General features: G+C 40.6%; 2 protein-coding genes across 2 annotated transcripts; both read left to right on the top strand.

Annotated features, from left to right (window-relative positions):
• The first annotated feature begins 31,082 nt into the window (after positions 1–31,082).
• tfpia (tissue factor pathway inhibitor a) lies at positions 31,083–86,997 on the top strand. The gene is made up of 7 exons (XM_080478093.1): positions 31,083–31,384; positions 63,707–63,910; positions 79,662–79,838; positions 81,746–81,823; positions 82,833–82,892; positions 85,240–85,428; positions 85,502–86,997. The coding sequence occupies exons 1-7, from the start codon at positions 31,306–31,308 to the stop codon at positions 85,573–85,575; spliced, it is 861 nt and encodes a 286-aa protein (XP_080334219.1). The 5' UTR covers positions 31,083–31,305; the 3' UTR covers positions 85,576–86,997.
• A 4,483-nt stretch (positions 86,998–91,480) lies between these two features.
• On the top strand, positions 91,481–125,672 carry LOC308118407 (calcitonin gene-related peptide type 1 receptor). Its single transcript, XM_080477808.1, has 13 exons — positions 91,481–91,781; positions 114,523–114,631; positions 116,904–117,057; positions 117,175–117,285; positions 118,327–118,439; positions 118,802–118,893; positions 118,970–119,096; positions 119,196–119,349; positions 119,425–119,485; positions 119,646–119,712; positions 120,915–121,133; positions 121,730–121,771; positions 124,548–125,672. The coding sequence occupies exons 2-13, from the start codon at positions 114,557–114,559 to the stop codon at positions 124,767–124,769; spliced, it is 1,437 nt and encodes a 478-aa protein (XP_080333934.1). The 5' UTR covers positions 91,481–91,781; positions 114,523–114,556; the 3' UTR covers positions 124,770–125,672.
• The last annotated feature ends 18,507 nt before the right edge of the window (positions 125,673–144,179 follow it).

The raw sequence follows: 144,179 nt of genomic DNA, 5'->3' as shown, positions 1-144,179 counted from the left end.
TGGACGTTTTATGTTTGTGCTCATAAAGAGGGGCCACCACTGGCTACTTACATTTGATGATTCTGCAAAGCACTTTCGCTCTCAATCAGCTCGTAAAAGGACTTTTTTACTTGCTGTAATAGCTTTTAGTAACCATATGGAGAGCTGAGTGATCAGTCATGGTTGTTTCTTCCAGTTCTTTTACGAGAGGTGAGACAGAGACGGCACCTCGAAGGCAGAGGAGATTAGCGAAGCAGCAAATTCATTTGTTTAGTTTCACAGCTTGGGCGCGTGGAGATTTTCCAAAATCTGGTGACAGCAGATCCCGCTTCTGGCAGCAGATATTTCCTCCTATCGGCTGGCAGCACTACAGGTTGTTATAGGCAGATTCAAGAACTTCACTATTGAGTCAGGCCAAGATCTACAAAATATGTCTATTACATTTTGGTATCAAAAAGGACAATTTAGAATCAGCAGCCTTGTTGATTAGGGTGGTGTATGTAGGTCTATGTTGAAGATGAAACACTAAATATAAGGATAGTTTATTACATATCCTTGTAAAACCTTTTTGTGAAACTAAAAATCTTTTTTCTCAAGATGTTAATGTTCATTTCTCCTTTTTTTTTTCCCACAGAGAAGATCTCCTCAGCTGCTTGTTGTAATGGACTCTCTCTTCTTACATCCTCCATCAAACATGCGGCCAATCTGTGGAGAATTTCGATGAAAGTGTACTTTTAGCTTGGTTTCTAGCAAACCTGTTATAGATGACAATGAAACTGCAGCTACGTTTTGGAGTGATGGCAGAGTGGTGGCTCCTGTTGTTTTGTTCTTTCTGGCAGGCCCACCAGCATTTAGTCAGTTTGGGAGTGGGAGTTGAATGTAAGCAGGTTATTTGGTCTTTAAGTTTTGGTCAATCTATTTCCTTTTGCAACTCTTGCGTCCGTCTGATTGTTCCGATTGGTTTGAGCCACTTTATGGGAGCGTAACCGTTTTGGCTCAAGCGGCTCGGTTTGCATATCACTGGGTTGACATGTTTGATGTGGCTACGGCCAAATTAACACCAACTACACCTTTTACTCAAAGAGAGCCAGTTGTCTTTCTGACTTCTGACTTGTGACTACAAAGCCCGCAGTTGCATAAAATCTTTGCACCGTTTAAAGAGCATTCAATGAAACACTTTCAAAAAGGTATTTCAAGGGCAAATATTTAGAAACAACTTTGTAAAGTGACAGAAGTGGAAAAAACAAACATTTAACTGAATCTGTGTGAAGAGTGTAAACCTGACCAAATGTGCACTTATTTCATGATTTATAGCTTAAAAGTGGAATAAAAGGTAATAAAATCTTGTTGACACATCTCATCCTTGATGCTGTCCTACTGCACGTGCTCATCATGCCCCTTCCTTGTTCATTTATTTGTTTCATTCACATTTTGATGACATTTCTGAAGTGAGAGCAGCAAGGTCTTGTGATGAAGAGTAAACAGTATCCTTACAAGATGAAACGGCAAAACACAATAATAGGGAAGTATAAAGCATTAGTGGTGCACTTTGAAATGATTTACAAATCATTTTTTTCTGTCTTCATCTGTGTGTGCACGCATGCTTGCATACATACATAAACACAGATACAAATACATACATATATGTACATTCCACCTGGGAAAAATGGTTATTATACACAAACATGTGCAAGTGCACACACAAACACACACACACACACACACACACACACACACACACACACACACACACACACACACACACACACACACACACATTGTAAAAAAGTATTGTAGCTGCCTGTCCTGAATAGAAAACAACAGAAATTAGAAAAATAAATACTTCATTCAATTATATTAAGTGTTGCTCCACAAAGAGTGGTTATAATTTACAGTGCAAAGGAAACAGTACCATTAACATATTAAATACAGATATTAAGTAGTAAATATTAGGATATACATATTGAAGCTTGACAGTAAATAAATAAATAACTCAAATATGTACACAGAGAATGACTTGAGAGTGAATAGACTATTTATAACGTAAAGTTGTAGACCGACAATAGCTAAACTTGAATAAAGTATCTATCAATCAATCAAAGTTTCAGTAATCTCCATTAGCAGGACAAAAGATGAGACAGCAACTCTGTCCATGTAAGTGAAAGCAACAACTAACAATGCGAAAAATGGACTAAATAATCGACTATTTCCTCTCACGTTCCTGTTAAAAGTGACATTACTGCAGCACTGTCAGTCACAACACTGTGATTGCCTGCTGTCAGAGGTACAAATATAATAACAGACCACAAAAAAATTCCAATGAGTGTGACCTGTGTGCATGTTCTCCCACAAATGGCATTGAGGATATTTCAGTAATGGCTCAGTTGGAACCATATCAGGCTAAATTACCTCCACTGCAAACCCCGGGAAGCAATCGCTCCTCTCAGACATGCTGAACGGCATGTAAACATCGCCTGTTTGGATGATGATTGCATGAAAATATCAGCCTCCTCAGTGGTAAACTATATCATAGCGGGAGTATACGGGATAAATAATGCATGGCATGGCTTGATTATGTGTGCTGCATCCATATTTTATCTGACTGAGGTGGAAGGTGCCTGTTTCTGGCACAGGTCAGTTTTATGAACTACCGTTTTAACCCAACAAATCGGCTTTAAGGCCCATTTAGGTGAGCTGAATTCTTCTCCTTATGGGTTTATCTCTTCCTCCTTTAGCGTCGGCTTTAGAATCGAGTGTGGATGACAAACTTTTAACGCCCCGTGTGATAAAGGTTAAACCCATGAGCTTGTCTGGATGTGACCTTTTCAGGAGGACGGTGTGTCAGGAAACCCCAAAGAGGAGCAAGACACAGAGGAAACGTAAGCGCTCTTGTACTTAACAAACACCTCCGCATCCATCCTCCGTGTGTGTTTTCATGGTGCGATCCGACGCTCAACGGAACGGGTGCCATTTCGAGGAGCCCCCATCCACATGCTGCCATGTGAGACCCATTTATAAGCATAGTCCCCAGCTCCCTTCACGCCATTTAGTGGCGCTGATGTGTGTGTGAGAGAGGGTACACCGAGAATCTCATTACATCCACTGTCACTTCCCTCAGGTGTCGTGAGTAACGACGCCTCACCCACTGACACTGCAGAATCCGCCGCCGACGATTAAAAACGGGCAGAAATTGATTCCTCAGCTCTGGTTTGGCGGGCCAACCCCCCCCCCCCCTGCTTTAATTGAGTTACAGGACAACGCGTCAGCATCCTGCCCGGTGGCGTCACCGGTACGTGAACCCGGGCTTCTGGAAGCCTCCCGTAGCGGTGCGAAGCGGCGAGGAATCAATCCGAGAGACATCCGGGTGGGAGAGTTAATAACGTGGTGATCACAGAGGCATCGAGTTCCACAACTCCTCGAGATTAAAATGATTGTCTCACTGTGACGCAGATGATGGATGAGGTCTTTATTAGGCGTCGTTTGTATTCTGTTCTGTTCAGATCTCTGAAAAGATGTTTGAAATGTTTGCGGAGCTGGATATTTGTAGTTTTCGTTCAATGACATCAATTCTCCTTGAGATACCTGACACTTCTGATGAATCACTTTAACATCACATTCATTGAGTTTATAGCATCAGTGAACAGTGGTTGTAAAATCGCTCCTTCTGTGTTCTGGGTGAATGTTACTAAGCTCACGAAGCTGATCTGTTTGCTGGATTTGACTCCTAAGACGCTATAAAATAGTTTTAAATTCGAAATGAAAAAAACATAATAAAGGACATTTATTGGGTCCCATATTGTTTTAGATTTGTATTAATGAGTTATGTGACAAAAAAAATGACATTACAAGAGAGGATGAGGTTCATCTCAACATTAAACCTTTTTTAATCAGTCCACAGAACAAAGAAAATTAAAATTGCAGCTCAAGCAAGATCAAAAATCCAAGGAATGAAATTACATTTCCCCCCGCATTCTCGAACGTGTGAGCGCAAGTTAAAACATTTGGTCAAATACAATAATTATTAAGATGCACTTGCACAGAAACTCCCTTGATTATAAAATGGACATTTCTTATCGGGCGCGTGTCCTACCACAGGTGTCTCAAAGCAGGTCAGATTCTCCCAAATATCCCCAAAACATATATGAATTGATGATGTCTGCTTGGTTGTGTGTCCCTGCTGGCAGCTTCACTGATGGAGGAAACAATGGCGGCGCAGAGAGAGAGAGCGGGGGCTAATCCTCGGGAGGCGGTGGGAGAGTGTGAAGTGTGCGTGAGCCAGCGAACTGCAGGCCTGCTGCATCACACACGAGAAGCCAACAACTGGCCCCGCCAGCACCGTTTGTTCACGACTAAATAAAAACCTCCTCTCCTTTTTACTTAATTCGTACAGGATTTGCGCAATGTTCTCCAAGAACAAATTCAGTTTGATTCCATGTGAAAATTGGCTCCAATTTGAATATTTCCCCGTCGATTGCGTCTCAGACTCACAAGCTATCGCAGCCTGGTGGGATCAGATCTTTAACTGAGTCGTTTCATCAACAAACGTTTTGCCAAAAGTGTTACGGGAAGCTGAAGGTTTCCCTTTTAAATCCATCTGAGAATGGCAGGGTGAGTGCAAATATCTGGCAGCAAAATGGGACAATTAACTTTACACACGTGGCCAAAGAGCAGAAATTCAATACTCAAAATACAGATTACGTCTGTTTTTGAAAGGATGCCTAATACTTGTATACAATTCGCCAGATTTTGTGCTCAGGTTATCGTTGTTTTACTATGTAAAATACATCCACCCCCATACTCTGTACATGTCCACACTTATAGGCACCGTGTGCATATTTTTCTATTATATTGTATTTTTATCTGCTTTTTTTTAGTTCCTGCTATGTGTGCTTCTTTCTCTGTACTATCCTGCTGTACCACTGCAAATTTCTCCACACGCGAGATAAATAAAGGGATATCTTATCTTATCTTATCTTAAAAAAGGAAAAGTGCAATTGAACATGCCCAAGTGATCGGCAAAAATGACGTTTACATCACCTGAACAAAGCCAGTGTTCCTAAAAGCAGGAGTCTCTGGTCAGAGATTCCTCATCTCTTAAAAGCACAAGGTTGTCGCGAACGTGGCGTCGACAAAGTTCTAAAATCCAAAAGAACTGGGGAGTCACGGAAAGACGCAGAGGTACTCGGGGGACACACGGGGAGAGAGAGTCGACGCGCCTCCTGAAAGACTTGAAATGTTTCATTTCTGACTGCAGTCACTCAGCGATCACTCCGACACAAACACATTTACACACGAAGGAATTGAAATGTGCAATTGTCACTTTTTCACGTTGGCACGTTTGCATGAGACTGATGGAGGAATACATATAAAATCAAAAAAAAAAAGAAAAAAGGAGTCAAACTGTGTGTTGCATCACATATTCCGGTTCCTGAGGAATGTGAATAAATGAGATAATGTTGGGAAAAAAAAAAAAAAAAAACACAAAAAAACCCAGGCAGCTAATTAGCTGGAGCAAAAATGGAAAGCTGAGCTCTGGCAATCGCCTCAATTCAATCAACTTCACATTTTCTACGGGTCTTTGATGTTCGTGCTTGACAGTCCCGCTGTGCTCCTCGTGTCATCGTCCTCTCCAGAACAAACCCAGCCGCTCACGAACGTCTGCCTCTCCCCCTCATAAATGGGATAAATCTGCTCAAAAGTCTGCGTGCAAATACAAAAAAATGGGCTCGGCCTCATCCCGAGAGCACTGAGGGGATGCAGAAAAGAAAAACAATGATTAACAGAAGTGGATGATTTGTTTAACTGAACTTTCTGACGAGCACACACAATTTGTTTTTTTCTTTCGATAGTTTGAAATAATTCAGTTCAGAGTCAATTATACAGCACCAACTACAAAATGGTCATCTCCAGTTTTGTGAAAGCTACACAAAATGACTAACTAACTGCAGTTTTATTTATTAACTACTGGAAAGTTACAGTTGCATTACATTTATTTGGCTCCTGCGTATTGATATATTGGGCAAAGCTGTGAGACATGAGCTGAGTTGGAAACACTTTGCTGGAGTTACATTAGTTAGCTGGATGATGATGTTGTCACTTTGAAAGAAAAACAGATTTATGAACTAATTATGAGGAGAAACAACAAAAAAAACAGCCAAACTAAACTATCAACATGCAGACGGCAGCAGACAAATGTTGTTGACTGAGGTTGAGTATCACTCCATAATATGTGCTTTAAAACCCGACTCAAGTCACAGACATTAAGGTTCAAATAAACATTAAATAAACAGGACAAAAACAATGTGCCTGAAGCCCAGATTAAGTTCAAATGCATTTTTGATTATAATCCATTTACACGGAAACGGCAGAAACGCTAAAAATTATTATAACAAAGCCACACATGCATGCCCAGAGAACAATACGCCGCAAACATTACCAACGGCAAGTACACGGACATTCATATGGACAGACGACCAAGTTGGATTGTTATTATGGATTATAATCTGGACTGGGAGTCATGACACGACGGAGGCAGCCATTGTTGTTATTGTCCATCTACATATGCAGAAGAACTATCAGCTACATTCATTTTCAGTGGTTCCGAGCACCATCGTCGCGTGAATAGATTTCTTAAAACAGAGCAAAAGTTCTACGTTTTCAGAGTGGAACGAGATACAAAGGTGAAGAGGATCTACCGTCACTGGTTAATGTTATTCTAAATGGCAGAAAAATGACTAATGTATTTATTTAAAACTTACACGGCACATTTTAGGCTTCAGATCTTGAATGAATGAAATAAAATACCCCGTCGCTTCATTAAATCCAGTCAGTGGAGAGTTGCTGAAGAAACACAATTATGTGACTCATCTACTTTGTGACTCTATTCCATTTTTCATTTCACTTTCAGTTGTTTACTGCCGATTAGTGTAACTCCTGCCAGCGTCTGCGTCATTATGTCCTTGCTGTGGTGATATATTGTTCATCTTCGGTGCACATAGACGACGTCTGCTTGTATAAAGGGCTCCGAGTCGCAGAAATGCACGCGTTCGGTCCTTATTTGCGCTCTGTCAGACATGCTAATGAAGCTACGAATGCTAATGTCCTTTGGCTGACAATTTTCGCGGATTAAAAAAGAAAAAAGAAGAGCTGCTGTGTAAATGTTTTTTGTTGTTTACTGCATTTTGTGAAATTGATTAAATGACTTCGAGCAGGATTTTCAGTGTTCCAACTTGCAGTGCAAATGCAAAACTTCCGCTTGTTGTAAACAGTAAGGAATACAGAAAGTTTTGTGTTTTGTTAGATTATAGCTCAAATTTGATCGTACACAGATTTGTCATGATTAGACAAGAACACACCTTTTTTTTTTCATTTCTTCTTTGGAGTTTTAAATGAGGATTAAGAGATGCTCCAATAACGTTCAGAGGTTTTCCTGAACCAGGTGGTTCGATTTCAGAGCCATGTGTGTTCTCTGCAGGTAAAACCTTTTTTCGTCTTAATATTTTATCATGTGGATTCTAAAAAAAACCACCCAAATACTTAGATACTCCCAGAAACATGCAGACTGCATGAACAGCAAATTATCTGATGTGTCGCTCCATCCATTTGCATGTTGTTGTTTTTAATCCACATTTATGGTTGATGGCTGGATTCTGTGGGCAGCACTGTGGACAGGATTTAATCTAAAACCTTAGATAATACAGAAGACATTAATCATTCACCAAAGAGCTGACGAGAGATATTACTCACAGTCGCCTTTGTGCTAAAAAATGATGTTAGATGTTAAAAACTCATATTGAGCGCTTACATGGATCAATCAATAAAGCTGATCTTTTTGGTATTTAGATTATAGACGAAAACATCTATTTTTGGAATTTATTTCAATGATCACACATAATCATACACATTTCTTTTAGGAAACACGAATGTTGTAAATTTTGATTGTCAGATTTATTTATTTATTTATTGCCTTCAATGGGGAAATCAGTTTTGATAATTTTTAAAGTGCATTTTATAATGTTTATTTGTGTATTTATGAATTGTGTGTCTTTTATTTGTTTGTTTTGTTGATTTACATTACATTAGATTGAGCTATCTGTTTTGATCATTCAAATAAATTTTTTAAATACTTTTTTAATATCTAAAAGGTAATAATTTTGAGACGCATTGTATTTATTTATTTATTTATTTATTTATGATGCCATTGGATGTTTTATGTGTAAGTAAAAGCACTTCAGTGGTAATTACGTGGTATCATATTACCTGTACCATTGAAATTGACATTATATGTTCACTTGGCATTATTTGTTAGTAATCTATAACAAAGTCATGGATGTATTTCTGTGAAAGTCAGTATAGTGGATATAACAGGCTTAACAATGAATACTATTTCAGATTACATCATATATCTTTCATCAGCACATATCAGTAGTACACCACAATATGTGCTGTTCAGAGAAGAGTGTAGCCATCACAGCACTATGGTAACTACAGAAATGCTCAAACATGTTTTTCTCCTGAATTGAGCTGCTCTGTGTATTAGCCACGGAAAGTTGGGTTTCTTCATTCTGGGAGTCCCTGTTCCGTCAGTTGAGTCTCATCAGACACATGAAGCAAACGTGCCCTCAAAATAGATCTCATGGCGGACGGGCATCTTTTCATCTAGTTGAAAGGAAATAGGCAGGAGAAGGGTTGTTGGTGGCGTGGTGGACTCAGTTTAAAAGAGACTGAGAGATGTTTATTTATTTCTCCCATTCGTCATGCTATTGAAGCCTGGGATGGAAGTATCGACAGCAGGCAGACCAGAGTCCTTCTCGCTGAGGTGGGCACTCCCGGTCCTGGAGGTCCACAGTCCTGCATGGCTTTAATATTCTCCATACCTGATAGTAATTAGAGGCTTTTTTTAATCAGGTTTTCTGAAAACAAATGTATCAAATTAAATGTGTTTGAGACATTAACAAGACATTGGGCCAGAGGTACGTACCGCTGTTATAGACTCGTGGGCTTGAGGCTAGCCACCATTAGCAGTCATAGAAAGATCATTTTAAACTTGGAAGAAAAAAAACAACAAAAAAAAAAAATGTAATGCAAAATACCCCTAAACAATTCCTTACAATAGCTCGAAGCCACAGTGCTCAGTGTGCTGAGACAGATGGGCTTTCTGTTACAGAATGCAAATGGTTCTGAGAAAAATGGAATGTTTTTATGTATTCAGTCCTTGGAGCCACTTTGAAATGTGCAGTGATTATCATAATTGAAAACAATACGACTCAAACTCAACTTTAACTCATTCTCAGGGAGGCTGGATGACGATCAGGTTCAAAGTAATGGCTGTCTTTATTAGATAGTGTTAAATCTGGGGGGTAGGGGTGGGGGTGGGGGGGTCTGCGGGGCATGATGCAGGAAGCACAGACAGAAAAGGACTACATGGAACGGTTAACAGGTCAAACTGGAGACAATGGCGAATCAGAGCTAAAGAAACCAACTGAATTGTGACAGACTGAGGACCCGTTTACACAACAACCATTTCAAGTGAAAAATGAAAACTTTCGTTGCATTTTGTGTATCTGTTTATGCGACAAACTTTTTTCCAAACACAATTACAAATATTAATTGTAGCACTTTGAAACTTTGTTTTTAATGAAAAGTGTGTTACAAATGGAATGTATTATTATTATTATTATTATTATTATTATTATTATTAATGGTTTAACTGAGGACTCTTCTAAAGTTACCAACTTTAACAATAGAGAAAAATTCGCTCGACACGTCCCACTCAGTTTTACAATACCACGTTGTACCGCAAGATGGAGCATTGAGTCTCTGTCCACTGAAGCTGCAGCAGTAGATTCAGTACTGAGATGAACAACAGAGATGAAAAGACTCAAGGTTTTAGCCACAACTAACAACAAAACTGATTAAATTCTAAGGAACAAATACTCATTGCTGCCACCCAGAGCATATAGGTGGCATCACGTGCTTATACATACTGTACCTTTAAATACAGTTTGAAGAAATGTAAGTTCCTGACAGACGTTCGAATGTTCATGCAGGTCTGCAGATGTCTACTTTTACACTTGATTTATAAAGAGTTTGATGTTACTGAGCGGTCTGCAGCGCGTGATGAGAACATTTAGCTGCATATTCAGAGCAGGAATTATGGATTGTGCCTCTGCAGCTCCAGAATGAAGCTCCTCTGCCTACCAGTTATTTTCACAAGAGACAGATATCATAAGAGTCAAACAAGGCATGTGTGGATGATTCACGGTGGTAACTTGTGGTGTCCAGTGTTACGTTCTCTCTGTTTACATGTTAGCAACCCGCCCCCGCCTTAAACTTTACATCGAAGATATATTTGTTTTCTACCTCCCGCCGGTGCGAGCAGGTTCGTGGCAGTTATTATTTGTTGCTTATCATGAGATTACTTGCTGTAGTGGTGTCAGGTCCAGCTATTGGATGTCTTGTTTGATTTAATAAAAGATAACTCTCGCAGGCGCACCGGACCGACACCACGTATCCAAGTAATGTTTCTGCCTGACCACTGCAGCCCCCCTGAGAAAGGCGTTATTGATGTATGACAAGCCGGAGCGCTCTTGGTGCATTCTTCTCTTGGTAGGGTCACCCATGAAGTCAGCGGTAGATATGTTTTTGATTGATTTGGCAGTACTTGTAGTACTCTTTCAAAAGCAGCCAAAAGATTTGTATGAGTCAGAAGAGAGCCACTTATCAAGTTACTGATAAACTAAACGATCGATGCACCAATCAGGGGTGGACCGTGTGCGATTGAGGCCTTGGAAGATGGTGGCGCTTATTCATGTCGAAATATTAAAGTCTGAAAAGTCACATATTAGCCTGTCTATTTATATTGCTGAAAACTAATATGACATATGTCAACATATAATAAATGTTGTGAATAAAGCAATATGTCCATTCCATGTCATCGAAACTGTTTAAACAGAGTTTCAAGTCAACACACGAAACATTCATTGTGATTTGGTTGTTGCATGACGGCGGTGGTCAGAGGCACTGAAAAAGTAACTTTTTGAAAAACAGCTCCCAAGGTGGAACAACTCCAAGATGCTCCTACTCTCTGGAAACAGGGAGTAAACTTGACTGTTTGAAAATGCTGGGGCTCCATTCCCACATAGATGGAGGAAATGCTGCTACTACACAAGTACACTCTGGCCAAGGTAAACACTTCTTCTACACATGTGCGAGTAGATGGACAATAACAACATGGCGGCCTCCAGGGTGTCGTGACTCCCCGTCCATATTCTCCTGGGAATTGGTTGTTTTTATAGTTAATAGTCACCCTAATAATGATCTATTATAGTCTAAAGAGCAAGGTAAAACCAGATAAGATAAAAGATAAAGCATGTAAGGTGTACTTGCTATTGTTAATGTTTATAGCATATTGATCAGTGCATATGTGTGCGTGTGTTTCATTACAAAAACAAACAGCACTCCCTGAGTGGCACAACATCAAAACCACATCGTTTTCAGCAATTCTGCCATTTCCTTAATCATTCTGATGGCCATGAGGTGACGTGGTTCACACTCTGACCTCACAGTGAGAAGACACAAACTTCTGCAGGAGAAATACTCAAATGGCCCAAAGTCTGAGAAAGACGTGTGATCTGTCCATGGTGTAGCCATCTTTTCAACCAAAGTCAGATGTACTTGCCCACAGACCTCTGCAGTCGTGGAAAGTGGATGGGTTCAATGGATGGGAGCTCTGATCAGCTCGAAGCAGCAGACAGAAGCTGAACAGCTCAGCGAAGCATGAATGATGTAACAGTACGATCAGTTTCCCCATCAAGCTGTTTGAGACCAAAGCTCAAAGCAGAGTGAACTCCATGTAAATGCTTCCATCTCTTTGAACGATACCTTTTAATGATATTTTAATCGCTCTGATATTTCCATGTGGTCTTTTCAGCTCATTTATGGCCCTAAGAGCAACCAGATAAATCACATAACTCACTTATAAAAGAGAGGGTGGTCAAGGATGCAAGCATTATAAAGGCAAAGCACCTTCTGAATGAATGTCAGCTTAGTTCAAATTTCACTGCTTCCCTTCAGTGAAAGAGATAAAGCGTTATCTCACTTTGATCCATGTGCAAACAAGGAATAATTAATATGCCCGGGTTACTGATGGGACACACAGTCATGTCCTTGGGGCTCAAAGTGCAGTTTTATCTCACTTATCTTTCCACCTCATCACAGTCACATCCGGGACTGGACCACCCACACAGAGCGTCGGAGTACTTCCTGGTGGCCTGAAGTCTTTTGACCTGCTGTTAACAGTGGACATGACAAATGGTAATCATTTAACGGCTGATAATTTGGGGAATATCTTCTTCATAGAGAGATAAGACCATATGAGGTGTCCCCGCTTCATCTGACTCTGCAAAAATAAAGCAAAATATCTGAAAATTGTGACTGTAAAAGGCAAAAGTGTGACCCCCAGCCCCGTTTTCAATTCCCGATCTTCTAATATGTCTAATATGCAGTGATGTCATTACCCTGGTTAGGAATTATGGGTTAAAGGTCAGAGGGGTTCACGGAAATTGGAAAATGTGTGTACATCGGTATCAAACAGTGATAACATGAAGCAGTTCTAACGACCATGCAAATGATAGAAAGAGTGGAAAAAACCTTGTAATCCATTGGTTTCCACGGTGACAAATGTGGCGTTGGCGAAGGTATGCGCTCGACCATGCCTGTTCTCTGTTGGAACGAACAATGCTCCCATGCGTCCAGAGTTTACTTCGATCAGGAACACTTCCAAACTTTTTGGATCCAGAACGCATCTTTTGTGCTTTCTCCACGTCATCTTTCCATTCATGACATTTCCAGACACCCCCGGGCTTTCAGAGCACTGGCAGGCGCCCCTGCGTGTTGAATACTGGTCCTAATTGGCAAAAATGTGGAGCAGCCCTCCACGGTGTGACCTGCAGCTCCCACTGAGGCCATTAGCTCCACAAATCTGGGCTGTCACTTAACAGTGCTTCATCTTTAAAACAGTCACCAATGCGACGGGGTACGTACAGTGACACAAATGTTTAAAGGAGCTCCGTCCAGCTGATGGGTCTCAGTCCACTTCATCTTCCTACCTTGCACTCGTGCAGGCACAGCTAAGACGTTTCAGGGAGGAGATTATTAAAACGGGCTTACAGATTTGGCTTTGCATTGCCTGATGTGATTGGATCACCTCAAAGGAAGCCTATTATTTGCGCAGCCGAGCAGAAGGGCTTCTAAGGGGAAGTCGCTGCCACTTGGCAAAATATGTCCAGGGGATGGCCTTTAATTTCAGCCTGTAATGTAATTATTTCAGCAGAGGCTTATCAGCGCGTCCTCCCTGAATGGAAGGCAGAGTGGTTTAATGTTCCCTTACAGGCATCCCCTCGGGAGCTGCAGGCACCAAGCCACTCATTTCTAGTTGTGTTTAATTAATTAAAGGAGGGACAAGAGACTTTTCCTTTCGGAAAGAAAAACTGAATTCATTCATTCAAATACAGTAACATAGTACAACTGGATTGTGGTACATAAGAGATTTAAAATGATTGACAACTGTAACAATTTTATTGTTATCATCATCACTAATTATCTCATCTGATGTTATCTTATTTACATACAGTTACCGTGAGGTAAAGTTAGAAATGACAAATGCATTACTGTATTTAAGTAGCATTTTAGTATACTTATATGCAAGTTTGTCATTGCATGCATACCTAAATATTGTTATGCTACTAAAATTACTTAAAATAATAATCTTTGCGGAGAGCACGCCTTATTTTTGGCACCCTTGCTTTATTGTCCGATAGAAGTGCTTTGAACTTGAGTTTTACGCAAGTTAAATAATTGACAGTCTTTGAGGCAAAATTTGATATAATTCAGCCAACCTATTAGTAGTGTTAGTTTTCACCTCTAATTTTCACATGTCCATATTTGTATTGCACTAGATGTACATCAACAACAATATCAGAACGGGCAGGATGAAGTGAAGAACACTGATTATTTCTTTGCCTTGGCATCTGATGGCACTTGCTGGTAAAATTGATGTTTCAGAACCAGTGTCAAGATTTGAGTGAGTTTGAAAAAAAGAAAGTCGTGTGACAAAGAATTCTTCATCTACATGGACCTACATATGCACCTGGTTCAGAGCTGCTATGAGCATGCCGAACCTGTAGGGGGCAGTGTAGGGCGAAGCATGAAGCCACGATAGCCAATCGGAATCCTGGAAAAAAAAAAAAAAAACACGACATCAGGAATTGTGCTTTAAATAGCCGCTAACCCCCCTTTAGATGCAACTGGAGACACAGAGTGTATCCAGATCTCCACTGTGGCCGGGGTTTTCAAGAATCCTCGTTTGTGGTGAGTCGTAGCGGCTTTTAGGTGTGAATGCGCAGCCCAAACGCAGAGAAATATCACAGTTTTTTCAAATACCCGGGAACGTGTAAATATGGCCTGATTCTTTCGCTGATGTGTTTCACCTGCGCCTGATTGTGTGATTGTCTTCACCTGAAGGCGGTGGTATATGTTGGGCGTCTTCTGTGTGTTCTGTTTTCAGTTCATCCCATGTTTCTTTGCGTGTAGTTCTCTAGTGTATCACTCCTGCTTTCCAGTGGCCCAGTAATTATTTCCTCTCTTCTCAAGGATGTTATTTTGGACATTTAGATTTTTGGGTTGGAATAAAGATGAGCTCCTGCTCCACTAACAACGGCGTTGGGCGTGTTGAGTCGTCCTCCGAGCCAAACGCAACACAACAAACCACCACACGGGGATTCTCATGTTCTTTGTCAAGGCCAAGGCCAAGTAGTTTTATTTGCATGTCTCCAAAGAGTGATTCCTGTGGGAGAATCCTCATAGTCATGTGATTTAGACCTGTCTAATCAGTATTTAGTGTCTTGCTTTGGACAAGTCCCAAGAGGCGCACTGACTACCTGCTATAATGTTGTTTTTATTTTATTTTTTTCTCTCCCCCCCTTTTTTTTTTTTTCAAAAAACAGTTGCATTTTTCTCTATTTAATTTGATGTGTTCATTGAGCTGGCTGGGAACTTCAGGAGATTGGCAGCGTACACTTCACAGCTGTTGCCTGCAGCATTTTAGAGACGCAGTATTGCCAATCATTTGCAAACACAAAAACATTATGAGATTACTCCAAACAAAAACATGTCTGCACAGTCCTTCACCAAGCAGAATATGAGTATGTGTCCAAGGTAACAAGAAAATCATTGAACCACCTGTTTGTTGGGGTAACGCACCAAAGAAATAACTGGCTTAACGTGTCAAAAGGAAGGTGAAGATTTACAGCTGGCCTCAAAGAACTTATTCTTCAAAAGCCTGCCACATGCTGTGGGTGGAGATTAAGGCCGGTCTTCAGACTTCACAAATGTTCTGGGGTTAAGATTTACTGCAGGGCAACGCCGCTGTTAAATCTTGAGGTTCTCTTTGCCTGCAGAAACATGCAGGATCACTGCAAGGTGATGGGAGCTCCGAAGCCAGTTGTTTCCTGTTGAATCCATTGGAGCAGCCTCAGTCCACTCAGACATCAGGGTTGAGATCCACTCCTATAGATGGGCTGTGGTGTGTGTGTGAGTGAGAGTGAACACACCCTGACCCTCGCAGACAAAACCACGAGTGACTGACTCATAGCTTTCTACGAAACCCAGAGCTTTGTTAGTGCATGCAGTCAATAAATCCTCCCCAGCAGGACCAGGTGTTGTTAACCCGTGGCGATAACATTGGTACAAGAACTCCTGGGCATTGCTTTATCCAGATCGGCTCAGGGATCACATGCAGACCCAGAGGGATTTCTTGACCATGTGGCCAGATCTGGAGTCCAAAGCAAATTTAACATCATTCGGGAAATGCACCCGTGGTTAATTATCATTTTTGTGAGCGGTGTGAAGAAACTGTAATGCGATTGGAATTAGTTTTGCGTCCCTGATATTTTTATTAGTATTCTTGCAGAGTGTTTGATCTCAAGGCGATGAAGTTTCTCAGTCTCTCAGGACCAAAACAATACAGAAGAGGAAATCATTTCCACAGTACATGCCTTCGAGCACAAAAAAAACACAGATAGTGTGTGTGTGTGAGTGTGTGTGTGTGTGTGAGTGTGAGTGTGTGTGTGTGCGTGTGTACTTGACAGAAATCCAACTTGAAATCTTTTGAATTAAGACTTCCCTCAAAGTGAGACCGCTGTGTCATCCCAAAACCCAGAGCAAGCATAAAATCTACTGACTTCACAAATGTTTTGCTGTCATGTCTGATTTTCTGGATCCCACTTTTAGTTTCGCCCTGCAACCACAGACTCATAACTTGGGACAGCACAGAAACCTAAACTGCACCAAAACGCCCCTTTGTAGACTTAAATCTGTATGAAGTAATTGTGAGAGCTGGAAATCCCCCCCGAGGCTCTTTTGTTTGACATTAGTCTGGTAAATCCCTTTTAATCAAGTTTCAGTGGACTTTGGCTTCAATGCGTGCATGCAGTCCGACCTTTTCAACCTCAGAGAACCATTTCAACCACAAAGTGAAAGTAACCCTCGTTGAACTTTGTTCGGCTGCTTTTGCAGAGTTTATACTGACACATTTAGAGCAATTGAATGTATTCATATTTTTGGAAATCGTCAAAAAGTAGCAATGGAGATTAATTTGATAGCCCTAACTAAGTATTGAAAAAACTTTTGGAATAAATTTTTACAAACGGATGGTTCTCAAACTGGGGGTACCACACATTGTATTTAGAAAGGTATAATCTCCCTGATTCGGCTGTTACTCAGGTTTCCAAATAATTTTTTGATGAGGTGAACAACTCAGAAACTTCCATTTCAATTCAAGGATGAGTAACATAGACAAGCTGAAGCTCCTTAAAATATGCTGAGCATGCTTCGGAGCGTGCTTTACAACCAAATTATGTGATTTAGCTTTAACGGCAAACACTTTGTTTTTATGCAGTGAATAACGGCATGAATAGATTAACAATTTTAAAGAGATCCACCGAGGTTCTATCACTTATTAATGTTGATTTTCATCATTAGCGTCAAACATAAGACCCATGGTCCTTGTTTGGTTTTGTGAAAACATTTTCATCACATTTACTCTCCACCACAGCAACAAAAAAAAAAACTTTCAAGCTTTCGATTTAAAGGTTTTTATGGCGCTATGTTACTGCTTCGGCTCACTCAAGGTGATATTGGGCTGTATGTGGCCCCTGAACTGAAATATGTCTGACACCCCTGATCCACATCCAAATTTTTTGGGCTGAACTATATAGGTGGATGTCATCTGTCCCTTATATCTGCTTTATCCAAAGAGGAGGGTCTGGAGTCTTTCTTCATTAAAGAGTTAATACAAGAAGAGAAGAAGGTTTTATTGTTCACATATACAAGGAGCGTACAACTAAATTTAACCCGCATCTAATGAGCAATGGGCTGCTATTGTGTAGTACACAGGGACGAATTGGGGGTCAAAGGCCTTGCTCAGGGAGCCACAGGCTGCAGGATTCAAACTTGAGATCACAAGGTTACTTCTTTAACCCCTCGGCCACTATTTCCTCCTTCGCACCAGACACAAACTTGGGAAAAGTGACTTTGAATAGGTGCGAATGAGAGTGTGTCTGATCGTGTGTTTCTAAATCTCCCCTGTGATGAATAGCTGATGGACACATTCACACTCCTAATTTTAATTCAACCCAACATTATTGTGTTTGGATTGTGGAAGCTGGAGTACCGAGAAAGAGGAGGAGAACCTCCACACAAGAAAGTCCTGGCACAGCTCTGATCATGGGTCTTCTTGCTATTAAACGACGGGCCAGAGAAGTGTGGAGCACACCCCAATCAGGAAAGCAGTCCATCACAGCGCTGACTTAGAGACACACAATCACCACAGTCACAAACACTTATTCACAACTGTTCAGAGTCGGGTTTCCCAACAAGCATTGTGGGAGGAAGTAGGAGTATCTACAGACAGAAATCAACCTTGTGTATTTTTTCTGCTTTGGAGGTGCAAACCACTGTGTCACTCGGGGAGATACATACAGTTTTTAACGCTGCAATTAATTTCTGCTCATCGTCCCGTTTGGGTCCTTCACCTTACAACAAGTATATTTGCTTTCCTGCTCATTTCTTAATAAAAAAAAAAGCCTCCACAGTAATGTGTGAAACAATCTGAACCAATAGCTAAACCCGAATGAGTCTTCACGATAATTGTGTGTTTTGAATACATTTTAGATGAACAAACAACTTGAACACCCAGAGCCAGACCAAGAAATTCTAATCATCACGGCTGTTATGATAGAAATAAGATCAGCTTGTGTCCACACTGTGGCGTGAGACTCGTCTAATTAGCACTATTATGTAAATATCACTGTTTGATTGACTTGGACTGGCCTTCAAACAGTTTCTATTGTCATCATACTGGTTCATTAACTTGCACCAGAAAAAACAAAACCCCCAGCAAAAATGCATAACTATATTGTCGTAAACAACCCGGAAAAATCGACCCTACCTCAGGTTTGCACAATGTTGTTGTTAAAGACAAATATGGCACAGTAATCGCACGATATTGTAGATTCAACATTGGCACAGTGGAAGGGACAGTTACCTCCATAAAAGTCAAAACAAAGAGAATAACTGGGCCATACTTTCCATATTTAGATTAAAGAACGGTAGATAATGAATTCATTCATTACACTCAGAAACAAGCAAGACCTTGAGGATGAAGAAGGCAACAGAGACTGAAGAGAGCTAAAGAAGGATAAAAATGGTTGCCAGTTCTTATAAAACTTTCTCGAATCGGTCCGTAAACAATATCTCATCTTGTCCAACCTTCAAAAGGACATCACATCGATGAGCCAATGGGTACTGGATAGAACTTCCAGTTCAGAAGGAGCTGACGTCTTGCAATCAAGGAAGTGAAAGCTAAAATGTCTAATTGAATTAACTTTGATCATCTTCAGGAAAGCCAAAGTTGCGTTTTCAGTGGTGAGGTGCACGGTTGTCATGAATGAAAAAAAAAAGTACAGTGCAGGTTGAACTGTTATGAATTAGTGCTGTTAGATCCAGGTGTGAGAAGCCTCATCTGGATAATGAACATACCAGATGGAATTATGTGAAAAATGCGATTTTTAATGTTACAAAATAATTTCTAAATACAGCTATGGTCACTTAAGTCCATCTATCTACAGCCACCACAGCTTGATGTGTCCTCTTGTCAATGTATTTCTCAACCTTGTGCTTTAGGGACCTGGGCCTGCAGGTTGCGGATGACTCAGCGCTCCAACACTTCATCATCGGGCTCCTGCAGAGTTTCATGACCACCCAGGAAGACACAGCAGACATGCCGAGGTCCTTGAGGACAAGGATTGAAAAACACAGTGTTCTCACAGAGAGTGCACAAACACTGCGTCCCCAATTGCTTCCTCGAGATCTTGTTTAAAATGTCTGGCTGCTGCCTCGTCCAGTTCTATCAGGAGTACTGCAAAGTTGATCAAACTGACTTAAACATCGACAACGGACAGTTGAATTCAGTCTGAAAATGGCATATAATTGCACACAGTTTTATTCTGCTGAGATGAGTGTGTGTGAAACACCAAGGCAACGCCATAGCACTTGAGGACATCTGACCGGGACGTGTGCATACATCAAACTCAAAAGGCTGAGAACTGAGACAGCTTTTTTTGTTTTCAAGGACAGATTCTGAAAGGAAGTAACAGATCATCAGTTGTCTTTGGTGATAAACCTTGAGCAACCCATTTTCCAATAAAGAAATCTTTCATGAAATGCTCGATTGCATAAATATGACCTTGATATTTGATGGCAATTACGATGTTTCACTTCAACAATTATCAGCTGTCCTTGTGTTCCTCACACAGCTTGAATGATGTTTCTAGATCAGGAACAAAATCCAATTAAAAAGCACTTAAAAAGCACTGTACTTTAATCTAATTCTCTTATAACTTGTGACATTTACGTCAACAAGCGTCAGCAGCATTTACCGAGCTTTCTATTCAGACATACCTGTTGTTGTTATTGTGGACGAAACTCCTGATGCTAAATGAGTCATCGTCCCTTTGAAATACAATTAAGACGTCTCTTATATGTATTTACCCAAGGTTACTGTAACCTATAGGTTCTGAGTTGGATTCCTTGCAACAGCTACAGTTTGGATTAGTTCTACTAACAAGAGTCTGAGTTGGTTTTACCACCTGGAGCCTGAGTTAGTTCTAATTACTCGAGTCAAGATTCAGTCACACCAACAAGGATCTGGGTTCTTTAGAATAACTCCAGTATTGGTTAGTTGTACAAATAAAGAGTCTAGGTTCACAGCGCCATTTGGACCTTGCTTTACTTAAGATAATGATAGTTTGGATTCATTATACCAACTACAGTCTTGGTTAGGTGCAACAACTAGAGACGAGGTTAGTTGTACCAACGAGAGTGTAAGTTAGTTGTTACAAATAGAGATTGAATGAATTAGGCCATCTCGTCTTTGTTAGTTTTATATATAGTTTAGTTGAAACAAAGAGAATCTGGACAAGATCCATTGTGCCATCGCGAGTCCTTGTTAGTTGTCAAACCAATAATCGGTGGTTAGTTAATCTGCCAGAATCTCGTTAGGATTTCTTACACGTGCAGTCCAATAAAAGTTTAATACAAACGTCTAATGATTATTTCCACTTCTAAATGAACCTAGAATATATCATTATGTCATTTGAATGAATTAATGATTTCATGCAAAAGCAGACACATTTAACTAGTGTTTGTGAAACTTTGAACAGCCTGTGCTCGAAAGAGCAAAGAGAAAATACCCTGGTGCTTTAGTTTCACTCATCCGATGGACAGCAGCTTGTATTCCAGCCGCTTTAGTTGGAATCTTCTGACAGCTCAAATTTCCGTAGAAATCGGTGGGTGTGCACAGAGGGAATGAAATGCTGGAACATTCTGAGACACAGTGGGGGCGATGGCAATTTCTTGGGCTGCAATCACGCAAGTGGTTCGACATCAAAGCGAGCCGCTCATCCGTCGTTCCCCAAATCCTCCAGAAGTCACAAAGGGCGCATTGAGTGGGATAATGAAGTGAACCAGGTGGCTGCAGTATTCAGCAGGGGGGGGGGGGGGGGGGGGGGGTTTACATTAAAGCCAGTAGGTGTTCTCGCTGTGACTCGTTTTACAAGTGGACACGTACTCCAACCCGCAGCGGGAAGTCCCGGCGCGCAGGTACGAGACCGTCCTTTTGTCAAACAGCAACCTCCACCGAGTCGCTTAATTAATTATTGATCTGAGGGTTAACTCATCGTGGTTGCGGCGTGAATTCATTAGCTTCCGCGTTTACAAAGCGGCGCCATATTTAACCGGAGCTTATGCGTAATCGATTATAATAATACAATCAGGTACACGTAAAGCTCCTGGCTCAGAGCTTCATAATTGGCTGAATCATTCACATTGAATCGCCCCGTCAGTGTCGTCTGGCTTTTTTTTAAAAACTTCTTTCCATGAGAACTTGTGGTGTGTTTTTTTGCTGCGACCAAGGGAAATATTGCAAGTGTTATCTGAGCTAAACCAGAGGGGGCACGATAGAATGACGGCAGGTTTAATCCAAAGTCTTTCTTGGAGCAGAGACGGCAGGATAGGAAGCAATGGCTTTGTGAACAGACACTCCAGAGCAGTTTCAAACCGCAAAACTAAACGCAACTTCATCTAAGCTTTACATGCATGTGAAACCAGGTGGGATCATTCCTTATACTTCACAGTCGATCCAATTTTCACGGTAATAAACGCTGGCCTTTGAAAAGGAAAGTGGGAGCAGCAGCTCTGTAGGTTTCCAAAGGAGGTTGGTTTCGGAAGCAACAAACGTCATCCACCTTTTTGTGTGTTCTGTGCAGATCTAAAACCCATCAATGTGGAACCGCTGGTGACGCACAGAACGAAAAAACATAATTGGAAAAATTAAATATAGCTTCTCAACAGGGGAGATAGGAATAAGAATCATTCTCTTCTTTTTCTTTTGCCAATGTCTGCCTGACACAGATCAGCTCAATTGAACATCAATTTGACATTTGGGCTGTTTTTTTTTCACACCTTTTGAAATTAGCTGCTGGAAATGATCTCAGCTTATGCATTATGTGAGATATAAAAATGATATAAGATAAAATTGGTACATTAAAAAAAAAAAAATCTATTTGAGAACACTTTTTTGGCCTATAAATGAGAACATCCAAAACAGAATTTTTTTAACTCTGTCTTGCTCTATTTTGTCTATGATTATCCTAAATACGAATTCCAATTTTCTTTTTAAATCGGAAAAGGCATAAATGATGAAAATGGGGCCATGAGTTGGTGCTGCTGGTTGTTTTTGTAATGAAACCACAGACACATGCAAGCAGAGAACAACTAACAATGGTGAGTACACGGACATTAGTAAGGACAGACAACCAGGTTGGATTGCTATTGCGTCACCCTCAACTTTAAAACTACCAAGTCCCAGGAGAATATGGACTGGGAGTCATGACACCCTTGCAGACCGCCATTGTTGGTATGGTCCATCGACTCACACATGTGCAGAGGAACTATTGACTACAGCTGTGGTGCCCATGCATAGAAGCTCCAGGACTACATGTAGACCCTTTGACTTCCCCTGACCGATCTACATGATGCACGCAATTTCACTGCATTGCTTTGTTTTTTGTTTTTTTTGGAAGGTGGCACCTTAAGTTTCGTATGCAGTCAGTGCTTTTGGGTAAGGGTACCTACCTTTGCCATATCAAGTTTTTAAATTGTCAAATTATCTTCGAAGGCTAAGAGAAAAAAAGAACAAAAATTGACCAGATGTATCGCGTACTGCTTTCTATGTGAAGATATATTCACAATCAGAAGACATTAGCTGGCTCTATGATCAGAGTGGGGGATTAACAGTGTAGTTTGGCGACTGCTTAAGTAGTGGAAAAAGTGGTATATAAATGGAATCCATATAATTCCATGCTCCACCAAAGTCGCTAGTTTTCTAACCCACCCTTGATTGGAACAAAGGCTTTCCATGCTTCAGGAATCGGAGTTGACATGAAATCCAAAGGGGAACCAAATAATTCTATTTTGAAATCAATAACCAAGTGGCCACATGGCAAACGGCTGCTTCTACAGGTCAACACCATCCGTTTATGATGACATACGATGACTCGAGTAGAAGCAGAATCCCTTGAAAAAGACGCCAAAACGTTGAGAGGAATCAGTTGCAAACACCATCAGTATTGAGTTTTTCCTAAAAGTCCTGGTCAAAGCAGAAACACCCTGCGGCTGCTCGCTCTGGCCTCCCTCATGTTTCCTTTCGAGGTCTCAATTAGTTTTAGACTGATGTCTTCTTTAGCTCTCTTAATTCTCCCGAGGGAGGAAGGGTGGAGGAGGGTTTATTCGGGAGAAACACAACAGAATTGTGTTATCCCCAAATAAAATGCTGATTTATTTCTAATGAAATAAAGAAAAGACCAAAGTTTCCTCTGGGCTTGGACGTGGCTTTGGAGGAAAAACTGCGGTATCAAACAAAGAGTGCAGCGATAACAAGCAAAGTCAGTGAGTTTACACAACTGATGCTACCGAAGGATTTGGCATTTTAAACTTTGACAAATGTCTTGCCTATCAACACAGGTTACATATGGGTATGGGTTGTGTATATAAGTGAAGCCTAATAGTATGAATGGATAAAAAGCTGGACATTGACTATGGCAATTGTGATATCCTTTTTCTTCTCATCGAGAGTAAATCAGTAGCTGGTTATCATGTGATGGACTGGTGATCTTTTCAGGGTGTACTTGTACCCACGCTTTTGTGTGGGAGGAATGAGTTAATGGGTGGAAATGACTCCGATTCCAACAGATATTTAGTTGTCATTTAGGTCAATGTTTCCCAATTCAAAATGGATGATATGATATGATATGATGTTGAAATGCAGTGGTTTCACCTGGGGTGCAAAAAACCCGAAAAAGAACACCCAAGAAACACTGTTATAGTAAACAATAATAACAATAACGTTAGTTACACTGAGGAAACAGCTTCAGGAATGGCTTGAACCAATAAGACCCAAATAAGGCCTGACTTGGCTTCTTCATACTTTTCATTAAGTTATCTTTAAAGCATTTCTTTGTAGCTTTGTCTTTGTGTCTAATACTTAATATGCAGAATGGATTTCCGTAACTCTTTTAAAACTTCCTGACCCTGTTGTTCGAAGCAGCCCCGCATCGTGATGCTGCCACCACCATGCTTCAAAGAGAAGACCATGTGTTTGTGTTGTCGTGCAAAGTTTGGTGTCTACCAACACAACATTGCAGAAGGGGAAGTACAATGAATTTCCCACAGCAAAGTGCAGTGATTTCTCATCATTGGATACAGTTGTCAAAGTATCTCACATAGGTGCTGAACTTTTTAACATATCTAATATATCATATAAAAAAAAAAAATATCATTATCATTATTGGTTGAGGTGCATAAAAGTATTATCTGGCTTGCAAGGGTTCATGTGACTCTGCATATATCTATAGCTTGCAACTGCCGCACCTGTTCCATTCTTTCACTAAAATAATGGTTGAAGAGAGCGATATAGACATTTTATTCTTTTCATCATGACTTCTCAAAATTCCAACGGTATGAGAAAGAATACATGATGGGCACAGTGTCACTCTCCCTCCCTAAATAACAATAGGGTACCCCTAATGTTGATGCTGAAGTTGGTGCTGTTGTGTAAAAGTTATATTAAGTTATATATTGAAAACCTGGCCAGCATGCTATTCTCCGCAGGGGAAAGTCTTTGAGAACAGAACAGAGGCATTGTGACCTTTCCATCTCCTTACAAACCAAAGTGTCAGACATCTCCTCCTCCAGCTCTCTGTTTCCAGTGAAAAAAATTGAGGTCACGATATCGTGGGAAAATTCACACACAGGAAATTCCATCGCACATTTTCAGCAGACTTTTTTTTTTCCTTTTTAGCCATGTGACGTCTCCTTTCTCTCACAGGACGACTTTCCACGCAGAAGGTGGTGAGGCTGCCGAGGCCCAGTTTCCCTGAACAGTGTGAGTAACGGCTGTGTGTGTGATTAGTCTCACAGACAGCCGCATTCTTGTCCACTGACAGCCCGGCACATGTGAACAACTGCACCATCAGAAACATACACGCCTTGTAATAAGACTGGGGGACTGTTGCGGTTTCAAGTGATTCACTCTAATTTTCTGCCTTCAAGGCTTCTTTCTTTTTCTTTTCTTTTCTTTTCTTTTTTTTTACAAGAAAGAACAAATCTGCCAACGGCTCAAGATAATTCTGCTTAACATCCCCGTGTGGTTTGTTTTGTTTCACGGGATTTACAAAATGAGTGTTATAATCTTACTGAGGAGAATGAACGCAAGACCCTCTCATGTATCGTCACTGTATGAAATCTGTATATGGCTGTTAGACGCCTTAAAAACCTTTGAACTTCTCCCATTACAATATACATTACAGACAATAAAGAAAACCACAAACATACCCTCAGCTGGAATATAAAGATAATGCACTAATCCAATCTCAGAAGGAATAATATACTTATTTGGACTAAACTGAGAGAGCTGGATAAATATAAATAATCATATTAGTCCTTATCTGTGTTTTTTGTTCGTAATACACATATTTCTCAATTTCCTGGTCATTTTCAAAATAATGGTCACTTCAGAATAATTAATGTAGGCTCATATTACCATTATAATACCGTGTCCATTTTGCTATATCCTGCACCCATTTTCTGCATTGAGCTAGTGACCCACCATTGTTGTGTCTAACCATGCGTATTGGTACATTTGCTATTACACAATAAAGCTCTGACATTTTCTGTGCATGGGTTGTCTCAAGGTAATCTGGCTCCCACCGACGTTACAAACCAAACGCATGTTTCTAGGAGTGAGTCTGATTCTGTTTGTGTTTTCCCCGCAATGAACTGCTGACCTGTTTAGGGTGTACCTTTTCTTTTACAAGGCGTCTGCTGGGATAAGCGGGTGCAGAAGATTTATGGATGGACGGGCCTTGGATGGGAAAATGACACCAGTCTGAAACAAAGTTACTGTCAGCATTGATGTTTTGGTTAGTATCCACTGTGTTTAAACCTTGAGTGGATATTGTTTTGAAATTACGCAATCGGAAGACACGGTTTATATTGACCTTCGATTTGTGTCCCTGTCAGCGAAAAGTAGAATGACGGTCATTTCGTTTTATATCCAACGGATTGTTAAAAAAAAAAAGCAGATGATCTTACACAGATGAGCCTGAACTGCTCATGCTGCCAAAAACATCCCTCCCTGGTGGAGGCTTGAACTCCACTAAACTGAATGATGCGAGCAGCAGATCCTTCAAGTCCTGAACGTTTTCAGGAGGTCCTCTTTTGGACCACATGGATCAATAAGCTTTGGCCTTCCATGACCTTATTGCAGTTTTCTCTTCATCTTCAGTTTACAGAATCATTTTTGACAGATTTGAACCACTGCAGAGAGGAACTACCCCACATGAGATGTAGTTTTGAAGATATTCTGACTCAGTTGTCAAGACGTCATACTTTCATCCCTGTGAACTTGCTCAAATGTTTGCCTTGGAAGCCGTCAATAGAATTCATTCCGGAAAGTTCCATGACTTATGCAGCAATGCTATGTGTTGTGTTTAATGCAACACAACAGTGGTGGTTGTTGGGGGCGGATATGGCTCAGCTGGTAGAGCAGGTCATTTCTAAGTATTACAACAGCTAATAAAAGGTATAAAGGCATCCGAACAGCAATAAATCCTCTATTGTGCTCATTGGTTGAAACCTGCTGTGAGAACTTTATTCCTGATAATACAGGATGTCCTGTTTTGGGTTCATTTACAGCTTTGTACATGATTCAGACTTTATCTGACCGGAACCAAGAGTTTGTTTAGAAATATAGTGAAACTCGCCTTTGAATTATTTGGAGTGTGAACACACCCTTTATTCTTACCCTTTATGGGGCTTTTTCCGCTTAAAACAACGACTAGCTGGCGCTATACAGTAAGTGCAGTAGGGCCGGGAGTAAAGGTGTGAAGATATAGGTAGTGGTGTAAAAACATCCTAATGAGGCAAAAGAGGCTGAAAGACTCCCAGGGTGCTCTGAGGCGTCTGCAGGGTTGGGTGATCATTGGTTAGTGAGTTGTGTTACAAGTGACTTATTCCTACCGAATATGTTGACATAAAAGTACTGATTACTGTGGCTTTAACACACCTTGAAATTACACGACGGGGACTTCTGTACATTGGAACAGAAGTAAGTCGATATTCACCCGTGAAAGAAGAAATAGTCCTTGTTTACTCAGGGCGTGCGTGTGGATGTGATTTAAGTGACTCATACACTTAATAACACCTCCTTGGGAGTAGCAGCCTCTGTTATCTTAACAACATTTAGAAAGATATGACACTTCTTTTCTATTTCTATCATTTTATTGCCTGACATTTAATTTTCAACGAGCACCGTTACTCCTCCCCGCCCCGCGTCGCTTGAGTTCGAGTCGGCGTCTCCGGGGAGCTGGCTGAGTGTGACCGCTATCCTGCTGCTGGCTGTTTACGAGCGCTGTGCGAGAGCAGGCCCGGGTTTCGAAGGCTGGGTTGATGGCACCTCAGCGTGCCTTCGGGGACAGGAAACAAATATTAACTTTCTTTGCACAGACTCTCCCAGCTGTTGTGGTTACTTGAACCAGGACCCCCACCACCCTATCACACACTCGTCCCGAAAGAGAGTTTATCTCGTAAAGTAAAGAAAGTTTGGTCTTTCGAAAGTTAGGAGATCATTTATTTGGTGATAAATTGGCTGTATAGTTTTGGATTTTGGTTGAATCCCCCCAAAAATGCTGATATAATGCAGGTAAAGAACCAAATCGTGCGAAAAGTCTTGAGTAAAGAATTACATGTAGTTCATTTACCCATCCATCCATCCATCCATCCATCCATCCATGCATCCATCCATCCATCCATCCATCCATCCATCCATCCATCTATCCATCCAAGTTCAGGACACAATGATCTTTAGTTTGTGATTGCAGAAACAGCTGTGTTCACTGAACAAATGAATCATCAACATTAAATGTTCAAGCTCGACTGACTAAACTGATTCATTATATTCACAAAGAACTCCCCCCCTCTAAAGAAACATTCCCTGGCTCGAGACATTCTGAAAAAACACAGAAGCAAGAACATCGAACCATGTTGCTTTAACTCTGTTCTCAATGGGCGACTCCAGAAGATTTAATTTTACAGATTTATATCAACTTTTTGAACCGTTTCCACCAACAGCTGTTTAGACTTATTGTGAACAGAAAGCAGTCACAAATAGCTGGCGAATGTCCATCCATGGATCTTCTTTATCTTGAAAAGACTTGGTTCAGACTGGACCAGCTACACCCTAACAACAATTTATTATTTTTTTTTAATTTTCTGTTTATTCATGTTATCAAAGCAGTGTCAAGGTGGGAGGAGATGATCCTATCATTGCTTAGGGTAGTCTCCACCCTACAGGTGACTAGTCGATCTCAGGACTAACAGACAGACAACCGTTCAGCAATTGAGAGTACTACAAGGTATTTTGATCACAGAAGTAAATTAACTCAGATATACAAGTACAGGGAGAGCATGCAAACGCCACACTTCAAGACCCCGGGTTAGATTTAATCCAAGATTGCCTTGATGTGACAAGAGTGCTAAAGACTGTACCTCCAGGTAGATCCTTCCTTCATGTACCTGTTGCCAGATCGTCCTTGTCCCTTTGTTTTGAGACATCCCGCTACTTCCTCTTGTTTTCCCTCGTGTTTTTCACCTGCCTTTGGATTTGCTCTTTTGGATCCCTCTGCTTTGAAATCATTCAATAAACTCTGTAAACTCTCATCCTGTTTTGGAGTCTGCTTTTGGGCTTACCATGATCTCTGACAATTCAAAATATATCAAGCAAGAACAAGTTTACTTTTCATACTGTTTATTGGGGTGAATCACAAAGCTATCTGCAAACAAAAAAACCCAGTTTAATCCAATATTATCGACACATTTCAAAAAGGTTGGAAAAGGTTTTTTATCATCTTTATATTTTGGATCCATTCAAAACAGTTAATGAGGATTATACTGTATATTTTCCATTTTATTTCTAACTGGGGTTTGCTTTGCGCAAATAGGATGTCGACTTTCTTTAAAGATACCATCTGTAAGATTTGAGTGATGCTACTCATGTGCACTGGGTGGCGATGGTGAGTCAACTAATGTCTGGCGTGTCTTTTGGTCTGATGATTGAAGTTTCTTAAGTTTGTCATTGAGAGTTTGAGTTACTACGACATTTACTTTCCATTGACAAGTATTTACTTTCACACTCTCCCTCTTTCTCTCTTGCACAGACTCAACCATCATGTGACTCATTACCACCACCTTGTGATTCAAAGTGGTATGACAGTTCATGGGGAACTGTGTTCGGAATAGGGGTGTCAAACACATTTTAGTTCATTTCATCTTGAGTGGACCAGAACGGTAACGTAGTGCCATAATAACCTTTAAATTCAAACTTTGGCTGTTTTCCTTTTCCAAGATAGAAAACAAACAACGTCTCTTTATTTAACTATTTATTGGAATTTTGCATATGCTTGTACAATAGGGTGGTCCAAAAATATATCAAACTCAATAAACCATTGATTGTAGTCCCTAATTCTATTCCTATTACCAAATGAACATCCCAAAATATTTTTTTCCTTTGAATAATATTAAGAAGTGGCTCACAGGCCTTCCCATAGTTTGGGCGATTTAAAAAAACAAACCGCAAAAAACATTCAATTCACTAATGGAACAGCTGAACTATTACAGTTGACTGAGGAAAAACATTGCAGATTGTTCTGTTCAGTGTACAACACTCCTTTATTGTCTATGAAATTCAAAACACATACTTTTGTAATCAAATTGCTATGAATTCTGAGTCTTACAGTGTATTAACAAGATTTCCAGAACACATTTGTCAGGAACTGGAAACTTTTTACGGTGCTCATCGTGAAGTGGGTAAATTATGTGATAATAGATGAAACAACCACCTCTTAATCTGAAGATGTTAAGCTGAAATTTCACACATATCATCAGAATGGCAAAAGGAATACATTTGAGGGGTACCGTAACTCAATTTAATTCAGCTTTATCTATTCAACACCAGATACAACACAATCATTTCTAGGTGCTTTTAACAGAGAGAAACCCAACACACAAGGATCAATATTAGTAACTATATATAACTATTGTTAAAAGACCATTTATGTTCAGAAAATTGCTGCTCCTAACCTCCCAGAAAGAACGATGAAACTAATTTCTACAATTACACTTTAAAGTTTGTTGAATATTCTAAATTACTGAATGCCTTCGGCTCACAAAACACATATTGCACCTTTAAAATATTTTGCGTGGGAGTCATAGATCACAGTGCAGCCATGTATATACAGTGTGCTATTGTACATAAATACATTTAGGTATTTAACGCAACGTAATGAATCCTTTCAAGTTATGAAAGCTGTGGGGTGCAAAGTGCCTGGCAGACTATAATTTCCCGTTTATACTGGACCTGCTTGAAGCTCTATTACACCGTGTGTCACCTGCAGTGGCCCGTGGAGCTGAGCAGGGGTTTTCAGACACCTCTCCATAGACTATAACTCAAGTGTGTGTTTCCTGAATGGAACAGACAGCCGGGGTCTGAGGTAATGGGCTCTGGATGGAAATTTCTCATTTGAGATGAAGTGCTGCAGATTAAAGTGCTGTTGAGGGGTTGAAGTGATGCAAGCAGCTGGAGTGAGCTACACAAGATGAGGTTGTGTCCTTTCTCATTACTATTCATATTAGAATTTCAACCTCCACTTTTGGCTGAAAATGACAAATTAAGGCAATGTTGTAATTAACAAAAACCAATGCGCATTCAGCTTCCTTTTAGGAGTCATCCTATGAATAACATGTAATATGTTTTTATTTCCTTATACTGAAATTTCCTTCCAGGAAATTACTGTGAATTTCAATTTCATCGTGCCTGCAGGATAGCACGTTGTTATCAAACGGAAGTACGCGCCTTCTCTCTCTCTCTCACTCACACACACACACACACACACACACACACACACACACACACACACACACACACACACACACACACACACACACACACACACACACACACACACACACACACACACACACACACACACACACACACACACACACACACACATTCAGTCACTCACTCACTTACTCACACATACATACAACTTCAGTCCGTGTAAAGTTCCCTCTGAGCGCGGATCAGTCAGCAGCATGGCCAACAAGTGGGGGATTCTGTGCGCCTTGTCGCTCTCATGTTTCGCTCTTATTGGCGCTTCCAGAAGAGAAAGAGGTAAGAACAACTAAATGACAGAAGAAGAAAAAAAAACAAAAAACAACACATACTCGTGCGCGGATTGTCACTTATAAGACGGCTTAACGCGTCTCCAACTCTTCTGAGTTGTTTTACGGTCTTCGCAGTGAAGAAAGGAAAACTCTTTTCTTGTCAATCTCGTGCGTAAAAGTGGAAATGCGCGAGCTATTTATTTATTTATTTGAACCGCTTCACAACCTGGATTTAGTTTAGTTCTGCTCGGCTGTTGTGTGTGGTTTGCTGAATGTCAGTTTGGAGTATGTTTTTAACCCCCCCCCAAAAAAAACTCTTGTAAAGTGACAAATTAGTGACTTGATTTTTTGCACGTATGTTTAAGAAGTGATCGATCATTCTGCGTAACGCTGCTCAAACGGATCACATGCCGATTTTCTTTCTTGGTAAATACTGAAATCTATTGGTTTCAGTTTAGAAGGTCGGATAACTCGGGTTTGTTTTTGTTTTGCTGGCGACTTTAAGTTCCGATCAGTGAGTGAGGAGATGTGTGAGAGCGGAGGTCAAAGTCCAGATCGACACTTACCGGCCAAGACTTCCACCTGAGCCCCGTGTCGTGCTGCAATCCATCACCACCGCCACCACCGCTGCCGTTTTCTCAGTACATAGAAAATGTTTGTGCGATTAAATACAGATAATGTTGTAAAAGATAATAATCAAAACGTTTATATTTTCATGTACAATCAGTTTGTGTGGCAGCAGAACTTGTTAGGCATTTTCCCAGCTTCCTTTTTTTTTCTTCATTTTTATTGATGAATAAATACTTTAAATCCCTCTAAAGTGTTTCCTGCCTTTGCACATAGTTACCTGAGATCAGATGAATTGGATAAAACAGGATAGGAGCTGGATGGATCTTGTTAAAGAGACTCAAGTGGAGATTAAAAGTAATGCATATCTTTTAAACCATTTATTTTTTGAACGTAATTTTTTTAAATATGTAAGTGTAATAGAAACAGATTAGTTAACAATCCTTTAATGTACAAACGATGAAGTCTGGTACTTTGGTGTGAGACAAATCATAAGTGCGGTGAGAGTTGTTTTGGTGCAGTATGGTTCAACCTCTGTGGTGGTGGTGGGGAGGGGGTGGGGGGCATCCTTCTACACTTGACATTGAAAAAAAAAAAAAAGCACTGATCTGGAAAATTCTTCATAATTAAGAATCAATCTGATAAAAATGTGCAAATTTCGTGACACTTGTGGTGTGTGTATATATATATATATATATATATATGTTTTTTTTTTAAGATCGTATTTCTTGTGTTTTCTTGTGTAAAAAACCCATTTCTCTCTCTGTGGAAATGGTGCTGCTACTAGTCATGACTCCGAGTTCATATTCTCCTGGGACTTGATAGTTTTATAGTTGATAGTCACTAAACTAGGAATCCAAAAAACAGCACCAACTCGTGGGCCGTCATGCTAGCTACAGCATTTTAAGCATTTCCGCAGTTTCCGTGGAAACGGACATTGTTGTGGAAAAACTGAAATTGTTTTTGAAACGTGAAACTTGTCTGAAGCAAAAACGCACATTTTTCCCCCCCACAATCTCAGGACTGTGTGAACGGGACCAAAATAGAACAGCAGGCATATCAAGTCAAAAATGTTTTTAACGATAAGTAAGCTGCATTACGAGCACGTTAAACTGCCCCTGCAGGCGACACATCGGCTCCGAGTTGCACACAGAATACACATCTGTGTACATGTATGCCCGTCCTGCTTGCACCTCCTCTCCGCCTGTCACGTTTGCAAGAACAACATCCCAGCGGCCTGCGGTAATGAGGCTGCTGAGTATTGAATGTCAGACAGCCAAGCGAAGCTGTGAAAGGTCCGATTCGAGGCAGGTTTCATCCGCAGCGGTGCGCGACTGTGATGTTCCACGTTCTCTCCGCCCCCTGCCAGGGAATACAGGCTCGGTTAATGAAAAGCTCGCAGCAAATAGGGGAGATCCGCAAAGGTCACATCAAATGCGGAAGGCCAGATCTCGCCGCTGAAGGCTGCCAAAGATCGACTGTGCGCCTTTCATGTCGGCGTGCGTGGTTTCTTATCTCCCGCCGACATACAGCCTGTTTGATGCATCATTTCCGAGTATGGAAAAAAAAAAACAAAAAAAAAACTTTTCTGGCTATGCCTAAAAATTGTAGGATTGGATGCTTGGAAACGTTTTAATGGGCAAAACGTCCAGATGTTTTTCATTTAGTTTGGCTGAAATGCATGAGAGTGGGGAGGATTAGTTTTTTGGGGAGTTTTCTTGACACTCACTTCTTTGCAACATTCTCAAAATATTCAATGTAAGAAAACTAAACAAAAAGTGACGCCTGAATAGATTTCGTAATATTCAGTTCAATTCAATTATATTTCTATGGCAACAAAGACAACACTTGCCACTTCAATGCAATTTTACAGAGAAAAAAAAACGAGCAGTTCCACATGAGCAACAGGCGGTGGAAAGGAAATACTGGCTTTTAACAGGAGGAAACCTGCAGAACCAGACTCTAGAGGTGGATACTTTCTTCTTTTAGGGGGGGTTATGGGACGGAAAAGAGAAAAAAGAATGGAACAGATGGACAGATTGTGGGGGTTCAGGTTCAGGTAGGCGGTAGGGGTTCTCTAGCCAATCCAACAGAAATACATCCACTCGCTGCAGACGGGTGGGGGCGGGAGGCTCAGATCTCCGAAGTGCATCAAAGTGGAGGACACTAATGTCCAGGAAGGGTGTCAGTGAATTTCCTTTCAATTTTACACTTTATAGTTATTATTATTATTTCCTGTCAGAATTAACACAAATTTCAGACCCAAGTTGACAAGATTGTAAATATCAACATGTGCTCAATGTTTTTGTCTTTTATATCTTACTAGTCTTAGGAATATTGTTATGTGGGAAATGGAGAGTTCTTTATAAATGAGTTCCTCAGACTATTTCCTGATTAATAATTGTATTCAGGGTTAATGTAAGTTAAAGTTTAGTGACCAATATTGTCTCTATCACTTCCCCTGCATCGTCCGTGAACCAACTGACTCATGTTTTCTGCCACTCTACGTTCCAGTGACTCAAATGTGCTTTTTTCTTTGGTCTTTTATGGCCTTAGTGTGGGGTTTTTGTAACGCTCACTTGAATCTTCCATGTAGAGTGTAATTTTCCCAGCAGGGAGTCTCAAGTCAAATTGACGCGTATCCCTCCCGATTCCTCCAGCTTGACAAAGATTTACTCAAAACATTAGATGTTTGCATTAATTTCAATACGAAGAAAAGACGTAAAACAAAACAAACACTTGTATCGAGACGCCACAATCCATACAAACAAGCCAGAGTGTAAATTTCCCTCACGATACGAACGTCACACTGATGTTTGTACAGCTTTGAGGTGTTCTCAATACCAGAAGGGAATTTTTGAGGGTAAATAATTTGTTTTGACATGGTGATCGTGGCAGAGAGGTGATTAAGCCCCTGATGTGAATCAGGTGTGGTGCCTCACCTCTCTGCCCAGAGACAGGAAGTGACAGGCGGGAGACGCACACAGTGGCGTCAAGCCTGCGAGAGGAGCTGTGTGTCTGGTGCTTCAGCTTGATTTGAGCTTTGTTTTTCCTTTAATAAAAGAATGATGATTTAGGAAAGCCCTGACTCCACGCCTCTGTGGGTGAACCCGACGGGGGCATGCACTACTGCCACAGTAATATTTCCTTCTTTGTACCATTATTGGAATTATTGAATGCATTTTACCCTGTGTAAAGTTGTCTATCCATTAGTCACTTTATTATTATTATGATTATTATTATTAGGAGTAGTACTAATAGTAATAGTTGTATAGTAGGAATGTGAGTAATACGGGTTTTTCCACATTTTACATTTGACTTGATATTGGGTGGATGTCCTTAAAAATAATGCCTTTCTATTGCTTCACCAAAAACTCAAGTCCCTTAAAATCCGCAGTCGGTGAACCTTGTTTTGATAACAAGTCATTTGGAAAAAACCAACAAAGAATCATCAAACCTCCCACTCGTCTTCACGCTTGACTGCGTTGTGCTGACTGGTTGCGGCTCGAAACCCTTCAAATGGCCCCGAGGCAAGTTTTAGCTTTTCCCTTTGACATCCGTAGTTCCTCAAACTTTTTTGTGCGTCGTTTAAGTTTTGTGTTGTGTTTGATTGCCTCTAAAGTACAATAAAGAGAAAGATTTGTACTATGTTTGTTCATAAACCACAAAGTAACTTCCAGCTGGGGTATAACTTACGATAGGACACTCAAAGTCAAACATAAGGTCCGTGGGTCAAAACCGCCAAGCAAATTGTAATGCTGATGCTGTTGCTATAAAAAACTACTGTAGTAAACGAGCATTAGAAAATGTAGAAAATTGCTTTGTTCCGGTCAGCACTCCGTCTGCTGAATTTGCTCCATAGTTTGATATCAAGGCTGCTCACATAAAAAAAGCTTGGCAACCAACATGAGGCATGAATAGCTTTTCTCTGTATAGATCAATGAAAGATCAGTGAGATATAGCGCGCAGCTTTTTTTTGAAGAGGGAGATAATGTGGTATGGGTTGCTTTGGAAGGACTTCACTGAGCTCGCTTCGTGTTCATGACCAGTGATCATTTGTCAAAATGTAATATTTAAAGGTTGTTGTCGTTCATGTAATCTACAGAAATGCATAGCTGAGTTGGTTTGAAAGAGAACTGTGGATCGTCTGCGTGGCTGCTTATCAGTCTGCTTGTGATCCTTGTTGAGCAGGACAGTAGGACTTCACGTTGCTCCGTGACATGAAGACGGATCATTTATTGTCAGTCTTAACATCGATGCTGCCAAATGTGCAAGACTCCTGAGAAAGCAGAATGTCTGAATTTTGGAGAAATTTACTGCAACACAAGCGAAATTGTTTTTTTTGGTTTTTTTAAAAAACAACAGCAATAATATAAAAAGCAGCAGTTTCCTCTGTCATATCGTTTATTCTCCATAGTTTTGGTTCAGTGTTTTTTGTTCTCTGGACTACGGTTGGCTGAGTTGGGAAAAATCTCAATATTGGGATTGTAATTTCTTTTTTTTTTTTGCAGCATTGTTATACGGAGAGATTATAACACCCCTCTCTATGGAGCCGCTCAACCACACGGCACTCACACTAAAAACGGTTTGAGGTCAACATACACTGTATCGCCAGAAGGATCGATTCACTGATCCAAATGATTGAATTCAGGTGTTCCAAGCACTTCCATGCAAAGCATTGGATGCAGTGCTGTAAAGTACTGCATCACTGGACTCTTCAGCAGTGGAAACGTGTTCTCTGGAGTGACCAATCACGTTTTTTCGTCTGGCAATCCTGATGGATGAGTCTGCGTTTGTGGTTTCAAGGAGAACAATACTTGTCTGACTGCATCGTACCGAGTGTAAGGTTTTGTGGAAGGGGGATGCATGTTTTTCTTCAAGTTGATGTGATATATTCACCCATTTCACGTCCGTGTGTTTTCTAATCGGGTTATGTGGAACAGCTCTCCCCGTGAACACGGCTGGCAACTACATGATCTTCATGAATACCAAAATGTTTCCGAGGTGTACGACTGATGAAAAAGACTCACAAAGTTGTGAACATCCTCTCGTATATCAAAAGCGAGGCAGACTGCCAAGACTTTGTTCACCCAATGCCAGGCTTCAGCATCAAGGATATGACTTTTATCTATTTTTAATCGAAAGGATAATGGCTGTAGACGCCACCACTACTACCTGTCAAAAGCCTGAGCTGCAGAAATGGTCCCTCATGGCAAACCAAACAAGGGGCACCCCCGTCAAGACACGAAAAGGTACAATCTTTGCTGAAAACGTCAGTAGGTGAGGAAATAGTTATTGCATCTTCTTAAGGATGTCTCTCTTTGCAGTATATTTGATGACAAGCTAACAACTAACCCCAGTGTGTGGTTCGTGTTGTACTACATTTTGTGACAAAAGAGTGAGTCACTGTCGCTTCTAGTCGAAACGTCTGCAACCTGCAGGTCCGGAGCCACATGTGTCTCTTTAACCTCTCTATAGTGGATCCATGAAGCTTTCAGAAACATTTTGGGGAAATTAACCTTTTTGTTTATTGATTTTAGTCGCATAAAATATAAAAAAAAAAAGATCTAATCTCTCGGGTAAAAACAGATAGACAAGGTAAAACAGCCAGAAATTGCTAAAAAAAAACAACAAAAAAACCCCTGCTAAAATGGCTAAAAGTACAAAAAATAAATACATAAATAAATACAAGGGAGACAGTAAAATTAGAATTGCTGGTACAGATTCTCTTTTGGGGAAACAGAAAAATAAAAGGAAGAAAAAACAAAAAAGAAGAAGGCAAAAAAATTCTGGGAAAAAATAACAAAGAAGAAAAACAAGAAGAAAATAATAAAAGTTCCAGAAAAGTTGTGTTTGCACGGACAGGGAGGTGGAGCATTTTCAAAACGTTGCATTTTCTCTGGCTCGGCGCACGATTGTCTCGTAAATGGACACCGACAATGAAAGTTTTCCATTTACACATGAAAACATCGTGTAAACAGCACCAATAATTCTCAAATGTCGTTGGATTACACTCGTGAATGCACAGGCAGAACATGCAAACTCTACACAGACAGATTCGGTCTGCAGAGCGACAGTGGCTCAACGAGTCTTATGATGGAGACATATTTTATTCCTCTGCTTTTAACAGTGTATTTTTGCTTTGTTTTCTTTTCATACCGGTGCCAAAGAAAACTTCTTTTCTTTGACCTTGTTCCAAGCCAGGCGAGCGTGAACGAAAAACTTTGCCTCACCACATTTTGAATATTTCATCTTTGTTATTTTAAGCAGCTCATATTCAGGTAAACAGTCAGATACGAGGGCACAAGGCCAGCGAGCGGCCTCTCAAAAGCCAACAGTATGGTGCATACGTCTTTGTTGAACAAGAAAAGTCAAGACCAGTCAAAGACCAGTCAAGCCACAGATTACTATAATAGCCTCATGCAGTGCAATGTGACAGGAAGTCACATGTATTGGATGAAAATTACAAAACGGACTAAAGCAACTGGAATAGGTTAAATGCACAGATGGCGCTTTAACACAAACACTCAATAATTGACTCTGAGCTATAAACTGATGAAGCCTCGACAATGAGAGACGTCTTTGAATCCTGAAAGCAAAATTCAGCCACCTTTCGTTTTGGAGAATCGGGAACCTTTATGAGTATTTAGAAAATACTAATTCAAAATTACAAGTTCAGGGATGTGATATTTGTTCGTCTGAAGTAGGTCAGGATCAAGGTCAAAGTGAACTTTACAGTCAGGTATAAAGAATTTATTAAAGAAACCTGATTCATACAATGTACACACATACACATCTATTTTCATCTATTGGCAGTTGGAAGAATAGATTCCTGTGCCTGTCGGATCTGCATGGAGGTCGACTGAACCGATGACTTACAAATGAATGTTGTCTTTACTTTTAAATTGTAAATTTTCTTCAGGGGCCACATACAACCCAATTTCATCTTGTGTGGGCCAAACTGGTAAAATACTGTCATAATAAACCTTAAATCTGAACTTTAAAGATTGTCTTTGTCGTGGTGCCGAGTATATGCGATGAAAATGTCTATACTTTAACAAAATACTAGAGAAAATAACGACAATCTCAACATAAAGCCAATTTTACTAATACCTTCTAATGCAAAATACAGTGAAATGTCCCAAAAAACCCCGTCTATCAGCTTTTGCATTCTGGTACAAACGCCGCCTGACAGCATGACTAACGCTGGTTTGCGACGATGTAGCCAGCTGTCGTGCCGATATCTGAGCTCGGGTCATGGTGTTCACTACACTGAAGCCTGGATTGGAGTCTTGGTGGGTCCGTTTTGGTCCACTGACCTGTTGTCTGACACCCCTGGTTCACATTGTACTGCAGCGTGCGAACGACAGCGTTTGTGGCGTTGCTTCAACGGAAAACCGATGCAGTTTCCAGTCAATCGTTACGGTACAAGAAAGCAAAAAAAAAAAGGCCTTAAATACAAATGAAGAACAACTCGGTCCATTCTTCAGTTGTCTAATCTTGGCCACAAAATCCTACCGGGAGTGTCTATCTACTTTTACGGCGCCCTGTAATAATGATGAGCATTTAATCGTTCTGCAAAATTACTTTATTGGATTGTAAGAGCAAAATTGCTTTTGGAGTGAGACATACTTTTGCTTTTGTGCTGCAGAACTGAGTTCTCTCAAACACTCTTCGTATTTAAGAGGCTCGACGTTCCCAGCGACAATACATGTTTATTTTCTGAACCCTAAATCACACGAGGATAAACGTTCTATGAGCCTAAACGGTATCCAGACAGTATTCCAACAAACGCTACCAGGGGGGGCTTTTATATTATTCGTCCGTCGGAGGTATGAGAATTCAAGCGATAAGTAAATAGAGCGAGGCACACTCTGGACTGGCTTTCATCAGCGTTTTATTCACAGTGGAACATTAGCTTTCACTATTTGCATTTCATTTCGGTGCTCTTGAGAGGTAAAACAATGAGGGACGCACAGAACGGGTTTGGAAGTGAACGTCGGTATCACTGGCAGCGCCGTCCCGGTCGCTTCACTAATCGCCTGGCGGAGCTGTAAACATTGTGTCTCATTAATTTGGAGAGAAATTTAATTAGATGCTCGCTTGCTGTTTGAAGTGGTCCTTTTATTAGTGGGCCCGGGGCCATAGGCACTGAGGAAACTGTGGAGCATGTGCCATCTTCATTAGCGTTGGAGGACTCGAGGAAGGGACCCGCTGATGAATGTCACTGCAAACATTTTACTAAGAAATGTCTCCATCTTTGACTATAATCAGGCATTGCTTAATGTCTCCTGCCATCCCCCGCCATAGTCGGAGCTTCATCTTCTCTAATAAGAAGATGTTTGCTTGATCTCCACGTGGAGCTCACTATATAGCTGCTTTACTGCCACAACAGGAGCAGCCCCCACCCCCACCCGCCAACACCGCCTCCCCTCATAATCTATCTGTTCCTTCTGCTAAGTTATTTTAATTGTACTGTGGGACAAAATCAATCTTCTCTTTGTGATTAATAGTATTAAATTTGCAGATACACATGAAAAAAAAAATTGCATTAAAAGTAAAGGTGTAAATTGATTAAAAAATATATATATATTCACTGCACATCACCCTTTAATTGATGACAATTGTTCACACATGTAGCAATCTTGTGATTACTGGACAAGCTCACCATTTAACTACACTGAGATTTATGCATCTGAGTCCTTTGTCTTGAGTTGACACCTCCCACTTTCCTCTTGTCTTCCGCATCGAGTCCTCCCAGGTGATGCATTACTCATCTAATAATACTTTATTAATCCCTTTGGACCCTGAGCTCATTTTTTGGACTCCTGCTTCGCTAACCCCCTTGATACCAGTAAAGGCCCCTGCATACTCCCATAAGAACCCATAAGAACAAGAAGAGAAGTTCGGCTGTGACGTCAGCCAGCTGCTGGAAAACAAAATAAGGCTTTTTTGGCCGGACAGTTCATTTTCCGCTAACAAGCTGTCAAGCTCGCAGGCCACGCGTCCTCACAGCAGGCACAAGTCTGTGAAGCAGCGTTGTAACTTAAAAAGGAACATCAGACATACCTTATGGTTTAAACTTGCAATTTACCCTTTATATAAGCTTGCAACTGCTGTACCTGTCAGAGACCCTCTTTATCTTCCTTCAGATTTGTCCATAAATCATACCCTGCATATACCCTTAACCAAGTAAACCCTCTGAAAAATGTGCAAGACACAACTGCCGACTTTGTCTCACTTTCTGCTAATAGAGAAATATGATAGAGATGATAAAGCAAAAATATTGTGAAGAACCTTTGGCTCACGTTTGCTTCCATTGTTCTCAGACTATTCATGCCTCTCGTCCCACTCATGGTTTTGTATCCAGTCTCATCCTCTCCACACGTAATACTTCTTTTTATTGTCCTGCTGTAATATGTTCTTCTTAGTCCACCATGCAGTCACTTGATTATCTGCTGCTTCATTGTCCTCAAATGTCTCCCCTGTGTTTACCTTGCAAATAGGAAAACAACTGTAGCACTCCGACTCAAATCAATGAAGCTGGTGAGGTTTTTGTAACCTGGACTCATCTGCTGTGAGGATTTATTTTTCACTGTTTGAAGATTTGTCTGTGCGTGAGACCAAAAGCCTGAAGAGACTTAACGTGTTGCCCTCTGAATACTGAAAAATATTACTTGGTGGACAGTTTTGTTTGGGTTGTTTTGGAGTTCTGACACTCATGAATAATAAATTATATACAAAGGAAGTTCAAAACATGCTCTGGCACCAGATTACAACAGAAAAACCTGATGGCATGCCCTCTATTATACAGTCAGAGGAATATTTTAACATTTGCATAGGTGGAAAAACATTGCGAGTGATTAGTAACAGTGTGAAAATGATACCATTGCTTTAATGTAAAAATGTCCACCCAGAATCTGCTCATGTTTGTTCTGAAACAATTACAATACAGTGGCCACGGTAAACAGAACTTTTTGAAAACGGCTCCCAAGGTAGAACTGTGTGAAGATGCTCCGGCTCCATCGTAAACGCTGCTACTGCAAATTGTTGTTAGTGATGGAGCTACAGGCAGGAAATCACACATGTTGATGTTTACTTATTTGGGACTGTGCTTCACATTACTTCACATTACCTACCCGTTATAGTTATTGTTTTTTTTTTTACTGGTATTCCTTTTTAAAACTCAAATATTCTGTTTTAAATCTTTGTATTTTTTATATATGGAATTTTCATTTTACCTGCGACTTGTCCATTTCTCATCATGATTTCCTCATAAGAGGAAGAAGTATTCTTGACTTACTTTTTCACCCAGCCCAAATTGTAGGACATGGTGACACATCATCCAAATATCTGGTTCACTGATGACTAAAACATTTGCTCTTGCTTTTTATGTGTGAGTTTTTTTTTTTTGGTTTCTTTTTTTCATTGACTCTTATGAAACGCTGTGTGAGTGAGCTTGGTTGAACAAACGTTTGGCAAACGGATATTTGGTTGTATAAGTAGCAGCTGGTTGAGCTGCCTGTGCAGTGGGAGGTCTTGGTAGAGATCCTCCATCTTTGATCCTTGTTTTTATAAGATTTATATTTAAAAGAAATGAGGCGCGTTACAGTGTTTCAAGACATGGGTTGACCTCCAAATGACTCCAGGTTTTGTTTGGGTTTCGCCCTGAGATGTTGCTGGTTTCCCGTCTTAAGTCATGACTTGGATTCGCTTGGATTTTGTTTGGGCTCTACGACAGGATGTCAGTTTGCCCTCTGATGGCCTGAACCGCAGCATGGACTCCATCCACAAGACGGGATGTTGCTGTTGGACTGGTCATCCAAAGAGTTCAGATTTATATTTTGACTTGCTGAGAGACCTGACATGGATTTTTCTTTTTTTTCTTTTCCGAAAGCCAGAAAATGTGAGTTGAATTTGTCCTGACGGAACCCGAAACATAATCCAACAGATTTAAATCAGCTTTTTCACTTCATGAACATTGGGTGTAGCTTGTTGATAACCTCTTTTTCATCCTTTAACGGCCCTGTCACATCTGTTTTTCTTTAACAAAAACATAAAAAATAATGATGATCATTCCTGGAAATGTCTTATGAGTCATAAACACAAAAACCAAAGTCTTTTTTAGTTTAATAAAAAATTTTGAGCACATTTTGTGCAACTTTTAAAGTGACTTCCCACTCACTACCAAGCGTTTGTCTCGCTTCCTGTGCAAACATATCAATACATGTGACTGGGTTCCCAAATAGAGACGCAGGATGGATTGGGTCCTGTTGCTGCGTGCAGCTGAGTATTGATGTTCTCGTCTTGTTCTTTGAGCTGCTTCACTGCAGGTTTTACTCCCCGCTCAGAGGCAAAGAGCTGAGGTTTGCTGGAGGGGCTGCCTGCAGCGGCTCTTCTGGTTGTCATGTCTGCCTTCCGACTTCCCTTTCCACCGACTACAAAGAAAATTCCCCGTACATATGCTCCGATGCAGTTTCAGATGCCGCGTGTTCACCTGCATCGGCTGAAGACTAAACCATAAACTCCTCGTGACACTCCCTTATGTAATTTAATGGACACTTCGTTTGACTTGACTGACTCACGAACAGCGAAGAGTTCAAAAGTCTGCACTGATTCATTTCTGACATTATGTAAAAGGAAGGACACTTTGGTGTTTAACACAACAGCAGGAATGTTGATTTATGGAAAAACTATAGAGCCAAAAGTGATCTCATTTAGGCTCCACCGCTTAAGTTACTGCATGAAGATTTAGAAAATCATGACGACTCCAATGTTTTTGTTCTGAGGCTTCCACAGACTGTTTGCAAAGGTGCAATGTTGATTTCATGAACCTCGTTACGACAATATTTATTACTTGACAAATGAGGTGAAATCAAGGCTTCTTCTCCCATAGATCCTCAAGGTGACCCGTCAGAATCTTACAATCGGTCAAACCTGTCTGGTTGTTTCGCTGGTGTTACGTTGATCTTTGTGTCATATTCCGCTGCATTTCAACTGATTGGCTAAACCATGATGATGATTATTCTCATCCTTACTAGGGATGCACCAATGCTATTTAAAAGACGAGAACAAGTAGGAGTACTTACCTTCAGCTCCTTGGCGATACAGAGTACTGATATGAGTAATTTTTAGATGCCATTAAGCCTAATTTGTACTCCATACGCGAAGGCTATGTGTTAAAAATGTCACTAAGGGTTGATTTACTGGTCTTGTACGAACTGGCTTTTGCCTCCTCTTGATATTTTGGTCAAACAAAATTTACAGTCGCTCTTATTTTTGTAATTAAAGAATTCCTGAACCGCTGACATCACTTGTTCTAACTCGTCGACCTACCGCTGACATTACTCACGGTTGACGTCATATAATACTCCCCGATTTTTATCAGGGATCTGTTACGAGTACGAGCACCCCGTGCGATATCGGACCTGATACTGGTGTCGGTGTATCTTCTGACTGTGCCGAAGACGAAAACCGAGAACTTCCGGAATACATTCTAGTTTTGTCAATCTTTTACAAAACCTTCTGAAATCTTTACATTGTGATACCCGCCACGCTGTTGCCATTCAGATTATTCTGCGCCCGAGACTCCTCACAACACCCAAGTTCCGCAGCGTTCAGCATGTTTTCACTAACTCCGTCTGAAATCGTGGCTATTTAGCTAAAACTATTTTGATAACTACAAGGTTCCACTCCTTATCTTCAGAGAATGAAATCTACTGCTTTTCTAGTGTGAAATAGTGTTACTACTAGTGGACAAATTAAGAACTACTGCACTTTTATTGAAACACTGTATTTCATGTTTTTGGGTCATTTCAATCAAATGTATTTTTGAGCTGGATTGAACCCAGTTGTGGGCTGGATTTAACCCGTGCATGTTATGTTTGCCTCCCCTTGCTTAAGAACATTCGTTCCCAACCTGCAGCATATTATGTACAGTATTTGCCACAAAAACACTCTAGAATCTACACAAGACTTGGGGAACTTGTCCATTGCTTGTATTTCGCAGGTTCTTCTCCTCCTCAAAGCGAAAAGGACTTCCAGATGAGCTTACGGAACCAGGAGTATCAACTGGGTTAAACCTTGAACTCCAGGTGGGTTTTAGGCACACTATCCAGCCAGACATGATAGACCCTGACACGGCACACGTTTCCTCATGTGATTTGTATGTAGAAAGCAGACGCTCCGACAAAAGGCTTCGCCTGAGGGAACCTCTGAATCAGAGATAGCTCATTTTCACATAAGGCTGCTGCATGGGGAACAAATGTGACCTGCAAGAGAAAATACCTGTCTCCTCCAATCTGACACAGCTGGGGAGATGACAAATGTGCTCGGAGGAGCATCAGCCACAGGTTAATCTGTGGTTCCTGTGCACTGTCGCCTGCAGAAATTGGCAAGGGAAGCTCCCTTGGCTCTGTCGTTAGAGAGGAGACACTGTCTGTTCGGTCATCTCTCCATTAACTTGACAATATTTAGTTGGGCTATTCTTTTGGGGGGAGGGAGGGGGGGCTGGTGCGGCTCACAGGCTCACATCCCCGAGGGACACATGGGACCAAAATGCCAAACACCGAGTGTTGCAATGTGTTGTTGCTTTTTGGATTATGCAATGCACCAAAAAAAAAGTTTTCATCACCCAAAGGGAGAGTGAGACCGAAACATGCAACATTTTCACATTTGTGCAGCTTTTGTTCTTTTATTTACTGCGAAAATATTAAATATCACTGATTGAAAACATGTTCAATGAGGGAGATAAAAACTCAAGCATTCAGGGCTCATTTATCACATCATAGATTATCGAGTTTTGCATCGAAAGACATTTTTCTAGTTATTCATCATACAACTTGTTTTGAACCATTCATTCAGCTTAGTGTCTTTTTTTATCTGTCATTTGATTTTTTTCTTGCATTCAGCTTAAAGCCTTTTTTATTTATTTATTTATTTTTTTAAATACATCACTCATAGGTTTATTTATGATGACAGCATTATTTGGTTCAATCAGTATTGTATCCTTCCCATTGATATACAAAATAGAGAATATTATTAAATTACTTTAATTTAGTCAACACTATTAGCCTTAGTTTTCCTGTAACTTCTGAGGGTGTTTTTTTCATTCATTTACAGTGTTTTCTGTTTTTTTCTTCCTCTTGTGTTTAAGCATATTTAAATCCAGTTATTCAAACTTCTGGTAAATCGGATAAGTCTCTTTTAAATTCTTTCAACATCTTATTTTTTTAAAAAGTTTTTTTTCATGTATTCAGCACAGTGTTTTCCATTCATTCAGCCTGCAACAGTGGTGTAGTCCAGGGTATACATGGCAGTGACGTGCAGTCAGGGGAGCAGTCATCTTGGAAAGAAAAAAAAATGTAAAAAGAAAAAAAATTAATTAAATTGTTATATGTATCCAGTGATTATACTATAAAGTTATTTTCCATTTAACTTCACCAGTTTTAGATTATTTTTATTCAAAATCGCTGAATTTTCACATTTACCATTCAAATACTGAGAAGAGACTTGCGGTGAGGCAGCAGCCAGCTGAGCCTCACCATGGATTGCGCAATGACTCGGCTAACTGCTGGCCTGCTGTGCAGTGAGACCGTATTGCTATCTCTCTGTATGTCGCTATTAAAATGTTCAAACACTTTTGCTATATGAATTATATTATAAATTTCCATAGTTTAGTTAACAACTGTATGTGTGTAACGTGTTTCTTGTGCTGAGCAATCATAAAACGGCTGCGAAGACGCACTGGGTGAGGCACGCAGTTCTCCTGCCTCATGGTAGAGGGCGCTAGTGATCCCAGGGATCCTTCTTGCGACTCTTCGGCTGCAGAATAAGTGACAACAAGCTATCTCCATCGAGACAGAGACTTTTAAAACTGAAGAAAGATAAGGAAGACTTCTATAAACAAGTTATCGATGCTTTTGTTCAGAAGGAGCGGCGCATGGACTTCATTTATAAGTAAAGGTAACACCATAATAACGTTTTTTTTTATTAAATGTGCTTTTTTGTGTGCTACAGTTTGTATGTGTAAAGAATGCTGGTATGAGCTTTTAAACATAACCCGTTTACTGCTGCCAATCAAATGGTGAATAAGATACACTTTAGGGTTCATATGTTTGTAAATCTGACTGTGATGAAGTCAGTGCCTCACCAGCCAAGAACCTCACCGCACGTCACTGATACATGGGTATATTAGATCTTTTAGTCTGCATTTTGTACATCCACTTCCACCCACCACTCAGCAGTATCTACAAGCCAGACTGCCAATATCTTTTTACCTAGGATGATGACGCCGCGACCCATTTCTACTCTGCCTCTGATTGGCTCGTCAGCCAATTACAGGCCGAGTAGGGCGTGCCGAGATGAGGCAAAGATTGCTCACCAATAGTTTATATTGAAATTATGTTTCAACAAGCTCATATTATGGAAGGCATTTCACTATCTAAAGTTGTGTTACGTGCCACCATTTCTAAAACAATGGCATTCCTGACTTGCTTTAAAAACGAAGACAAAAATCGACAGTATACCAACTTCAGCGGGGACCACCACCCCACTGGCCTGTGATATTTCTGTTCCTTCAGTCTGTTGATGTTATTGTCACTCACATTTCACTTTATTTTTATCTGCTTGTAATATAAAAAACAGGAGGGTTATTGATGAAATTGCTTCTGGCCTCTCTTTTTCTTTCGACATATCTTCATGTGAAGTATTTTGCAGCTGCTGTTCTATGAGGAGAATCTCATTTGGTTCGTGGGAAACGAAAGTGGCCTTTTTTTGCACTCGGAGTGAATGACACCAACTGCGGTGCTAATTAGGACGGAGCTTGCCTTTTTGAGTCACTCACTTTAGCTTGTTTAAACAAGATAGTGGTATCTTATGCGAGTCTGGAAAGTGTTGAGTTCGGCCGGCCGCCTGCAGATGGATAAGGAGATGGGAGGGCTTCCTGCATGAGTCGTACTGACCATAAATGTAAGCTTTCTTTAGGGGGACAGAGTCAGGAAGTTACGAGTCTTGGAGGATACCGAACTTGAGCGAGATAAGAGTTATTATTATTCTCTCATATGGAAATGAGCGATGGTCAGATGTCTGGAATGGAAATGTAGCATGGGATATATAGATTACTCCTGCTATTGTAGTCATTTCTTGAATATATATTCTCTGGACACGAACTTTAATAAAAAAAAAAAAAAAGATGAGGTGGGCAGACTAATTGCACACGGTAGCGAGCAGAATGGACAAAAGGTTTCGGGGAGTGAAAGAAAGAGGTGATCTAAGTCTGAACTTGTCGAAGTCGCAGAGAAAGCAGGATGAGAGGGCAGCTGCTTTGTCTGCAGTCTGTACTAGTTGAGACAGGGTGGAAGGGATGATGGGCTTCTTTTGACCGCCCCAAGCCGATTGCAGCTGAACTGAGCCGAGGTGTCTTTTTTTTTTTTCCGCATAGGTTTTAAACATCCATGTGCACACAGAACTTTAAAAACAGGCTGTCAGTGGGGCTCAGGCAGAGTCCGGCCATGAAGCAGTTCACACAGCAAATGTGTGGCTGGTTTTTTATAAACACATTCTGTTTGCTTACCTGTTAATTTTTTTTGCTGGTTGCTTTCTTTGGTTTTATTTTGTGGTTATTCCAAGTTTATAAAAGTGATGCGTATGTGATTGGTTTAAAAAAAATTAATTGCAGGATACAAAGAGACTGAATGGAGAGGGTCGCAGGTTTTAATAAGCTTTCTACTCCTTCCTACTCCTTTCAGTTCAGTTTTCGTTTTCACTGTATTCATTGTTTTTGTTTTTATTTATTATTTTCGAAATAAAACAAAGGAACTCTCCTGCGCTGCGTGGCGTCGGTTCATCTGCTGGAAATGCCTCAATGAGGGAAAATGAAGCACAAACAAAGAAGTTGAGGCTGAATTTGTATGGCATATTAAAGTGGAGAAAGAGAGAAACGCTTTAACGCTTTGCAGGGCGTGCGTATCGAGGGGCTGAGCGCTGTTGGGTTCAATGCCAGTGCATCGTAAGAAAAATTACAAAAACAAATTGCACAACCCCGCACTGGTACACCGGGTTTTTTAATGCATTCAGCTTTCCTGACTTTTAGATCTGCTACAAGATCTGCAAACGATAAACATGGCGGAAGAGACAATAAGGCACAATTCTGAAAGGAAAAATGTCAACAACCTCTCTTTGACAAGATGTTTGGATATAAATACAAACTGTGCAGCTGCCTGATGTTCCCAGCACGGTTAAATATACAAACTCGTGTGGCTCAAATATGAAGTTTTAACTCCAACTGTGCGTAAAAAGCAATAACATTTAATTGAAAATCCAGAGAAAGAAATCACAGTAACAGCAGGATGTCTGCGTCCTTAAGCTTTGAAGGATGTTGAAACATCCAAAATAATTGAACATACATTTCCATCTGAAAACACTCTTTGTAAAACTTCCTTTTGTAGTTTCACGTCTCAAGTCGTTTTCAAGTATTTTTTTTTTTTCCCTGTTTAACCCAACTTCTACCCAAATTCTCTCTGTTTTTCCTCTATAATTGAAGCATCTCTGGTTCACCCGTCACAACATATTTGTTCTCTCCTCACTCACCGAAGAGCCGGATGTAAACAGTCGCTGTTACTTTTGACTTTTATTGAATTACTGAGTTTGCTGGAATATCTCAACCTGCCACTTTGAGGACCACAATTTAGTCACTACTGATTTAATGTGAGAATGGTTTGGGAACACGTTCTCATATTGATCAACATATGGGCTTTGTAGCTACTTACCCCCTACTTACCCCCATACCAGCACCATCAGGCTTATTTCCCCATTACTGTCACATAGTTATGATGCTTACGTAGATATTTTGGATTATATGAAAACAGTTGCAGAGCTAGCAGCTTCTGGTGGTAGCTTTTACATCAACGTGCAACGTCAAAGTGCAGCACTGTCACTATTTCACTGGACTCCTGTTTACTGCAGGTCAAACGCTTCAATACTCACAAAGCCGCTCAGAGCTCACAAATGGCTGAGTCGCATTAATATTAGCATATTTCCTAATTAGAGTTTTCTTGCTATTAGTTTATGAATGAGTTTCTTCCAAGAAGTGCTGACATTGAGATTATGGAGCATCCATACTGAACTTGGGTTTACGCAACACTTTCAAGTGAAAACGCAAAACTCTCTGAGTTGGAAGACAACGCTGCTCGGCAACCACTGAAAACACAACATTTTGAAAATGGCTCCCAGGGTGGAGCTTTTTTTTTTTCCAAATGATCCTTCGCTGTGTAAATGGAATGAAAATGCAACTTTTTGTAAATTCTTGGGCTCCGTTCCATCTCTGTGTAGTCAGAGGAAATGCCGCTACTATGCATGTGCACCACGACCACGATAAATGGCTCTTCTGCACATGTGGTAGTAGATGGGCAATGGCGCCCTCCAGAGTCTCATGACTCCCAGTCCATATTTTGCACGTAACTTGGAAGTTTGGTACTTGACAGTCACCGTAATAGTAAGCCAACTTGGTCGTTTGTCCATATGAACGTTCGCCTGTGTTAATGTTCATAGCTTATTGTTCTCTGCGATGTTGCAATGCGAGACTTTTCTGAAAGTGTTTTTGCTTTAAACGTTGTGAAAATTGGAGCCTTAGATTTGTACTAGCAACCTCCAACCATGACCGCCACATTGAGAACGATGAAATTCACATCAGTTTTAAGCAACACGCTCATAAGACCGCAGATGTCACGCAGTCTGTAGAAGCCTTATGTGTTTTTGTTTTCCTTTTTGCACTGCATGCTGCCAGTGAAGCCTGTTATTCAACTGAAGTATGAGAAGATTGCTTCAGATAGTGTTCATTGTCGGGGATAAACTGAATAGCGCTACTGGTTTTTTATTCAATCAACAAAACTGGCGGAGCCATCTATCTGTCAATTCTTTTCATGTCCGGGCCGAGTGAAGATTCCCTTGTTGAGTCAAGTTTATGATATAGAGGTTTCAATCTCTTCAATAAAGGCAGAGATGGATTCTGATTTCAGATAAACAGAAAGGACACTGTGTGACCCCCAGCATCAGAAGGGTTAATCCCTCATCGGGAAGCTTTCAAATGCCACATTCTGTCTCCAGTCGCCAAAATGGAGGTAACTCCATTCTTCCTCCTGCATCTGTGTTGTTTGAATGATAACCCTTATAGCAGAAAAAGACCGCCGTATCGATCCCTGGGTCTAATGAAGAGTGCATCTACAGTACAGTCGGGTGGGGATGACATTTGCACAGATGGGGAATGAGCCTTGCACTCACTTTCTGTCTGGTCCATTGATTCAGCCATGTAATCAGAGCCACATCAAATGAGGCGAAGCTAAGACATAAACACCGATGGCTGCAGACTGTATAGTCCTAGAAGACCCTTTCACTGTGAACAAATGACAGCTCCATTGGCAGCAGATTATTGATTCATTTAGGTAAAAGGGCGTTTCAGATCAGACACTCAGTCGAGACGAAGGCCTCTTGTAATCGATCATGTGAGTGTCTGTTGGAATATCCTGATGATTTATGACATTAGTTAATATTTGGGGAAAAAAAGTTCTCCCCAAAAGCAATGCATTGTGGGAATCAACATTGCAGAGGTGTGATTACAGGGTTGGTAAACAGGGCTTGTATTGAATTCATTGCACAGCGTTGCAGACACTGCAGTGTGAATGCTCTCTGGAGAAGTGTCATGTTAGAATAATCCACGGCAGAGCAGATGTGCCCAATCCAATAACAACAATATCACGCCTTCCTTTGTGTGTCTGTGGTTAGGGTCTGCTTTAGAGAATAGAAATCTGTTAAAGGGTGGATCATGAGCACGTGAAGGGTTGAGAATGAACATTTCACTTGAGTGTTTTCAATGTTATTGGGATAGTATTTTATCAACCAGCTGAAAAATTGTCCAATATTCTCGTAGCAATGCGTTAGAACAAATAGATTTTGTGTTGCTGCATTGGAGATGAATGTGATTAGCCACTCTCTGTTGCTTCCTCACAACATTAAGCAATTCTCAGTTTAACTGTAAGCGCTGTAAACAATGTTGTATAAATAATATGCTTTGTGCTTCTGGGGTTTGCAAAAAAATGTCTTCGATACCATTTTGTGTTGGAATTGAGTTTATTGAGACTGAGCATTTCTGGTATCTTTTACCCACTTCATCTTTCTTGATTGTTTCATTTTTACCTGTATAGTTAATTTCACTTTTGAGCTCATCTGCATTTAGATTACACATATTTCTCAAATAACTGATTCAGTCCTGATAGAAATGTGGGAGAATGAGCTCCATCACCACATCTTATCCCCCAAACTCTGGAGAATGTACGTGATGAGATTGTCTATGTTTTCACAATGCCGAACAATTGTGACTGAAACGTGACTATAATCTCTACATAAGGCCAATTTTAATGAAACCCTCTGTTGTCAAATACAGTGAAATGTCCCCAAAATGTCCTGCTATACCTGCTGTATTATGCATGTTTTTACAAACTCACCCTGACCGCATGGCTTTGAGCAACGAGGTAGTGAGCTTTCATGTCGATCTCAGCTCAGGTCCCAGGTGTTGTGGTTTGTCCACTCTGATTTCTTTTCTCTGCGATGTTCTACAATTTGCTTGGTGGTTTGGCGATCTATATTGGAGCCTCTTGTGGGGCGGTTTTGGCTCACGGGCTATAAAGCCTGTCAATATAAGTTGGACATCACTGATAAAGAGCCGTAGCTGAAATAAGTGTCAACCCTCAAAAAGCAAAATAGAAAACTTTGTAGGTAGCCGGGAGATCCTTTGCAATTCCTTTTTTTCCCCCCAAATATACATAATTAAACAACAAAAAATGGCAACAAAAAATAGCGTGTTCACACATGAACAGATTTGCACAAATACTCACACAAACATATTTGCTCCTCTGAATTGGCCTTCAGACCTTAAACTCTAAGACAATGTTTATGTGACAGCATAAGCCTTTTCAAAAGGTTCCACCTTGGGAGACGTTTTCAAAAGGTTGGGTTTTTAGTGACTCTGACTCACTGTTGTCGTGTAAACAGATACCCGAAAGGCACCAAACGTTTTCCATTTTCATTTGATAAGCTTGTATAAAAGGGGTCTAAATGAGAACCAAGCCTAGTCTTCCGTGTGGATCTTGGAATAATGTATTTCAAGCTTTTCAAAGCCTCTTCCGCAACACATTTAATCTAATTTCAGCATTATGTGTCCATTTTTATTTTTAATGAACACCATGTGTGTTTCTTCACCTTTGCATTTTCTATATCTGGACCCATCACCTTCATTCTTGAGAGTCATTTGGTTGTTATTGCAAGTGATGATATGAATAATTTAGCCAGTCTTTTGTAACTGGGACTTCCTCAGCTTGGCAGATGGCTCGCTGGTACAATCTTCCCTCAAGGCACATGTAACTTATGGCGAACGTATGCCTTTGACATTGTTCGCCCGATGGCCCGTATGGACTGAAAACCCACCATCTTCTGTCAAGTTTAACTTAGGAGATGTATGTCAAGCATTACCAGGTTTGTTTGGACAAGGTGTCTGTAAAACCTGTCGCGCAAGCTTGCAAACTAATCTTCCACACATCTCCTGTCTGAGTGCCATTCGGTAAACACAAGACTTTGTGCAATTGATTGTCTGAGAACCAGCAGAGACGGCCTCTAATTGGCATTGAGTGGGATTGTTTGGATCGGCAGCGCCTGAACTTTTGCAGATGTCGGAGTGAGGATTTGGCAAAATCGCCGAAGTGAAAGGGATTTCTGGTTCCCACTATTGTTTTGTTCTGTGGGGAAAATGGGTAGGGGCTCAACTTAGATATTACCGGGGGGGGGGGGATATTGCCGTTGAAGAGGAGAGCGATTACATGTACTGAGCTGATGGTGGAAAAATTGATAAAAACAGCTATTCGGGATTGAGAGAAATGTGGAGGTGAGCTAAAGCCTTCCAATGCAGGGCAAGGTTTTTCCTACTCGTTTGTCTGACCGCAGTCTTCTGTATGAATGAGCATGACAAAATAAACCCTCAGAGTTAGAGGGTAGGAAAGACAGGCTGAGATAAATGCTGAATCTGTCTCGGCTTAGACAAATGGGCCCACAAAAACTACCCGGTGCTGAAGCAACAATTAACTCTCATTGCGCTCTCTCTTCCCTCGCCACCTGCCACACCGGCTCTGATTTAAAATGCATGGGTCCCGCAAGCATTACAGATCATTAAGGAGGTTTCCCTGCAGTCTTACATCAAAGCACAGTTGCAATCTCGCTAAACCACAAACCAAACGCGCAGACGTACGGAGATGTGAAAGCGAACTTTGGTAAATATGAGTTCTCGTGTGGAAACTACGAGTCCTGGCAGAGTTTGTTCCGTGCCTTCTGGATCAAACCACACAGGATGAAATCTGCCACTGCCTGGGCATGACAAGTTGCATTACTAGTTGCCTCCTCGGGGTAGCCCCCAAGTCTGCCCCCCCCCCCCCCCCCCAAGCGCGCAATACACGAGCTTTCAAAGCTTTTATTGTTCGTACTAATGCTGACACGTTTCTCCCGGAGGCACGAATGCGTCCGTGTCTCAGTTTAATTCCTTTGATCCGCTGGAGAAAGCGCACTGGAAGTTGCTCCAAACTTTGATCTTCCCAAACATGAAGACTGGTTGGAAGCAAGTTGCTCCTGTTTGCAAGATCAGTGCCGAAAAGAGGTCATATCTGTAGAGCTGCTCAAAGGCCACAGTCGACTGCCTTAATGAGCTGAATGCCAAATGATCTGCAGGATCGTTGTCATTGTCTCTCTCCGTTTTGCCCCTACCCACTCTCTGGCAGGTTTGCAATTACTGAGCCATCGCTACTTTTCTCCTCGTGGCCTCATACACATTAAGTATGTATCTCGGCACTTAATTAAATTCTTCTTGTATTTCCTTCAGTTTGGCAGAGCGTCTCAGAATAAACTTAAAGGGAAACCAATATGCTTGACATGGGCTCAAAGTGTGAAAAGAACCAGTTGATGCACCAGAAATAATGATCTTGAAAACAGTAATCTTCTTAAATCAAGCAGCTGAGAGTGTGACCGTATCCAGTTGATGACTTCCTGGACCAGTTGTTTTCACAAATCACAAAAAAAAGAAAAAGTAGACGAACCCTCATCACGCAATATATGTGGAATAGGGTTTCTTTCTGTAATAATGAGTTCCTTTTGTCTGAGTAAGTCTTTGGGTTTACCCACCATCTCTGGGTGTTAGGTGGACTGGTGCCACTTCAGCTTCCATGGTTGATGCCTTCATTCGCAGCAAAAGATGCATTCCGCTGAAAATTTTGCCCATTGCTTCTATGAAGGTTTATTCTGTTTAACTCTCTTGGTACCCTCTTTATTCTCTTTGACAGATTCCTTTTTCTCTTTAGCCTCACACACCACCGTTTTTTTCTCCCGCTGCTTACATATGTAATATGAACACTTTAATTGTGTCGTTTTGTGACATAAATGAATGAAATGCTGACATCTACTTTTAAGACATTGAAAATTGGTATACCTCGTAACATCTGGAGGGATTTGTGACCCTCAATGAATTTTTGGCACCCTGCCCCCCCACCCCCTAACTATCTAATATTGTTCGACAGTCTTTTTCCTCATTCCCCCCACCTTCTTCGCCCTCCACTCAACACACTTTGTTATCAGGCTCCTGGGAAAGGTCATTTCACAGAAAAGGAAAATACGAATCAGGTAGTTAACATTTCTCAGATGCCTTGAGTCATGCCATCTTGTACCTCTGTGGCTTTATGCAAGCTTGTCATTATTATTCTCCAGATTAGTTTAGTGTTACATTTGCTGTACATGTGCAAGCATTGTTTTTTGCATGAAAGCAAAACATTTTCACTCCCCAACTCAAGATATTGGTGAGATTTTAATCAAAGGGTGAAGTGTTTCATGTTCTTTTGAGGGAGCTCATCCGCCTACACTTCTGGAAGTCTATAAAAAAAAGAAAAAAAGTGAGGAACACCCTGCTTGTAAAGCAAATGAAATATGTCAGAAAAATGTAGGTGTACACACATAAACACACGTTGAAAGTGTCCTTATTTGCTCTGAGGTCAGCTGTAAAACTTTGCAACAGACTGCATGACTCACCTTGAGCACCTTTGTCCGGTGGCCTTAGGGCACGGCTCTGATAAACAGTCACAATGTGTTTCGGGCTGAATGTACTGGCCCAGTCGATCCACCCTCTTGGTTTTACTTCTGTGTTGCAATCCAGTCTTGCCTTCATTTAATGGAATTTGCACCTAAGAACTATTAAGTGAAATGACTCAGTGGAGAAATAAGTGTTCTGACACGGATGACTAACCAGAGTACATACGATGCGTTTTACACAGTCACAGCAGGAACCAATTGCGCCTTTGAAAGCTTTTAACATTCTGGGCAATGAGGGCAAATGAGCCCCTCTGGTAGATTTAGATTATTAAAGTATGAATAGAAGGCCCCGTTAACACGACAAAGTTTACAAGTAAAAAGACAAAACTTTTGCTGTGGTTTGGGTGACCGTTTACACAACAACGGCGCTTGGAACCACTGAAAACACAACTTTTTGAAAATGGCTCGCAAGATAGAAGCTTTCAAAAATGTTCCAAGTCCGTTGAAAACGCTTCGTCTCTGTGTAGACGGGGGAATCACTGCGATAGGGCATGCGCACCACAGCAGTATAATTAGTTCTTCTGCACATGTGCGAATAGATGGACAATAACAATAACGGCGACCTCCAGAGTGTCATGACTCCCAGTCCATATTCTCCTGGGACTTTGAAGTGGACAGACGACCAAGTTGGATTGCTGTTCCGGGTGACTCAACTATAAAACTACAATGTCCCTGTACTTGCGATTGTTAATATTTATACGTAATTGTTGTATTACAAAAACAACCAACAGCACCCACTAGTGGCTCTACATGAAGACTACCATAATTTTTGCCGTTTCTGTTGTTTCCATGTACACAGACCTCGTTTTCAAAATGTTGCCATGTAAATGCGATACTTTTATGAAACAAAAGCGCAAAAATGGTGCATTGTCACTTTAAACGCTGTTGTGTAAATGGGATAACTGAATGACATGACACTAACAGTACACTAACCAAAAGCAGGAGAACACAACTATAGAAGGTCGTAAAACTGAAAGACTACTTCTGTGCGGCTTTATGAACTGTGGTGGATATTGCTGGAATTAATAAAACAAAAGTAGAGCTCAGAGGGAATACAGTGCATCACTCTGTTTATCGACCACCCGATGAAGTCTTGAAAGAAAAGTGCTGCCAATCGACTGTAAAACATCGTGGAGGGATTATCATGTTCTGGGGCTGCTTTGTTGCTTGTAGTCCTGGAGATATTGTTTGTATTAAAAGGATGAAGAACACATCTGAGTTAGACAAATGTAACCAGTCATTATTTTGATCTCCAAAAAAAGTCATTAAGATGCTGTTATTGATGATGTTGACGTTTTTTCAGCATCTCAGCAATCTTGAATGCATCGTGCACTCCATCCAAAGCATTGTGCAAATTCAGTTGCTCTTTTCAGACAGTAACGGTTCCCATTTTACTGTCTGGCACAGCTGGGCACCCGCGGGCGAAGTGGTTTTAAAACGAGGTGAGGTCAGACATCGGCAGCATGTTGCTACCTTGAGGCAGCAAAAAGCCATTGCTTTATTGACCAGCAAAAACCTCAATCAGCGGCAGTGTTATTTTAACAGCACATATATGCAGATTAGTTGCTCAGAACTTTTCGCACACAAATTTTTCCAGCACATGAAGAGCTGCAATTTGTGTTTTGTGGCTTCCAGCAGTTGGTGCGACTGTTTCGTCTCAGTTATTGAAATACCTGCAATTGAGTCTCCGTTGGTCTCCAGAGTCACGCAGTGAGCATCAACACATGTGGAAGTCTAAACATCATTAGCTCCCTATAGCTGTTAACCCAACAGCATCCGTCAAGATTTTACTGCAGATTTATTTGTCTACTTTTGCGGTCATACTATTTGTTGCACAGCTGTGGAAGGGCAGCTGTCTATACTCCCATCTGCTCTACGATTTTACACCCAAAATTCTGAATTCTGCTCCGGAGTACAAGTAGGCGCGACTGTGGGTGATTTGGTGGAATAGGTCGTCTCCCAATACTATTAATTCCCATTATCTTTGTTTAACTTTGAGCCTTATTTACAGAAAGATGATTACAAAATCAAATCGGTGGGTTAAAGAAGAGCAGCAGAAAAGATTACAGGGTGAACAACACGGAAAATATCGTATGTTAAAGTCTGCAACTAAATGTTCTTGTGCCAGCTGAGGAAAAGCCTTTCATCACTGTAACAGCAGCATCTATGGGCTGAGATGATTTGCACCTCTTCAAAAAACATTGAAAAGAAAATGAAATCATCTCCATTTTAGTCAACTGCAGATGTAAGTCATGTTGTTCATTGTACAATAACTTTCATTAAGCCCTGTTTACACAACAACGGTGCTTGTAGCCATTGAAAACACACAACTTTTTCAAAAATGCTCGGCCTCCCATTTTGCACAATCTGTCCACTTCTAACATATCTAAAGTAAACTTACTGTAAATGCACTAGTCTTTGGACTGTGCACTGCTAAATCTGTGTTTTCTGTAAGCCATTTCAAAAGTTGATCCATCCATCTTCTAAACTGCTTCATTCTGTTCAGGGCGTCGGGGCGATGGAGCAATTTTCCAAACAGTCCATGACAGCTTAAACACAGAGAGACAGACAAGCACACACACACTGTTATATTCACACTGGCAGGCAATTTCTTACCATCAATGAACCACTCAGGCGTCTTTCTAGACTGGAGGAGGAAATCGAAGCACCTGGAGAGTAGTTTAATAATGCTTATATGTCCAGTCATACAGTGTCCACACCATGTTTTGATTCTGAATGACGTCCGACATCCTTTTTTGTCCTGTTCTGATGCTGCAATCACTTATTCACCTTGGTCAGCATCAGGATATTCCTAATTTTCTTGTCGTTTATGTCTTTGTTGCACAACATAAGAAACCTGTCCTAAAGTTAATCTTAAAAGGGAGTTTTTTTTCTCTGAGTGGACATAGAAGTAGTGATACATAGAAGACACAATGGCATTCACTCTTTGGTGCTCTTTTTCCTCCTTTTTTTTTTTCTTGGTAATGACCTGTTTCTTGTTCTTTAACTGCTTGATGGCTTCTGTACAGTTGGTATCCCCCCCCCCCCCCACCCTCCCCTGTTTTTTCTCCTAAGAAACCTGGAGATGAACATTCAGGATAATCTCCTGGTACACAAAACATGCTGGGACTTGGCCTCGTACAGACTCAGTCTGCCCATATTGAGAATTACAAAGGTGCTTGGCAAGGCGCGCACACGTTGAGAAACTCAGATCTTTATCCAAATTCGTGCAATTCTTGGCCGAGCTCGACCTGTCAGCGATACTCTGGAGATCAGCTGCCAATGGAAATCTGATGTATGTGAAACCTGCAGCGCTGTTTAGCGCGGCCCATATTTGCAGGATTGGGCTGATTTGTTGGACTGCCGCCAAGGGTTTTGCTGATGCATTGTGCAAAGGGGATTGTATTTGTTTTCCCTCTGTCCAACAACATGGAGGATTCCCGCCGACAGATCTGGAGCTTTGGATGGATGTGTACATTGTCCTGAGGGATTGTTTGCATTTTCAAAGGGGTGTGTGCTTTTTATAGTTTTGGACTGTATTGTGACTTGATTAAGAGATTAACTTCTTCATGTATCACATAGCTTATTTAAAGCAGTGCGGTAGCTGGCTTCCATGCAGATATCTCAGCTCGGGTCTCGGGTTTGTTTCTTTTGACGAAGGAAAATCAAACCCTAACCCACATGTCTGGAGAAAACATGCAAACCCTGTAATGAAAGAGCTCCTGTTCCAATCCAGACTCAAATCATGGACATGAGGCAGGATTGATAATTGCTTCATGACACAAATGGCAAAAGACATTGAAGTGAATACTATTTCAGCAGCTTCGTGAATCATTCCCACCTGTCAAGTAACGTTGCGTGTATTTATATTTGTTTGCTCTTCAATCCATTTTCTGTTGGATGTCAGCGATAGTAAGGACCCTACATTTTCACTTCCAGTTTTGGAATTCAAAACTGATGCCGAGCTGATTTGCTCTCACTGAAAGTCATTACTTTAAAGCCTAATTTTATAGGTTTGCCAATATTTCTTTCATCACTCCAGGCAATTCTGAGTATGCAGTTAAAACCACATTTTGTTGGATGATAGAATGAAACAACTCACAAAGCAGTTATTACTGCTTTTTGCAGACTTTTGTAGAATTGTTTTAACAACGTCAACAAAGTTTTGTAATATAGATAATTAGACATTTTACCTTTTTATTCTGACTGTAAACATGTTATGTTGCTTGTGGTTCTTACTTAAATGTTAGAGTGTACATTTTAAAGAATTTATAAATTTATAAGTTCACAGTTCAATATCTTTTAGTTTCAAAGATATTCTGATTCGATCTGTAATGTTTTCTCAGGAGTGTCTGAGAATGTTTCTGTCTGGATAGTGGCTGAAGAACACCAGGCTTTTTGTACTTTGTCTCTCAGACAAAGAGGAACAGGAATCAATAGGAAGAACCTGTCTTTGCTCTCCTTGGACAGACAGATTGTGTCTTATTTAACTTTCGTATTTACAAGAGACTGTCGCTCAGAGACCAGTCTGCTCCATGTCTGCTTCCTTTCCCCCCTCTATAAGAAATGACTCTGTTGCAGCCATGGTAGCTGGAGGCTCCCAGTGATGGAGAAGAGAGTAAACAATCTTGCCTCGCAATTATTTCTCCTTGAAGTTTGTCTAGTGAGGTTTTAGTGTGGTGTGTGTTTACGTAGCCAAAATGGACTGGGTGTCAGACAGAGACCCATATCACCTCTGTTGATGTGCAATTTCCCTGCTGCTGAATGACCAAGTCTGCTGCTGCTTATCAGCCCAGGAAAGAACCACGCAAATACAATGAGTAAAAAGCCTCAGACTCTGCAGGGAAGCCGCCCAGACATCACCACATGGGAAAGCAATAAATGCCACGAGCGTAGGAGAAGGCAGGATGATTTTGGGGGATTTGATTGGTGTCACCAGCCCCTGGTATGAGGGACAGTGAATAATTGGCCAGGTAGAGAGGGAAGGTGGGCCGAAGTGGTAAGCTGCTCGTCATTACCCTGTGACTGTTTGTTGGCTGCTGTACAGATACTAGGACAGATCAGGGTGGATCCCATGAGAGGAAAGGTTCTTCTGGAACTTTGTACCCCGTCAGGGAGGAAATCTTGCCACTCGAGTTGGAACAAAAGGGAAACTAGAAGTAATCTTAGATTAGATAATAAGAAGCTTTCTTTGTCATTATATGTGTAATATAGTGAAATTACAGGTGTGCGTCAATAATACGTTGACACTTTATAGAATGATCATGAGCAGGATTGCAACAAGAAGTGAAATAATGAGTAACAGGATTCAAAACTGCATATGTCACACAGTCACAGATCTCACCTTGAAGTGTCATTTATAGTCCACACGGAAAAGGACACGCAAAGGCTATGCGTTGATGTGAACCACCTGCGCAGAGCCTGTGCAGCGCCCGACACGCACCTCCAACAATTTCTGAATATGCAGCCTTTTGTCTGAAGCCTTCTTTCACTATCCTACTCTGGATACAATCAATGGTTGTTAACATGTTCTTTATTTTATTTTTAATGTAAGTTAATATACCAACCATGCATCATCTGTACCAGCTTTATCCAACTCGGGGTTGTGGGGATTCACACTATAAATAAGCCAAAAGCTGGGTACACGCGGACGTTGTTAGGCAAGCCAGAACCCGGTAAATACATCAGTTACTGTGAAAGGCATCGAAACACACAACTGTTAAAAACCTGGCTATGTAACCACAACAAGGAACCTGAAGATTTAAACAAACCAATCAAGACATGCTCAGAGACCACAACCGCAGCTGTGAAACTCCTTGACAGTCCTGAGTACTTCCTGCGATGGTTCAAAATGCTGCCATAAACTGAACACTGGACAAACATCGAGACTAACAGTGAGTGACGGCAAACCGGACATCAAATCATTGCTTTATTCACGTCCAACTCCCTGTAGAGAATGAGCGATCGGTGGGTAAAGATTTTCCCACACTAATTATTACGCATACTGTCTGACAAGGCAAGTGTCACCTCTTGTTGGAAATCCATAGCAACGGCTTTCTTTTTCACATGTGAGCATTCCGGGTGATTTCTTTGTGTGTGGTTGTGCTGCTGGCTGTTGATTGCATTGGCATGCCAGGCAGAATTATTTCTCTTTTGTCCGCAAGAGCAGAAAACCAATGATCATGAACCGCCCAAGGATGTCAACCATTCACGTGTGCATTGAAGGAAAGGAAAGTGATTCGAACATCTGACGTAGACGTTGTAATTATCCACAGACCTTCCTTTTGCACAGAGATCACAGATTGAGCAGTGAACTGGGATTGGGGCTGTGAAGTAAGAGCACTGCTGTGGAGCCTTGACCTAAAAACAGCAAGGGATGAGGGGCAGATGCAGGCATTTCCCAGCAACATGCTGAGAGAGCAATTTAGCATTCGCAGGAGCCGCCGGTGCCGCTCAGATGGTTCTAGGCCAACTTCTCTTCAGAAATTCACAAAGACTAGCTTTCCTGAATTACTTTTGTCTGCATCGAGTTCTGTAGTGTCCCGAACAATTTCTCATATTTGCAATGGTGAGTAATGCGATTTTATTCTCCCACGTGAATGCAGCAATAGTTATTTGAAAATCTGGTGATGCAGCCTCTCAGTCGGTTGGTTTACTTCAATTTGAGCTTCTGCTGTAAAGCCTCTGCTGATTTCGCTGAGCCCTTTTCCCTTCCAGCTGCCACCTGCTTGGATCTGCTTTTATGTACTGGGGGAGATTAAGCTGCTCCCTGATGGTTCTTTATTAATGGTGTAGAGGGCCCGTATCCAAACTAGAATCTGGATGTGAAAACATTTCGGTTATCTTGTGGTGTAGTGGTTAAAGCTGCCAACTTAAAGGGGAAGTGCTGGTTTGAATCTGATGGGCGAAGGTGACCGTTCTCTTTGTGTTGAGGCGTTTCTGTGTTCGCCCTGTGAAAAACAGGTGATCTTTCCAGACTCTGTGTCTGTGGTTGGCTCCAGGCCGCCGAACCTCGTCTGGATAAAACATTCTGAATGATGAATTCGATACATGGCTGCCACGTGACGAGAGTTTCGGGGGGTTTCATGACCATCCAAAGTTGAAGTTGGGGGTTAAAGATGCCCTACAAGACCTGGACTACCATTGACAAATACGTTTGCAGACTTGGGGCCCCGTTTACACGACAACCTTTCGATCATTATTGCATTTTTTATTTCCGTACAGCATATTTTATGCTTTCAATTTGCTCTGAAATATGGATTTTCTAGAAAAATATTAATATCTTCCGTGATTATATATAATAGTTTCATAGTTGGCCATGTTCCAATGCTCATATGTTTTTTTTTTTTTCCCCTCTGCATTCCTTTGCAACCCGTCTTACAAAGACTGTAATTTGTGAAAGCATATCCCCATTCAGGAAATTATACCACACAAAACATCAACTGATCACACATCCCAAGGTTAGTCTTGGATGATATGACCTCATTTCTTCTTCCGCACAGCCGAGCACACACACACACACACATGCACGCGAGTAGTCCCTTCCACTCAAGGTAAGAGTACTGAAAGCTCTTTTCCTATTTTTACTCAGCACATGGTGCCCAGCCGGAACTTCTCATCTTCAATGAGCTCTGCGCCCTGAAGGACGATCCGGGCCCCTGCAAGGCCATCAAGGACAGGTTCTTCTTCGACGTCAACACCGGACGCTGTCAGCTGTTTGAATACGGAGGCTGCGGGGGCAACGAAAACAATTTCGAGACCCTGGAAGAGTGTGAGGAGACGTGTGTTGTCTCAGGTGAGTGGGACACTTTCCGAAACGGAAAGTGCTTTTTGATGCCTCTTCTTCGAAATTGACTTTGATTTGACAGCGTACTCCTCAAAATGAATGTGAAACAGCTAATGTTTCTTAGTCATAATACACAAGACAATGATTGATGATAAGATAGTATTGTTATGTTGTTGTTAGCAAAGTGATTAGACTTGTTCCCAACGACTGTTGTTCCTCATTAGACTTTATTGCTACCTTGGGCATAAAATCCTATTACAAACTCATTTTGTCAGTGTGCAGCTAACATGGAACATTGCCAACACATTAATTCTGCACAGTTTTGCTGAAGGCATTTGGTCAATGAGAGAAAGGGGAACTTTGCAGAAATATGGTATTGTATTATTTATGAGTTCTGAACTGATGATGAAGTTAAGTTGAATGAATCAGTCATTAGTAAGATCGTAAACTAGATGAGAATATTTATTTCAAGCTGTTATTTCTGATTTTGCAATACTTTGCCCGTCTTTAGAGGGGGGAGATATAACGCCTTATCTATACAGGTTCATCTAACTACATATTCAGCTTTATTTAACTTTTAATAATTTTTTTCCGATGATTTATTATCGTGGAAAACAAGCAGAATTTAATGAATTTAAATTTGTTCTCAGAAAAATCCCATCAAATCACAAGGTTCATATTTTAGGCACCACTATGAGAAATGTGGGTTTCAAAACTGGCCCGGGTATTGATTGATTAGGTTGGTTGTTTACAACATTGATTGACTGGTAGCAGGAGTGCTTATTTATTTTTACATGTCAGTAGAGGATGAGGGTTGAAGAGACCAACCTAATTACCTACAGTTTCTAAACAAACAACATGATTCCCAAAAGACAGAAGCGAAACATCAGTCATACCTTCAATCTGAAGAATCTGATCCCATCATGTGGTCTCCGCCCGACAAACATGTTGCAATCTCATCATTAGGGGCAATATACACCTATCACCTATTAGCCATAATAATAATAATAACAACTTTTCAGAGCACATGTTGCACAAAGTGCTTTACAATAAAAACACAAACAAAAAAGTCAGGCGAGACAGAGGAGACAAGCACTCAAACAGACGGACATGCGGTCATTAAACAGATGGAAAATTATCGACAAAAAGGTTTATGGTTGGCGACAAAACACCACTGGCCTAGGTGGCTTAAAGAGAGAGCATATAACAAAGATTAAAGGGGCATCATTTTATTAAAAATGGAAGTTTCAATTAAAAGCGAGTATAAAAGTGAGTTTTAAAGAGATTTTAAAAGAAGTCACTGATTCTGCAAGCCTTATCTCCTCAGGCAGGTCATTCCAAAGTCGAGGGTCCCTGGTGGAGAAGCACCGTCACTCTTAGATTTAAGTTTTGACTTTGGGATGACCAGAAGGAATCCACCCGTACAGCTTTCGATGCCAAAACCGCCTGGCCCCATTGAGGCACAGACTCCCCCTCGACCTTTGGGACTGTGCAGTGGTATTTAGCATCCAGATGTTGGCGAGATATAGTTTAACCGAAGCACACTGTTTATATTTAATGTATGGCGTGGGTCAGTTTTGCCCCGGGCCAAGAATTACTTCATAGTAGTACAATCGCTGGCATGACTAAATAACTTTTGGTGAAACACATGTTATTGTACAGAAACCCACTGTTTTCGATAAAACATGAAAAGAAACAGCCGATTGTACATTTTCAGGACTGTTGATGCAGTTGACCCGCACTACTGGATCTAAAGTCTTTGTCGATAGTTATGAGTCAAACAGTGTAAGAAGCTTAAAAATATAACACTTGAATTTTGTTCCTGTATTTTGAGTTATTTTATGAAAAGTCATTACATTTTATTGAAAATTTAGAAAACGTATACTGCTGTCAAATGTCACAACGGCTACATTTAGATTAAGCTCTGGAGGCTGCAAGGTGGAACTAACTCAACTAATAATTTCTGTGGCTGCTTAAATACTTCTTTTGATAGATATTGGCCACTACAGATTGGGCGCACCCCATCGGAGCTGTAGTTTTTGTAGTTCCTCATGCATGACCATGTTTCTGCTTCACCTTTAAGGACCACATTTTCTGCAGGAAAGCTCCAACTTCATAATGCACATGGAAACTTTCAGATCATTTTTAACAGAGCTGCAGTTTATTTCTGAGCCCCCTAAAGCACAAAGTGCATATATTACATTGCAATTGGGACCTACTGTGTGTCTTTAAATTGTAATAAACAGTTATGAGTTGCTCTCATATACCTGGGCAGTCAGAGTTTTGCAGTTTTAAAAAAAAAAAAAGAAAGAAAAAAGAAGACATTTCAACATGTTCTTTTTCCTCGAGTGGAAAATTTCACTCATCGGTCCTCTTTGCTGTGGCGCACATCACTTTCTTGTACATTTGAACAAGTCCAAGCATGTCACCTGGCAGCTGTTTCTTCAGCCGCATGGCGTGACTGAAGGTAATGGATACGCACACAAATACAAAAAAAAAAAAGCACACTCGTCTAAATCCTGGATTACACGCGATATTGAAATTGGAATATTACAACACCTGAAGATGATTGGATGTTAAAGGTCAACTTGAATGTGTGGGTGTGAGAGCGCAGTGATTCGACTGAAACATGGGCTGATTGAAAAGGTGTGACGGAACGGCTTCACTGATATCTGCCGCATCTTCTTTAATCGATTGCTGGTAAAAACGTGATGATACCTGCTGAGAGCACTTAGCTTTTGTGGGGGTGGGGTGTCAGAAATAAATCATTCCCCTGTGAGATTCAAATCTGGCGTTCAAATGACTTTGTCCAACTTAATACCTTAGTACTTTTGGGCAGCAACCAATGCTGGTCATATTACTATACAATCATAACATAACACAAAGTAAATATAAAATAAAAATAAAAATAAAGAAATAGAGTAAAAAGAATAGGTTTAGCCCCCCCACAAACACCTAGATATTTGGGGAAAAAATAGACCTTAAATGGTGCATACTAATGCATTGTGGACGACTAAATACTACATTGGGACGTGATCAATTATTATCAGTTGATATTGAACCAACCAAACACCAAATAACATGTTATGGAAGAAACATACTTATTTAAAAGCACATAACTGAACCAGTATAAAGATGTGTACAATTTTTTAAAGGCTTAAAGAAAAGAAAAAACATACTCTAATTTATTTTTAAACGATAACTGATATATCTGTACAACTTTTATCCTCTCGCTGAAAAGCAGAGGAAGTTACTTTCAGTGACGAGTTGTTGTATGCGAAAGCAATTGAAGAAAACCTGAGAACAGTGAAGGAACAACTCGTTCTGTGTAACGGTGTCTGCCATAACGATGTACTTTAAATGACAAAACACGTCCAATTTGCATTAAGTATACCCCGAAAGACCACAAGTAGCTGCCAGTCTGTAATAGAGCACGCATGTGTTTAGGCAACAACCCGTTTCTCAGTGTTTTTTTTATTGTGTTATTGGATGCCATGGGAATGATCACACAGCGGGGAGACGAGGACGTTGGTGTGTATCCTGCAGGCTTGGCAGCGTACATTAAATACTTCAGTTTATATCGAGCCCAACACACCTCTGCTGTCGTGGTTTGATGAACAGGTGATGTTGAATAAAACCGCTCGGGCAAAAATGGGAAGATGAGAAGAGGATAAAGCTGCCCGACGTGCGCGGCCTCTCTCTTTAGTTCCAAACTTACTTTATTGTAATCATAAAGAACATGACGCTAGATAAAACATAGCTGTAAAACATAGCTGTAAAACAGGCATATTTGTATTGTGGCTTTCAAAACTCTCTTTTCAGGACTACTTTTATTGAATAATAATTAAAAAAAAACAAAAAAAACATGATACAGTACAGTATAGCAGAGAATAGTTTTTGCTTTTATCTAAATTGAATCACACTTTCAGTTCGGGTGGCGACTGAGTGTCAAAACTATAATAAATAGAAAACCGTGTGAGCCGAGATTCATTTTAATCCGACGTACAGATTGCTCGAATGTTTATGTGAGTTGAAAAGTGAAGAAATAGAATCCGGACAACTTTCCAGCTGGGCTGCACCAACAAAGATTATTTTTCTTAAACCAATAAACTATGGGATCATCTAGTTTGTGGCTACACACAACACAACTCTTTTTTTTTTAGATTGTTGGTATAGATCAACTTTAAAAATGATTATAGCCGACATGCCAAATGATGACAGTGCCTCCATCTCGAAGCAGGGCATCACTCATAGAACTGAAACATCATGTATTCAAAGAAACAACAGTAGAAAATAAGTTACAACTTTTATCAAACTAAAACTAAGTGAAGCAACTCTGGGCCAAGTGAAAATGTCTGCTGTTACAGGAAAGGCCGAAGCAACTGTCACCACTAACAGATACGCAAACATAACACGATGCTTTGGGTTCGTGAGGTTTTATGCTGCTGGAAGTTTCCAGAAGGTGGATTGGGACCTGTTAAGCTGCCACCAAACGCCACTGAGTGGGGTTTTTTTTTTCCCTTCCAACTCCTGAGGCCCAGTTCACATGACAAAGTTTCATATGAAAACACTACCGTTTTGCTTTTTCGCTTTAGAAAAGGTTTGCCTTTACAAATACTTTTTCAAAAAGCTGCATTTTCAGCAACAATTGTCGTGAAAGTTTTCTGGGGCTCAGTAAGTAGAGTCCCTTTTGGTTGTCGTAAAAGTCGCTAAATTACAACGTCCCCTCAACCACTGAACGAGGACTGGACCGCCTGTGAGTGCTTTGTGATGGAGAAGTGTCTCATGGCTTCTCCACGTTACGGACGGCAACTGCAGAATAAGTATTTCACATCAACATCTTTGAAACGCCAAAAGTCTCCCTTTGAGGAATAAAGCCGCTCCGTCACCAGATTCTGCCAGATGTCTTAACAAAGACAACACCTGCCAGAGGAAATTAACAATTTCTTTTGTACCCACTGCATGCCATCGGTGCACATTTGTATTTGTTAATCATAAACTGAATACACCACATTCCCCATGCTGATGATGCTTTGATTTAAATGTCTAATAGCAGAATGGATTTTCCTGTCCAGTTATTGGATTAATCTTTGCCAGAGCAACACTGGCATGGGCAAACTTAGTGGGGCTTATGTACTACTATAGCGAGACGTGTTTGTTTTAATGCCAGTGGTTAAAGCAATGGTTCTGGAGCCCTTTGATTGGACGCGACAGATCACTGTTGCTTTTAGTCTGCTGTGAGGCCAAGGAAATTAGACTTGCACATGTCAAGGAAACCACAACTTGCTAAAATCTACAGACCTGGGAAACTGCTCATTGCTTATATTTAGAAGTTTTGTACTTTTCTTTCTTTCTTTTTTTTTTTTTTTACATTGTTGGGCAAGAATGGGCGTATCCCTCTGAGATTTGGGTTCACTGTAATGTTGTGATGTAATATCAAAGAGGAAACCCTCAATTATCCATTAGTCGGGTCCTTATCATAGTAAATGTTTATGTATTTAATCGATATGTATGTGCTTTAAAGGTATTTTTCTGCCTGTGAATGTGTAATCTGGCTTTTTATTTCATTATTTAACCATTGCAAGCCAATTTCCTTGTTGGTCTTTGATCTTAGTGCTATTGAGGACAGTTTTCACCATCAGGCACTTATTCCTATTGTTAGGTTAGTCTCATGTTTGCATGTGGATGATCTATATCGCACCCCTATATTAATTCAGTCATTACCATTCAGCCACCATCGTACCGCCGAAGGCCGACCACGTATAAGTAAACAATGATGGATTTTCAGTCAGAGAAATGGGCCTTAAGGATCTACACAGTATTTTGGTTTGAAACATTGAATGTAAACTTCTTTTTTTTTTTTACTCGTTTACACAAAAAAGAGAAGGGGTTCCTGCAGGGGAGCTTTAAGCACACACAAAAAAAAAACATTTTTGGAGAGATTTAATGCTTTTCATGAGCCATGCAAATGGCACAAAGCAGCACACTGCAAGGATGTGTGGTTGTGTACAATTAGTATTCCACGTGTAAGTGACACAAACAAATGTAAGACTGACTGCCTCAAACGACTGAAGCCATTAATGAGGAAATGAAAAAGCCTTGAGCTCCACAGCAGTGCAATTAATGTCACATTGATCCAGTCCCGCAAATTAAATCTCAATACATCTGTAAATTAATTTGAAACTGAGCTGCATCAACAGCAGCTTTCATTTTAAGTCATCAACAGCTTGCATTAATATTGCCGTCTGGCCTGTGAATGTTGCAAAATGAATTTCCTTCAACACTGCTATTTTGTCATTTATTCTTTTTAACCTCCAGTTCAGATTTCAGTTTGGAGCTGACATGGCTTCACCATCAAGGAGAGAAGAAGAAATAAGAGTGATCTAATATGTTTTATTCATTAGCAAGAGAAATAAAATTCATGAAGAAAGATTGTGCACACTGTTAACAACTCCTATTTGAGATATGTGTTTAAAAAAACACTGCATGAGTTACTCGGGCAGCATTTCCAAAGTTTACAAATTAACAGAAAACTATTGCTGTGTTTTGGGTGTCCTTTTATACAACAACAGTGCTCAGAGGCCCTAAAAACGCAACTTTTTGATTGTCATTTCCAAATTAAATTCTATCTTTAAACAAGGCACGATAATTAAAATTGACTAAAAATGCTAAAATGATTATAATTTATGAAAGAGAAAAAAAAAATTACAAAAGAAACATGAGCTTAGAAAAGAGAGAAAATGGTTAAAATGGTTAAAATGGCTAAAATGTCTTCAGTTCCTGTGGCCATCAGACTGTATGCCTCCGTTCTGTTCTCATAGTAGTCCACTTAAAGCCTTGTGCATATCAATATTCAAAATAACATGTTTGAATTTTATCCTCATATAAAGAAAGTTGAATATCAAATATATATTCTGTGTGGAGCCATGCTATTCTACTCTATTCTACATTATACTAAAATGTCAAAATTGCCTGAAGAATGCTGGAAAAGAATGAAACCTCTAAATTGAGGTACAAAAATAGCTGAAAATGAAATGAAATATTTACCATCCAAAATTGTAGTTGAATCTTGGCACGCGCCGCATAAGACACAGTTTTTGTACATGTTTGTAAAAACTTTAAAAACTGGGTTACCCTCAGTTTCAAGGTTTTATGGTGTTTTGCAGCTTCAGGTAAATTTTGATTTGGTGGGAAATCACAAAAACAGCTGTTCTGGTCATAAAGGTTGCAGACTCTGCGTATTCACCGTTGTTGATGTTTACAGCAGACATTTGTATTGACAGACCACAAAGTTGGATTCTTATTACTGGCGACTCTCGACTATAAAACTCCAAAGTCCCAGGAGAATAATGGACTGGAAGTCATGACACTCTGGAGGCAAATGTTTATTGTTGGTGTCCGTCTGCTCGTGCATATGAAGAACAACTATTTGCTACGGCCACGGTAGTAGCGTTTCAGAAAAGGTAAAACACAACAAATGTTTCCTGCTTTCACGTGTAAACGTTACTTTACTGTCATAATACAACGTTTCTAAAAAGTTTGATGTACTATGAATCCTTTGTTTTAAGACTCATGATGAGAGCCGGAACGGGAAGACGAGAAGCCGAAGCTGGACTTCTCCGACATTTGAAAATGTCATTGCATTTCCAGCTTAAATAAAGTCCATCGTAACGGCTGCCCTTTTCTTTTCCCGCAGCAGGACTGTAATCATTAAATCAGTCACATTTGAACTCCTGCACACTTGGTTGGATCCACGCCACCCCATGATGTTTTCTTACATGTGATTTGGACGGTCATGGACAGCTTCGGAAGAAAGAGAAAAAAAAAGCTCTTGTAAAGGTCGCAAACCGTGGCGGGAAATATTGTGGCTGACAGTTCAGCTTCTCATAACATATTTTCAGGCTTTTTACTCTGCAGCTGTGACTTTTTAAAGTCCAAAACACAGTCGAAAAAGCCGCGCAACATCACTCCGTCCCTTCTGTAGAAGAGGTCAGAGACATAAAGGGTCCCTTTGTGACAAAGGGCACTTTTTTGTCCTTTCCTGAGGGTTTTTGTGAACACGGAAAAGTAAGAAATTGCCCCCCCCCCCAAAAAAAAAAAAAAACTAACAGCACAAACAACATTATATGGATGAAAGGGTGCAGAGAACATTTCCTCCAAGAAAAATGGTTTTCTGTCTCCTAAATAACAAGAGTATATATTACTAAATTGCTTTTCCAATTATGTTCAGAGGATTTTTTTTTTTTTTCTTTTTCCACTCTGTGGTTGAGTCACATGAAGAAGGTAGAGATAGGCTTTGCTTGTGAACGCTGATTCCCTCATATCGAGTTCCGTGATTAGGTTTGGACGACTGAAACAAATGACTGCAATTAATTTTTTACTCCCGTGTGTACCTCAAATACTTTGAATAATGTTCACATGACAAAGTGATTTTAATTCAACTAACTTTGTCCTTGCTTTGGCATGAATGGGACGTGTTTCAATGTGGTTTTGAATTGCACAACGTAATTACTAGTATGCTGGCTGGATAATATAGAGAGCTATGTTTTGAGTTTGACCTCATGGCGGCAGTGTTTGATCGCGGTTGCAAAGTTGAAACCTGAACAGTTCCGCTGAATTATGTCGTCTTTTTGGTTTGTCGTCACTCAAACATGCTACATTTTCACATCAGCTGATTAAATGAAGATTTACTGAAGGTTACCAATGTCAGTGAGAAACGTTCCGGGTGGTCTGGGGTGGCAGAGAGCCACTGCTCATTTCTTTGTTGTATGTTTATATGCAACATGAATATCATCCAATCCAGTCCGTGGACCAATCCCACAATGCTTTGCATGGGCTGTTTATGACACTTTATCCCACTTCTAGTATTTCCTAGAAGCCTCCCAGTATTCAAGATGAATTCGCTTGCCAAGCCAAGCTCGAGCTTGTTTTCATTTCTTTTGTTTTTTGTATGCTTTCTGAAACTTTGAAGAAGAAATGTCTTTAATTACAGGCTGATGAAGAAGAGTACCGAGTATTTTGTTTACATGATTCGGTAACTTTGTATCATACATTGATCGGTCATGGTTTGCGGCTCTCCGTTTTCCCAAAGAAGCGTCACATGGTACACATAATCCAATATAATTCCAATAAAAAATGGAATCCACGCACAGACGTACGGAACAAATTTTCAGATGATTGTCATCTGCTTGAAAAAGAGGAAAAGGGCCACATGTTGGCGTCATAGTGCAACATTTCAGAAAGGTTACATTTTCCTACGTTTCCATGGAGACGGAGTGTTTTCAAAAAAGTTGCGCGTCCGAAGGCTCTGCGCACCTTTGATGGTAAAGGGACACCAAAAAAAAAACCAACACAAGTTTTTCATGTAAACGGGGCCTTAGACTAAAACCCTAAAATGACTGATGAATTGGATTTCTGTGATTAATAAATCGGGGCTTGTAGGTGTCCGTCCATCAGGAGCTACAACGCGAGATGAAACTCGAGAAACACGAGATCCATTAACTACGTTGATTTTTTATAATTAAACTGGTTTTAAACTGTCACTCAGGCGGACTTTCAGGTTCTTCTTTTTGTGAGAGAAAATTGAAAGTTTGTGGGTGGTACGGTCCGGGGGAACGATTGTTAATTAAGTCAGGCCGGCTTTATTTCTTTTCAGGCTTTTAGGGAGGAAATTGTTCTTGGATTTTTCTGGAATTCATCTTTAATCAGCTGATCTGGGGGCTTAATTGGCAGATCGCATCTGAAGATAATGCTTGATGATGATAATTAGTCGCAGCTCTGCTCCTTTTGTCTGACTCAGTCGTCTGTTATCTCTGGAAGTAACTCGGCTCTTTCCAGTTCATGATGACAGACACAGACTTTTTCCTGCTAAGTTCTTTTTTTTTTTTTTTCCCTCCCCTCGGAGCTCAGCAGGCAAACGCCGACCTTTAACACTGCTGACTTTATCCCGCAGACTACATTTATGCATCATCTAAAAATAACATCATGACTGGGAAATCAGAAAATAAGAAAAAAAAAAAAGAATATTGAGGTCAGCGGCTGCCCGTGTGGATTTCCGTGCATCTGTCGCCATCCAGTGGCCCTGTAGCGTTTTTACCCCCTCGTCTCTTTTATTAAGCTTTAATTCTTCGGTTCTCTATTATCGTCCCTCACACGGGAGGTTTTACCAAAATGGTGTCAGCAGTTTTACAGGCAGAAAAACAAAAACAATCTTTTCTTTTTTTTTTTTTTTAAAGTCTACAGAGAGAAAACAAGCTGAGGAAGTGAAAGTTGAGGAGATAAAGGAGTGATGGGTAGATCCAAAGCGTTGTCTGTGCAGGCTTTCGGTAGATTTACTCCCTTTCTTCATCACGTCGTGGATGACAAACGCACGGCAGACGTCTGGAAACGGAACACAGACGCTGCGTTTTCATGCCCGATGCGTGTGAGCCCTTTAAATCTTTTATGGCTGCCTTGAATGTTGAGGTCTGCTTTGCTGAAATATTGAGGTTCTCTTTTGGAAAGCGGCCAGAACTAACTCAAACGATGGACTCTATAATGGAAAATAAAGGCGATAATTCTCCCGAAAACACAAATCACCGCGTCCACCTTCGCGGCGTTAATGGAGAATTGTGTTTGTGAATTATTCATGGCTGAAGAGGGAGCGCGGGCCTCCCCTTTTGACACGTCTCCCTGCTTATGCCTCTAAGTCAAAGTCACCTCTTAAAATGTATTTAGATGTTACAGTGATAGCATTTTAATCGTGGTCACCCTTCAGTGGAGTGTGGTTATTCAAAGGCTGAACAGATAGAGCGGGGGGGGGGGGGGGGGGGGGGATCTCTTACATAGATAAACTCTGCCATCCAGGGCCGTGGATGTCAGGCAGCAATGGGTTTCGACAGGGAGAGGCGTTTTGTTGAAAAAGCCGGAGGGCTCGGCTGAATCCTAATTTACAAGCGTGATCGATTTCTGTGTGTTTTTGCCCAGTGAGCCAGTGAATCACACCTTTCTCGTCACCCCGTCGCAGCGTTTACGGGAAAAACCCACGATGCCTCGGTGCCTTCTCGTTCGTCTCTTTGCGGGCGAGTGTGTTCTCCAGAAGGTTTACCTGATTCTGTGACGTCGAACGTCCGCTTTAACTCGACCCTGCAACAAAGTTTAAACGGCATTATTCAAACAATGACGACTCTGTGAACAGCTTTGTGAAATCCGATTATGTTTTATTCTATTCTAAGGGTCGCAGACAGTTTACTGGTACTTTCAGTGGTGATCTGGCTTGAAGTACATGTGGCAAGTTAGAAAAAAGGAGTGGACCATCCATCCATCCATCCATGAAAAAGTAACTCAAGTAGATTCAACAACACTTTGAGCAACTTTTATCTTTATTCAAGTCTGACAAACAAGCATTCAACATTTAAGTCGTCCAAATGTCTTAATGTTTTACTGCTACAGTTGAGAATAAAGATTGCCAAACAAGACGTCACCGTTGGACATTGAAAAATTAAAAAAATTAAAAAACAAAAATTCTAAATTTGTTGTTATTCAAGGTTACTGGAATGTCCTGGGAGTCAGGCATGAGTGCAGACTGTTTGTGTTTGCTGGGCTGTATATTCAAGAAGTTTTGGAGCTTTTCTGAAGTTGAAACAGTTTGGACATTTTTATAGTGTAAGAGCAGTGCTGATATATCGAGGGTGCAACAGAACCGGCAGAAGTCGTCAAACTGGTGTCCATCGGACTTTTGATTCACGAGTGTGCAACACAATGTGGTCTGTGGAAGAGAAAATACTGCTCAAGTTGTCTTTTTTTATGTTCCGGGGGAATAAATTATTGTATATAAATTTACGTGAGTGTTTTTTTTTTTTTTTCTTTTTTTTCTTTTTACTACAGCGAACCACATAGGGCAGTGGATCTCAAAGTTTTTACAGTGTCTACCACCAGATGACATGTTCTCAAAGTACACTTGTTAATATTCTTATAAATAAATATTTCAAATATGAATTTCATGTTTTATATATTCTTCGCGTAACAACCAATAGTGTAATCATTTTGGCCTTTTTAAATGGCATAAAGACAATAATGTAATAACTTTCCAATAGTGTCATGAAATATTTGAGCGAATGTTATATTTACATTTTGCCCAGAATTGAAGAAGTTATTACATTATTGAAGTAGCACTTCAACATTCTTTGAAAACATAATAACAGCAGTCAATGGTGTATAAAAAAAAAGACTACATTTGTTGGACACGAAAGGTTGTTTTTAATTTCTCGTGGAATTTTCTCATCAAAATTGGCATTGTGTAGGACATAGTCTTCATATTAAACCATTGAGGATACAGAGTACGCAGGACTCTCACTCAATAATACTATTTAATATCATCATTGCTAAGTTATGATATTATATTATAGATTATATATATAAAATGGCCAAAGGTATTAGATTATTGGTAGTAACAATATAGTTTTAGATAGATTAAATCACTCCGGGGCGATCATGTACCGAAGGTGATTCATTTACCTTCATTTAGAACTATGAGTGTCTGATAGTCTTTCTCCTTCAAACAAACCCTGCAGTATCCACGGTTGTAGCGTAAATATCAAACTCTCTAATCTCAGCACAACTTTGAGGGTAATCTATGGATGGTGAATCCAGTGCACCAGGATTCCATACATAACAAATTCATCTTTAGCGATATTCCCCTGCACAATATACTTAAAATGAAAGACTGACTGGATTGTGATGAATTATGTCTCAATGCGCTGTGCATTCCTGCTCTGCATGTCAACATATTTGACCAATCGGAATGAAGCCTGCGACCTCAAACAACCATATTTTGTTTTGCTGGTCATGTGACTCATATTAGAAAGCAACTTATACGTCAAGATATACCTGTACAAACCATCTGAGACCACTAGATGTCAATGTATGACAACAGAATCTTGCTACAGTACCACAGAAAACCCTCCATTGTTACTGTGTTGTAGTGAAAATGCACATGAGAGGCTCCGAAAAACAAAAAGCTACACATCAGAATTTAAACTGAAAAATAAAATAAAAAAAGTGAGACACTTTTGAAACATACGCAGGAATAAAAGTGTTGGTAATGTTTTTGAGGCATTTTTTTATATGCAAGTGAAGAACACACTTCTTTAAGCCAATGTTCAACACAATACTCTAGACAGTTAATTTCTCATGTCTTACATACTACAGCTTCTTATATATTCGATTTTTTTTTTTTTTTGTCTCAGGAACACATTTTCACATTTGCACAGCCTTATGAAACCTTTCTGAGAAAGTGTAGTTCTCTATCGACGCTGTATGTTTATACCGAGCATTCATCCACTTTGTCCATCCTTTTGGCATTTCCCTCAAATTCAGCGTGGCATGTTTATTATTTTTGGAAACATCAAGCTCTCCACCAGAATATGAAATAACCCCGTGTGAGATCGATCCCAGCATGTGTTTGTGGCTCACTTGCGGGTTGGAGGGGTTTAAGACGTTCACTTATTTTCACTGCTCCCGCGAGCTTTTGAATTTATCCGCACAGTGAAATGGACCATTAGTGTCCTTTTAAGAGGCAAAATGGGGGGTAATCTTTTCTACTTTACCCACTGCAAACATTTAAATAATATGAGAAGAACCTGGCATATGTGTGATAAATAAAACATGGCCTGCCTGAGGATCTTCTCATGGGCTCTGTGTAAGAAGTGGTGATCAGCACAGACCTGGCTCGTCCGCCCAGGACGAAGTTTTGCCTCTGATACTTCGGGTGCGACCGTGTTGCACACTGAACTGAAGCATGAACTCGTCACTGCCTTGTACATCTTCCAAACTAAAAGACAGCTTGCGCTGATAAACAGTGGGACACCACACAACCTCCCACAACATCTGTGCTATTGAGGTCTCCACAGTGCGTGGGGAAGATGCGGTGAGGATGCCAGATTTCAAGAATAAACAACGTGTCCATAGTTTATCGGCTGTTTTGTTGCTGCTTATTCTCATGGACATTCATTTGTAATCTTTTTCTTTAAAGAAATGCTGACAGCCACATTGATAGCGTTTTCCTCCTACAAGTAACTTAAGGTGAACTCAGATCCCGTTTACGCAATGTTTGGAAGTGAAGGGGCCTTAATAAGTCATTCATTAGGCAGTGCAAGTAGTTCAGCTAAAGTACTACAATGCCCTTCTGAGAAAAAGTAACGAGTTCTGCAACTGCAGTTTTTGCCACTTTTTCCCCAGCTATTTTAGCTGTTCTGGCCATTTTCACTGCCTTTTTGTTCCTTCCTGTTGAGACATTCCTTGTCATTTTAGCTATTTTGCCATTAAAAAATTTTTTTTTACCATTTCGAATTATTATACTGTACTTTTTAAGCCATTTCAAGCCATTTAAACTGCTTTAAATTGTTTGAAAAAAAACCTGAAAAATAAATAAACTGCTTTAGCCACTTTTAGCAGCTTTAGCTGTTTTAGCCATTTTGGCTATCAACTTTTATTTTCTTTCTTTCTTGCAAATAGGGCCGTTTTATGCTTTTTAATGGGTTGGATGGGTTGTTGTGTTGTAATGCGTTGTTTCATGTCGTTCAGCTTTATAACCATTTGATCTGTTTCGCTGTTTTCTGTGTCTTAGCCATCATAACTCTGTTAGCGTTTTTACTTCTTTTAGCAGTTTGGGGCTTTCACCGTTATTTCTTTTGTTGTTAGGATTCATGTTTTGACAAAGTATTGAACTATTTAAGAATCACATTTGTTTGATAGGAACTAAATAGAAACATTCTCATATAGTACTTTAACAATTAAGTAATTGTTGTTGTTTTTCACTGACTATTAACGGTTTTCACAATCAAGGTCATTCAGAATCGTCTCGAACTGCATGTTAAAGTCACAGGGCCCAGGACCCTAAACGCCTTGGGGTGATAAGATACTCAGCCACTGCTGAGAAGAGGTATGACAGCCGAGGTGAGACAGTGGGGAAAATGTGACAGAAGAGACTCTGCAGAGGAAAGATGAGGCTCACCAAGGGAGCAGAAGGAAGTTCCAGTTAGAAGTGTTGACTTTTCCGCCTGCGGTGGATTTTATCCGAATCCTGACAGGAGTAGAAATGTCACGCTGCCTTCTGGGACACAAACGGTGGCTCTGCTTAGGGGTCAAGTTCCCACTGATTTAAAAGTGGGTCACAGCCTGCAGTCCATCTATCGTACACACTGTGGTGGTTCATGCCTTCAATCCTTGGGTCTTTATTTTTGTGTATCGCAGTGCAGTGGTCACATAACGTCTAGTTGATAGTACCTGTACATGAAAAGGAAGCAATACAACCGGATGAATACTTTTTGTTTTACTGTTTTACTGTACATTTAACCCTTTACTGAATAGGCGACCAGTCTGCTATCTTTAAAATTAAGTACCCGTATTGGTACTCTGCATCGGCAAGTAGCTAAAAGTTAGTAACAGTGCTCGTCCTTTAAAAAAGTGGCATTCGTGCATCACTACATAAAATCGAAATATATTTAATTTTCATAGCGAATTAAGGCCTGTTTGTTTGTATATGACTTGTGACCAAATGAAGAGATCATCCAGAAATTATACACAGTTGTTATAAAATTCCACATCTTTCCTGTAGTTGTAAAAATACAGTATACCCAGACATACACAGTAGTGGCTGTTGACCTTGGTGGAGGTCGGTGCTCACCTTCCTGTTACATGCTGTAATGAAAGCCTGTCTTATAAGTGTCCTCTCTCTCTCTCTCTGCCTCTCTCTCTCTCTCTCTCTCTTTCTCCACTGTAGATGACAAGGACCCCTGCCACTTAGCCGAGGCTCCCGGCCCCTGCCGCGGGCTGGTGACACGCTACTTCTTTGACAGCAGGAGTCAGGAGTGCAAGCATTTCTTTTATGGCGGCTGCTTCGGCAACGCCAACAACTTCAGGAGCATGGGCGAGTGCCAGGCCAAGTGTCAGACCCCGGGTAGGTCCGGCCGCTCTTTTAACTCCTCACTGTGGCAATGACAAGCTGTCAGCAGCTGTGTAATTCCATTTATCTCAGTTCTATTGACTGGTGTGTCGACCCCCTGCACCATGAGTGACATTTAGCCAGCAGATCCTTCGAAAGGTGCAGAATCGGACGATTTAAATGATCGTCAGCATTGTAAACTATCAAACTTATTTTCATCTGTCAATTTAACTCTTTATCTCCCGAATTTGCTCTTCTATTATTTTGTTCAACATTTGCCAACATAAGCCATGTTTTTAATGAATTTTATTCTGTATTTCATTTCACAATAATACTTGTCTTGTGCTGCTGTCGCATTAGAATTTTCATTGTGGGGAATCATTATACCAGGGTGGTCGAACACATTTTAGTTCAGGGGCCGCAAACAGTCCAATTTCATCTTGAGTGGGCCAGACCCGTAAAATAGTGTCATATAAACCTTAAAATTTAAACTTGAAAGCTTCTCTTAGTTGTGGCGCAGAGGACACGTGATGAAATTCTATTTGTATTTTCACAAATACCAAACAATTACCAAACTGGCCCTCAAGAGGCTCCACTCCAGCCACCAAACCAAGAAAATTGTGAAAATTTCAAAGAAACATTGAGTTAAAAAAAAAAATTACAGATTCTTAAGAATACTGAACAGCGTTGCTGCCATAGCAAACTGGCATTCGCCTCAAAGCCATGCTGTCAGGGTGAGTTTGTAATAATGCAACAGCTATAGGAGAGATGTTTTGTACATTTCACTGTATATTGCACCAAAAATTATCATTAAAATTGGCTTTATATGGAGATTATATAAATTTTTGGTAGTAAATGTTTGGTTTCGCATAAACATAGACATATTCATCCTGTATACTCTGCGCCACAACAAACTGATTCAGCCCACAAGATGTAATAGGGCTGTATGTGGCCCCTGAAGTAAAATTAAATAGAATGACACCTCTTGACTAGAGTATATGACTCGCTTGCTCCATAATCTGTATGTGTGTGTGTGTGTGTATATTTAAGTTTGATATACAATGTTTACATATGAAACAAAATATACCATCATGCATGATGTATATTCTACCTGTTATTCTCTTAATGTTTCTAGTTATATATTTAGCAATCAGAAGTTCGTGTCTATGCAAAGTGAATGAACAGATTGTGTGAGTCTAATTAAACGGAGTGAACACACAAGACAAGCGGCAATTTCAATCCGAACTGTTGTCGTTGCTGTTTTCCACTTTATCGTTGTGAGCTCTTTAATTAGCCAAAACCCCAAAATAATTACGTTATCGCCCTTAGTTCAAGGCTGAAACGCACGGCCTCATTCTCACACATACTCCAGGGTCCGCGGTCGGCCGGAGCCCAGGCGATCCCGCCTGAAAAGTCATTTCGGAGAGGTGACGCCGTCAAACTAAGTGCCCCCTCAGAAAATTAACTTTGTGATGAACTTCAGCTGACCATGAAATCACACCCTGCCTTGATTTAGCATTTAAATCGTTTCAAAGTGACCAAAGCACAGTCAATTATCCCGGACTTAGGCACGACTTACAAGTCATTTAGCTTTCGAAATTGTACAGAAAAATAATGAGCAAGCCACCCGACTGTGACCAATTACGCCCACAGTGCATGTCGTACAGGAAATCAATTGAAAAATGTTATTTCTTTTTTTAAGGTTAGTAATTTCAGATAAATTGAGTCTCCAGCTCCATTTGTAGACAATGTGTTTGCAGCGCAACGCCCTCCTCAGTCTAATGCTAATGACGTTAAACTTTCTTTAATGGTGATTGATCAGTGGGAGGTAATGAAGTTTGCTCTAAATGTAGTGGACTGGATTGATGTCCTGTGTGAGAAACACTTTGTTAAATTGTTCATTTTCTGTCTTGTCGATATAGCGGAGCCTAACAAGGCTCCAGAGGTCCACACGCAGCCTCCAAGCCGAGCCGCGGATGTTCAGCCAACTCTAGTGATAGGTAAAACTGAATGTACATGAATCTTTCTGAATGAAAAAAAAAATGGTGCCGTCTCGTCATTTTAGAGGTCCGAGCTCATCCACCTGTGGGAGGGTCAAAGTGGGTATCCACAACCAGAGGGAGTAGTTGTGTCCCCAGTTTATGTCATGAAAGTAAAACCTCTGAATCGTCTGTATCGGCACACATTCGCACGTCAACAAGCAAGTGAGAGCGATGACAGACTTTCATCACTTCCGGGGCCTCACACACAGACTGCGGGGACACATATTACTGTTCGAAAACCATTATAAAGTAATTTTGCATATTATGGGACCTTTAAAGCTCAGGTAAGCCTGACATATGCAAAAAAGCAGATATGTGACCTTCAGATGGTGTAAATCAAACTAACCTTATACTTGCATGTGTCCAGTGCTTTGGAATTAGTGCTTAGTAATCAATATATTAGAGGACACTGCTTTAAATCGACACATTAATAAAATACCGGTTTGTTGCTGAGAAATATTGATATGGCCGGCGTAGTGGTCTGTGAGGCGGTTACACACCTGCACGGCAAGAACTTTCCATGTTATAATTAGTTTTTAGGGCCTGTTTAATGTTTTCATGTGAAAACAGGAAACTTTTGTCTTGGTTTTTGGGTCTGTTTACATAATAATGTTGCTCAAAGCCACTGAAACCACAATTTAAAAAAAAGAAAACTGCTAACCAATGTTAGCTACATTGTTTTCAAAACCCTGTAGTGTAAACATAAAATGTTTCTGAAATAAATATGCAAAAACGATTTCCACTTGAAACGTTGTGTAAACATGGCCTTAAAGCTCAACACTGCCTCTCTGGCTACCAGTGGTACTGCTAGACTTGGTCCACATTTCTAATGGATGATCACATGCATCACCTGCTTGATGGCATTTAATAAAAGGACTTGTAGGTGAAAATGTATGTATGGGTTTGATTTTAAAGGGAAAAAGCTAACGGAATAATGAATCTTTTCATGCTTGTCTTTGTCTTGTAGAAGAACTTGCGGTGAGTGAACCTCTGTTGCAGGCCAACAACACAAAGATTCTGACGACAGGTAAGAAAATATGACCGTATGGTGGTGCAGAGGTTTGTTTACAGTAAATGTTTCTATAAAAGATGATGTCTGTTTTTATCAAATGAAATATACTTTGCTTTGGTTACATTGGAATCCATCCATTGTGGTTCTTTGGGCTAAACGACTTCAACAGACAGAGCATCTTGATTTGTTAATATATACATATTGTCATGTGAATTTTGTTATTTTGTACTTCTGTAGCATCACCTCTACTCACCTGGTGGTCAGAGATTTAGCCGCTAAGATGTCCAGTCGCTTGTCCAAACTGCAGTTGAATATCAATAGAAGAGTCACATCATTTATTGTACTAACACTTTCAGTTTCTATTCTTATGTTACCACAAAACTGATGATCATCAATATTATGTCTACAATGTATGCCCCGTTTATGTTGTTTCAAGTGAAGACGAATAGTTTGTGTGTTTCTGAACAGTTTCGTTTTCACACGGCAACATCTTGAAAATGAGGTCCATTGCAGTTTTCATGTTGGGCCACTAGTGGGTGCTGCTGTTTGTTTTTGTAATCAAACTAAATACACGTGCACATTTTTCCGAGGGTTTTCAAAATGTTCCGCCATGGAACTTTCAAGAAGTTGCATTCTCAGCTGCTCTGACCTCCTTTGTCGTGTGAATAGACCCCCAAATGTTGAGGAAGGTTTTTCCCTTTCACTTGAAAATGTCATGTAAATGGGGCCTTGAGCAATTCTGCTTTTGTGCTCAGGGTGGCAGCAGTGAGTCACTCTTCCGTAGAGTCTAAATAGCCTGAACAAGATTTGTCACTTCTTTCATTCCTGACACAAAGTTGGAGTTCATGTTCATGTATAATTACATGTTTGAAAGGAATTTATAGGTGCTTGAGACATTTGGTTGCAGTTTGCCTTGTGATCAAATACAGGACGCTCCAACATTTCATTATCCTTTTGGCCTATTGCTTCTACTGACCGATTACTGAGCAGTTATTTTAAATAGTCTGAGCCCTGTTTAAACTGTAGAGAACCAGACTAAACTAGTTTAAAATACATAAAACTAAGAATTAAAGAATCAAATTTAATCCCAGTGTGAGAAAATGTTCAGGAAGGGAAGCTGATTGAAACAACTTTAATAGTTCTCTCATTATCAAACCCCTTAAATGTAATTTGTTTGATAAGATCTCCATCAACACATCATTAATGGAAAACTAATGAATATCTCAGAACAGTTTTCATAAACTTTCTGGAGGAAAATCATAATTATTTCATCAAAGATATTACAGTTTTCAGTTAAATGGGGTTTTCGTTGCACTGAGCTGAGGCTGTTCTGACCTGCCTGTTTTACAAGTTTGAAACTAGACTGACATCTTGTGGCTGAACACCGGTACACACTTTTAATGTCTGGACAAAACATAGAGACCCACTCAAAATTTGTATTTTACAAAAATACACACTTATATGCTTTAAATGGCTTCCTGGGGTGATTTATTGGAAAATATGAAACATTTGTGTTTCTGCCGTTTTGAAAACATGCAATTTAAAAAAAAAAAAAAATTCATCCAGTTAAGAAACCGCCATTGAAGTTCATGCTAGACACACCACATTTCTGGCTTGTTGTATACATAATATTTAAAAAACAATTTAACTTTCGTTGGCAAAGGTAAAAATGGGAAAATGAGTTGAAAGAAGAAATAAGTGAGGAAGGATGAGTCACTATCTACATTAGGCAGTGCATGTCCACTAGTTCCAAGATGTAAGGAGAATATATGTGATCTTAGTCTCATTCAGTACCTTCCTGACGATGAATCGAGTTTAAAGAGATTCAATCAGATGTTGAATACACAAAGTCCACAATATGAAAGTCGACATCACTAATGCCACTTTGGATTAACCTCATGTCTCATTGTTCAACAAATAGATCTAAAATGAGATAAATGTTAGATCTCTGGACCTCACGGGTGGAGAAGCCCGTTTGTGGGTTTTAACGAGCTGTCGGCTGCGACTGACCTGGTGAGGCGGGGAATCAAAGCAGGATGGCTCGCCAGGCCCCATCGGGAGAGCCACGATAATAACTTCCTTTTAATCTGTCAATTTCAGCGTGTGAGCCTGCAGACAAAATCTATTCCAGTCAGACTGCAGCTTAAGGCATTAAATGTACAAACCCACGTGGAGTGCAAAGCTAAGACGGCGCTTATGAAAAGCAAACCCTCGCTCACCCGCCTCAACCTTCGCCGATCGTGTCCCCACAGCCAGACAGTAGTTGGATCTAATTCAGCTGGAATAATTACACATCTGAGGGAAGGAGAATGTGGCTCTGAATGTTGGAAAGTGACCGCCCTTCCCCGCTGTCACCCCGCAGACTTCAGCCCCTCCGAGCTGTGCTTCAGCCCCGTGGACAGGGGGACCTGCCTCGGCGCCGAGAGGAGGTTCGCCTACAACCCGCAGACCAAGAGGTGCCACATGTTCTCCTACAGCGGCTGCGGCGGCAACAAGAACAACTTCCTGCTCCGGAAACACTGCATTCACAAGTGCATCAAGCTCAAGAAGGGTAGGGAGAGATTCCCACGGTAATCGCATGCGTGCGACACCGAGAGGCTTGAGCTTTGCTGGTTTGGTTGCAGGTCATGGTCCCGGGAGGAAGATGATCCGGATAAGGAAGAAAAACATGGAGAGCATCGTCCGCCGCTCGGCGTGAAGATGCCAGGAAACCCTGCCTCAGCGTGCGCTCTGTATTTATGTCCATAATTTTTTGTGTAGCTTTACCTATAGCGCTTGTGTTTTAATCCCACGGTAGTTTATCTCAGACCAAATCTGATCTTCCTCCTGGCTCGTTAATAAAGCGCCAAACACACTCCGACACGCAGAAACCTCCCAACGCATTGTTTTGAAGTATGATGTTATTACTCAGTAGGAAAATATGTCGAGTTAAACATGTTTGTTGTGTGTCTTTGTTTTGACTTGCTGCTCCCACAACTTCAGTATGAGACCCTCAGATTTACATGACGTTTCAAGTAAAAACACATAGTTTTTTTGTGTGTGTTTGTTTGTTTCAGACCAGTTTAGGTTGTCAGCAACATTTTTCCATAATGTAAAAAAAAACACCAGGAAGTTCAGCATTAAATCATGAATGGTGTGGTTCATAATCTGTTTGATGAAATCACCTCCTTCAGGTCACATTTGTTTTTGTTTTTTTCCCTCTTTCCAATTATATGGATTGTTTTCACTTCTGAGTATTAAATGCCATCTCACTTTCACCCAATTAAATTTTCTGTAGATTTCAACCCTTTTCCAAAAGGACGTTAAATCACGTGTGTGATGTTCCAGGTCTGAACTGGTTAACCAGGCCCACAGAGATGAACTCTTAATGCAACAAGTAATTCACAAGTGTCTCAAATATTTCCTGGCAGCAGCTTCATCCTGCAGATGCTGCAATAATAAATACATCCAGAGGCAGTTTCTTCAAGTCTACTGATGATAAAAGATAAGACTGGCAGTACTCATAAAGAGTAAACCCCATCGAATGTTCCTCTGTGGCTTTACTCTCTCCTCTCTTTTCTATTATGTATACCTGTTTTCTATTAGTATTCACACTTTGTGCCAAGTTCAGTGTAGTCTGGAGAAGATGAGCTGTTAAAAACACACAAGATGTGGCAGATTTAGCTCAAGATGGCACAACTTTTGCAAAGGAAAATCAACTTAAGTAGGTTTTTTTTGTTTGTTTTTGACTCACGATTCACAGTTTCGATCACCGACAAGAAACATGTTTTGTTTTGCTGGCGTGTTTTATAGCAGCTAATCTCACTGTCAGTTATTTTGTGCACCATGGATGATCTTTTTGCTCCTATCGATGTTAAAACTAAAGTTTGACATGGTTTCAAGCATATTTACTGCACTTCAATCGTAACGGTGTGTAATTTTACTTCACTGTGACGCTCCTGTGTGTGTAAAGTAACAGGAAACAGAGGGGGGCAGTGTTGTCTAAAGAACGGAGGCTCTGACCAGCACTGTGTCCACTTCACTGTTGTTTCATAATCATTTTTGTAACAGAACTGTAAGAGGTTATGTAATAAAATCCAACAAATGTATGCTCTTTCCTTTATTAGATTTTTTGCACTGCATGTGTTTTCCACTGGCTCATGTTGTGCTCGGTGTTTGAGGGACAAAGGTCGAGAATCTAAATGCAGAGACGTGGAAACAGACTTGGACATATCAGTTTATTCTCAGTCAGGCGAAGCACAGGGATAATCTGAGACGTGGCTAAAAGAGCAAAAGGTTAAAAGAACAACGGGACAAATTAAACTTTGATGCAGACATGTGAGACCAACTGATGGACAGTATATACTGCATATGTATATATACCAGTGTATGTATGTATGTATGTGCTGGGGTTGAGGAGTGAAGAGGCACAGCTGGTTGCACTCGGTGTGATCAAGAAGCAGAAGCACTCCTGCAATGAGAGAACATCGTGGCGATGTCTTTGGTCTCGGCTCGAAATCGGTGGTCCTACGTCGCGCTGTGAGACCGGTTCGAGGACGGCCGTAGTCATCGTCGTGTGACCAAAGACAACCTGCGGTAAAATGCAAAACGGTGTAAGATATTCGGGGAGACGGGGACTGCCGCTGCGACCTACATCAACTAACCAACCAGTACAAATGCAGTATGAAATGATGTAGAGATCAGTGGCAATGGCAAAATACATCAAAATAAGAGTGTGTGGGATGTAAACACAAACTTTTTAGATTTCATTGTGCAATCTGCACAAACTTCAAGTCGTGCGCAAAATGTATTAGATTCATGTTGTCCATTGGAGCCAGCTGGGAACTTTTTGCAAATGCTCCGTCGCCGTGGTAACGGAGAGTTTCTGCGTTTTCTGAAACGCTGCTGCTGCTACTGCGCATGCACACCACAATCGTAGTAAATAGTTCTGCACATGCTCAGTAGATGGACATGAAGAACAATGTCTCTTCCAAAGTGCCGTGACTCCCGCTCCATCTTCACGAGGGACTTGGTTGTTTTAAAGTTATAGAGTCGTCGTAAAAAAAAAAAGTAACTTCATCATCTGTTCATATGAATGCCTGTGTACTCACCAGTGTAGTGTACTGTGTGTGTGTGTGTGTGTGTGTGTGTGTGTGGTTTCATTACAAAAACAACCAAAAATGCCAACTCGTGGTGTGGCATGCTCACTATATCACTTTCAGTGTTTGTGCCTTTTTCTATGTAAACTGAAATCCTTTTCAAAATGTTGCTGTGCAACTGGAAAACATTTCTTGAACGACAATGCAAAAACGACGGTGTTTTCACTTGATACGTCATCTAAATGAGGCCTTATTCCGTTTTTCTTTGACGTGGCGCTCTGACCTCAGAGCAGATAAAGTCTCGTTCCTCCCCTGAAATCGCTGGCGTCCAAGTTAGGAAACTCCGAATATCATGTAGACCGCTAAAGTGGTGAAAATATGAGTGGAGAGCGTTTATCACATTGAACCTTTGGCAGTGTGGAGACATTCAGATGCAGCTGGACCAGCTATTTTAAAACTAGACAAGTCAATACTTTTTCCTTATTGAAAAAATAAATAAATAAGAAATGTCATTGCCATATAACTGAGTGGATTGTGAAAGTGGATTTTCTCATCGTGACAAACCCACAAAGAATTTCCACCTGATTCTGGAGCTCCCCACAGCTGTTGGGTATTACACTGTCCGCCCACTCCTCCGCCAAGTTTTACGATTCAGAACTTTTTTTCTGCTGTTTAATTCGGTCTCTGATAACCTCTAGTTTTTGTTAACCTCTGCAGCGCAGGAGTTTTGACGAGATCCAATGAACTCTCACTGCTCTGCAGAAGCGTTTTTCATCTGCAACCGCATGAGCATGTCGTGAATCATTTCATTGGAGTGCCAGCGTTATGAAAGGGTGAGCATGTACAGAAGCACGCTCCAAAATATACACAGTGAATTTAAAAAAAAAAAAAAAAAAGCCTGTTTTTAGTTTTTATACAACACAGTGGATTTTATCATTGGGAGAGATTTAGATGGAGGGACTCGGAGGCTGTCAGCAGTAATGATAAGTATCTGAGATAAGAATACACTGCTCCCCACTGAGTGAACACTTGAGACTGCGTTATGTAAGAAGCAGTGAATGGATGGACAAGGGGGTGGTTTGGAAATCAGCCTAAAATACATATAAAGGAAAAAAACCCACTGGACTTGCATTCATCATTCAGGATTCCTGTGTCTCTACCTGCAGTATTGAGCTTGTAGCTTGTATGTACGAAACCTCACCACACATATACTTAACTTTTATAAACACAATATGTTTGCTCATAAATCACACTCATTTCTAATTATATACTTGCATGACTGCCGACAATGACCCTACTGGTTGTTTTTCTCCTACATTGTCAAACACAAAACAACAGGAAACACAACATCAAGCACATCAACGAAGGCAAACAACATATTTACGAGAAAAATCTAACAAGAAAGAAGAACTAAAGAACAAAACTTCAACTTTCGAGTGACTCAGACTTTAATGAACATAAAAAAAATTCATTTTCAACATAAATCCTGTGTGATGAGTGTATGGTTGAACATATTAAAAAACACTAACTGGGACAGTGAGGTCGCTTCATGGATGAGGACTACAACTTTTTACTTGAGAGGAACTTTATTGAGTATAAAAATTCAACATTTCATTCTTTTAAAAGTATGTTCCTCCATATTCCCAATGAATGGTAATGATGCTGGGAATTCTTAAAGTTACCGGTTGGAAAAGTCCCATATCCAAGTTGGAAACATTCACATAATCACAACAACAAAAAACTCATCACAACTCTCTGAGGTTCCGTTTACACAACAACGTTCCAAGTGAAAACACATTGGGGTTTATTGTTTCAGGAAAGTTTTGCGTTTACATGGTAACGTTTTGACAACAATGTCTGTTTGTGCAGACACTGCAGAAATGCTAAAAATGATGGACAACCCAGCCTCCAAATGCACTTATAATAACACTGATGGTTCTGAAAGTTTCAAAGTTTAAAGAATTCAATACATTTAGATTAGATTAACTAGAATCAGCCCACAATGAAGGTTGTAAGTAGTATGTGGCAGGATTGGTCACTTTTTGTTTGGATTTTTGGATCATCCACAGTTTACTTGGTTTTCTGGCCACGTGGGTCTCAGCAACCTTTGAGACCCAAAGAGACATTTCTTTCTGACCTTCGCCAAATAAATAGCAAAAACATGTTTAACTTTCAGAATAAATTTGACACAACGTACATCACCATTTTCAGACGTATTGAATTTGTCTTTTTTGGTATGTTTGTGTAATTTGTGTATGTTTGGACGTGTCTTTAAAGGGATATTAACAAAATCAAAACAAAAACAACAGTGCCGTTGTTTTTACCAAAGCTGTAGTTTATATATTGTATTTATGAAATGTAAAAACACAATTAAGAACTGCTGACTATTTTTTCATTCTATTGACCAGTTTTTGTCATTGCAGCAGTTTTGACTGTTTAGGCTGTGATCATAACCTTTTGTTGTTTGGTGACATATTCTGTGCACATTTTAGTTGGAAAAACCTCACATTTATCGCCTAAAAGTGCAAAATAAGACCTAAAATAAGATTTGACAGTGTATTTCCACTTTGAATTGTGAAAGCTCCAGGGAGCCACATGCAGCTTCAGTGTGTGCTTTCCAGACCCGTGATCTGGCTTTGTGTTTGTACCAGCACTGCGTGTGTGTGTTGTTCATAGAGATGAGAACAGTACAGCGGGGGAGATAGAGTTGCCAGAAAATGACAAATGTCTTATTTGATATGACAACATATAGTCACATTAGCAGCTGCTAACAGCCATGCAGGTGGTGAGGATGAAGAGGGAAAGAGAATATTCTGGGTGTAAACAGCGAGCATCACAGAGTGTGGGAGCTCAAACGTTGTACACAGTGGAAAAACAACTGATATGTGTTTAGAGAATGTATTCTTTAAATACCACATGAGTCTGTTTCTGGATGGACTCTCTTGTTGAAAAGATGCTATTTCTGGATCATTTTTGGTTAATAGCTGTATAACAGTGCAATGATTTGTGTAATTGAAATGTACATTATTATTATTATTATTATTATTATTATTAGTAGTAGTAGTAGTAGTAGTAGTATATATTTTTTGTTGTTAATAATAATAATTATTCTATCTATCTATCTATCTATCTATCTATCTATCTATCTATCTATCTATCTATCTATCTATCTATCTATCTATCGAAAAATCTCCTGAAGACTAAGAATTTTTAATAGATGATAATAATATTTTTGTTTCATTATCTCTTAGCTGTTTAGGCTTCATCTCATCTCATGTCATTTATTCAATCGTTCATTCATTCATTCATTCATTCATTCATTTAAATGTAGATCTTTATGGTTTTGTCTGCCATATTTATTATAAATAATATAAAAATAATAATAATTAAAAATAATAATTAAATAGCAGTGTTTGCCTCAGTGTCTTTTGAATATGTATATGGCAGAAAACGAGGTCACACTCTCCGGTGTCGGTATTGTGTCGCTGTGGTCGGTCCGAGCCGCGGCTTCACGGTGTGACGTGCAGAAAAGAGCAGAGAGTGTTGTGCACATGGTGCAAGGCTGCAGGCTGCAGGCTGCAGCCCCTCAGCTGGAGCTCCATCTGTGATGTAACAGGAAGTAGTGGGTCGCCTTCCAACGTCAACCTGACAGCCGCTTCAGCTGCGCTCAGTGTGCGCCGGAGATCCGCCGCGGACGCCTCCACTCTCTGCGTGCGCATTAACCCCGGGACGAGGAGGACTCACTTTCGGGGGGGTGAAGAAAAAGGCTTTCTGTCGGATTTTGCCTGGAGAGTTTACCCACCCCTGTTTGGATTTGAACCCTCCGGTAGGAGCTCCTTCAAACGGACCAACTGTGCGCGATGTGTTGTTACTTTCAGCTGCGCAATTAACGCGCAGTTGACGAGGCGTTTCTGTATCGTGGATGTCTGTTTATCGAGGTCACGTCCACTGTGTGTGTGTGTGTGTGTGTGTGTGTGTGTGTGTGTGTGTGTGTGTGTGTGTGTGTGTGTGTGTGTGGAGGGATTGCAGAGGACATATGCATGAGTACACTAATGTTCCCTCCTCGATCCAGTGTGTGTGGTTGACGATCTGCAAGCGGGTCCAGTGACTGTGCGTCGACCCGCTATCTATCAGTTCATGTGTTTTTGGATCACACCGTGCGGTGCCCTTCACATCATTCGTCTCTAGTCGATAGTTTAAAGCCAATTCGATGCGTCGTTTTGGTAAATGGAGAGATGTGCACAGGATTCCTCTACAATGTGCCTTGTGGAAATGCGTAAAAGTGCAAAAGCGATGATATTCATTTCTGTTTACGCTGCACATGAGCCGAGAGCAGTGCGTTTGTAGATGGCACACGGATTGCGCATCCTGTCCATAGGTTGACTAATCACAGAAGAAAAGTGTTTCACATTGATTACAGTGGGAATCATTCAGCTCCATCCGAGCACTGGTTGCTGCATTGATTACATAAGCAGCGGATTTGGACACGCTGGAAGTTTGTGGGCTGGACAGTGAAAAAATAAATAAATAAAAGGATGATGATGATGGTGGTTGTTGTGGTGATGATGATGTGTAGGTGGATGTAATGACGGTAGCCCTTGTTGGAGTGTGTGTGTGTGTGTGTGTGTGTGTGTGTGTGTGTGTGTGTGTGTGTGTGTGTGTGTGTGTGTGTGTGTGTGTGTGTGTGTGTGTGTGTGTGTGTGTGTGTGTGTGTGTGTGTGTGTGTGTGTGTGTGTGTGTGTGTGTGTGTGTGTGTATGGAGAGCTGAAGAAAGATGTGCTGGAGTCATTATGAGGGAGGTGACAGAGCAGAGAGGTTAACTTGACTCCCTGTCCATCTCTGATTGGACATGAGGACACTTGCTTGATGCAGTGCTGCAGGTTTCTTTTTTTTTTTTTTCTCGAGGCTCCTGCAACAAAGAGGTGGAAGAAAATTGTGAACAGCATTTTTGTGCAGTTTATTATTATTATTATTATTTTTTTTAATCTTCTGCTTTGACTTTCAGTCAAACATTTCAAACCCAATGTGAAACAAGCTTGAGGTACTTGGCTCAATCTGCACCTGTTGTTTGGTGGATGCATGGTGCAGGGTTGCATGGTATTAGTTAAATATGCAAATATGCATGAACTTTAATGAGTATATTATTAGTAGTAATAATTAGTAGTAATAATATTCAATTCTATTTCAATTCAATTGTGCCAAATGCAACACACTCACTTCAAGGTGCTTTTACAGAGAAAAGAACAACAATTGCACATGAAGCATAAGTGGTGGTGGAAAGAAAAAAAAAAACGAAAGAAGAAACCCGCAGAACCACAGACAGGAGGTTAGGGATTGTTGATATTACTTGTAAATAATAATAAGATTAGTATATGCTATGTAGCGCGTGCATATATGTCAGTATGATGTTCATGTCTTTTCTTTGGGATTTATACGTCCTAATTTCAGCTAAATTTTTCCTTTAAAACCCAGCTGCCCTCTGTTTCTTTTTCATTTTGATCAGATGTTTCAGAAGCGGTTGTTTGTTCTTGACATTTGTCATTCTGGCCACCACCTTTGAAGTAATGTTGAAAGAGAAGAAGTAAAAAAAATTAAAAATGATAATAATAATCCCATGTCAGTATAACACAATGCAGTAATTCTCCTTTTGATGTGGACATAAATACGCCTGTGATATTTACATTGTGCAGCTCTAGGTTAACACAAACACGTCAAACACGTTTCAGTTCAGTTTTTCTTTGTTGTTGCACAGATGATGAAAATATTTAAAATTTCACAAAACCAAACAATTACTCCCCAAAATGTACACCATCTCAACATAAAGCCAAATTTAATGAAAACTCGGCGTAACTGTCCAACAAAACTCTTATAGCCGTTGCATTGTGCATGTTTTTATACACTCACCCTGACATTATGGCTTTGAGGATTATTTCATAGCGAAGAAGTAGCTGTCTTTCATGGCAGCATCCACGCTTAAGAAATTGTTTATAAACCTTTTGAAATTTGTACAATTTGCTGGGTAGTTTTCAGGGTTGCAGCCTCTTGCGGGATGGTTTTGGCCCATGGACCTTATGTTTGATACCCCTGATCTGATACCCCTGGCAGTCGGCGTGCAGTCAGCTTTGGTGGAATATGACGTTTTAAGCGCAACATCAGGGAATCTTGTGTCAATGTGAGCCACCGCTCACATTCTTCATGAGGATCCGAACCCGAAGGTCTTCAGCGTTACTGTCCATTGTTCCTCACGGACGTCACCTCGCCTCAGCTGCGCATGAGGTTTCTTTGTTACAGACGGGGTTACCGAAGGACACAAACTGTTGTGAAACAGCACAAAGTGAGCTGGGTAAATCTCTCTTTTTTTTTTTTTTCCCCTCACTGTCCATGCATGTCGGCTGTCAGCAATCTTTGGACGGCAAATGTGTCGCAGCTGCCAGTTGGCAGGACTGTCGGATGAGCCTTTGAGGCCATTTTTCGCCCTGACATCTTCCAGTGGCTAAATACATGAGCTGATTGAGTGGTGGGGGAAAATATTGTGCGACGCGTCAGACTCCACCCTTTTCGAACTGTCACGCCAATTGTTTACTGCCCCGAGTCCTGAAACGACAATCTGATGTGGGTGAAACGAGTGTGTTCGCAACGTCGCCTGGACAAGCCCCACGACACGGTGGACCTGTTCCCAGAGCCGTGGCGTTCAGAAAGGCCCTGCCAGTGGAATCTGGCTCTCTCTGGCGCAGATTCTGGCGGATTTGTGGCACAGCTGGAGTGAAGTTGAGATTTTTTTTGGGACGGTTGCAAAATATATCATGATCGCAATATCAGCGTGTGCAATGTCCATATCGCAAAAGGCTGACTGTGAGCTGTGATAGATTTTCATGTATGAAACTGCATGAGCCCAAAAGACTAAGGATGCACCGATGCCACTTTTTTAAAAGGATGAGCACAAGTACTAACCTTTAACTACTGGCTGATACAGCGTACCAGTGTGAGTACAGGCGGCTCGTCTTATTTGACACTATTTGGCTTGGTGCGTTGCTTCTTTTCTTCAGTTCCACTTCTGAGCAGGCACTTGATGACATCACATCCAAAACTTTATTAACTGTCATTTCCTGAAACAACAGTTTGGAGAAACGTTAAGCCTACTAAAAGCTTTAATTGTATTAAAGTGAAAAGTCAAGCACACATACAGAAGTGCTGGCCAAACACTCATTATTTGGGCATTAAAGCCGATATGCACAGCAGATTAAATTTTTTATTTTTTTTAATGAATAAAACTGATACCGTCACTTTTTTTAGACACCGTAGGATGCTTTATTACCGTATTACCTCCCAACCGTAATTGACAGCCTTATATAATTTGTACCTGGTGGCTGTGGGACAGAAGTTGCAAGCAGGTGTAAATTAGTGTCCCCTGAATTCAAAGTTTCTTGCTTTTTCTTGATTTTCCTCCATTTGAATATTGGATCATATGAGCTGCATTCAGAATCTGCTGTGTCTGTGTGAGCTGGACTGGCTCCGCCCACACATGCCCATCTTGGGAATAGGAGGAAGTACTTCCTCTCGTGGTGCCATGTGCCAGAACAGAGCTGCTTAATTGTGGTAGGGTCAAAGGGAGGGCCTTCCTTTATTAGGATGGGCTAAACCCCCGATGACACTATATAGGGTTTGAGTTCTGATTGGCTGGTTGGTGCAACACACTTTTTCAAGATTAAAACAAGTCGGGGAGAGAGAGAGGACAGCCTTTCTTCAATTGTGGGGCGTCATTCCAGGTATGGGGATGATTATTACTGTTGGAAAACCATTACAAAGTGAATTTTGTATAATATGACCCCTTTGAAGCAAAAATACATGAATCGTTTCTAAATATTTGAATTTGTTGCAAACAAAATCATTACCGCAATACTCACCGACATGATCACATGTCGCCATTTTATTTAGACTGTGCAGCTCTTCTTCATGGTGATAAAGCAGCAAGAAGATGTTTCTTGACAGTTTTGCAGTGTTTCTGTCCACACATGTCGGAGTTGGGGCATTGGCGAAGGACTCGCCTCGTAGACGGGGGTGGCTCGCCACCCCTGACGGGTGCAAAGGCCGCCCGATTCACAGTTGTGTGAGTGATGATGGTTCCCATGAAACGCAACCCCTCATAAATCATGGAGGAACAGCGGGCCCAGCAGCCAGCGCTCTATTGATCCCCCATCCTGTTTGTCCTGGTGTGGACGCGGCGGACCATTAATAAAGGATACAACCTCTGATTTTAAAGTCTTACAGCATCTCTCACGCTGTCCTTCAAACGTATTCAAGTGGGATTGTGTTCCAGCTCCGATAAAATCAGCAAGTCCTGTTTTTCGCTATATATTTTGCCCGCCTCCTTACCCCCAGCTGTCGTTATCATCTTACACTAAAGCACAATGATGTACATATGTGGCTCTCCCCTCCCCTGCCCCGGGTTCTGGATTCAGTTTCGAAACCTTTTGAGGTAATTTTTCCACTCATAGATTATGAAGGGCCTTTTTTTTTTTTTTTTCCTTCCTCCCCTCCATCTCTCGCTGTACTTTGATTTCAGTGCAGAAGGTTTCCTGATTTAAGCATGTCAGGGTGCTGTGAGCGCTTTTTGTGGAGGACAGTGGAAAGAGGGCTGAGCGGTTTCTAAGGGTGTTCCATGTTTGTGTGAGCTAAACAAACTGCTACTGAGCTAAACAAACTGCTACAGTAAATCAGGCTTCCTGATTTACTGTGTGGGAGCGGGCTTTCTGGCACACGGCAGAGCGGAAATGGTCCCTGGGTAGCTCTGCATGTTTGTCCGTCTTCCAAAGGTGAGCCTCCAAATGCTGGCTTGTACCCACAAAGGACTTTTGGACCACTTCACGTTCCAGAGTATTCCCATATTGCGTTTGTACCTCATTGGGATTAAAAGGTCCATTAATGAATCAAGTGCAGAGATCTCTTGCTTTTAAAGGTTTTATCGGCCGATGCAAACTATCCCACATCCCTCTTCTACCTTGAATTTTCTGCTGCTGCGAGCAAATGATTGCAGCAGCCGTTTCTGTTGGATCTCCAATTAACCAACTTGCCCTACTGTGATAATATGACCATTAGTGTGAGCTTGGGCTGCTGTAAGTGGAGCAGTAAAAAGAAGATTTTTCCATATTATTGCAATTAATTGGTCTCATAGGATGATGAAGCCTCAAACTATTCTTTTTTTTTTTTCAAATACAAGAAGAAAATGATACATTTTTCATTGACGTGGGCCAGAGTTCTACAGCCTTCATGAGTAAATCATGCAGTTTTACCTCCTTCCATCAAATACATTTAATCATGAGTAGCAAAACAACACTCAGACCTTTATTTAATTGCAATTTTACCCTTTTACACATTTTACCTACATTATCTTTATTTTGGTGTTATAATTTCTCTTTGGTTGCTTCATCCATTTTGATTCTATTGGACATTGAATTTTCTTTTTTTGAGGTGTTTCTGGCCATTTCAGCATTTTCTTTTCTTTTTTTTTTTCTTTTTTTTTTTTTTTTACTTTTTTGTGATTTTAGCCATTTTAACAGTCCGGGGCCTTTTAGCTGTTTGGCCTGTTTTGGATCCTTCAGAACTTTTTTTTCGTTGTTTAATCTCATGTAAATAACATCCAGGTAAACTAACGTTGCTGGCAGTAAATACTGAGGCTGTCCAGATTGAATGAAACTCTTCCTTCCTCTGAGATTTGGCTCAAAGACATGTTAGATGGAAGTGATCCACACCTTTCCCATGGATGGAGATTAATCCTGAATTTGCCCCTTTTTTTGATTGCATTGTGCCAAATACTATAATTTCATACTAGTGTTGTGAGAGAAGCAGGACTGGCTACTGGACTTGAAAATGACACACAGGAATGAGAATCGCGGAGGTTGAAGCCATAAAGGTCTTGTTGCTTCAGCAGTTGGCACATGGTCATTAGTGTTTCCCTCAGTGGGATTCCCACTGGGCTCAGACACAAAGGACAGATACCTCCCTTTCTAAGGTGATGGAAGAGTTACTAATTAAAAATGATTAATTCATTAAATAAATCAAAGCAAGATTGACGTGCTCTATGAGCGGTATGCTTTTGACGATAAGGAGAAGTGATTTTAGGCTATTAGTAGTTCACTATTAGGGAACATGTCAGATTTCTCCGAATTTAAGTATCTTTCTAGTATTGTCTGATAATGTTACATTAATCAAATGTCAAAATGAATCATTTAAGATATAACACTTTAAGTTTGCTCTTTCTGATCAAACTTATATTGAGTATTTTTTTTTTCCAATATAAGAATGAAGTAGGCAACTCTTATCTGAACCTATTTTGAAGGTGAACCTTTGAGTGTTTACATAACTGTGTTTAGTATCTGTTTTATTACAGCACAAGTTAACTTATATAACCCTACTTTATTATATATATATATATATATATATATATATATATGAGGCTCCATAGTCTGAAGAATTCCAGATGAAAAATGGCTTCCTCCAATCAGACCAATGGTTTTGACTCATGTCACGTTTCCAGTTTGGGAGTAATGTCTGAAATCCAATTTAAATCATCTTCCGAATTGATCCACCAATTAACTGAATTATTCAGTCAATTCATCAACTGTTTATTGAAGAGAGGTTTAAAATGTTCTGCTTTCAGCTATTAGTTTTTCCCCATTCCGACGAAATAATCACATTAACATGAGCAGTTAATTGGGTAAAATGCTAATGTTTAGTGGTCGCTGTCTAAAGTTGAGGATTGGATTTCTCTCGTTGAGCTTGAAGTCTAATGTTTCTACACGCCTTTTCCCAGTAGCTCACAAGTTACTGGTGAACTGTTTATGTTTCACAAACCCGAGGCACATCGAGCAACTTGAACCTTTCCAGAATGACGTGAATCGCACCCTTCGAGGTCAAGTCGAGGGCTCTGCAGGCGGACGCGTTGAGGATATTCCTCGGCTTCCCCGGGGGGTGGTGGTGGTGGTGGGGGGGGCGTTGTTGAGTGTGAGCGAACTGCGATGCTATTTTTATCGTGGCATTACCCAGAGGGAACCACTCTCACCGGTCCCTGCAGACCCCAACGTTCCCGGGCGACTTGAGCACGCCGAAAGAGCCGTAATGGTTGGGGCAAAAAAGGTGAATAATGCATCGGTTACATCTCTCCAGCTGTGTAACATGTTCGCTGCTCTTTCATGTTGGCTGTGATCAGAGCAAAGTGTGTCATGTTTTACCTTGGGAGTTTGAGTCTTTAACTGCTGGATGTGTGCGTGATATGCAGCTCCAACGCAGGGAGGATGAGTGAATTGTTCTTGACGAACTCGACCAGCAAAGGCAACTTTTCCTGGGTTGTAATGTCTGTACTGAAATCCTGATGATATGACACTGTACATAAGATAATGTAGTTTCAAAAAAAAAAGAAAAAAAAAGAAAAGAAAAGATAATGTAGTTTCAGAATACCTTCACCAGCTTATCAAGAGCCCTTTAGGATTATTTATAAATACTAATTTTATCTTAGTATGACTTCGTAAAACCACTTGAGAAGCTAAAAATGGGAAAGAAATGTGTCCATACTATAAAAAAAATTAAAATGGCTACAATTGCTTAAATGTTAAAATAGTTAAAATACAAAAATATGTAAAATTGGTAAAAACCAAGAAAAAACTTGAAAAGTAAAAACACCAAACACGAAATAACTCCAATTGTAAAAAAAAAATAAAATAAAATAAAATGATGAAGTGAGTGAACAGTCGCGGGAAAAAAATTGTTAAAATAGTTATAGTGGCTAAAATAAGTAAAACCACTACAAAATGACCAAAAAAATTTTTTAGACTACAAAGGGTTTGGCTAATTGCCACCTCAACACTATTTTAAAGTTTTAAAGAGGTTTTTTTTTCTCTTCCTGGTGACACCATGAACATATTTGCAAAATCCGAGGGCAGCCGTCTGTGCGGCTAATCCCTCCCAACAAACGCGGCCATGAAAGTGGATTCAATGAAAAGCGGCGGCTTGTTAGGAGACAGAAATATCACATAGAAAAGAAAAAGACAGACGAAGGAAGCTTAAGCTATTGTGTAAAGCTGTCGGCCTGCCAGTGCTGCTCAGTGCACCTGACAAAGAAAACGTAGTGACCTGTGAAAATGCGGTTCCGTGTAGTGGAAGGAATTGGTGGAATTAGCCACACATTCCCAGCAGACTGAACCGTGCGCCCCAGGTTCAGCAGTGAGCACACGCTCTGCAGGTGAGGCCGCTTCAAACGCTGCCCGCTCGCTGTATAGCTCCATCAAAACATTGACATTAACGCCAAGGAGGATCAGCGGCAGCTATGCAGGTGCAGTGCGCGACGGGGCCGGGTTTATTTTTACCCTGTGTATTTTCGTCAAGGTATTTGTACTATTTTTTCCTTTGCGTAGACCGGAGGCCTCGAGAACCCGATCCTTTTACTATGGTTGGACCTCGAGTACTCGAAGCCTCCTTTTAAAAAAGAAACCCAAGACAGCGAAGGTGTTTGTTATGTTCTGTTGTCCCGTGTGAACGATGTGGACTTTGAATGGATAACGGTGCTATTTTAGGGTCATTTTTATGTATTCTAGACTGTTATTATTTCCCAATATTCTATAATTACCACGGTGGTCAATATGGGTGAGAAGTCTTTAACGTTTTTCCAATTTTCTTTGGTCCTGTGTGAATTGTAGCCCCGGTGACTACGAGGACACCCGGTGTGATTTTCTGCTGCTGTCGACCCATCAGTTTCAAGGTTCACCGGGTTGTCCAATCAGAGGGGTCTTCCTCATACCTTGGCCGTAACCAGCGATCATTTGCTTCGCTTTCTATCATCTCCAACCGGCCCGTTCATTCTCCACCCATTCCCTAAACAGGCCCGACCACTCTCATAATGCTGTGAAACTGACGGCATGAAGCCGTTTGTTTGGGCTTAAAAAAGTAATCCAACGCAAAATAATCTCCATGGTGAAGATGCAGGCACCACCATCATCATTATTTGAGTCAATTCAAATGTTAAATGTCTTCATTTCTGGTTTTGTGCACTAAAATGCTGATCCGTACAAACTGGCCAGTACGCAATAATTAAGGCTTACTCTTCTGGAAAATGAGGTGAGATGAAGCAGAATTTGGCTTTTCCATTTTGAAATAATGATGCTGTAATTAGGCGATTGAGGGTTTGATATTGCGATGCGAAGCATTGTCTCATTGTTGTTTGACAGGGCTGTTGTTTGGCAGCAAAAGGTTTCATGAGTCACCATCCAGAGATTGTTTTTAGGACCTTGTTAGCTGCCTCAGGATGCTTTACAAACTGGCAGTGTACTGGCAGACCTTGTTTTTAAAGTTAACACAAAATTGTGAGGAGATTGTCTGGCCCTTTGCACTGCCTTTTGCACAAGCAATTATTTAACTTTATATATATATATATATATAGACAGAGAGAGAGAGACTTATTTTTTCGCTTGGGAACTGCGTGAACTGATGAAGCCACTTGATGAAGAACGAAACGTCTTCCATTGCAGTGGTTTGCAACCTTTTTGTGCAGGGACCCACATTCTTACTATTGTAAACCGAGGCAGCCGTCGCCACACCCTGTATGGAAGGAACCTCATAACATAATATATGTGAAATACAGTTTCTTTGTTATATTCCTTTGTTACCTTTGCCAACAAAAGTTGAGAAGGTTATGTTTTCGCTTGCGTGTATTTATTTCATTTATTGGTTTGTACATATTTTACTGTTTTACTTTTCACAAAAACCACTCACCTGAAATGCATGAAATTTTCAGGTTTGATTTCTCATCGTCCACGGACCAATTGATTAGATTGTGGGACGTTAACGGCTAACTGTTTCTGAATAAATCCCCAAAATCTGCAAAAGAAATTCCCAAATCCCCATCCCAATGATGAATCTTCGGCGCCCCGCTGTGGTGGTTGGAGCCACTAGTCCTGACAAATTAGCTTTGAGATGCCTCGTACATGTATTAATGAGGATATGTATAGCCACAAACCTTTAATGAGCGACTCTGTATTGCCTGTAGGTTTGAACGATTGTTCGCAGATGATTGCGTGCCTCTCTCTGGTGGTCCTGTGATTGACTGGTGACCTTTCAAGGCTATCACTCAGGATCTTCTCCAGCCCCCCGGAGAGTCCATTTAAAATGGGTATAGAAGATGGATGGATGTTTTTCAGATTTTCAAGGTGGGGGTCATGTTTGCCTCAAGGTGGTTCTCATGTAAACTCAGTTTGGGATGTGTCCCAAATGGGACGTCCCCTAATTCCCAGCAGCTTGCATCGCATAATGAGGGCTCACGAATTTGCCAAAGTACACAAATTTGTTTATCTCATCAGATCGTGTGAGTTAATTTTACTCCTTTTGGTAAACTAGACAAACTAGTCCCCAGATAATTTCAAACATGTTATCATATCTGTGGGGTAAATGATTTTCTCCAGATTGATTCACATGTACTAAAACTGATTTAAGAACAAGACCAAAGGGGGCTGAAGAAAAGATGTTTGAAGATGCACAATAACTTCCCAAAATAATTTGGTGACTGTTTTGTTGGACAGTATGGTGAGGCACCATCCGGTTTGTTTTCACACGCAGTAACCAGTAAACATAATGGCATTGGGGATGTCCTGATCGCACATTTTCTGTATATGAACTGCTTCATCTGCTCTTCCGCAAGCTCTGGTTTATGAGATCTATGAAACTGGTGTGACACTGTTTGATTGTTCGAGATGAAAAGTGTCTGAGTCGATCCAGTGAGCAGTGAGACTCAGCAGTGTCACGTGGCAAAAATCAGCGCTCCAGATATCGAAGAGAAACTAACATTGGTTATCTCTTGTTTTAAAGTACGCTCCTTCATCTGCAGCTCCTGATCCGGCAGAGACTGGTATAATGTGGAGACAGCAGGACATACCGCGAGCTTCGATGGTCACGTTGTGACGGACAGGAGATTTTCTTCTGCTTTTATGCAGATTGTCACATGAAGCATATAAAGTAAACGTCACTATTGTTGTGGGCAGCTGTGCATTCATAAGGGGATCTGCATTGCTCATCAGACTGTAGGAACATTTTCTGTATTTTAATCTGCATTTAATTTATAGATGTGGTGTTGATGATGCTTTTGCTGATGCAGCTACGCTGGGATCTTGAATTGGAAGTTTACAATATGTTGCTCATGGTGCTCAGTTTCGGGAAGCTTTCATAAAAAATGGTCTGAGCTTATTGGTATAATTTGACAAGCAATGATCAATCAAAAAAGCTATAATCTTGCATCTTCAGATCAAGGGGGGTGATGAGTACTTCAGTATTATTATTATTTCTACATCAGGAAACAACATCTACCAGTGCATTAATAATTAGCACATTATGATAAGTCCACTTGTCTAAACATTAGTGATTGCAAATATGAAATTAGTGTCACAAGGCTAAGCTTTAGCCGGCCCGTTACCCAAACTTGTGTTCGTGAAATCCATGTTGCTATCACACTAAACTCCTGTTTACTGTATGAGGCGTGCCTCATTAATCCAGAACGAATCTCAATCCGACTGGCAGTGTTGTGAAAAATGACCCACAGTCAGTAACATCAGCTTGTATTCACAGTAGCTGTCACGTGTTTGGCGCTTTAGCCTCCATTCCCGCTGCTTCCTCCATATTTTATTTCATCTGTGTGGTTTCTGTTTCCTCTTCAGGAAGTGCTAACATCAGTGTACTTATATACTAGTTCATATACTTTAATTGACTTGCTGTTGAGCATTGATGTGCTTCGTCTCAACAGACCACACATGACGGAAAAGTCATTAAAGCTGGAGATGATATGAAACGCATCCATGAACTCTAAATCATCGGCTCCCGGGACCTCCTCGGGGAGCTGCCTGAGGTCACTGGAGGAATTTGTTGGCTCTGAGTTTGACAAAATTAGATTTGCATATGTCAAAGAAAAAAAGTGACTTTGAGGGTGACTTTGTCAAAAAAATGTTCATCTTAAGTGTTTGATACCCCTGACCTAAGTTCGAGGAAACCTTGAGTTTGAATGGCGCTCTTCTGTTTTCATGAGTGTTTCAATAAATGTTTCAGTTCACTGAAATTGAATCAGACATTAAATAAGTGGTCCACGGCCTTTTCCTAAACTCGGTCGAGGGGACCTCCATCGAATAAAGTTTGGGACTATTTGTTCAAAATTTCTATGCTCTCCCTGCAGCAAGGAGTTAAAATATAGCAGGAACAATTGTGTGCTCGCCTCAGTCCCGATCACAGTAGAACTGTATGTCCTCCAAGCAGCAACACACACACACACACACACGCGCACACTTACTCTCTGCCCTGCTGTAAAAAGGACACGTGCTCTGCTCAGCCACTGAAAACGGGCACTGGATGAAGATTGCGTGCGACATAATCTTTCAATATTCATAATTCCTTGGGATACTCGGCCGCGTCATCTGTCCTTTGACCATGAAGCCTCGGCGGCTTTATAGAGCGCAGCAACGACCGGTTCTACAGCATCTGACATCACCTAGTGAGATTATTTAGGAAGCAGTGCCCGGGCATCTTGTCTCTCCTATTTTCCAGTGAGCTGTGTACATTTTACGTTACAATGCAGTGTTTTCCTCCTCTGCGCGCCACGGCTGTAAATAGATCCATGTGCTTGCCTGGAGGACGTTGGCACGCCGGCAAGGGCGTGAATACAGTGACATGAACACTTAGGTATCCCTGTAGTTGTCTGCTGTGAAAACACGGGAACATAATCTCCCTCTTGTCCATTTAATGCAAAGAATACTGCGTGCACGGAGTCTCTCACGCAGACGGCTCCTGCTTTACATCCGTGTGAGATGGCCATTGTTTGGTTGTTTTTAATTTTTTTTCCCCCGTCTCCGACATCTGCTCATGCCCCTCGGCTTCTCTGAGGTCTGTTCTCATGTCTTCGGCTTGATAACATCTCTGACTTCCTGTGTGAAATTCAAATGTTAGAGTGGAAAAAGTGTCAGCGCAAACAATTGATCCCGTGTGAAATGTCCACGAGCTATGTACCGAGTTGATTCAGAGAAGATGTTTTATCGTTTTGAAGAATTGCTTTGAGTGACATATCCTGAAGACGCACAGCATTTTCTATTCACTGAACTCTCACTTCTCACGACTTCGTGAAAGATATAGCGATGAACAGTGCTAGTTTTCCAAAAATCACATTCATTCTGTTTACTTGTGTATTCTTTTTTCAGTTCCAAATCCTTCAGTAGAAGCTGTAGAAATCTGTTGTGGCTTAGTAGGTACACAAGCAGTTCAGTGTTGCTCTTTTATTTAAGAAGGTGATGCGTGGCTCTCTCACTCTGCATGCATTGGTTCCCAATTACCAGGCTGGCCGTTAAGCACGTACTCGTTGAAGGACAATTTTCATCAATTATAGCTTAAAATTATTTTAATATATTATAAATGTCTCTGTACTTTCTATATGAGGTCCTAACATCCTAGATCCATACTAGATATATTTTGTCTCTATGTTCAGTACGAGGTTGGATTCTGTTAGTCTTATTAACCACTAAATGGTTAAAGTAACTTCAGCTCGTGAGATAGAGGCACAGAAACACTGTTTAATGTGCGGCATGTAAATAAAAGTGTGCCGAGAGAGGAGACTGCTGATTGTTTGATCACAAAGGGTGGCGTTTTCAATTTCACTGTCCAAACAAAGGAAAGATTGACTGAAGAATGAACAAAGAGATGCATGGATGGACGTCTTGTACATCCACACATTGGTTCCATAAAAATAGACAAAAATGTCTTTTGAGAAAAAAGGATTATGTATCACCATTCCCTCTTGACTTTTTCTTCAAATAAATTAACCATGTCCTTTGTTCTGTCAATATTAGATCGAGAAAAACCTTTCAAAGTTTACTGCTGATATTCAATTTGAACAATTCACCATTTAATCACTTTTATCAATGAAATTGTGGTCAATTTAATTTAGTGATTTTTTAAATTTTCTAAATAAGAATCTAAGGCCCCAATTACACGACAATGTTTCAAGTAAAAAACACATTTTTTTTGCATTTTAATTTCAGAACTCTTTTGCGTTGGTGCCGTCCTTTGTTTTTATAATGAAACCACACACACATGCACATAGACAACAATACGCCATAAACATTAACAAGGACGAGTACACAGACATTCGTGTGGACAAGCGACAAAGTTCGATTGTTTTTACGGTGACTGTCAACCGTTGTCGTATAGATAGACACCCAGAACGCAATGAACATTTCACATTTTGACCTAAAAATTGGATGTCAAAATGGGAACAGATGTCCTCAAACTTCTGCCAATGTAATGAAAACACCTTCAAAGAAAATTGAGTAACTACGTGATTGTTGTTGAGGAGAAGCACCTTGGGCCGAGTCTGTGTGGACTGGTTTGCACATCTGGACTCGGCAGCTTTTGAATTTCATTTATTTTTGCAAATTTACACAAACTCTGTCAGCGTTGGGCGTGAACAGGCCTTTTTCAAGTCCGGCCAGAAACTCCGGACTTTGACTTGGCCGATCCACAACACGTATCTCATTATCTTTGAACCATCTCCGTGGAGCTTTTACTGTGCTGGACGATACACTGTGTCCCAAGTCAGAGGAGTCAAATTCATTTGAGTACAGGGGCCACGCACACGTGTTTGAACTCAGTTGGACTGGAGCTCTAAAATCGCAGCATGAAAAACGATAAATACCAACAACTTAAATACTGAAATCCTTCATGCCACAATAATTGTTCCCAAAACAATGTTTGCCTTATGTTTGACACTGGTGCGCTATCTAATCTTTCTCATGTACAGGCTTATAAGACGTATTTCAGTGGGAGTGTATTAGGCACATTGTATATTTCTGTTCAAATACAATCTTATTAAGGAAAAACAAACTATGTTGGGGAAAAAAAGTAAAGAAAGATATTAATTACCATGATAATAGTTTTTTTGTTTGACTAGGTTTGAGTTCATGCTTGCATTTGCTTTGAAGACACCGAAGGTCATCGACACGTGCTGAAAATGGAATCATGAGCAAACGTGGACATTAAGTCCCACATTGTCTTACAACTGCCACAACACTGTGGATGTAGCCAGAATATGCAATAATTTAATAGGCTTGACATCTGGAATTTAAAACAATTTGGTGGGCAGTGATGCATTTCTTTTGTTTTCTAACAAAAAAACTGCAAAATGAAGGCTCAGGCTACTGTTACTAAGCAATAACCTCAATGTGATCAGGATGAATGTAAGTCCACTTCAATGAGATTAATCCAAACTTAAAGCACTGTGCATAGAAACATGCAATTCATGGCAGTTAAGTTCAAATTTTACAATATGTTTATTTTTAAAGTCAATATTACTCTAAATATACAATATTTCATACAGTCTTCATAACAGAGATATCAAAGATGCATTGTTATGTGAAAACAACAAAATATCTAAGCTGAAGCTACTAATTCTAAGCGAGAAATAGTACAATAGTTTATTGTCATTGTACAAGTACAATGAAATTAAAAGACATCTCTCATGGTGTGCGGTACACAGAGTAAATCTGAGCTACAGCTTGAACAAGAGAGGGCTGATTTCAGAGCTCTTCATTGAATTTAATCTAACCTTGCTCACTTTGTTGTGAAGTGGAGAAAACTGTGTGAAACAAACAACTGCAGCCTTAACCTTGCTCGAGGACCTTAATCAACTTCCCCAACTCAATTGTGGCTGAAGCAGTTTTGTATCCACTATTTTAAAAGAAAAACTATCCTAAGATGTGTAGGTGAAAGAACATGATTGTGTCATTTTTACTAGCGTTGTAATATTCAAGAGTCGTATTGGTTGTCGACCACATTTTCAAGGTCTTGGCCTTGACTTGGTCTCACCTCTTTAAATCTTGGTCTTGCCTTGGTCCTAGGATGCTCTTGTCTTGGTCTTGACTTTGTCTCAGCACCTTAAAGTTATGGTCTCTGCCTGGTCTTACTCTTGAGCTGGTCTTGGGTTTGTGGGTTTTGACCACATTAACATTTACATGCATCTCTATGTATATGTGTATGTGTATATGTATCAAGTAATGGGTATAGAATCTTATCCATCTTTATCCTTTTGGTTAAAAGTGTCGAAATTGCAAAAATATAAAAATTCCCGAGTTAACTCAAAGAAATACGAATTAAATCTGAGATTATTTACATTTTCCTAGCCTTGTAGCAACTGACCGAGATATCAGAGATACTTTGTCCTGTGAAAGATTCTGTGTGCTCTTGTGTTTATGAATCTTTCCCTTGATCTTGACCCTGTGACCAAATGTCCCTCGACTCCCACCGTTCGATGAGAAGACTGCTGACGAAGTCTGCTGGTCATTTGAACGTTGGGTCCAGAAGCCACAACATCCCTTGTTGGCCTCTTTTTAGATTTATTTTTTTTCCCGTCAAGCGCATGACGCTCAGAATCAGTTTGTCTCAGTTTCATGTTTGTTTGGCTTTCGAAGGCTGATAACGCTGTGGTGTAAATATTACAGCGTGATGGCACAGAAGGGATTCTTACCTTCCCGAAGGGTGTAGTGTAATTCATCTCTTGGGAGATGCTCCCGTTAGAAATGGTCATGAAGGCCTTTGTGCAGAAAAATTGCAATTTATGACGGATTGTGGTCTATGTATGTTGCAAACAGTTCTCTCTGTACATCCCTTTCATTGCAATGCCCAGTGAAGTGTGTGAGAATATTTGGCATTGCTATGAAAGAAAACTCACTCCCACATAAATGGTCATTAAGAAAAGACATTCTAAAGAGAGTTTCTCATATCGACCCTGTGAGCAGATGATCAGTTTCTTCAGGCTGCTACTCCTCTCCAGTTGAGCCCCACATCCTGCGAAAGAGCGAGGCAGTAATGAGGTTAAAGGACTAATGCACGTTCCGAATGCCACTGGGCGGAACCTTGGTGGAACTCGGAGTATGGGGCGCCAAACATCCTGTGAGTGCAAAAGGATGTTTACAGTGCAGCACGACATCTCTGCAGGGGCAGTGGGAGTTGATAAGGACAGGCAGGGCTCGGGTACAGGGTGAGAAGATAACAGATGCTCTGCTCGGGCTGTTTGTCCCGGCGACTCCGTGCGTGCTGGCCGATGTGGCCGGTGACGTCAGCTCTTGTGCGAAGTGGACATGACTAACCACTTCAGCGCAACGCTCTGCGCTCCTACAGATAATAGTGGACCACCCACTGCTTGCATTGGGATTAGGTTGACCTGAAGAGAGCAACAACCGAGTGCACGTTTTTTGTTTTGTTTTTTTTGTTTGTTTTTTGATGGTTGATGTTTTAGCTTTGTGCTGCAATTATCCCCCTCCCAAAAAAATAAAACAGTTGCTAAAGATTGTAATTCAGGGGTCTTGTGAGTCATCCGTTCACCTGTTTTGTTTGTTGTTATGACTCGGCACACCTGTATTATATCCCTTGTTTTCACCACAACAACATTGAGTGAGTTCAGACATGACGTGAGACATGAAGAGCAACTTGAGGGCTAACTATGAGAATTTTGTAATTATACTTTTAAGTTGCTGCAAACTAGAACTCTTTATAAGTACTTTCTTAGACAAATCTACACATGTACTGGTGAACAGTCAGATAATCCGAAATCTTGAGAAACCATGTAGAAACTAAGCTGACGAATCCAAGTCTGTGGCAAACCATCGGATATCATAAATTCTACATTTCTGCTTTTCTGTACAAAAATAGGAGAACTGGTTATTAGTTCCTCGTACAAATGCTAAACATGCGGAAATCAGCTGTTATGAAGTTCACTCAAAGGCATAAAACTGAACTGGGTGACATTTGTAGACCTTGATCCCTTTTACATGTCAATGATTAAAGCGAATTGTATCGATTCTTTTATTTCCGAAAAGGTTTGTATGGTCAGACGAGGAAGTTGGATTGCTATTACGGATTACTCTCAACTATAAAACTACCAAGTCCCTGGAGAATATGGACTGGGAGTCATGTCACTCTGCAGGCCGCCATTGTTATTGTCCACATACTCACACAAGTGCAAAAGAACTATTGACCCCCCCCCGTCTACACCGAGACAGACACATTTTAAACAAGTCGCATTTTGAAAAAGCTGCATTTTGCCCCGTTTCCACGGAATTCGAGCGTTTTTGAAAAGTTCCATCTTGGGAGCCGTTTTCACCAAATTGCCTTTTTCAGTGGCTCCAGACACGGTTACCGTGTAAAATTGACCCCCAAATGCAATCAAATTTTCCGTTTAGTTTTCTGAAAAGATAGTAAATGAGTCAATGAGGAAACAATAAGAGAGTATCCATATGGAGTGAGTTACTGGGACACCTAAATGTTGCCATGGAACAAACTCCTGTGATAGATTAGTTTCATACTATATGAAAGGGCTGTTTTGCTCAGCAGTGAATTAAAACCTCACCCTGTCAGAATAACTCGGTTTGAACAAGGTCTGGGTGTTTGAAGTTTTCTTTCAGATGAAAATTGAAACCGACGAGCTCAGGACGCCCTTCCACCGCGTTCACGGCCCAAGTCTGTGAGGTGTAAAAGGAGCTTGTCTTGAGTTGGTCATACACTGCTGAGTATCTAACTGATCACCTTGACGCAGCAGGAAGGTGTTTATAGTTCAAATAAATAGACTTGTCGTGCTGGAAATTTCCATCGTGACAAATGGGTCCTATTTAGACACGAGAGGTCGGTGACTAAATGGTCCTGAGTGAGCAGCGAAAAACAAAACTGTCCCAAGAAAATTGGAAGCGGGGGGTAAAATCCCAACTACTGTAACCACAAGCCGTGTTCAGCGTGAGGGTTTGGGAAAGCGCTCGGCGCTGCGACGTCTGTTCCCCGCTGCCATCGGACAAGACGCGTCCCCTGTATCACCGCTAATGTATGAAAAACAAGCCCTGCCAAGAAACAGCTGGGGAACTTGGCAGAGTCGAGCGCTGCGAGTGCTGTGTGTCTGGCGAAGTCTGCACGTGTCCTTTTTTTTTTTTGTATGTGTGTGTGTGTGTGTGTGTGTGTGTGTGTGTGTGTGTGTGTGTGTGTGTGTGTGTGTGTGTGTGTGTGTGTGTGTGTGTGTGTGTGTGTGTGTGTGTGTGTGTGTGTGTGTGTGTGTGTGTGTGTGTGTGTGTGACAGAGCAGCTGACCTTTCCCTGGCTGTTTCTAATTTGCACATCACCATAATGTTTTACAATCCCACTTTCAGTAAGCCCCTCCCCCTCCTCCACCCCCACCTCCTCCTCACCTCGTCTTCCCAGCGTAAAGCTGTTTTAACTCAGAGCGGAGGCACCGGGTCCGTCCCTGTTGTTCAGGTTCCCTTGAGAAGTAACTGGGTCAGATATCTTTTTTTTTTTATGGGTCACTGACAGAGGATCTCTCTATCTTTATGTGTCCATTTAATTTTAGAAGAAAATCTCTTTATTGTCTATCAAGGCAAGACTGTCGATGAGAGTGGAGCTGGACAAAGTTGTTGTTCGTAACACAAAATACAACCAAAGAAAGGTTGTAAAAGATTGTATAGAAACCGGGGAAAACTGGATTTTGTTTACGGAAGCTGAACTAACAGGTTTATGTCTACTAATTCCGAGCTCGATTATCCAGGCTGGGATTAATTTATACTGACAAATTGACGTACAGTGCCCTTCATGACTTCTTAAATATGTGTGTGTTTTGTGATTGCATGTTTCTTTGGGAGGTTTGAAAACATTATCTGTTGTAGCCTATCCCAAGGGTTTTTTTCCTGGGCTTCTACCCACAGCTTTTTGACTAATCATCACCCTGTGTGTGTTTTAAAAAAAAATAAAAATTCCCGGCAAATTCAGTTTTATACGCCACTTTATACGAAATGAAAACGGAAATCCTTTGTCGTACGAGTTATATAAGTTTCTGTTTATACAACAATGGCGCTCGGTGTTGCTGAAAATGCAACTTTTCGAAAATGCTCTGATTCTGTTGCCGTGAAAATGGGGAAAACGCAACATATTTGAAACACTGCTACTGCGCATGTTCACCACGGGTGTAGTAAATAGTTCTTCACATGCGCGAGGAGATGGACAATAACAACAGCATTTACCTCCAGAGTGTCAGGACTCCCAGTCCACATTCTGCTGGGACAGAGTAGTTTTATAGTTGACAGTCACCGTGATAACAATCCATTAAGAAAGTGGACAATCTACTGGATTCGACTGGATTATTTGAAGTAAAAGCTACAATGATAGTAAATACAATTATTAATGTACTTGTGCTACTTCTACCCTTTCCCCTTATTACATCACTGGTGTAGCTGTTCTGTTCTACCAAGTTAAATGATATTCCAGAAGTTCCAACTAAAAGTAATCATCATTTTTTTTGAGGAAGAATTATTGCGTGTTTAAAGTCCTGTTTGAGATATATCCACGATTTCTAATCCCACGCTGAGAATCTTTCAGACTCTATTTTTTTTGTTTGTTTGTTTGTTTCTTACTTCCATTGAAAACACCGTCTCTCAGTACCCACAGGTACTTGCCTGGGATTCTTAGCTCAGGCTATGATGTATGTTTAGCAGAAATTACAAACAAAACAAGGAATGAATAAATAAGTATGTTCAGTAAGTCGTGCTGCTTCATGGTCTTTAAAGTCTAAAGATCAAAGTCTGAAGAAACTGGAGCCTGTAACTCTTTGATCGCTCCACACTAGCTGCTGCAACTAAAGCCACTGGAGGCTTGGTAAATCCCGGCGTTTTGCAAGACAAATTTGTACAACCTGAGGGAGAAATTTTCCTTTGAATGGTGTCTCATCTGCTACTCTGCAGCCTTGACGTGAAAATCCCAGGGGCCTCCGGCTCGGCTCCAGACGGCCGTCTGGGACTCGGCTTTCAGGAGACGCAAATGTCACCTTTTTCAAAGCGAAATGTTTTAACAAACACACAAGATGAGTCATACAATTCACAGGAGTAATGGAAATATGAGGATTTGGGTTTAAAGTACTATGTATATATATATATATATATATATATATATATAAAATTATTTTTAATGCCGGGTTTTTTTGTGGGGGTTTTTTTGGTGGTGGTATTGCATTGTTGATTATTTGCCAAGAGCATAAAAATTTGAAAAGCAGGCGCCAATCTGACTAGATGGAGCAGTGGAAACAAACGATGCTACTTCGCTTTAACTAAGGCCCCGTTAACACAATAACAATGTGAAGACAGAAAACTTTGGTTTCACGTTGCTTGTCCGTTTACACCACAACGGTGCTCCTAGTAATGCAACTTTTTGAAAATGGCTACCAAGGTGAAACTTTTCGAAAACACTTTTGACTCCACGTCCATGAAAACAGAACAAAGTACAATTTTCTCAAAACACCCTGACTGAGAAAATGCAACTTTTCTGAAACGCTGCTACTACATGCGAACCACAGCTGTTGTAAATATTTCTGCACGCCCGAGTAGACGGACAGAAACAAACAATGCAGCAGTTGCTGTGTTTTCTCTTCAGTCTACCAGTGTTGTCGATTGCATTCTGACCAAAGAGTAGATCATTGCTCTGTAACTTTTATGATCAATGAAGAGTTTTTGCCACTTTTGACCCAAAAAATTAAATACGTTTCGCTGTCGCCCAAAACATGTTTAACCTTTAAAATGAGAGTAAAATGGCTCATGAAGGTGTATGTTATAAATATTAAGGCTGTGTTTTACATTCCATTTGTAACATTTTATTTCTATTTTAGCAGTTTTGAGCTGTTTTCCCTTTCATTAACCTACTGTTAATTGATTTAGCTGTTTTAACTGTCGTTGCTATTGTCTCATGTGGTTTTAGCTATTTTATCCTTTTTGCAATCAAAAATGACACTTAAATAACTCACTACACTACTCCCTGCAGCTTTTTTTCTTGGTAGTTTCATTTCATTTATAACAATTTATTACTGTTCATCCATAAAATCAGAAGGCTTTTGACTGGGTGAATCCCTGTGACTTGTCTCTCCAGCTGCAGTTTTCATCAGTGGGTAGATGCTCAGTACATGAGGACTGATTATGGTTATGATCGTAATCACCATTAGCAAAGACTTCCTATTACAACAGATCAAATGAAGTGCTTCTGCGAGTGACTAAATCACTTTGTTGTCTCTAATGATGCTAATTGCTGACATTCTGATGCACTTACTGTTTGTTTTGAAGACATTCAACTTTGATAAATCGAGTATGAACTGCTGGTGTTTCAGTTTGCATTTGAATTGTAAATTGTCATTCATCATTAATGTGGGACAAATTAGACATACTGCTTCGGGGCTCGCTCTGGGGTTGTCTGTGGGAGTTGCACCTCCGCTCTGCTCCCTCTTTAAACTCGGTACTTCATACCTGTTGGTTGGATTAATCCAAAAACGTGTGGGTGTTGTACAAACATCATTATGCATATTCCGTTAACCCCTGGTTTCATTAATCCCGCCATCTGTTCCTGGATAAATTGACTGTGACGGCGGGTACGATTGGTGACATTTCAGTTTTATGGCCGTTTGGCAAAACATTTATCAGCAGACGGGGTCACGGGCGGCGCATCTGAATTTAATGACCGTGCTTAATTGTTTGCTTTTCATTCCAGGGCTCCAGTTGATAAATCACCAACCAGCTCTGACATGGCTGAAAGGAAGCTGGAAGGCTTTGCGTGGGGTTGGATGGTGGCGCTCGTACTGCTGTGTGACCTGACGAAGGTAAGACGGCCTCTGCTCCATAATATACTTTTACTCAAACTTACTGGCTTTTTTTGCAAGTCGAAATGATGAAAAAGCTGCTGCAAGCTGGTATCTGCTGCTGGACACATCTGGTTGGCAGTGCATCTGCATAGATGTCATAGTTTCCGTCGGGATGTAATGAAACATTGAGCACGGCTCCCGAGTTGAGATTCTTACGTTCGTACATCCTGTGAGTATGAAGCCATGAATGGGAGTCAGACATGCGGTGTTCATTTTAGTAATTCTTTCCTTCCAAAAAACGGAATATTATCTCTTTATTTGGGGAAAAGAACATTTTCTGTGATATCGGGTGATTAAGTGATCTTTTGGAATTTTTATAGCGTTCCAAAGTTGACTGTGGGAATTAGAGTCTTTTAAGAGATGACCCAGACCACCCAGAGGATATAATACAGTCACACTAGTCATGGTGTGTCATGGGAATGGTGGAGACAATCTATGACTGGATGCATGGATGACGTGGCAATGGAGAGAAAGGGGCGTGACATACCAGAATTACAAAGTCACAACTAGAAAGTTTCAGATGAAAGTTTGCGTGGGCCTGCCGCTTGCTGCTGACTAGTATCCCCTCCATTTTGGATTTTTTGAGATTGTTTTCGGAAATGGTTTGCTGAATCATTTATCAAGTCATAGCACACTATTCCCCAATTTTCTGCACCTTTTGTTGTGCTTTTGGTGTATACATTCCGTCTTAAAGAGGCAGGCACACAGAATGATTTTTAAAGGGCGTAATCTAGACAAGGAGTCTAAGTAAACAGTTTTATCTGATTTTAATGTTGGTATTATCTGTCATTGTACGCTTTGATGTGACTCCTAAGTGACAGAATGGCTCAGTAGTTTGTCAAATAAAGTATACACCACATCATCACAGCAAAAGCTGATGGTAAAAGTACTAAAATGGGTAAAAAAGCAAAAATGGCTGAAAGGGTTCAAACTAAAACTGCAAAACAGGTTAAAACAGCTAAAACTACCATAGCAGTAGAAATGGCATGAACAACTTCAATGGCTAAAACTGTTAAATACAACAATGAAATGTCAGCAGTTCTTAGTTGTAGTTTTCAAAATTCTTTAAATGTAAAAAAATTTTTTAGCTCATGAATTTGGAATATGTTATTTATAATGTCAAAGTTAAACAAGCTTTGCAGCAAAAGACATATTTATTTTGTGGAAAGTATCCAAAAATGACGCCTGGTGTAAAGGTTGTGGACTTCTGAACTAGATGTCAATTCGCTTTGGGAGATAAATGAAAATAAAGACAGTATGAGAAAATAAAAAGATAAGTGCATATATTCTCCTGGGAGATAACATAAACAGGATGAAAAGCTCTTCCGTCGGAAGCTTTCACATGGGAGTTTTTTTAAATGAAATATGACCAAAGTTTTTGGCAGTTTTTTGGCAGTTGAGTAGTGACTATGGCAAGAAGCCATTTTTTAAGCCTTTAACATGTTGTTATTGAGATCATGTAGGTTTTCTCCACATGACCAGGGGTCCTCCAATTATCCAAAAGTGTTTTGAGAGATGTTTTTTACTGACATGTGCATGGGTAATCATCCCAAAGTTGGTGTTATTCATATGTTGCAATGACACCTTTCAGATTAGTGCCTTGCTTTATGTCCATAGTATTGTCTTTGGATAAAGTAGCTATAGAGAATGGATGGATAAAGTGCAAACATACAGGTAGTTGACAAATATAGGCTTCGTTTACACAACGTTTGAAGTGAAAAAGCATTGTTTTCTATTCTGAAACGTTTTGTACTTACATGTCTATTTCCATAGAAATGGTGGAAACTGTAATAAAGATGTAGTCAGCATGCTGGACCACTAGTTGGTGCTGTAGTTTGTTTTTGGGAGCCATTTCTTAGTCAAGTTTGTGTGTGTGTATTTTCTCAGAATACCCCAGTTTCTTCGCACATTAAACATTTTTCTTAGGTGTCTCTAAATTTGATTGTGTGTCTCTCTTTGTTGGCCCTACAATTGATGATCTCTCTGTCCGAGATGAATGGATTGTTGTCGACGGACTTTTTCTGATAGACTGATTATATTCAGCTTTGCCAGTCATCTGTGGAGCACTTACTTTTACTCTCATATAAACTCATACTTGAACACTGTAGCCATCAGTTGTGTGACATCTACAATAAGATAAGGTTCAAAGTGTCACCAACATATTATTATTATTTTTAAATTTTTTTAAGAAGCTATTTAAAACTTGTGTTGATTTTCTCTTCGCGCCCAGTTTTTGGTGAAGGCCAGCATGGAGGTCAACGAAACCCAGCAGCTCCATCCAACCAACGTCTACCACGACATGAGCCTGACGAGGAACAAGATCGTCACGGCACAGTTTGAGTGTTACCAAAAGATAATGAAGGACAACACCAACGGCAGACAAGGTAACTGTGGTGATTCGTGTTTCCCAACTTTGAGGATTTCTGAATTGTATGGGAGTGACAAGTTGGTGTAAAACTGTCCAATGATTCCTTTTGCTGTACTCGTTTCTGTTGTTTCAGAGCCCATGTGTAATCGCACTTGGGATGGTTGGCTGTGTTGGGACGACACCATTGCAGGGATTGTATCCGAACAGCACTGCCCGGATTACTTCCAGGACTTTGACCCTTCAGGTGAGATCTTCCTGGTTCTGTTAAGGCAGAATGGACTCTGCAAAGTTTGAGAAAACCTGACTTTTACATTGTGGGCCAAACTCTTATCCAAGGGTTGGATGCAGTTTCTTGTAAATGAAGCCCACAACCTACACAATCCTTGGAAGAGTCCTCCATTGTTGTTTTCCAAGATGAACGTTCAAACCTTCGCACAACCAAGCAATCACTCCTGAAAATGACTACAATCAGAATATAAAGCCAATTTTAATGAAGCCTCCAGGTGCAGAATACAGTGAAATGTCCATTTAACTTCTCCAATAACTGTTGCATTATGCATGTTTTTACAAACTTACCCTGACCGCATGGCTTTTAAGCCAGTTTACAAACAATAAGGTAGCTACCTTTCATGGGAGCACCACCAATATCTCAGCTCGGGTCTCAGTGTTGTGTTGTGTCCATTATATGTAATATAAGAAAATTATAAGAAAAAAATCAATGTTTTCTTAGACATTTGTACCATTTGCTTGGTGTTTTGGCCAGGTTGGAGCCTCTTGCGGGCCGGTCTTGGCCCACTGGTCTTATGTTTGACACCCCTACTCTAAATAGTTGGTTGGATAGACAAGTGGTATTAATGTATGTTGGGTAGGTATTTGGTTGCGTAAATGCTTGTTTGGCAGGAGGGTAGTTGTATTAATTGTTTTTTTTAACAGTAGGTAGTCGTATGAACCGAATAAAACCTTCAATTTCGGAGATGCATTAAGTAAACAAATCCTTGAAACATTGCTCGAGTTGACCAATTGTTCTCCAAGATGACTTCTTATTAATGAAACCCATTTTCCAGAATGCAGTATCTCGAATGAGCCTTGGTATCGCATTGTTCGATAACACTATGTGATTCTGGGTAGACACAAATGTCAAATGAAATTGTATCACATCCTTACCAAATCATAATTTTTCTGTCCTTCACCTGCATCACCGTTTACAATTATAAGAAAATGTATGTTATTTCTTCGGCCAAAAGCAAAATTCATTCTGTTTGAAATATGTAATGTTTCCCTGCAGAGATGGTCACAAAGATTTGCACTGACAGCGGCCATTGGTTTCTTCATCCGGAGAGCAACCGTACATGGACCAACTACACCCGCTGCAATGAGCACACCAATGAAGGCAGAGTGGTATGTCAGCTCAGCAAAGGGAATCTAATGTATATAAATTGTTCATTAGCGCTCTTCTTTTTCAAAGTTCTCTGGGCTTTGGCTCTATATTTTACAATAGAAATCAAATGGTAAAATGTCACTAACATGTGTATGTTACATTGGACAAAAGTTCTACTCAATTTGACGGTGTTAACGCGAAATAGGTAAAAATTTCAACATCAGAATTGATTGTCTGGGAATGAAAATCACCTGGTTTCTGGAGACAATAAGCTGCATGTCGATGCTGCGGTGGTGTATTGCCTCACTACACGAGTACTCATCAGGGAAATAGATCAGACCGATCCAGATAATCTAATTCCTGCCTCCGCTTTCCTTTTCAGACTGCAATGAATCTTTTCTACTTAGCCCTCATAGGACATGGGCTGTCACTGACTTCCCTCTTCATTTCCCTTGGAATATTCTTCCATTTCAAGTGAGTCGACGTCTCTTATCTTTGCCTCTGCGTGGTCCAAAAGCACTGTGATCTAACTCCCTTCCTGTTGTTGCAGGAGTTTGAGCTGCCAAAGGATCACCCTTCACAAAAACCTCTTCTTCTCCTTTGTTCTGAACTCTGTAATCACCATCATTTGGCTGACCGCGGTTGCAAACAACCAGGAGCTCGTGCAGAGGAATCCAGTGAGTGTATCAACTGCATTTTGTGACGGTATCACAGATTTATCAAGCCGTTGTCTTTCTCATTTATCACTTTCCAAATATAATGTTGTTCTCCTCCAGACAAGCTGCAAAGTTTCCCAATTCATTCACCTCTACCTGTTTGGCTGTAACTACTTCTGGATGCTGTGTGAGGGGATTTATCTGCACACGCTCATCGTGGTGGCCGTGTTTGCTGAGAAGCAGCACCTGATGTGGTACTATCTCCTCGGCTGGGGTATGTCGGAGCTCACGGTCAGATTCAAACCATGTATGGCTCAACAGTCTTTAACTTGATCTTCTTTTTTCTCAGGCTTTCCTCTCATACCGGCTTCGATACACGCCATTGCTCGAAGTTACTACTACAACGACAAGTAAGCTGCACACTTGTGTATCTGTGCAACTCTCATGAGAATCACTACTAAATTGTAACAAATGAGATATTGATTTCTTGAAGGTGCTGTTGCTTGCTGTGGTGAATCCTGCATTGGTGCTGGTTAAACCAATTATTAATTGAACTCTTCTCCACTCTAGCTGTTGGATTAGCTCCAAAACGTCGCTACTCTACATCATCCATGGTCCAATCTGTGCAGCTTTATTGGTGAGAAAGCTATCTCTGTTTTTACAAAAAAGTTAAAGAACACATTAAGACACATTTCGCTCCATGTTTTTCTCATTGCGCAGCTCTTATTGCACAACCGACACAATAAGCTGCTTTTGTCCGGTTCCGAGCGGACACCGTGGGGGGCCCTGAGAACAGGACACGGTTTCATAACTTGCATAATTGTGTTTATCTAATGAAATCAAGGCACGTCCTCTCTGAGGATCTGCCGACTGGACCTCGGGCATGTGTTGGTTTCTAGGAATTAACCTAATCAGCACAGAGGGGCATGCTTCTGAGAAAACTGGTCCCAAAAGACTCCATTGGCACTAAACATTCGGCATTAAACAACACCGTGTTGGATATGTTTCTAGGGACATAATTGTTTCGGTTCTTTTTGTCATTTCAGTTTAACCTGGTTTTCGATTTGATTTATGACATATTTATCGGAAAACATATGCTCATGTCTGAAGGAAACAATATTTGAGCCTGTCCGAAACACAGTGTGCGAGAAAAAAACATACAAAAAAACTCTAGAATTCACTTTTTACAAAATATGTACTTTACTAGCAAAAACACATTAGTCATATGGGAAAGTAGGAATAAACCAATGTCATCTTCAAATTTGTCTTGTCAGAATCAAAGTTTTCGTACTGAGTAACAATAATTAGTGCCTCCTCAACGCACCAACAGATTGTGATTGTCTCATAAGATTATTAGCCGCGACACTGTGTAGGATTGCCATGGAACACTAAAAACAAACAAGCTTGAAGATAGCAGCATTTCAGAAAAGTTGCATTTCCAGAGCAATGAAAGGTTCCGACCTGGGAGTTTTGTTTTCGGTGGCTCCGAGGACTGTTGTTGTGTAAACGGACTCCCGAAACTCAAATTTCGAAACAAACAAATTGAGATTGCGTTTCTCCCTGCATTTCAACAATAGTCTATTTAGTTATTTCACACAAATTCTCATTCATTTAAAGTCCAACCTTTTTAATCCTCAGTGGATCTTTGTCCTGTCTACAATGCTTTATCTGCTCGATGCGACGCATGTGCTGGTAGATGAATTTTACATGAAGAGCAAGACAAACCTTGGTACAAGGGAATTACAGATACATTTGCATCTGATTTCTCATTGGCAGACACAGACATGAACATGGACTTTATCCTACCTGTAATAATATTGTTGTGGTTTCCCTCATTAGGTGAATTTGTTCTTTCTGCTAAACATCGTGCGAGTTCTCATCACCAAGCTGAAGGTGACCCATCAGGCCGAGTCGAGCCTCTACATGAAGGCGGTGAGAGCCACGCTCATCCTGGTGCCTCTTCTGGGAATCCAGTACGTCCTGCTTCCCTACAAGCCCGAGGGCCGGGTCTCCTCGGAAATATACGACTACATCATGCACATACTGATGCATTACCAGGTGAGGCCATGGTCACGGAGCTTCTGTTGGGTCGACGTTTTCACACCACGACTGCGTTCAAAGCCTCACACTGACATGCTCTGCAAATGTCTGTCCAGTGTATATTTTTAGATTGGCATTCAAAGGTTCTATGCCTCTTACATTCACTACAATGCCTCTGGGAAGACGTGCTGTCCTCGTAACCAATACATAATTTACAGGAAAACCTGCTTCAGCTTAACTAAAAATGAACAGATTACTTTTCTTGAATCCACGCCATTTACTGAAAGCCACACATTCCCATCAGGCTTTGTTTACGCTGCAGTCACTGGCTGAAACAGCAGGACGGAAGGCATGAATTATGTGAGCCGAAAGGGGTAGAATTTAGTTGGATTTTGACGAGGTGTTATCTGATCGTCCTGAGCTGTCCCAGCATGGGCAGCGCGGGGTCTCGAGCAACAGGCTCCAAAAGTCTTCAGTTTTGACCTTTTAAGCTTGCCTGCTTCATAACAACACTTTGAAACCCTTACATGTTGTCGCCAGACAGTTTTGCTAATACGAGTTAATAAGCTGTGTCATCTCTTTTGTTCTGTTTTTTATTTTTTTTCCCATTCCAGGGTCTACTGGTGGCCACTATCTTCTGCTTTTTCAATGGAGAAGTAAGTTTGGGTTATGCCCTTGTACTTTTGTTGTTTTTTTAGACTTGCATGCTTACACAACATTCAACGCTTCCCCTGTCTGCTCCGGTTCTCTACAGGATGATTGGGACGCAAACAAAATAATTATCACAAAAGATCCACTGGATAACTTGTTTCTGAGGTGCATCGATACACTGCACAGTAACCTAGAAACCTAATCTCGACAACACGACTTAATCGAGCTACACATGTTTACTTCAGCCTTCCGAAGCAGTAAATAATTTTTGCTCTGGCAAAAATGTAGTGTTTGCCTCTGCAATTCTGTCTCTTTTCTGCTAGATCCATTCAGTCAGAGGTTCTCGCTTACTCAATATTTCTGAGAAATCATGTGTTAAGGATTCAATCATTTATACAAAAACATCAACGTTTGTGCGTAAACAAGTCACTTTGACTTCAACAGATCTGGCTGTTGTACACGGTTGACGTCTCAGGGTGTTGTCAAAGTGGAACTGTCAGGCAGCTGGCTGAGACATTGCACAGAGGTGCTGGGTGGATGGATAAACTGTTGACCATCAAGAAATAGTTGAAATAGTTGCAACTCCCTCCACGAGCAATACGTGTTGTTCAACACATTTCTTGGGGTGTCCGGATTGAAAATATGTTCAAGACTTCCTAACCGGACAAGTCGATTCCAGTCTTTCTGTGAATATGAGCTTAAGCGAAGGTCATCAAAACCCAGTTAAATTCAATTCAATTATATTTGTATAGCGCCCAGTGCAAGTCAGTCATTTCAAGGCACTTTCACAGAGAAAACCCAAGAATTCCACGTGAGCAAGCAGAGGAGATGGTGGAAAGAGAAAAAAAAATCCCTTTTAAGAGGATGAAACCAGCAAAACCAGACTCAGGGGTGCAGGATTTCTGCTGTTCTGGTTGGGGGGTTGAGGGATAGAGGATGGAAAAGGATAGGACAGACAGATTGTTGGGAAGGATTCAAAACCTGGTTTGGGAAGATGGTTGGGATTCTCCAGTCATTTCATCTTCTCATTCATTTTTTGGGTCAGCTAAGGCCTATAGCTCACTGCCGCCATTTGTCAAGATGCTAAGAAGCACGAACAACCTTTGAATTAAGATCAAAGCGAGTTCACACTTCTGCACTATGTGAAGCCGCATCTCTGCGTGGAAATCGACCGTCATTTGTTGTTAGTTGTGCAGTGAAGAATACAATTAGCTGCAGTCATTGAAAACGTCTGCTGAGTCATGCTGACATCATACCAGGTGGCAAACAATACATTTTCACGTTGCTTTCGTTTTTCGTTTTACTCAACGAATACCCACCTCGGGTTCTTGAATCCCATGGGTGGATGCTTGAGATTATATGAAGGGCCCAAAGCTTTGCTAGATCTGAGCTTTTCAAAATAAATATTCACATCTCAAAGGAAACGTCAATAAGACATCGTCTGGGCAGAACCTGTTAAAGGTTCCATGTACCTGTTTTAAAACTCGGGGAGACGATCATTCAAAGCTGCAGCACCCCGACTTTGAAATGAACTCCCACTCGACCTGCGCTCTCTGGACTCAGCGGACATCTTTAAAAAGTGCCTAAAAACACATTTGTTTGCCAAAGCATTCTAGTCTAATCGACCCACGCTGCCACTGACTCTTGGCATTTGTTGTGTTTTTAAGATAGTTTTTTCTCTTATCTGTTTTTATTTGTTTTTACTGTGAAGCACTTTGTGACTCCATGTCTATGAAAAGCACTATAGAAATAAAAGTTACTTACTTACTTTCTTACTTAAGACACTTTCTAGAATCCTTATTTTTGTATGTGGAGGGATTCTGTTCGTTTCTTGGCCTCGCTACCGAGATACAGAGATGCCGGAGAGGTCTGCAACATTTCATAGATGCAATCTGGGCAACAAGTGTGAACAAAGAGTCCAAGTTATGTTTTAAGTACAGGAAACAGCCCAAGTCCTAGATTGGATTTCTGCTGGGATTGTATACTATTTTTTCTAGTATTCCAAAAATGATTTCCAAGAAGATCAATACAATGTTCTACTAAGGAACAGTGCTCTTTCTCCTGCCCCAAATTTGCACAATCTAGGCTGGGTTTTTTTGTTGTTTTTTTTACACACCACCAGCATTTCAGATGGGGGGGTTGTGGCCTGTGTTATTTTTTTGGCCTGTTTTGTGTGTGTGGGCATGCGCTTCTGCCCTGTGGCCACATTGTCGTACTGATCAGAATGATCAGATTCACAATCTCTTATCTTTGTCAACTTTCTGTCCCGGTTCAATCCTCCCTGCACAACTTGATGTAGCTTTGCTGGATAATACTCATTGTCTTTGGAGTGGAGTGGAGCGCTGAGCGTCTCCAGGTGGAAATACAAGCGCTGTCTAGAATGATTGCGACTCACTTGTTGACTCGCCAAAAACCACACCCGATACGACTTTGAGGTTGAGCATGAATTCTTTCACATTTTCCTCGCTCGGTCCCGTCTGTTCCACCATCACAAAACTCTCAACAGACACTTTGTGATCTCAGACACTTGCATCGACCTCAGTATGGAGGCATCTGCAGTGGAGCGCCAAGTATGTTGATATGCTGAGCCTGTCAGGTTTTTTTTGCAACATTTATATTTATCTTTCTGTTGCAATAATAGATTTATGCTATATGATGCATCTTAAATTTCCACAGAGTTAATAAGTTGCTACCACACAAACATGAGGTGGGTTGTGTGTTGAAATTCAAAGGACTTCTCAACAGCCCTCTTAACATCTGAAATTTGGTTTCCTTGTCCAGGTCCAAGCAGTTCTGAGGAGACACTGGAACCAGTACCACATCCAGTTCGGCAGCAGCGTGGGGAACCACTCGGACGCGTTGCGCTCTGCGTCCTACACGGCTTCCTCCATCACCGAGGTGCAGGGCTGCTACAGCATTGACGGCCACACGGAACACATGAACGGGAAGAGCTGCCTCGACACGGATGTCTCGATCTTAAAATCCGACAGCCCCTTCGCCTGACACCAGCACCCCCCTCAAACTCGATCCCTCCCAACACCACCATCACCACCACCCTTAAAACCTGCAACATGTTTGGAGCTCTGTGACAACCGTGGGAACTTGCCTCTACCTGTAGATACAATATTAGAAGGAATGAGTGTGGAAGGGGATCACCCACCTGAAAGAGATGGTCCCGCAGACCCTTTAACTGTGCTGTGAAGGTGACCTCCATGCAGCTACTCCAGGACTGCTTCACTTGGACTCAGATGTATTCTGATAATCACAAAATTGTTGCAGCTTTTCTATCAAACAGAATCTGTTTCTAGAGGGATGCACAGTGACTGCCTGGTTGACCTTTCGGGGTCTTGACGTGCACAAAAAAGCCTTCGGTTACACTGTAAATTCCTTTTTGACACATTTGGTGCCAAACCAAAACGTTCTGTCTGCCTCATTCATGTTTTAATAAGGAATCAGAAAAGATATAAGACATGGACGAGGTGCATAATAATATATTAAAACTATATGATATCTTTCACATGTTAATTTATCAAAACATATTTAGTTACATAAACACATTGAATACCATACAGTATTTATTAAAGGTGACATGTTCTCTTTAATAGGACACAATGAAGTACTGATATGACTTGTTGCCAGCATCATGTAAACTTTTTAAATGTTTCTTGTTTGTTTCGGTGTTTGTTGCTTTGTGTGCGAGAAATGCAGATGAATGGCAGAATTTGCTTATTAGCTGGCATGCTTGATAATGTCTGACGGTGTTTAAGTGACCCTTATTGACAGGTGAACCCTTTTTAACCACATTCAAAATGCAGATTTTTCCACAGAAGCGTCATTGTGAGAACACATGTGCTATATGATTTTAATACATATGAATGTACCACTAAAGTTGTCACCCTCCCTCTCACTGCTGTCCATTATTCTCACACTTTTTATCTAATTTACCTACATATCATAGAGAGGTGAGCATTAGCTCGTGTTGCATTCGTGACGTGGCATCGCTTCGGGTACTGAAGAGAAGGTGGAATACAGGTCAGGAAGCTCAAGCTTTGCTAATACGTACCTTGGTGAGTTTTAAAATTTAGTGCAATCCTTACATCGGGAAGGCATGAAACGTTAATATAATGAAGTGTTGTTTTTAGCTGGCCATGATTCTTCATTGTGCAAAGGATTTTGCAGGTCTTGATAAGTGCCAATAAACATTAGCTCAGTTAAAGCTGACATAGCAAGCCAAACAAAATCTGTAGTTTTACTTGTGCACGGTTCATTTTGAAGGACTGAATCCACTACCTAAGCCTCTTGATCAATATTAATTATATTAATCAAAGTGATTAATATTCAGCTCAGTAAATTCTTATTTTTTTAATACAAAACTTAAAAACTTCATCTTCTCATGTCATGCCCAGGCAAAATAAAAATCAGAAAATGGTAGCAATCACCAATTTATCTCATTGAACCAAATATCTATCATTGGAAGCTAAGAGCATTTTGCTAGGTACCTCTATATCTGAGGCTTCATTTACGCGATAACATTAAGTGGAAAACTAATTTAGACTGAAATGGCTCTAGAGTTGCTTTATCACTGCAGAAAATTGGATCTAGCACAATTTCTTCTTTTTCCGAAGTTTTTAACTTGCACTCGATATTAAAACCTAGTAGCATTTGTGTCGGAAATATTTGCAAGTATGTTCTAAGCAAGTTGGACAATCGAGGACGTCTTAATCCTATTAGCTTCTGCAGCGCCAATTAGAAACATGCTAGCAAGTGACTCTTTAGCCATATTTACTAATTTAAGGTTTTCTTTCACGATGAATAATAAAAAAAATCTAACAGTTTAAAAAAAAAAGAAATTTACAGAAAAGAAATTCATTGTAGGGTGAGGAAGTCGGTAGCGCTAGCGTGCTAACTGAGCTAATAAAAGTAAAGCTATTTTTCGCTACTCCCTCTACAGGCACAATTCCTTTTTTAATGGTGACAATTGAAAGTATTTCTGTGCACAACCTCTCTTCAAAGGTACATGTATTAAGGTTTTTAAAAACTTTTACAAACCTGGGAAAACACAGTAAATTTACCATAGAGACTCCCTCATTGGGCAGCTCAGTCAACGTTTTCAAACCATCCTTTTTGTCTTTTTTTTTTTTCCAGTCATGTGGTCCTATCGTCCGTCCATCCTCCAGGGCTTTCATTGTCTTTATTGTATCACACTTTAAACCAACTGTAAAGGATGCTGGGAACATGAGTTACTATCAGTTCATGTAAATATTGTTTTGTAAATTGAACGTTTCAAAGAGAACAAGTACAACATGCGAGTGTGTATGTGTGCGTGCATGATTTAAATATGCAGTGTTCATGGCTAGCTTATACTCTGAGGCATTTAAACCACTACTTGTGTTTTTTTTAAAGGGCAGGGTGGGGTTATTATTAACTGTCATCAAGCTACTGTATCTGTGTTATCTGTCTCCATCTTTTCATATTGTGTTCATGCCACAACACCAGTGTATGCATCCGGTATCATACTCAGCCCTGCAGAGGCTGTGTTATCTTTGTTTTTCCAGCTTATAGTATCGAACATAACAAAGTACCTTCTGTGTCAAGAATTCTTTTAAAACGTTTGTTTTTGGATAGAGTAGCTCTGAGGTGGACAGCCTCCAATTTTCCATCTTTCAACAGCCTGTCATTCTCTTTTCATGGTCCATTTCTAGATGGTAACTTTTGAATGTCTCCATTTTCAGCCTAATGACTTAAAGTGCTTTCCATCACACGATAGAGGAAGGGCGGTATGTTTTTACAAGAGGTAAATTAAAGCAGGGGGGTCAAACTCATTTTATTTCACATACAGCTTGATTTGATCTCAAATAGCGTTCAAAAAAGGGAAACAAAATCCCGAGGCTCCAATTACACAACATTTTTAAGTGAAAATGGAAAACTTTTGTTATAGAAAATGTGTGTTTGTGTTCGTGCGAAGGCAAATGGAGGCTGCATGAAAAGGTTCACGTCCAAAGAAATCCTTTTACAAAACTCAAACAAGTTGGGTGTACAAATTACCAGTTTTGGCCATTAGAGCGTATATTTGACACCCCTGCATTAGACGGTATGAAGACGTTAGCGTTTGAGGCGCTTATTCAATGTGTTGGCCGTATTCAAAGCCTCATGCAGAGTGTGAGATGAGGGTGCAGAATCGCACCAGTTGTACTTTTGTAATGTCGGATCTGCAGGACAGCTTCTCCTTTTTAAACACAAACAAAAAAAGTAATTTCTGGTTTCATGACGCAACGTAATTTTCTACGGAATTACGTGAAATTCATGGGAAGTGTGTGGGGGGCGGGGCAGAGGCTTTTAGCAAGCTTAGTGAATCCTGTGTGTCATTTAGTTTGTGTATTTATGTGTGAAATGTCTTGGGACGGAGGGGTGGGGGAGCTGTGAAGTCCATAGTGACACTTGGATGGCAAAAGCATTGAGGACGATGTCTGGAGTTTTGGGTTCTACTGTACTGTATCTGACTTTTGACTCCACACTGCTGTTTGAATGTAAATGGTTTTATTTTATCCTCTGGATGTGAAGAACATATAGGTATAGATATATATAGATAGATAGATATATTTACGTATAATGTCTTTTTTTTATTATTATTTCACTGAATTAGACAATGTTGCTATCTTGTGTGTATCTGCATAGTAATACAGTATAGCACAGCACTGGCCTCTGTTTTACTTGGTTTTTTTTTTCTTCTCTTTTTTTTTGCCAACACAAGCTAGATTTCTTGCACAACACACTCCTACAGGTGGTCCAACACGAGTTGTGTTTACATGGACACTAATAATGTCAAGGAAGATAGTGTGTCTGAACACATTGATGGAAAGATTGTGATCCAATTCGGAAAGCGATTTCATTCCAAACGAGAGTTAATTTGTGCCAGTCTTTATTCCGTTCATGTCCACTTCGAGAATGACAAAAGCAACCGTTGGTCTCAAATGAATCATCTTTTCCCTATCGGATTCTGAACAAGAAAAATGTGTCCATACTCGTAGGCTTCTTCACGTAGGATCATGTGCGTATGTAATAGTGCAAAGCATTATTGGATTGATTCATGGACCTAATGGGATGATATGCATCATTTCACTCAGTAGTCATGTGAACGGGTCAATCTGAATTCTCGGTTGGAAAGAATTCATTCTGATTAACAGTAAAATAAATAACTGATAGTTAATATTTTCCAGGAAGAGCTCGCTCATCTGTTATAAATCTTAGTACTACATCCACCGACCACACTGCGAACGTGTCTTTTTTTGGGGGGAGCGGTCAGAATTTTACCCAGCATGCCTTTTTCCTCAGCTGTATATTTTGTAAACGATTCTAGCTATATAAACTCAGTGAATTTTAGTTTCATGGCACTTCAGTCGAGAGTTCTGTTTCACTATTGAGCCCAATAGTATTGTTTAATTTAAAATTTTGTTCAAAGTCTTTTCTTTAAGAATGAACAATTTCCACCTGGTGTGACACAAAAGCATGTGTGGCGTACAGCTGCTGCAGGTAGTGATGAGCATACGTCTGCTTTTTGGATCAATTCTAGAGTTAAAATACTGATGTTTATGTCGTTATAAATATATTTAGAAAGACCTATTTGACATTGTTCCTATTTCCTACTGATTAGCATATCTACTATTCCCATATGAAATTAGTGCTTCTAATACAGATGTAAAAATGACCCAAGATCATCATGTCAGAGGCTAAAAATGAACAGTTTGGAGCTCAGATAACGAAAGAAACCTCTTTCCTTTGTGTTCTTTTCTTTCATATTATAGCTAATTCAAAAGACACATTTATCGTACAAAAAAATCTCACCCTCGTACTGCGCGAAATATCAATATCGTATCGGTGTTTGGTATGTCAGCTTTACTTGTTTTTGGGTCAAAAAGGAAATCAGTCGTAGCGCTCACTTCCCAACTGGATCCTCTCTGGCTTAAATGAAATGAGCCACTTGTCCACATTACCAGGGACATTCTGTATTTAGCTAAATGGTAATAATGCTATCTCTCTCTATTTCCCCAAATCCAGCGTTTCCTTGATTTTCAGCCATTTCAATGTTCGATCATATGAACTGCATTCAGAATCTGCTGTGTCTGTGTGAGCTGGACTGGCTCTGCCCACACATGCCCATCTTAGGAAGAGGAGGAAGTACTTCCTCTCGTGGTGCCATGTGCCAGAGCAGAGCTGCCTAATTGTGGGATGGTCAAAGGGAGGGCCTACCTTGACTGGGATTGGCTAAACCCCTGATGACACTATATAGGGTTTGTTTTCTGATTTGCTCATTGGAGCAACACACTTTACTAAAAATAAAAAATAAGCAAACCAGGGAACGAGTTGATAGACCTTCACTTCTGGGGCATCATTCCCAGGTATGGGGATGCATATTACTGTTGGAAAATCCTTACAAAGTGAATTTTGCATGATATGAGCCCTTTAATCAATGTTGTCACTTATCCAGGGGATTATGCTCCATCCCATTAGCAGTGTTTCTAAGACTCTATGGCACTGATGTTTGAAGTGCTCCAGAGGAGGCTGCCAGGGGAACACGGTGCAACTGAAAAGTGCGGTTGATTTTGACACATCTGTGGCTCGACTGTAATGAAAAACATCTGCCAGGCTGGGAGAGAGTACCCACAGTGTAACCCACAGAAGGAACAAACAAGCCAGATTTTTTTTCCTCGCAATTTGTTTCTCACGTGACCCTTTTTCGTTTTGCGAGTGTGATCTGAATCCAGTCCACTTGTGAACAATACTGTTACAGACGAATGAGTGAGGAAATGTTCACACATCTGAGTGCATAATTGATGACAATGTTTTATATCGAGATGAAGCCAGTTTACACAAATTTTATTCATTGGGGATAAGAAATAATATGGCGTTTAAGGCATGAGTTGGTTCATAAGCATTTAACTGTTTTAGCACGTGAATGCAATGGGCCTGAATAACTAAGATTGATTATTTTGCTATAATGCCTCCAGGGATGGGATCTAATGCAAAGTGTTGTGATGTGCTGGAAGCAGTGATTGGTACACTCCAAATGATGATGACTACATATTTCAACAATTTTTTCCTTAAAAGTGTTAGAAGGCTTTAAACCTTTACACATTTGGATACAATTTCCTCCTTAGCTCATAAGAACGTTTTAGAGTTGACAGAATTGACAAAAACAAAAGACAGCAAAGAATTATTGTATTTTATGATCTCAAATTATTAAACTGTTTTTGTTTTTTTGTTGGTCTAATCCAGTTACAACACAAAGATCAGAGATCCCCAACCCCTCTATAGTGGCTCCCCGAGGCTTTCACTAAATATATTCAAATAAACATTTCTAACTTATTTGGTTTTTTGAACAGCAAAAAATGCATCAAATTGACTCAGAAGCATATGGAATCTGAAATATACTATTAAAAGTGGCTCAATAGGGTAAAACAGCTGAACTTCCATCAGAAGGTAACCACAGAGACAATTACACACACACATTCACATCCTATAGGATCAAAGAGAGACCTTCCCATTACAAGGCAAGAGTGTTGCCTCAAAACCAACACACCACTGTGCAGCCAAGTCACATCTTTTCTAAATTGAATAAACTGTTGGAGTTACTGGTCTGGGAGAGGTCTGATGAAACCAAAGAAAACAAACCAAAGTGCTTCACCCTGATGGTCTGATCCTACAAAACAGCCATTGTAGAGCAGATGGCGGATAATGTTTATGCAGGATAAGAATGATACTCCGGTGATCAACTTCAGTTTGCTGCATAGAGAGCTACGCAGACAAGACAGAAGGTAGAGTGGCGAACTGCTGTCTACCACTAAAAGTACTGAGACAAACATGAAGGGTGGACTGCCATTGGTGAGAACCAAATGATCAGCTTCCAGCTCTGCTAAGATTTCAGGTTTCTTGTAGTCAGGGCCAGGGCATTATTTGGACGGGCACACTGTGTCGTATCACATTTCATTTTGTGCTCGTAGGGGGCTTAGCACTGGATCTAATCACTCCATTGTATAAGCAAGCCAACGAACAAATAAAGAAAGACTAATACATCCAAAACTCTCATTTAGACTCCCCTGCTTGCATGTAATATCACTCATGGTGTTATTTTCTGTAGATCACGCACAATCTGTTTGCTTGCGCATGCAATGTGGCACCCTTCATACAAGATTTACAAGAAAATCTGTAAACAGACAAGTGACTGTTGTGGTGCGCATTTTATTACTTATATTTTTTTAGATTCTAAGGCCCTGTTTACATGTACCCAGGTTTTTAAAAAAATGGATATTTCCCACTCTATGTTTAAAACAATTAATTTTTTTAAATTTACATAGACCAACATGTACACTTGGTTCAGAGTGGCTATTAGCATGCCAAACCTGTAGGGGGCAGTGTGGCGAGAAGCATTAAAGTCATGATAGCCGATCAGAATTCTGGAAAAAAACATGACCTCAAGAATTGTGACATAAATATCTACCCCCCCCCCCCCCCCCCCCCTTTAGCTGCAAACGGAGAGACAGAGTTTATCCAGATCTCCACTGTGGCCGGGGTTTTCAAGAATCATCATTTGTGGTGAGTCGGAGCTGCGTTTATGTGTAAATGTGAGGCCTGCAGAGGCATGCAGAGAACTATCACAGATTTTGTCTAATACCCGGATACTTGTAAACGTTGGCTGATTCTGTCTTTCATTCCAGTTTCTTTATCTTCCTCTCCTCCTGTCTGATTGCTGTTCCCTGCCTTGATGTGCTTCACCTGTGCCTGAGTGGGTGATCGTCTTCACCTGGTGGCTGGTGGTATATATTGAGCGTCTTCTGTGTGTTCTGGTTGTTGGTTTGTCTGTGCTGCTTTCCAATGCCTCAGCATTAGTTTCTCTGGTCTCTTCTCTCAAGGAGTTTTTTTTTTTGTTTTTGCGCTTCCGTCCTACCAATGGCATTGTCTGACATCTTGAGTTCAGCTTCCAAACTATAACAGCGCCCTCACAATCTGTGAAACATAGGATATAATGACCAGAATGACAACAACCACATAGACAATGTTTGAGCAAAGGTGCTGTCATACATTATGTACTGGTTTTGGAATATGTACATGATGAATTGCGGTAATTCAAATTCCACAAATCCGAATCACACACCAGTGTGTTCGGAATGCAAAGTTGTAGTATGTCATTTATATTTTGTGGGAGTTGACTCTACTAATAAGAGTGAAGAACACTTGTCATTTTACCTTTCAAATATATAAACATGCCGCATCCCTCGCTACTCTGTACTGATGTTCACTTTTAATCTACATCAACCAGCCCTCACACTCCTTTGAGAGAGAAAATGCTTAGCGTCCATATTATATCAAGGACGGTGATGTTCTGAAATGACTCATTGCCCATAAATATTTCAGATCAGTCTCTATGGAATATTTAGAAGTGTAGTATTATTGATGAGAATATAAGCTACATCCCTGATAACATGCCATATCATGCACTTTAGGAGATCCTGACACTGCACATGTAAGCAGCACACTTCATTTCAGTCCTTCTGATCCCATGTTGGAATATAGTGCGGTTTATTTTTGCTGGCTTCAGTATAATTTAGTATATCTGCTCAAATAAACACTAATGAAGCCAATCTGTAATATCAGAATATTAACTAAAAGGTTTACAGACATTTAACAGGAGAGTTTTAAAAGGTTATTTTTGAGGCGAACACAGGCATTATAATATTTATGTTGGAAAGTTTCAGTGGTCACCTGACTGTTAATCACTGTAGTGATTACAGTAATATAAATTCCATGCAATCAGCTGTTCAACAAAAAGTAATCGGTTTAATTTGAAACTGTAAAATACAGTCCCCCATTATCAGTGAAGCATATTGGTGATATTATCTGATTGAACTTACGATTCCTGTTAGAGCTACTTGCTGTGCCGTGCAGATAAGATTCACTTTACGTTTGAATTTTTTTCTCACCGAAGGTTTTTTTTTTTTTTTTATCATATTCTACAAATTATCAATACTGACGGTTTAATCTACTAAAAGTTTACTTGGTCAAAAAAAAAATGTCTGCACTTTGTGCCTGCACACACTGTGGAATCTGATCTTCTAAGAGGAGGCACTGAGGATCTGACAGATATAAATAACACTATTAATTTAGCACGTTTGCCTTCATGAATATGAAAAGTGTTTTGCTTTCTTTTTTCCAGGCAATTACTTTTGACATGTTTTGATGGTGTTCTTCCGTCTCCATCAGAAACATCATCTGGTGATGGTGCAACGATGTGTCCTTATCAGCGGGTCTTACTGGTGTTTATACTAAAAACATACAATCTGATTTACTACCTCTAAAAAACATTTGCATCTGTTATTACCGTGCTCGAAAAGATGGTGCAAATTCGCTCAGTCTTTCGCCGGGTTGCTGCTGTTATTGTGGCGAGAGGCATTTCCTCTGCCGGCTCGTCGAAGCTGATATTTTCTGTAAGGGTTGGGGTTTTCCAAATTCAGATTTATTTGCTGTAACACTCTGACATGCTTGTTAACTTCCTCCACCGACAAGTCATCGTTTTTGTGCTGCAGGCTCTACGGTTGCCACAAGCAAACCAACACTGAAACAATCAGAGGTTGTCGGGTATACATATGGTCTAGAGCACTCAGAGCCATTATTTAAATACTGGAGAAAGCTAGTGTGTGGGTCTGCAATTAGCCAGCTGTATGCAGGATCTTTATAAATCAGACCCTTTGTGTCCTGTGTTTGTCTCTTTTATTGTGTTTTCGTTCACTTTAAAGCCAAAAAGTTCCACTGTACACAGAGAGTTCAGCTGCTATCTGCCTTTCAGCTGTCTCTCCACAAGAATGTATTCATAACTCCATTCCAAAAGCTCTCCGATGAGTTCAAAAGTTCATTGAAATCACACAGCAGCACAAAAAGCTGAAGGCATTGCTCCACCACGCCTCCTCTCTTATCCCTTTCTGTCCAATTACAACTGCCCACACCCCTCATTTACCACTGCTCCTCTGCAATATCCTGTCCGAGAAGACATATGGAATTTCTCCTCATCCTCATCCAGTGTCTCCAGCATGTGGCCCCAGCCCTCGGCGCCGCATGTCGCCTTGGTTAAAATTCTAAACATTTTCCGGCTTCCTGATGAAAATGGCTGGGCCACACATTTCCTGTAGCTCTGTGTCAACAGACATTTCATGCCTCGCTCTCTGCTGCTGGTGGCTCGTCTCCTCTCTTAACGTGACCTGAATAAGCGAGGCTGCACACCAGTGGCTGGTAAATAGCGAGGAGAGACTGCTTTAGGGTGCTGTCACCTGCACTTAGCCTCAGCATCCGTGGTACAGTTGTACACAAACCGCAACACAGGGGGGCTGGTACATTGTTCTCCCACTCACACTTTGACCCAAAATGAAATTCATGTTTGCCACTGCAACAGAAATTAATAATCCAACATGGGCTCCTGAAGGATCTGTAAAGCGACAGTTCAAAATGACAAATTCCAACAGTTTTTCTTGTTGTGTAATGCATTTGTGCTTCATCAAAGCTGCTGAAATTGACATTTTATTATAAAAATAGCCCATCACTTTGCCATTTTGGTTTACCCCAGCAGAAATTTGTCAGCCGACTTCAGCAGAAACAGAGACTGTACTGTACACACCAAGCATATATTACTTACTCAGCGCCAACAGTGCCACCAAATGCGATCTGTATTTTATCCTCAAACCATCAATCCAATCAGACTGGTAGAAATCTATATTCTATTTGCTTTATCCATGGTGTTTTAGTGAAGACTAAACTAACCTTTTATTTGTTAGCCAGCTACCAACATGGGCTACGTCAAGGAATTGAAAACGTTTGGACCAAGAGAGGCATTTTCACCTCGACTAATCATAAGTTACGTTTCTCAAACAACAAAACCTTTCCAACCTTCTAAATGAAGATAACCTCACTTATAAACTTTTGTTCATTTAAGATGGGAATAACTTGTTAGTTGTGTCTCGTTGTATTGTGAACACCCAAACTAAAACGGTAACTTTCCAACTTCCAAAATGACTTAATGCATGATTCTTGTTAGTTGTCCAACTCAGATCTTTGTCATCTCTTTGACACCTCGAAGACAGGTAGATGTTTTGTTCATTGTTTTTGGTCCTTTTACCACACTAAGGGTTTTTTGTTTTTCTTTTCAGATATGCGAGGACAGTCAGTCCAAAAAAAACCTAACCTTAACCTTTTATTTTTTTATTCAAATCATCTGGAGATCTTTTTGTGGAATCCATTCCCAATCTCAAATGAATCGAGAAATTTACTTTGTGGGAGTTTCGGTAAACTTTTAGACTTTGGGATGATGATGATGATGATGATAATGATGATGACACCCTAACAGATTACAAGAACACTGATTTTCCCTTTGCTGCCATTCCCTTCCATTAGCAATGATTTGTTTGTAATCTAGATATCCTGACATAATTTAGTTGGATTTTACGGTTTAGGAACAATTCCATGTCGTCACTATACAATTAACTAGATATGGTGGAGTTTATCCCAGCTAATATTGGTTGACTATCCCGATGGGATCACTACCTTACTATTGCGGAATTGGATGTGTGCCTCCACGACCACTAGAACCCCTGGATAAATATTACACTCCATGCCAAACAGGTTGAAGGGTCAAGACTAGACAATGAGTGACCCTCCAGGTTGGGAGTTGGGCGGGAGGCTAATAACGCACTTCTAATAAACCTGCATATTACACATACAGTACAAGACAAAAAAAACATTAGTTGAGGGGAAGATACACCTCATACAGGCCACCCGCTCATTGTAGGGCTCAAACCAAGAAAGCCACACACATCCTTGGTTATTACAGAGTCAGCGATTAAGCTAACAAGCATCTCCCTGGGTTGTGGGAATTGAGGTGGAGTATGCTGAAAAACAAAGGCGAACAGACAAAACTAAACTATCGAAGTTAATTTTGCTGGGAAACAAGAGTCAATTAAATTCTTGACAACGGAAAGACACCAACTTTTGTCCCAGCCAGTACCTCATTAGTGAAAATTGCACTGCAGCTAGAAGAAATGTTGCATTTTTGACACTTTAGAAGAAAAAATACTTGCCATCATATTAAAGGTACAGGGGTAAAAATAAAGTTTTATCCATGTCAACACTGCACTGTATTTGGAAGCCTTCACTGCACTGCACCAAAAAAGCTGCACAGGATAAGAAGGCGCCGATGTGTAATGCTCGTCGCTATCTAATCACCCTCATCCCACTCCGGTCCTCCATGACTGCAGAGGAAGCGGGGACAAGGCGGGGAGTCGTCGGCTATTTGAAAACATTTACTCTGACTTGTACTGATAGCTGCTGTTGTAAATATGCTGGAGATGAGCCAACTTCACTGGATACATTTTGAGCAAGATTGTTTACGTTTGAGGAATCTCGGAAATTACTATTCACAAGTCAGACGGGCAGGATTTTGAGGAATGTAGGTCTGTGTAAGGAAACAGGGGTGACACCGACTTCTGTCTGCTGCTCAGCATCCACATAAACTAAACTGCTCCTGTTCAGAAAGGACCCATCAACATTGGAGGGATGTGTCTCTTTAAGTCTGCCAAGGATATAATAAAATCATCAGCATACATTTATCTGCCTGTTAATAAGATTATGTCAAAACGACTGCATGGATTTTGTCAGAATTTTCACCACGGATAGATACTAGGCCATGGAAGATTACATAAAACGTTGGAGGTGATCTGGAAACATTCCAGGTTCTACCTTTGGTGGATGTCAGAAATCCATGATTGCTCTTGTTAAGGAATATTTACTTAAGTTCTAGATATAGTTTTGCTGTACATATACCCCCCAACAATTCTTATTGCATTTATTGCCATTTTGTCTCCTTTACTCCTTTAATATATATATAATTTTTAAAAAAAATTCTAAGAAACTTATACTATGTTTTATCTCTTTACATTTTTTCAAGATTTTTGTTATTTTAGCGTTTCATTTTGTGCAATTTTAGCTCTTTTACATATTTTTGCAAATGTATCAATTTCTTAACTTCGGTCATTTTTGCAGTTATAGCCATTTTCACTACTTAATCTTTTGAATCATATAGCAGGACAAGTTGTTTACCCATTGTTGTAATTTCAAAAATTTTAATTAATATGGCAATTTGATCTGTTTTGACTTACTGCTTTGTCTTTATTTAAGCCATTTTATCTGTTTTACTTTTCTTTTTTTTCTTTTTTTCTTTTTTATCTTTTTCAACAATCATATACATTTGAGCCTTTTTAACCATTTGGAAATTAGCCTGATGTGCAAATAAGAGTAAAATAAGATCAAATAATCTTTATTTACATATTTTTGGTGAAAGCTAGGGAGAGCCACAGGGGGGGAGTTGCAGGTTGCAGACACCCTGGTTGGATGAATGAAAACTATTTTTTTACTTCCAATTCTGTGTATGGAGGACAGATTAAGTATGAGAAAGAAATTTGCTAGTTGGTTACGTTTTGGAAAACCTATCATTGCTTTTTGTAGGAATATTTTGATTCTAGCTTTGGATTCCTTCTGGTTGCAGTCATGGTGGCAGCAAACCAGGATATCCTTGTCTGATCAGCTTCCTATGGTCCCTCAGTGGGATCCCCTACAGACAAATTTATCTTAACCCACTGATATGCCTGACATTGGATCTAATTATGTGTGCAAGAAATGCAAAAGTAGAAGGCCTTCATGGTCCTTTATTATTAGCAACAACTGCACACTGACATCTTCAGCTGTTCGATGGAATAAGTAGTAGAACCCATGGGAACATCCCCCTATGTGAGCAGTGGCAGTGTCCAGTAGCCATTTTTACTATTCATGAACTCAACTTGGCAGGGTTTTGTGTTTGCTTCTTCACTGCTGCACTCAGTCAGCCTCAGTGGATGTGAGCTCCAGGCCAACTTAAGACTCAGCTGTGCTTCAAGCTTGTGGATGAACATTATTAACATGCGAACAAGCTATTGTTGGGCTGTTTATATGGTAGCTGTTTTCACAATGGAAGCTGGATCCAGTGGGACATGAAGTCCAACTCAGCAGTAAGAGTAAAAGACGATATGACACATCACTTCACATATCCTCTAGAAATAAGTATAGAGCTTGATTGTTGTCATGGGTCAATAATATGCTTACTATGTGAGATTTACTCATGTTTTTGCCATAAAAATACAGCCTGCGCGAGTAGATGGACAATAACAACAATGGCAGCCTCCAGAGTGTCATGACCCCAACAGCACCAACTTGTGGCCGGGCATGCTTACTACATAGTTTTCAGCATATTTGCCGTATTCAGATAACCCTATGTAAACAGATATCTTATTATTAAAAATGTTGCCATGAAAACACAAAACTGTTCAGAAACAACGCTTTTTCACGTCAAACGTGTAAACGGGGCCTAAACCAATATGCGTCACAATTGTAGAGTGGCTGTGCGACCCCTCCGATTGTTTAACAACCTCACAGGCCACCAATGCTGCACTCTCTCCGATTTCTCTCGTTTTTCTCAATATATACAGTAGAGTTACTTCCTGGTGTCACCATTGTGATCCTTGACATCATTCTTGTTTCTGACGAAGAATGGCCGAGTGGATTCAGAGTGTAAATGACCCTTTAAAAGAAAAAATCATTATAAAATCGATGGATGGGTGTTGTTTTGACAATAATTATAGGAATACATCATCGACATTAATAAGATTTGAACTTGAGCCATATGAGCTACACTTTCCTAAAAATAAATCTGGATGAAAATGTTCACTTCTTCAGTGTAGTTTGCATCATCAGTGTTGAGGCATATTATTTACCCAGCTGTGTGGAATAAATACTTTTTAATCTCCTGTGTTGAACCAGCTAACCGTTCTTATCCAGGAAATCAAAGCTATCTCTATATAACTAAAGCGGTTGAGGAAATTGGGCCTGACCCCACTGCACGATCTCTTTCTGTGCTCTTTGTTTATCTTTCCATGTCGTTCTGAAGGCCAACAGTCTCGTCTCTATACCCCGTCACCTCCGAGCCGGGGGGAAACTCTCCATGGGGTCGCAGCTCAGACAGGTGCGGATGTCTGAGAATGCTGCTTCTCGTTCTGTGGAGGTGAAGGGTTCACCACTCGAGCCTCCACACTCCCAGGGAAACCTTGAGGAGAGCTTCGGTGTGGCGGACGTGACATTGTGAGATGGCAAATATCTCCTCTGTGAACCTCGCAACGACACAATCAACATGTATTCAGACAGATAAAAATAGTCTGCCTGGAACAGTGATGCATGTCTGATAGAATTTTTTCCACTACATAAAGATAAGTGATCTTGTTCCCTTTCATGAAAGCAGGCCTCCCACTTTTAGACTTCCAGATTCTATTTGCATCCAATTTTACTCCTTTTCCAGTGTTTAAGTGCCACAGATAGGATGAGTCATATTTCAGGCTACGTGCACCGGGACTCTCACTTTCAAGAATATTTGTGTTGTCACAAATAACACTTGTATGGCATCCAACAAGCAACAATATCAAAGATTGATGTTTTCATTGTCAACTCCGTTCTCTCGACAATGAAGTGGTAATAATAGATCATATAAATCAGGGCTGTCAAACACATTTTAGTTCAGGGGCCACATACAGCCCATTTTCCTCTTGAGTGAGCCAGACCAGTAAGACAGTGCCTTAATACCCTTTAAATTTAAACTTTAAAGTTTTTCTCTGTAGTGTCTCTGTTGTGGTGGTGATGAATAACTGTATTTTCACAAAACCAAACAATTACTACAAAAAATTACTACAAGCTCAATATAAAGCCAATATCAAATGTCCTGCTATTTAGTACCTCCTGAACAGTCATGGTTATGGATATATTATCTCATAATGTGGCAAAGATGATGAAATCTGGTGTTCAGCTACCCACACTCCCACTTGGCTCTCCCTCGGTGTGAGAGCTGCTTGGGTTGTGGAGGTGTAATGTTAAACCACTGTGAGGGGGGAAAAGCCCCAGGCTAATAGGACGAAATTTGATGTAACTTTTCAAGTTCAAGTAAAAATAGCCTTATGTTCGATGGGAAACAGAGTCTTCCCAGCTACAAGAATGCACTGTAATACAGCATAAACTATCAATTTAAGGTAAAGTGGACACACACACACACACACACACACACACATACACACAAAGATCATGCTTTCAGTTTGTTTGTATTTTCCAGGTGATCAACCAAGACTAACCCACAATTGACATCGTGCTTATGCAGGAGTATTCAAATGAAAGTTTTGTGTTTCTTTGTTTCCATGACAACAATTTGGTTAATTAGCTTCTGAGTTTATTTGTTTGTCCCCTCCTAATGTGTGATTGCTGTTTCCCACCCCTGATGTGTTTCACCTGTGCTCGAGTGTGTGATTGTCTGCACCTGGTGGCGGTGGTATATTGGGCTTTTCTTTAATGTGTGTCTTGCTTTCCCGTCCGTTCATGTTTCCGCTTCGGTTGAATTCCTGTGATTTCTTTGTTCCTTGTGCTCTAGGCTTTTCTGGGTATTTGGATTTATGTCTGGACGGTGCCGCTTTATTGGCTGTTTGCTCCGCCTCCACTTTCCCCATTGCTTCTAATAAAGGAAGTTCTTGGAACTCAAAACAGACTGTCTGGCCTAATTAGACCTCCCCCAATCAGTGAGCTTCTTGGTGATAACATTGGGAAGTCTATCTGTGTAATTTTTTTATTTTTTTATCAGTGTGGCAGCATTTAATAAGGGAAGAACCAGGCTTTCTAATGTTACATGAGTTATGACCAAAAACTCTACCAAACTTAATTTTCTTTGTTTTCTACATGCTTGAAAGTATCTGATCTTTGAGAGTAAAAATGAGTCAGAGTCCTGTCGAGTAGTTGGTTGCAGCACAGTGAGACTGGTGAGGTAGGAGTGGAAAACTGTGGTCCAACAGGTCGAGTACCTTGTGCTGGAAAGAGGTTGGAGTCAATGTGATAGGTGGAGGTGAGCGGTAAGGGAAGAAGAGGGCATGTTACTGAGAGGTGTCCATTTTGCTCGGAAGTAATCCGAACTGAATTCTTATGTCAGAGGACTGTGTGTGATCGAAACACCAGAGCATGGATGCTAATATTCCCAAGGATTATGGAAGATGTAATTAGAAGATGCATTGTCCAGTGTATGATACAATGCTGGGAACATGCCAACAGCTCAGAAAGCCCCTCCTGCAAATATTTACAGAAATACTCCAATGAAGGGTGTAGAAGAATGTGAAATGCTGATTTTTAAACCAATATGTATAAAGCCACAGTCTTCATGCAAACCGATGAGTCAGCTATCAATAGCGTTTGCCTTTTTTGATTAATTTGCAGGAATGCGGGCAAGGCATTCCACAGTATGAGAAAGGCTGTTTAAAGTCAAGTATTTTCTTGATGAACTTTCCATAGGTGTGCCCAGCGACATGCGCACCGACACCGTTCGTCAGACACAAGTTAGCAGCTTGCAGCGCTGCTGGCCGATCTGTGAAGGCGTGCTCCGCCTGCGAGTCTATATCCAGCTTGCAGAGCTTCCAGGAAGTTCTAACGCACATCAGGCTGAAAGCTGTTTGGCAGCTGACGGCGGAGAGTGTGATGACAGGTGTATCGTGACAGCGGCACAGACGCCGGAGAAAGCGAGAATGGAAGGATAAGCTGACCCAGCTTTTACGTGTGTGAAATTAGACCTTCATGCGTCTTTGTGTGTGGGCATAAAGGTGTGTGCTGCAGTGTGGTTCTGCTTTTTAAGCGGCATTCACGATGTGATGCAATGTCACATTAGCAGTGGGGGGGGGGGGTCATATGCGCTTCATGAAGTGTCCATTGTGCAGTTTTGTAGTCCCCTGCATTTGTGTCCATGACAACAAGCACACACTCAGTGTGAAGTGTAACTGTTATACTTCCTGTGCCCTTGGATTTAGCACCAGAGGTTTAGGGATTTAAGACCTTGCTAAATCTGTCACTTGGAACCCGGAAGAGATCAACATGTCAGCAAACACCAACACGATTAGGAAGAATTCCAGTTGCTCCAGCAGAACAAGAGTCGGGAGAAATCAGCTTTGTCTGAAGCTATCAGGATATGTTATATATGCAGGTTGATTAGGCATTTTGGTGAAATAAAAAGACTTTTCTGTCCCACCATGAGACTATCTTTAATCTTGTGGTCTCAGCTAATGGGATAATACCATGATTTGATACTTTTAGATCACTTCGAGGTAGACTGGAGAAGACTGTGTACAACAGGGATGGGCAATATTTATAATGGTGATGACCACAAAAGTTGTACCGAAGGTCCAAATACTAAATTAGAATTGGAGCTACTCATTTAGGCCCCATTTACACAACGTTTTCAAGTGAAAATGCAAAGTTTTCATTCCGTTTCGCGGGTTGGCTTACTCGAAAACAGTGCTCGGAGACACTGAAAACCATTCTCAAGGTGGAACTTTTTGAAAACACTCTGACTCCGTCTCTGTGGAAACAGGAAAACTGCAACTTTTAAAATGCCCCAAAGCTCTGTGTGGACACTTTTCTGAAACGCTGCTACTGGACATGCACACCACGGCCATAGTAAATAGTTCTTCTATACATACGCAAATAGATGAAGAAGAATAACAATGTCATGACTCCTATTCTCCAAAGACTTTGTCAACTGTAAAGCTACCGTCACCCATAATAGCAATCCAACTTGGTCCCCTGTTCGTATGAAATTTTCCCATTTTTAATGTTAACAGCGTATTGTTTGTGTGTGTGCATGTATGTGTGGTTTCATTCAGTGGACAGCACTCACAAGAATCCCAGCATGCTAACTTCATCATTCTCAGTATTTCTGCCATTTGAACATGTGTTTCAAAACATTGCTGTGTAAGTGTAAAAGTTTTCCAAAACAAAAATGCAAAAAATTATGCGTTTGCACTTGAAACTTTGTCGTGTAAACTTAATGGAAAGAGCTGGAGAACGGCTGCATGATAAACCTATTGAAACAGAATGTATGCATTTGATTATGTCTATCTGGAAATGCACCAGTTTTTACAATATTTAAGGGATAATTGTATTGATATTTGAGTTCAACTTTTGTTAATTGACCTTCTTTCTTAAATGACAATTTTGGGAAACTATCTGGTGAGCCACAATGATGACAGACAGGGGCCACATACGACCCCCAGGCTGCCACTTTCCCACGTCTGGTGTTCAACAAAAGCTGAGCACAAATATGTGTCTCGTTAATGTGTTGCTTAACAGTGTGTTGCTCTTTCTCTGGAGACAAAACAAGGTGTTCCCTTCAGTCTGTCAATCAGCAAGTCTTATTGGATTGATCAATCAGTGAGACTGGTCGGCTCCATGTCGGGGGGGGGGGGGGGGGGGGGGGGGGTCTGGGCGGAAATCGGCTTG

Source organism: Lipophrys pholis, assembly GCF_963383615.2.
Source record: "Lipophrys pholis genome assembly, chromosome: 13".
Classification (NCBI taxonomy): Eukaryota; Metazoa; Chordata; class Actinopteri; order Blenniiformes; family Blenniidae; genus Lipophrys; species Lipophrys pholis.
Note: the sequence above shows the minus strand (reverse complement) of the source record. Positions and strands in the feature narration are given on the sequence as shown.

Excerpts from the sequence above, each read along its gene's own strand:
- tfpia (XM_080478093.1), top strand. The coding sequence starts at position 31,306 with ATGGCCAACAAGTGGGGGATTCTGTGCGCCTTGTCGCTCTCATGTTTC. Across the intron at positions 31,385-63,706 it reads CGCTTCCAGAAGAGAAAGAG|CACATGGTGCCCAGCCGGAA; the intron begins GTAAGAACAACT and ends ATTTTTACTCAG. Across the intron at positions 63,911-79,661 it reads GGAGACGTGTGTTGTCTCAG|ATGACAAGGACCCCTGCCAC; the intron begins GTGAGTGGGACA and ends TCTCCACTGTAG.
- LOC308118407 (XM_080477808.1), top strand. The coding sequence starts at position 114,557 with ATGGCTGAAAGGAAGCTGGAAGGCTTTGCGTGGGGTTGGATGGTGGCG. Across the intron at positions 114,632-116,903 it reads TGCTGTGTGACCTGACGAAG|TTTTTGGTGAAGGCCAGCAT; the intron begins GTAAGACGGCCT and ends CTTCGCGCCCAG. Across the intron at positions 117,058-117,174 it reads CAACACCAACGGCAGACAAG|AGCCCATGTGTAATCGCACT; the intron begins GTAACTGTGGTG and ends CTGTTGTTTCAG.